We start from the raw sequence: 144,179 nt of genomic DNA, 5'->3' as shown, positions 1-144,179 counted from the left end.
TTAAACAGGGGGTGAATGTGATGAATGGTTACTGTACCCTTAACACCATGTAGGTGATGCCCCTTTAAGACCGGGTTTGGAACCTTGGGGGACTCCGCCTCCAGCTCCGCCCACCAGGAAGCCGTATGTAAGGTGACGCCCTGTAGGCGGCACTCAGTGAGCACTCATCTCTGTCGCTGGCTAGTTCTCTGCTTATTAAAACCTTCATTACCCATTCCACACTCTCGTGTCGTTATTGAGGGTACTGCACTGCTTTTACTCATCGCTATATTTTGAGTGGAAAGTGATGCCTCAGGTAACATAGCTGTTGGTCAAAAGATGCGCAGATGAGATGCATACAGTATACCCCACTGTGGGGACTTCCAGTGGCAGCCATGGTGTAAGTGGTCGCACATTTGGTGGCTCCCGATCGTGATGGAATTTTCAGGCCTTTACCCTGGCTAACAGGTGGGTTTATTGATTTAAAAAGGTGCAGGAGGGGTGGTAGGAGAGAGTGTCCCACCGGTGGATGGATTTGTGGACCAGGTGGTCTAAAAAGAACGGAACAGTGGGAGATGGCTGGAGTTGTGCCTGCGACGCAGGTGAAGATGGCGGAGGGTCAGGGATCGGCCCTGTCCTCTCGATGGTCGACAGACCAGCTGGTGGGTTTCCTTAATGAGAAGTTCACCCAGCAAAGGAAGAAGAATTTGGAGGACCTGGCTAGGGTGGTGGACCCAATAAAAGTGGGGATCGATCACCTGGAGACGAGGCTAGAGGCCCAAAGGCAGGCGATCCAGAAGGTGGAGGAGACAATGGGGGAGCACGAGGAGCAGTGGAGATGGGGGTGATGCAGGATCATCAGAGGCAGCTGCAGGAGAAGGTGGAGGACGTGGAGAATCGGTCTCGCAGGCAAAAATTGAGGTTCGTGGGACTGACAGCCGCATAAGTGGCTCGGATTCTTGAGAAACTGCTGGGGGAGGGGTCATCTGAACGACCCTTGGACGTGGATCGGACGCATAGGGCGCTGATGAGGGAGACACAGGGGAACGAGCCACCGAGGGCGATGGTTGTGAGCCTGCACTGGTCCCTGGACAAGGAGCAGATCCTGAGGTGGGCCAGGTAGATGAGACTCTGAACTTTGGAGCAGATGTTCCCTTTTTGTTCCTTTGGGTTTGTAATTTTTGTAGTGCGTTTGTTCTTGGTGGGGAGTGGTGGGTTGCTCTTTTCGTTGTGTTGGGTGGGTGTTGTAAGGTTTGCACCAGGATAATGTTTGAGCATGGGGGGAGGGGAATCAGTGGTGAGTGGGATGCTAAGCGCCATGGGCGAGGGCCAGGCTAGCTGGGCGGGCTAGTTGACGGAAGCGCAGTGGGGGGTGAGCAGGTGATTAGTGTGTTGATGGGGGTTGGGGTTGTTATTTTGGGATTATTATTTTGGTGTGGGGGAGGGGGAACTGCTGACAGGGGAGGGGTTTCTAGAACGTGGTATGGGGAGGGTCGGTGACGGTGGGCACCTGAGGGCGGGTCTGAGGAGGTGCGGGACACGGGCTGAAGGCTGGCCCAAGAGGGGCTGTGGTTGAACAGCAGAGGGGGGTGGGGTGCCCCCTCCCGACCAGGCTGATCACATGGAACGTGTGACAGTTGAATGAGCAGGTCAAGAGGGCCCGGGTGTTCAGACATTTAAAGAGTCGAAAGGCGGACATAGCTCTGTTACAGGAGACACATCTGAAGGTGGTGGATCAGACTCGGCTGAGGAAAGGGTGGGTAGGGCAGGTATTCCATTCGGGATTAGATTCTAAAACGAGGGGGATGGCAATTTTGATTGACAAACAGGTGGCGTTCAAAGTGGGGAGTATAGTGGCTGACTCTGGGAGGAGATATGTGATAGTGGGTGGGAAATTGGAGGGGATGCCGGTGGTGCTGGTGAATATTTATGCTCCGAACTGGGATGATGTGGAGTTTATGAGGCGGGTGCTGGGAAGATCCCAGATCTGGCCTCGCATTGGTTGATAATGGGGGGAGATTGTAATACTGTTTTAGACCCAAAGTTGGATCGGTCGAGCTCAAGGTCAAGGAGGGTGTTGGCGGTAGCGAAGGAGCTGAGGGGGTGTATGGAGCACATGGCGGGGGGGGGGTGGATCTGTGGAGGTTTGGGAGGCCGAAGGCGAAGGAGTTTTCGTTCTTCTCGCATGTCATAAGGTGTATTCTCGAATTGACTTTTTTGTCCTAGATAGGACGCAATTGGCGGGGGTGGTCGACGTGGACTATTCAGCGATAGCGGTGTCGGATCATTCTCCGCATTGGATGGACTTGCAGGTGAAAAAGGGAGGGGGCCAGCGCCCGCAATGAAGGCTAGATGTGGGGCTTTTGTCGGATGAGGAGGTTTGTGAGAGCGGGTGAGGTAGGCCATTCAGGGGTATGTGGAGCTAAATAACACAGGAGAGGTTTCGGCGGCCATGTTGTGAGAAGCATTGAAGGCAGTGGTGAGAGGGGAGTTTATCTCAACACGGGCACACAGGGAGATGGCGGAGCGGGTGGAGATGGATAGGCTAGTGGAGAAGATCCTGCAGGTAGACAGGAGGTACTCAGAGGCCCTGGAGGCGGGGCTGTTGAGCGACAGAAGCTGCAGATGGAGTTCAGATTGTTATCCACGGGAAAGCAGTTGGGCAGCTGAGGAGGGTGATTAATGAATATGGTGAGCAGGATGCTGGTGCACCAATTGAGGAAGCAGGAGGCAGGGAGGGAGATAGGGAAAGTGAAGAACAGGGGGGGTACGTGCTTTTGATCCCGGAGGGGAGGTTGCTGGCTCTCCCGAACTTTATAAATGGCTACTGGGCGGCGAATATAGCGATGGTCAGGAAATGGGTATTTGGGGAGGGGTCGGTATGGGAGCAGATGGAGGCAGCCTCATGTAAGGACAGGGGTTTAGGGGCCCTGTTAACGGCGCCTCTGCCATTGTCGCCGGCCAGGTATTCCACAAACCCGGTTGTGGTGACGGCGCTGAGGGTGTGTGGGCAGTGGTGGCAGCATATGGGGCTGGAGGGGGCATCGGTGTGGGCACCGATATGTTGCAACCACCGGTTTGCTGTGGGGGGGCCGGATGGGGGATTTGGGTGGGGCAGCGGGCGGTGATCGAGCAGTTTCGGGATTTGTTTATAGATGGTGGCTTTCGTGCTTGGAAGAGTTGGAGTTGCCTGGTGGGAATAGGTTCCGGTATTTGCAGGTGAGGGACTTTGTGCGAGGCAGGCACGATCTTCCTGCACCCAGGGTAAGGATAAGGTAGTGTCAAAAATGGGAGTAGGGGAGGGGAAGATATCGGAAATATATAAATAACTTATGGACTGGGAGGGAGCCTGATAGGGGAGGTTAAGCAGAAGTGGAAGGAAGAGCTGGATTGGGAGTTGGAGGCTGAGTTATGGGAGGACGCCCTGAGGCACGCCAGGCTTAGCCTTATTCAGTTTAAGGTGGTCCACAGGCCACATATGACTGTGGCCCAGATGAGCAGGTTGTTTGAAGGGGTGGAGGGCAGGTGTGGGAAGTGCGTTGGTGGGCCTGCAAATCATGTCCATATGTTTTGGACATGTCCGAGGCTTAGAGGATTCTGGCAGGGGTTTGCTGACGTCATATCGGAGGTACTGAGGGTAAGGGTGGTTCTGAGTCCAGAGGTGGCGATTCTTGGTGTGCCGGAAGACCTGGGAGTCCAGGGGGCGAGAGAGGCCGATGTCTTGGCCTTTGCCTCCCTGGTAGCCCGGAGACGTATCTTGTTAGCATGGAGGGACTCGGAACACCCAAATTTGGGGGTGTGGGTCAGTGACATGTTTGGGTTCCTCAGGCTTGAGAAGATCAAGTTCGCCCTGAGGGGCTCGATGCTCGGGTTTGCCCAGAAGTGGCAGCCGTTTATCGACTTCTTAGGAAAGGACTAAGCTGTCAGTGGGTGTGGTGGGGGTGGTTAAAAAGGGGAGGCAGAGGGATATGGGAAAAGTGGGTGGAGAATTGTTGTTGGGGTGTTGTTTATGTAAGCCATGTTGGCTGGGTTTTGTTTTTCTTGGTGTGTGGTTGCTTATTTTGTTAAAATTTATAATATAAATGCCTCAATAAAATATATATTTTTTAAAAAGTATACCCCAGTGTGATCACTTATGTTGGCCATCAGAGCACTGGAGTTCGGAAAAACAGGTTGGAGTGAGGTTTGGATCATTTTCTGATCAGGGCAGACAGGATTGAAGTATGGCAAGGCGCCAGACAAAATACAGACACCTTATTCCCCGAGTGATACCAACCCATGCACACCGTCAAATTTGAGTTTGTTATGGGCCAGGGTTCAGTGAACCCCAAAGTGGATCATGGAGTTCACCTGACCCACAACTTTTAATAGATTGTGGTATGGGGAACACACGGCCCACTCTACAGGTGTGGTACAGCAGAAATGGACCAGTATTTTTTAAAAGCAAAATAATGTTTATTCTATGAACTCAAGTTAACCTTTTTAAAACATACAATGAACATCTTAGCAACCATTAATTCAAATACAACCCCCAAAGAATACAACACTATGTAATCCTTTAAGCTTTCCTTTTAACATCCATACGACTTAAAAACAATACCTTTATCAGAAGTACATCAAGTTAAAGTCACTACTGAAATCATTTATAATTCTGAATTCACCAAATGATCAAGAGATAGTCTTTTGATGGCAGAGAGAACAGCAGTACACCTGCTTGGTCTGGCTTCAGCTCCAACACTGAAAACAAATCTAAAACACACCCCGCAGCCTGCTCAAAAATGAAAGTAAAAAGCTGACAGCTCAGCCCAGCCCCACCCACTCTCTGACATCACTGCAGTAGTAAACACCCATTTCTTAAAGGTACTCTCATTACAGATATTTATATACACACCCATTTATAAAAACCCATTTCTGAAAGGTACTCTCACATGACACCTCCCCCCAAGAAAAAAGAAATAAACCATCAACTTCAAGATGGTTTCATTTTTCACCTTTTCACTATCCTTTAAGAAATGCACACAGTAAATATACTTTTTTGCTTAAAACAAAACACACGCAAACAGGTATAACAATATAGTCCATTTTCTTTCCACCTTCTTCTTCCTCCAACTGAAATCCTTCTCAATTGACAGTTTCTTTGAACAAGAAGGTCTCTGCACGATCCGTCCAAGACTCGGCATTTCTCTTTAAAGTCAGATACTTTAGTTCAATCTGATCACAGAGTATCTTGTAATTCTCCAACACAGGAGCATTGGTTATCACAGCTTTCAGGCCGTCAAATGCCTGTTGAAAGTCCGCTGTCCACTGAAATTTTCGACGTTTCTTCAGCAAGTCCATCAGTGGAGCAAGTACGCTACAAAGCCTTTGCACAAATGTTCGATCAAATCCACTCATGCCAAGAAATCGCATTATTTCCCTTCGTCTTGAGGGTATTGGAAACTCCTCAAGGAAAGTGACTTGGGCTTTTCCAAATTCACTTTTGGCGAGGTTTATCACCAAACCCGCCTCCTGAAGTTGATCGAATAACTCCATCAGATGTTTCAAATGTTCTGTCCATGTCTGGGTGAAAATTACCAGATTGTCGATATATACCGCACAATTGGGTAGTCCTGAAACAACTTTGTTAGTTAACAGTTGAAATTTGGCTGGGGCGTTTTTCATGCCAAATGGCATAACTTTGAATTGGTATCTACCATCTGGAGTCACAAAAGCTGAAATCTCCTTCGCCCTTTCGGATAAAGGTACCGAGTAACATTTACGTAAATCCAGTTTAGAAATAAAAACTGATTGTCCCACTTTCTCAATGCAATCCTCCAAACGTGGGATAGGATAAGAGACCATTCTTGTAACTGCTTTAACCTTTCTATACTCCACACACAACCGTTGGTACCGTCTGGTTCCATCACTATGGGTGAGCTCCATTGGCTGCAATCCACTTCAATTATGCCTTTTTGAAGCCTACTCTCAGTCTCTTTGTTAACCTGTGCCAATTTTAAAGGGTTAAGTCTGTATGGATGTTGTTTGATTGGAACAGCATTTCCCATATCTACATCATGTATAGCCATTTTAGTACTTCCCAATTTATCTCCACAAATATGAGCATGTGATATCAATAACTCTTTCAGGTCAGCCCATTTTTCCTCTGGAAGGTAACTCAACAATTTATCCCAACTTTTAAGAACATCCTTGTTTTCCAATTTAATTTGAGGTATGTCAAATTCACAGGCATCTGGATTAGGTTTGTCACTTTGAGTTAGAATCATTAAAACCTCCTCCTTTTTCTCTCCTTCCCTTTCAAAGTACCTTTTAAGCATATTCACATGACACACTCGGTGAGTTTTCCTTCTATCTGGTGTTTTTACCACATAATTCACCTCACTTAATTTCCTTTCAATCTGATAAGATCCACAAAACCTTGCTTTTAAAGGTTCACCTGCCACTGGTAAAACACTAAAACTTTATCTGCACTGGCAAAACTACGAACTTTGGATTTCTTGTCCGCTACCCGTTTCATCACAGGTTGTGCAACTTTTAAATGTTGTCCAGCCAATTCACCTGCTCTATTTAATTGTTCCCTAAAAAACTGTGAGCATTACTTGCTCTATTTCATCCAGGCCGTACATGGTCGCTTGTTTAACTTTCGCAAAATAATTGTGTGGGTCCGATGTGGGTTGGAACGGTTTGATTTTGTCACACGCATCCCTTAATTGGGTGATGGTTAATGGTGGTGTACAGAAAATCGGGATCTCCGTCTGTTGTGGCCCTGCGCTGTGTGGTGACAGGGTTCATGGGATTCTGCACTACCTGTGCAGTCGGGGGTGGGGGTGCTTTCCTTTTCTGGGTTTTATCTGGAGTACATTTTCCATGTACATAGCGATGGGCAGTTTCATTTAACTCTTGCCAATCGGGGCCATTTTCCTGATCTAGCTGGGGTCCGAATGTATCTTGGAAACCATTTTGTACTGAGAGCAGGGATTGCAGGTCTGCAATTTGCTTTCGGCAATTGGCATGGTCCACCGAACTCTGCCTCTGTTCCGTGGTGGAACTGTGGAGTGCTCGTAGGGCTGCTTTTAAATCCTGACATTGATTCTTTAATTGTTCGACTTGAAGTTCTGTCTCTTCTCTTACCAACACCGCGCGTTGCGTGTCTTGGTAAGCCTCATCGTACTGGGACTGAAAGCTGCTCAGGTGAGCGAGACAAGATTGGTGCGCCTGTTTAATCCGCCATCTCCTTGTCCTTCGCTGATAACTGCTCTATGAGTTGCTTATTAACTTTCTCGCACTCGCTAATGTCTCCCTCACTATTCTTCTCTCGGTCTCGAATCTCTCTGCGGAGCGTTTTCACGACCTCCTCTGTGCCTCGCAATTGTGCCAAGCAGGACACGATTGCCATCGGCTTGCAAACTTTTCCTAAACTCTTCTTATGAATCTCGGTCAGGTTATCCCACCAAGTCTGTCCTATACTTCTGGGACCTGTTTCCTTATTTGCGCAAAATTCGCTCCAAAGGGCCGATCCTTTCCCTTTTTGATACTTCCGAATTTCCTCTTCCCATATGGGACACTGCTCTGCTCGATTGGCTGCTGCGAACTCGAATTCCTGGGAGTTCAAAAGGCGTTCCATTGCCTTCATTGCCATTTCTACTGTAATCTCTGGGTTTCTACCGTAAATTTGGAACAGGGGGGAATAAAGCGGTGATGCAAACAAGGGTACGGCTCAAGCTAATTTCCGGTCTACAAAACTTCCGACAGTTTTACGCAACAAAATATATCGAGGTTACCTTATATCCCTTGTTAGTACACATGCAAATTCCACACTTCTGAATCTTGGAGGTTTAATCATAGAATTTTTTTAGAATCATAGAATTTACAATGCAGAAGAAGGCCATTCGGCCCATCGAGTCTGCATCAGCCCTTGGAAAGAGCACCCTACCCAAGCCCACACCTCCACCCTATCCCCATAACCTAGTAACCCCACCCAACACTAAGGGCAATTTTGGACACTAAGGGCAATTTAGCATGGCCAATCCACCTAACCTGCACATCTTTGGACTGTGGGAGGAAACCGGAGCACCCGGAGGAAACCCACGCACACACGGGGAGAACGTGCAGACTCCGCACAGACAGTGACCCAAGCCGGGAATCGAACCTGGGACCTTGGAGCTGTGAAGCAATGGTGCTAACCACCATGCTACCGTGCTGCCCTCGATACTGGTCTTACGCTTGTGGATTTTACTTTTTCCAATTGGTTTCCACTTCTAGGTTGAGTCCCGGCTGAGTCGCCAGTAATGTTGCTCGCTTTTAGTGGCTATAAATATGGCAATTAATAAGGTCACCTTTCTTAATCTTAATTATGAATATGCTTTCAGAGTCGCCAGGTATCTCTTGATACCGCCACAAGGTTCAACCGAATACCGATCAAAGAGCCAATACACCAGTTAGTTAGTTCAAAGTCAATGATACTTTATTTACACACAGTATGATTTACTCATGCACAGTAACACTACAGGCTAAACTATGTCTATCACTAACACCTATACTTAACTTCGGATGCCCACTTAGGTCAGAGGAACAGTGGCCGTTGTTCAGATCTGAGGCTGTTGGGTTCGAAGAAATAGCAGGAGTGTAGCTATGGTCATCCGTCTGGTAGCGAGCGTTGAACTTGAACTTACTTGCTTCTGGTGGTGCAAGTGGAAGGGTCTCTCCAGTTTAGAGTCAAATCCAAGAGAGGGAACACATGGCGGGATTCTTTCTTATACTCGGGTGGCTTCGTGCGCTTTTATGCGGGCCTTAAACTTGGTCCCAGTTAATTGGGCAGCTCCTTGATCACTGCCATCGATCTGAGCCAATAAAGGCATGTCCTAAGTGGCCGTTTGTTTCTTCTTGCTGAGGTATGATGTGTTGGGTACTCTGGATCTGTGGAGACTGCGTTTACCTTAACAGTAACATAGACAGCCTACCAACACTTGTAATAGTACAACTCTATTTTATTTAACTAAGAGCTGTTAAACATACTTGTACTGTGGGTCGACACTATATTAGATTGACTGAAGACCTATGCCTAACCTGACCAGCCTATACTGCTAGCACATGGTGGATGTTTGTGCTACTGACTACGGGCTCTGTCTGTCTCAGAGGCTGCTACAGCAGGAGGCCCTCAAGTAGGATGATGGCTCTTAGCTATGATGTTCCCACGTTCAGACAACCAGTTAACACTGACCACCTGGAATTGCACAAAAGAACCCCAATTAGACAAAGTACCAGGTGTCCATTGACTTCATCCAGTAATATTAAATCACTTCAGAAAGGAACAAAGTATGAGGTGAAAATGATTACCTGGACTGTGAGCTCCCCCCAGTGGCTGGAGTGAGTAGCAACCCTTTATGCTGCCGTTGCTAACACAAATAACCATCACCGCTTTTATATTTTCACCCTGGCCGTGGAATATTGCCTGAATTGGGATTCAGCACTTTTCCCTCCCCCTTACCTGCTGCCCCATCCAGGTGAATGGCGATTATTCCATCATTTATCCATGTTGAGAGACTTTGAGGAGTCAAGAGCTGAGTACCAGCCTCTATGATGTTTCTGAAGCTCGGGTTGATGCGTCTGGTGCAGTCCAGATTCTGGTCAATGCCAATGATGGTATTTGAAGAATTAGGGGGTTATTGGTTTGCCCCTTTTTGGGAGATGGTCAGCTGGTTCTTAACACCTGGGGTAGGGGACAAGATAATAAAAATGAAGAGTGTGAAATAGTGTGTACTTACCCTGAAAATCAAATCACCAAAATAAACCCTATTCATACAGTTCAAAAAGTCCCAAAATTAATTCTTTGTCTGAGTTGAGGTAGCTAACCTCACAGTGTATTTGGTTACAACTGATCTCAGTGAGTCTGGATCAAGAAGAGAACAAAGGTCAGGGCTCTTGGACACTATTGTAACTCCATTTGCGTATGTGGTAGTCGGTATTATGGGTATTACGGTACCCAGGTTGATACTGTAAGACCATTGGTGTGGGAGGTACCTGAGACAGGAAGATCATTGGTGAAGCCTGCCTGCTGGTTCCGCCCAGTACGGCGGAGTATAAGAGCCTGTGTCTCCCTAGCAGCTGCATTTTGTACCTGCGCTGCTGGGGGAAACATCTAATCCAATAAAGCCTTCACTTGTCATCCAATCTGGCTTCTGGAGTTACTGATTGAGCATCAATTTATTGGACTAGATTTTAAAGAATGGAGCTCCGAATCAAGCCGGAGTGTCTGCAACTCAGCCCCCACGCGGCAAACTCAGTGGCAACCTTCAAACGCTGGCTGGCGTGCTTCAAAGGGTACCTCAGGAGGGCCATGACTGCACCTACGGAGGACCAGAAACTGCAAGTTCTCCACTCAAGGGTGAGCCCAGAGATCTACACCGTCATCGAGGATGCGGACGATTTCGAGGCCGCAATGACCCTGCTGAAAGGACACTATATTCGCCCAGTAAACCAGATCTACGCCCGACATCTGCTAGTGACGAGGCGACAAATCTCCGAGGAATCGCTGGAGGAATTCTACCATGCGCTCCTGGTATTAGGTAGGAACTGTGACTGCCCGCAAGTTTCAGCCAGCGACCACACAGAACTTTCGATCCGGGACACATTCGTTGCAGGTATGCTGTCCTCCCAAATCCGCCAGCGGCTGCTAGAAAATGAGACACTAGGCTTCAAGGAGGCGCGGGCCCTTGCTTGCTCCCTGGATGTGGCCTCCCGAAACGCCCGCGCTTACGTACCCGACCGCGCGGCGGCCCCTTGGACAGCGTGGAACCCCCCCACGGCTGATTCCGATGCATCCCCATCCCCCCACAAGCTTGTGCTGCGCGACTACCAGGCAACCCTGGGGGGCCCCACTGCTATTTTTGCGGGCAAGCCAAGCACCCGAGGCAGCGCTGCCCGGCCCGCTCCTCCACCTGCAAAGGGTGCGGCAAAAATGGCCATTTCATGGCGGTATGCCAGGCCAGGGCAGTCACCACGGTCTCCGGGGGCGAACAGGGACCGCCACCCTAACTCTCTCCACGAGCCACGTGCGGCGAGTGGGCACCGCCATCTTCCTCTTCCAGAGCCACGTGCGGGCTCCGGGCGCCGCCATCTTGTTCCCCAGGGACCACGTGCGACGGATGGGCGCCGCCATCTTGCACCCACCCAGCCATGTGCAACTAGTGTGCGCCGCCATCTTGGCTGGAATCTCAGGTCCCCGATTCGGATGACCACACACGGCCTGAGGAAAACCTCCAACTTTTGCCACAACTTGCCTCGGTCACCCTGGACCAGTCTCGGCCCAAACGCTCTCGACCGCGATGATGACCGTGCTCATCAATGGGCACAAAACATCCTGCCTGATCGACTCCGGGAGCACAGAGAGCTTCATACACGCCAACACGGTAAGGCGCTGTTCTCTTCCCATCCACCCAGTTAATCAAAAAATCTCCATGGCCTCCGGGTCTCACTCTGTAGAGATCAAAGGGTTCTGCGTAGCGAACCTCACAGTCCAGGGAAGGGAATTAAAACATTTCCGCCTCTACGTTCTCCCTCACCTCTGTGCTGCCACGCTCCTAGGGTTAGATTTCCAATGTAACCTCCAGAGTTTAACTTTAAAATTCGGCGGCCCTATACTCCCACCCCCCCTCATTGTCTGCAGCCTTGTGACCCTCAAGGTTCCCTTTTTGCGAACTTCACCCCGGATTGCAAACCCGTCGCTACCAGGAGCAGACGGTACAGTGCCCAGGACCGGACCTTCATTAGGTCACATGTCCAGCGGTTACTGAAGGAAGGTATTATTGAGGCCAGCAACAGTCCCTGGAGAGCTCAAGTAGTGGTTGTAAAGACCGGGGAGAAGCATAGGATGGTCATCGATTATAGTCAGCCCATCAACAGGTATACGCAGCTCGACACGTACCCTCTCCCCCGCATATCTGATCTGGTCAATCAGATTGCACAATACAAGGTCTTTACCACGGTGGATCTAAAATCCGCCTACCACCAGCTCCCCATCCGCCCCAGCGACCGCAAGTACACTGCATTCAAAGCAGATGGGCGGCTCTACCACTTCCTAAAGGTTTCCTTCGGTGTCACAAATGGAGTCTCGGTCTTCCAACGGGAGATGGACCGAATGGTTGACCGGTACGGTTTGCGGGCCACGTTTCCATACCTCAATAACGTCACCACCTGTGGCCACAACCAGCAGGACCACGACACCAACCTCCGAAAATTCCTCCATACCGCAAAAAATCCTTAATCTAACCTACAACAAGGACAAATGCGTGTTCAGCACCGACCGTCTCGCCATCCTCGGCTACGTAGTGCATGATGGAGTTATAGGCCCAGATCCCAAACGCATACACCCCCTCATGGAGTTTCCCCTCCCCCACTGCTCCAAGGCCCTGAAACGCTGCCTAGGATTTTTTTCATATTACGCCCAGTGGGTCCCCAACTATGCGGACAAGGCCCGCCCACTAATTCAATCCACGTTTTTTCCCCTGTCGGCAGAGGCCCGTCAGGCCTTCAGCCGCATCAAAACGGACATTGCAAAGGCCACGATGCACGCAATCGATTAATCCCTTCCCTTCCAAGTCGAGAGCGACGCGTCCGACATAGCTCTGGCGGCCACCCTCAACCAAGCGGGCAGACCCGTGGCCTTCTTCTCACGCACCCTCCACGCTTCAGAAATCCGCCATTCCTCAGTTGAAAAGGAGGCCCAGGCCATAGTAGAAGCTGTGCAGCACTGGAGACATTACCTGGCCGGCAGGAGATTCAGTCTCCTCACTGACCAACGGTCGATTGCTTTCATGTTCGATAATGCACAGCGGGGCAAGATAAAGAATGATAAGATCTTACTGTGGAGGATCGAGCTCTCCATCTACAACTATGAGATCTTGTATCGTCCCGGGAAGCTAAATGAGCCTCCTGATGCCCTATCCCGCGGAACATGTGGCAATGCACAATCGGACCAACTCCGGGCCCTCCACGAGGACGTCTGCCACCCGGAGGTCACTCGATTCTTCCATTTCATTAAGACCCGCAACCTGCCCTACTCCATCGAGGAGGTCAGGACCGCCACCAGGAACTGCCAAATCTGCGTGGAGTGCAAGCCGCACTTCTACAGGCCAGAGAAAGTGCACCTGATAAAGGCTTCCCGCCCCTTTGAATGCCTCAGTATGGACTTCAAAGGGCCCCTCCCCTCCACCGACCGCAACACATACTTCCTGAATGTGATTGACGAGTACTCCCGGTTCCCATTCGTCATCCCCTGCTCCGACATGATCGCAGCCACCGTCATAAAGGCCCTCCACAGTGTCTTTACATTGTTCGGTTTCCCTGCCTACATACACAGCGCTAGGGGGACCTCCTTTATGAGCGACAAACTGTGTCAATTCCTGCTCAGCAAGGGCATTGCCTCGAGCAGGACGACCAGTTACAAGCCCCGGGGAAACGGACAGGTAGAGAAGGAGAACGGAACGGTCTGGAAGACCGTCCAACTGGCCCTATGGTCCAGGAACCTCCCAGTCTCCCGCTGGCACCCTTCCGGATGCTCTCCACTCCATCCGATCACTGCTGTGCACCACGACCAACCAGACACCTCACGAATGTCTCCTTGTCTTCCCTAGGAAGTCCTCCTCCGGGACCTCGCTCCCAACCTGGCTGGCAGCTCCTGGACCCATCCTGCTCCGCAAACACATGCAGGCGCACAAGTCGGACCCATTGGTCGAGAGGGTCCACCTCCTTCACGCTAACCCTCAATACGCCTACGTGGCGTGCCCCGATGGCCGACAGGATACGGTCTCCCTAGGGGACCTGGCGCCCGCTGGGTCCACACCCACACCCCCATCACCAACCCCACCCTCCCTCCCACCAGCTCACCCCACAGCCGCCCCCTTCCCAGGTGGATCGGTTCTCCCACTGGTTCCATCTCGGGGTGATGGGAAGAAGAAGCCGAAGCCACGCTTCCGGAGCCATGGATGCCCCAGCCGGCACCTGCATCATCGCCGAAACTGCGACGATCGCAGAGGACAACCAGGGCCCCCGACTGACTAATTGCTTCATTTTGAATGTGAATGAATACTGTAAATAGTTGCGACATGTAACAAGGCAAAACACTGTACTAATGTATACCAGGTACCACCATAACCTCAACCTTTACCACTGTATAACCCAAGACCACCACCCCCGCCGGACTCTTTTTTTAACAGGGGGTGAATGTGGTAGTCGGTATTAGGGGTATTACGGTACCCAGGTTGATGCTGTTAAACCATTGGTGTGGGAGGTACCTGAGACAGCAATATCATTGGTGAAGCCTGCGTGCTGGTTCCGCCCAGTAAGGCGGAGTATAAGAGCCTGTGTCTCCCTTGCAGCTGCATTCTGTACCTGCGCTGCTGGGGGAAACATTTAGTCCAATAAAGCCTTCAATTGTCATCCAATCTCGCTTCTGGAGTTATTGATCAAGCATCAGTGTATTTTTGTCAATCTCAGACAGGGGCAGGATTGGGCTGTCCTGTGATACCATTCACGATTGAATCGTCTACTGTTATTCGATCCAGGTGCCTCGATCTAATTCCAAATTATGTTGGTGTAAATCGCTAAGATAGTGATGACTCTGCACATCCTCAATTCACCTTAAAATAACCCATGCAAATAAACTGATTATTTTAACGTGTCGGGCGTGGCAGATAATGTACAAACAAGAGCGTCACACACATACACACAATCAATCGCGTCACACACAAACACACAATTGCATTACATACACACACATATGCAATCACATCTCACACACACAATCGCATCACACACACAATCGCATTTCACACACACAATAGTGTGATTATACGCACACAATCACGTCACAGACACATACACAATTGTGTCTCACACACAATCATGACTCACACACACAATCGTGTAACCTGCACACACAATTGTGTCACACACACATACACAATTGTGCCACACACAATCATGTCTCACACAATCATGTCTCTCACACACAATCGCATCTCTCACACGATCGCACCTCACACACGCAATCGTGTGACATACGCACACAATCACATCACACACGACTTCCGGGTGCGGCTATGCAGAGCTAGGTCGCATATTCGGTAGCTCCCGCTTGGAACGGACTTTTGGGCTCTTTTACAGGGCCCCCACGGCATTTGTTTGACATTTCCCGGTGTGGGAAGAAGACTGCAGCATTCCCCTGACAGTGTCCCCCAGGAATGTTATGTCTTTTGGCTACCAGACCCGGCAGAAACAGTAAAAGATTGGACTTGAGCTGCAGGAATAGACAAAAGCCTCTTCCAGCATGCAGGCGGGGGAAGGGCAAGCTTAAAGCTGCAATCCGACTTGACTCTATCAAAGGTGAATTCTAGCAGCAGAGGGAACAACTGTGAAAAGATCTACCAAGGCCATTGAAGAAGCAGGGACGAGGCTTCCGGTGGCGGCCATGGAGGAGTAGGTTGCGCATTCGGCCGCTCCCATCTGGAACGGTCTCTCAGACCTTTTTCAGGAGTTTCCATAGACTTTTTGGGGCACACTAGTGAAGCGAACACTGCCAAAAGGATGCCCTCTCGACTTCCGGTTACGGCTATGCGGAGCTAAGCCGCACGATTCGGCAGCTCCCACTGCCACGGACTTTTGGGCTCGTGAGAGGAGCCCCAACGGAACTTTTTTTTTGACGCAGCCCGTGGGGAATGGAAGAGAGAGGTCCCCCTCCAACTTTTATGAAACGGACCAGAAGTGTAACGGCCAAAGGAGCGGCACTGGAGCAACGGGAGAAGCGAGGGAAAGAAAACAAAATGGCGGCAGCCAGGGACAAAGGGGAGCTGCAGGAGTTCATCAAGCGCTGCTTCGAGGAGCAGCGCGAGGAGATGCGCAAGGAGATGTTGGCGCCTATGCTTTCAGCAATTGAAGGACTCGGGATCACCCAGAAGGCCCACGAAGCTAAGATCCAGGAGGTACAGAAAAGAGTCAGTCAGAACGAGGACGAGCTCGTGGGCCTGGCGGTGAGAGTGGAGCAGAACGAGGCACTACACAAGAGGTGGGTGGGAAGACTCGAAGACCTGGAGAACAGGTCGAGGAGAAAGAATCTGCGAATCCTGGGTCTCCCTGAGGGAGTGGAGGGGGCTGATGCCGGGACATACGCGAGCACGATGCTCAAGGCGATGATGTGCACGAAGGCCCCTTCGAGGCCGCTGGAGTTGGACGGGGCACATCGGGTGCTGGTGAAGAAGCCCCAGGCAAATCAGCCACCAAGGACGATGGTGGTGAGGTTCCACCGGTTCACGGACAGAGAGTGGGTCCTGAGATGGGCCAAGAAGGAGCGGAGCAGTAAGTGGGACAATGCAGAGATCCGAATATACCCGGACTGGAGCACGGAGGTTGCAAAGCGGAGAGCGGGTTTCAACCGGGCCAAAGCGGCGTTGTACTGGAAAGAAGTGAAATTCGGAATGCTGCAGCCAGCGCGACTGTGGGTCACACACAAGGGCCAACACTATTACTTCGAAACGCCTGAAGAGGCGTGGACCTTTGTACAAGCCGAAAAGTTGGACTCTAACTGAGGGATTGTGAGGGTGGGGGGGATGTTTTGGGGTTTGATGTGTGATGGTTGTTGTATATAGGGGGTCAATCACATGCAGGAAATGTTACATGGGCTGGGGGAGAGATCAAGGCCGCGACAGGAGCTGCGCCAGAGGGGGCGGAGCGGGCTTTGGAAAGGCAGGAAGGGGAACGAAGAAATGCATATGGATTGGGAGACTCCCACCCGGGGAGGTCAATGGGACGGCGGGGGAAGCCGGGATCAGCAGGCGTCAGCTGACTTACGGGAGTGACATTGGGGGAGCAAAAAAGCTAGACAGGCGTCTAGCGGGGGGGAGGGGAGGGGGGGGGGGGGGGGGGAAGGGTTGCTGCTGCACTGACCGTAAGGGAATGGGACACAAAAGAGGTGGTCGGGACGGGGGTCCCCCCTCTGGGGGACTGGAGGGTGAGGGAGGCGTGGACACGGGACTGGCCCAGAAAAGGAGATGGCTAGTCGGTGGGGCGTAGGGGGGGGGGGTGAGAGCCCCTCCAATCCGGCTGATAACGTGGAATGTGAGGGGCCTGAATGGGCCGGTGAAGAGGGCTCGAGTGTTCGCGCACTGAAAGGGACTGAAGGCGGATGTGGCCATGCTCCAAGAGACACATCTGAAGGTGGCAGACCATGTCAGGCTAAGAAAGGGATGGGTAGGACAGTTATTCCACTCGGGACTGGACGCGCAGAATAGAGGGGTGGCAATATTGGTGAGAAAGCGGGTGTCATTTGAGGCCAAGACTATTGTAGCGGACAATGGAGGGCGATATGTAATGGTGAGCGGTAGGCTGCAAGGGACGTGGGTGGTGTTGGTAAACGTATACGCCCCGAACTGGGATGATGCAGGATTCATGAAGCGCATGTTGGGGCACATTCCGGACCTGGAGAAAGGAGGCCTGATAATGGGAGGGGACTTCAATACAGTGTTGGATCCAGCACTGGACCGCTCCAAATCAAGGACTGGAAAGAGGCCGGCGGCGGCCAAGGTACTTAGGGGGTTTATGGATCAGATGGGGGGAGTGGACCCATGGCGGGTTTCCAAGGGAATTTTCTTTCTTCTCCCATGTACACGAAGCCTACTCCCGGATAGATTTCTTTGTTCTGGGTAGGGCGCTCATCCCGAGGGTGGAGGGGACGGAGTATTCGGCTATAGCCGTTTCGGACCATGTCCCGCACTGGGTGGAACTGGAGCTGGGAGAGGAGAGGGACCAACGCCCGTTGTGGCGGCTGGATGTGGGACTGCTGGCGGACGAGGTGGTGTGTGGGAAGGTGAGGGGGTGTATCGAAAGGTACTTGGAGGCCAACGACAACGGGGAGGTGCGGGTGGGGGTGGTATGGGAGGCGTTGAAGGCGGTGATCAGGGAAGAGCTAATTTCCATTAGGGCTCATAGGGAGAAGACAGAGGGTATGGAAAGGGAGAGGTTGGTGGGGGAGATTTTGAGAGTGGACAGGAGATACGCAGAGGCCCCAGAGGAAAGATTACTTGGGGAAAGACGACGGCTCCAGACGGAGTTTGACCTGTTGACCACAGGGAAGGCAGAGGCACAGTGGAGGAAAGCGCAGGGGGCGACCTACAAGTATGGGGCAAAGGCTAGTCGGATGCTGGCACACCAGCTCCGTAAGAGAATGGCAGCGAGGGAAATAGGGGGAGTCAAAGATGGAAGGGGAGCCACGGTTCGGAGTGCGACGAAAATAAACGAGGTATTCAAGGCCTTTTATGAAGAGCTGTACAGATCCCAGCCCCCAGCGGGGGAAGAGGGGATGAGACGATTCCTAGATCAGCTGAGATTCCCGAGGGTGGAGGAGCAGGAGGTGGCTGGTTTGGGGGCACCAATTGGGTTGGAGGAGCTGAGCAAGGGTTTGGGGAGCATGCAGGCGGGGAAGGCCCCGGGACCGGACGGATTCCCGGTGGCGTTCTACAGGAAGTACGCAGACCTGCTGGCCCCGCTACTGGTGAGGACCTTTAATGAGGCAAGAGAGGAGGGGACCCTGACCCCGACAATGTCGGAAGCGACAATTTCTTTGATCCTAAGCGGGATAAGGACCCACTGCAATGTGGATCGTACAGGCCGATCTCGCTCCTCAATGTGGATGCAAAGTTGCTGGCAAAAGTGCTTGCCACGAGGATCGAGGACTGTATCCCGGGGGTAATCCACGAGGACCAGACGGGATTTGTAAAGGGCAGGCAACTAAACACCAATGTGCGGCGGCTCTTAAACGTGATAATGATGCCATCGGAGGAGGGAGAGGCGGAGATAGTGGCAGCTATGGACGCGGAAAAGGCCTTTGACCGAGTAGAGTGGGACTACCTCTGGGAGGTGCTGCGTAGGTTTGGGTTTGGGGTAGGGTTTATCAATTGGGTTAAGTTCCTTTACAGAACCCCAATGGCGAGTGTAGTGACGAACCGGCGGAGGTCGGAGTACTTTCGACTGTACCGAGGGACGAGGCAGGGGTGCCCTCTGTCCCCCCTGTTGTTCGCATTGGCGATCGAACCATTGGCCATGTCATTGAGGGAGTCTAATAAATGGAGGGGGGTGGTCCGAGGGGGAGAAGAGCATCGTGTGTCGCTATATGCGGATGACCTGTTGCTGTACGTGGCGGATCCAATGGAGGGAATGGTGGAGGTCATGCAGACTCTAAGGGAGTTTGGGGAGTTTTCGGGCTATAAGCTCAATGTAGGGAAGAGTGAGCTCTTTGTATTACAGGAGGGGGACCAAGAAAGAGGGATAGGGGACCTACCGCTGAGGAGGGCGGAGGGGAGCTTTCGATATCTGGGGATCCAGATAGCCAGGAGTTGGGGGACCCTACATAAACTGAATCTGACGAGGTTGGTGGAGCAAATGGAGGAGGATTTCAAAAGATGGGACATGTTACCGCTCTCGCTGGTGGGTAGAGTGCAGTCGGTCAAAATGGTGGTCCATCCGAGGTTTCTGTTTGTGTTTCAGTGCCTTCCCATCGTGATCACGAAGGCCGTTTTTAAGAGAGTAGGCAGGAGTATTATGGGGTTTGTGTGGGCGAATAAGACCCCGAGAGTAAGGAGAGGGTTCCTGGAACGCAGTAGGGACCGAGGAGGGTTGGCGCTGCCAAACCTGGGGAGCTACTACTGGGCAGCAAATGTGGCGATGATCCGCAAGTGGGTTATGGAGGGAGAGGGGGCAGCATGGAAGAGGATGGAGATGGCGTCCTGTAAAGGAACGAGCCTGGGGGCGTTGGTGACGGCACCGCTGCCGCTATCGCCGACAAAGTATACCACGAGCCCGGTGGTGGCGGCAACGCTAAGGATCTGGGGCCAGTGGAGATGGCACCGAGGTGCAATGGGAGCATCGGTGTGGTCCCCGATCAGGGGTAACCACCGGTTTGTCCCGGGGAAGATGGACGGGGGGGTACCAGAGCTGGCATCGGGCGGGGATTGGAAGAATGGGGGACCTGTTCATCGACGGGATGTTTGCGAGCCTAGGGGCACTGGAGGAGAAGTTTGAGTTACCCCCGGGAAATGCCTTTAGATATATGCGGGTGAGGGCTTTTGTGAGGCGACAGGTGAGGGAATTCCCGTTGCTCCCGGCACAAGAAGTTCAAGATAGGGTGATCTCGGTGTATGGGTCGGGGAGGGCAAGGTGTCGGAAATACACCAGGAGTTGAAAGAAGAGGGGGAAGCGCTGGTGGAAGAGTTGAAGGGTAAATGGGAGGAGGAGCTGGGGGAGGAGATCGAGGAAGGTCTGTGGGCTGATGCCCTAGGTAGGGTTAATTCCTGCTCCTCGTGTGCCAGGCTCAGCCTGATACAATTTAAGGTGGTCCACAGAGCGCACGTGACGGGGGCGAGGTTGAGTAGGTTCTTTGGGGTAGAGGACAGATGTGGAAGGTGCTCAGGGAGCCCGGCGAACCATGTCCATATGATTTGGTCATGCCCGGCACTGGAGGGGTTCTGGAGAGGAGTGGCGGGAGCAATATCTCAGGTGGTGAAAGTCCGGGTCAAGCCAAGCTGGGGGCTAGCAATATTTGGAGTAGTGGACGAACCGGGTGTGCAGGAGTCAAAAGAGGCCGGTATTCTGCGTCCCTAGTAGCCTGGCGAAGGGTCTTGCTAATGTGGAAGGAGGCGAAGCCCCCCAGCCTGGAGGTCTGGATAAATGATATGGCTGGGTTCATAAAGTTGGAGAGGATTAAGTTCGCCTTGAGAGGGTCTGCGCAGGGCTTCTACAGGCGGTGGCAACCGTTCCTAGACTATCTCGCGGAGCGTTAGAGGAAGGTCGGTCAGCAGCAGCAGCAACCTTGGTGGGGGGGGGGGGGGGGAAGGTGGGACTGCCTGGGAGGGTGGATGAGCAAGAGATAACATGAAGGGTTGGGGAAACTGGCACATACGGGTGAGGGCCAGTGTACAAAGCTGTGTAAATATATCATTTTGCCATGTATATATCTTGCTCTGCGCGATTTCTCGGTTTTTTTTTTGTTACGAGGGGGGGGGTTATTGTTTGTAAGGGAGAAAGATTGTGTTAAAAAGCTTTAATAAATATATATATATTTTTAAAAATCACATCACACACATACACAATCGCATCTCTTACATAAAATCATGCCTCTCACACACTATCACATCTCTCACACACACAATTCTGTCTCTCTCTCACAGTCGTGTCCACTCAACCGTGTCTCTCACAATCGGGGGTCTCACACACAATCGCATCTCTCACACACAATCGCGTCTCTCACACACACAATCACGTCTCTCACACACAATCGCGTCTCACACACACAACCGCGTCTCACTCACAATCGCGTCTCTTACACACAATTGAATCACACACACACAAAATTGCGTCTCTCACACACAAAATTGTGTCTCACACACAAAATCGTGTCTCTCACACCCACAATCGTGTCTCTCAAACACACAATCGTGTCTCTCATACATACAATCGCGTCTCTCATTCACACAATCATATCTCTCACAGATAATAGCGTCTCTCACACACTCAATCACGTTTCACACACACAATCACGTTTCACACACACAATTACGTATCTCACACACAAACACAGTCCCGTCACACACAATTGCTTCACGCACACAATCACGTCACACACAATTGTGTCACGCACACAATCACGTCACGCACACAATCACGTCACGCACACAATCACGTCACACACACAATCACGCCACACACACAATCAAGTCACACACATACAATCGTGTCTCACACACAATCGCGTCTCATACACACAATCGTTTCTCACACAATCGCCTCTCACACACAATTATGTCTCACGTCACACACAAACACAGTCATGTCACACACAATTATGACACACACACAATTATGTCTCACACACACACAATCATGTCTCACACACACACAATCATGTTTCTCACACATAAAATCATGTCTCTCACACACAATCGTGTCTCTCACACAATCGCCTTTCACACACACAATTATGTCTCTCACACATAAACACAGCCACATCACACACACAATCGTGTCTCTCACAGACAATCGTGTCTCTCAAACACAGTCGCGTCACACACACAATCGCATCTCACAAACAAAATCTTGTCTCACGCACAAAATTTTGTCTCACGCACAAAATCTGTCTCACGCACAAAATCTTGTCTCACACACACAATCTTTGCTCACATTGTGTCCCACATGCACACAATTGCGCCTCTCACACACAATCGCACCTCCCTCACACACACAATCGTGGCTCATACACACAATCACACCTCACATACATAATTGCACCTCTCACACTCAATCGCACCTTTCACATCCTCAATCGCCTCTCTCACACACACAATCGTGGCTCATACACACAATCGCACCTCACATGCATAATTGCACCTCTCACACTCAATCGCGCCTTTCTCACCCTCAATCACGCCTCTCACACACAATCGCACCTCTCACATGCATAATTATACCTCACACTCAATCACACCTGCACACACAATTGTGTCTCTCACACACTATCACACTTTTCTCACACACAATCGCATCTCTCTCACACACACAAGCATGTCTCTGATACACACACACAATTACGTCCCTCACACATAATCGTATCTCCCACGCGCACACACACACAAAATTGCATCTCTCCACATACACAATTGCATCTTTTACACACATACACACAATCATGTCCCTCATTCATGCACAATTGCATCTTTTACACACATACACACATCATGTCCCTCATTCATGCACAATTGCATCCAACACACACAATCGTGTCTTTCTCATACACATGCATACAATCACGTTTCTCTCACACACAATCACATCTCTCACACACACACAATCACGTCTCTCACACACACAATCACATCTCACACGCACACATAATCACATATCTCTCACACACGCAATCACAGCCTCATTCATGCACAATTGTGTCTCACACACACTACTACAATTCCAGACCAGATCCAACAGTGGCTAGGAAACTGGAACAAAACCCCAATATTTTAGTTTATTTTAAGACTGTGTGGAAAGAATGATTCGCTCCAGGAGTAATTTGGTAATTTCTAAAAAAAAAAGTAATTATGAATACAATATTAAACTTTTAATTTCACACCTAAAAAGAACAGCTTACAATTGCCAATTAATAGTACTATACAATTTCCCATTAACCAACAAGAAAAGAAACATACAGCTCATAATCCAGTTCAAGATTAGCAGGGCATAGAGTTATACTTGCTTTATACAACAGATTTGGAGCCCCTTCAGAATCTGGCTGAACATTTTCAAATAGCTGCTTCAACTATGTTGTTTCAGCCTTTTCCTTGTCTTCAGACATCACTGCTCTGCTTTAAAATATTATTACTCTTTTTTTAACTATCCTACTTGGAAAGAATTGTGGATTCAGAGACAGGTAGATCAGAACTCAGCTCCTCTCTCTCACAAAGCTTCTCCAAAAAAACTCACTGCGTCTCTGACTTCCTGACCTCTACCCAGCAATGGCCTCATCTCTCCAAGCTGAAAAACACATTCAGCAGGATGCTAATTCCTGAGACTAAGTGTTAACGCAAGCGCAGGATTCATGGAGTTCTACAACAGCAAAACTGGTGCCGCACCTGGATCAATTCAGCGACCAGCGCCACGTGGGACACAAATGATTCCAATGAGAAACGATGTCGGATTTGCGATTGACCCTCAGGAGGCTGACAAGCTGCAGCCACAAATGCACGCTTCACCCCACATACACACCATCCCAGCCAACAAGATGGCAGCAAGGAGAGCAGCCCCAAGATTCACCGACGCTGAGCTGGAAACCCTTATGGACGCGGTGGAGGAGAGGCAAGCCACCCTGTACCCCGGCCCGGGAAGGAGCTGCCAGCCGCCGCCATTTGCCATGCCTGGGTGCAGGTGGCAGAGGCAGTCAGCCATGAGCAACACTATTCGGACAGGCCTGCAGTGGCAGACGAAACTGCACAATCACCTCAGGGCAGCCAGGGTGAGTAGGCAGCACTGTGCACCCTTCCACCAACCCCATCCTACATACCTGTAACCCTACCCCCCCCCCATCCCACTCCCGTTCCCACCCAGAGAGAGGCGAACCCCCACCCTGCACCACATGTCGGCACCCATACCAGTCGCCATGGCCAGTTGCACTGGCCACTGTAGCCACCAACTCCCCACCCCCTGGGTTGCGTGCGTCAGACTGTATAACACTGTGCATTCTCTGTTTCCCACCCTCTTCCAGGAAAAGGCTGCCTATTTGCCTCAGGGAGCGGGAGAAGACTGGACGGGGACCGCTGGACCTGAGGGTCCTCACCACGGCAGAGCAGTAGGCTCTGGACGTGGTCAGTCGGCCCGAGGAAAGGGCAGTTGTTGGACTGAAGATCGGCCTTGGGCGAGGAAGTGGGACCCTGCTGAGCTGCGGTTCCCCGTGACACGTGTGTAAACCCCCCCCCCCCGCCCAACACCGCCCTCACCCCCACATTGCTCAACCCACACCATCCTCATCCCTCACCACCCTCAGACCACCCCCACACACTTCATCCCCTCACCACCGCTCCACCAACCCCCACCATCCCCACTCCCTCCCAGGTCCGTGGTCATGCATCTTTCTTGTGCCTTGCAGGACCTGCTGTTGCTGGGCGGCCCCTTCTGGTGTCTCCCATCCCCAGTCGCAGCCAACGCCAGAGCCCCGGGTTCCGAGCAGCGATGACGATACCGACACGGAGGACACCCATGTACCAGAGAACCAGGAAATCCCGGAGCTCGAATTAGAGGATGACATGAATTTGCCATCTCCAACACCCTCCATTATCCCAGAGACACTCACCTTAGTTGGGCATTTTAGTGAAGAGGCTCCTGGGACACAATCTTGTGCTCACCACACAACTGTTCCGCTACAGCAGGTGGAAGTAGGAACCCCTGAGGGGGCGGACGGTTTGATGGCGGGCCAACCCGAGGAACTAGCTGCTGTCTGTCATAATATACATCTATGTATACAATGGAGAGGAGACAGGCAGTGATTAACACACAGGATGACCAGTAAGCACACAGAACAGAGCAGCCAATCACCAGACAGGACACGACCACTATAAAGCCAGAGGGCACCAGTTTTCCCGCTCTCTGGGGACCCAGCCTCTGAGACAGTCAGATCTCATGAGCTAGCCAGTGCCTACACCATGTGGTAGCTAAGTTAGTCTGGTCAGGCTAGTGTCAGGTCTCCAGTCAAGTCAGCATAGTGTCGACCCACAGTTGAACATGTATAATAGTTTGGATGTTGAATAAAATTGTGTTGCATTTTATCAAATGTTGGAGGTCTGTCTCTCGCTGCACTGCATCAAGTGCAGTTCACCTCGACCCAGCCTACCCAACACATCACTGTCCAGATGGGTTTCGGGCTTCTGGAACAGATAGTCACATTGATCATGAAGACGCAGTTGCAGAGTTAGGGACTACATGAGGGGTTGTCGGCAAGCATCCAGTATCTGCAGGTGCAGGTGGAGGAGTCCAACTGTGTGCAGGAGCAGGAGGTGGTGCTGACCATGCATGACACCCAGGCCAACACCGTGGATGCCACCCGTACGGTGTTGGTGGTGAGGTTTTCGGCCATGGGTCAGCATGTCCAAGGCCTGGGGCATTCTGTGCAGGTGCTGGCCGAGGCCCAGTTCAGGGCTGCCCTCTCACTGGCAGCCATGAACCAGAGCCACATGGACATCGCAGTGGTGCTCCTGAGTGTGACGCAGCCACAGCAGGCCATGGCTGGGAACGTCGGCTGCATTGCCCAGGCGCTGGCCGACGTGGCACAGATGAAGAGGGAGGTGGTCCAATCCCAGAGAGAGATGGCACAGCCATTGGCTGATGTGGCACAGACCCAGAAGGTGGTGGCACAGTCACAGCACAGTCACAGCATGATGTGGAGCAGTCCCAGACGGAGATGGTCCACTCCTTGTGCTCCATGGTCTGAGAATACAGACCCTGGTCGAGATGGCAGCAGGACTCAAGAACATAGCAGCGCCAGGTGGCAGGGGAGCCTCAGGAGATTGCTCCGCTCACACCCCCGTACCATGGAGTAGCCTGAGGGCCACCAGAGATCCCAAGGGAGGAGGAAGTGATGGGGCCCATGCGGTGACTCCAGCAGGGGAGGTCCCGGAACACCGCAGCACCTTGGACTTCCTCCCTCCTGTCCCTGGCGCATCTGGGTGGGCAGCGGGCAGAGCGGGAAAGCAACACGCCACCTGGGACACCCGAACAGCAGTCGGGCATGAATCTGCATAGGTGTTTTCCATTAAACATCTATGCACAATGTGACAACTTGCCTCGGTGTTCTGTCAGAAGGGTGTGAGGGGTGGGCTAGTCTGGGCTGGCCGCAGAGAGGGTGCGGGGGGCGGGAATAGGCATACGGTGAGGGTCGGCTTGGCTCAGGAACTGCAGTTCAGCCAGTGATTATCACTCCGGTTCCGGTGTGTACCCCCCCCCATCCATCATCCACTCCCATCTCTCTCCACCCCCTCCTCACCTCCGCCACCCCAGGGAATCAATCGATGGGACCGTAAGATGGAATGGCCAGCTTGCGTGTAGGGATCACGCAGGCAGATGGTGGAAGGTGCTACTGTGGGCAGGAGTCAGACATTGTCGAATGATGCGGAGCGCCAGAGCTCATCGCAGCATGGGTTGTCATTATCCTCCATCCCATGGACCAGACCCACACTGTAGTATGGCAGGTATATATCATGGGGGGCTGCTGGCGGAGGGGGCTGGGGGATGTGGGGGGGGGGGGGGAAACGGTGTCCATGCCCCTTGCCAGTCCCCCCAGTCGGTGAACCTGGAGACGATGAGAGAGTCCCCGGCGCAAATGTTGTGCCCTGGCGCAGATGTTGTAAGATCTCCAGTGCCTGCCTGAGCCCCATTCCTGCCCATCCTTGCCCTCCACCTCATCGGAGGAGGTTTGGCGTTCATCCTCCTCCAGCATGTCACCCCTCTGCTGCGCCATATTGTGGAGGATGCAGCAGGGCACCACGATGTGGGTGACGCTCCCAGCGTTATACTGGAGGACCCTCCAGAGTGGTCCAGGCACCTGAACCGTATCTTTAGGACGCTGAAGCAATGCTCAATCACACCCCTGGTTGCTGTGGGGCGTTGTTGTAGCGGTTCTTCGCGTCGGTCTGTGTCATTCAGGTTGGCGCCATCAGCCACGGCTGCAATGGATAACCCCTGTTACCCAGGAGCCAACCTCCCAGCCGGGGGTGCGCCTCGAAGAGGCCAGAAATTGTTGTGTGCGCTAGGGTGAAGGCATTGTGCCCAGTGCCCGGGTATCGGGCTCAGACGTGCATAACGCGCATCTGATGGTCACACACACATTCATCGAGTGGAACCCCTTTCAGTTTGTGTAGAGTGGCCTGTCATCTGCAGGTGCCCATACGGCGACATTCATCTCGTCGATCACCGCTGGACCTGGGGCATCTCGGCAATGGTGGTGAACCCCGCTGCTTGGACATCCTGGTGGGCTTGGTCCACATTGAAATGGATATATTGTGCTGACGGGCATATAGGGCCTCCGTGATGGCATAGATGCAACTGTGCACCGAGCTGTGAGAGATCCCAGACAGGTCCCCACCCGGTGCCTGGAAGGGGACCGTGGCGTAGAGGTTCAGGACGGCCACCGGGAGCAGTGTCCTCCCCCATATCCCCGCAGTGCCAGGTGTGCCAACATCTAGTAGATATGTCGCACTGTCCCCTACTAAGCCAGAGTCTTCGATGACATGCCCGGTCAGGCAAGCCCTCGAATGACCGGCCCTGCCGGTACATGAGGCCTCATGAGGCGCCTCCTTCTCCTCCTCGGCCTGTTGGGCGGCCGGCTCTTCATCCTCAGCAGCTGCCTCCTGTTCCTCTGAGGCACTCTCCGGTGCTGCAGCCTCCTCCTCCTCGAGCAATTTCAATTTGTATAACCTCATGGCATTCCCCAGGGCTGCAGCGACTAGGAGGAAGGCCACCATTGCTGGTTGTATTCCAATATCCATTGTCTTCAGGGGATGAAAGGTCAATTTGTCAGCATGGTGCATACCGCCGTGTCCAACCAGGTCCAATAGGCTACAAGGTGGCCCCTGTTGGCACTGTGCACTCTGCCCCACATGCCTCACCCTCCCCCATCCTCGCACCCATGGTCCTGTTGGTGCCCGGCACCAGAGATGCCTCTGGCCCTGCCACCTGTTCCTGCTGCCATGAGTACTGTCGACTGGGGCTGCCCTTCCAGCGGTATGTTCCGTGCCCTCCATCCCATGCCCACTTGTAGGGACTACTGTGGGCATTGCCCTTGGGCGGGTCACGTGATGCACTGCCAGCGGGTGGAGGCCCGTTGGGGGGGTACAGCGGAGGATGGGGTTGTGGGGATGATGGGATGAGTGAGTGGGGGCTGGGGTGCGGGCCGTGGTGGGGCGGGAGAGTGGGGGCTGAGGTGCGGGGGTGGGGGCACCCATACAGTCGGTGTCACTCTGCAGAACCAGAGGCCAAGGTGGGTGGTCAGTGGGGTACGCAGCAGGATGGCTGCCATGCAGGCCATGGCAATGGCGGTCCGTTGCTGGACACTACCCCAAACCCATGGGGGATCATCTTGGCCCCTCGTCCGTCTTCTGGTCCCCCCAACACCCCAGGCCCCAGCAGGTCCCGGTCCCCCCCACCCTCTCCCGCCCCCCGCCCCCCCCGGAACCAGCCTGGCAAGTGTCAGGATCGGCAGCCTATGGTCGCGTCTCTGCGTGTCCTACATCCTCTCTCTCCCTCATCAGCCACGCGTACGTTTCTCGATTTTCAAAAGCACAAAGTGAACCCCGCTGTCGGGAACTCAGCTCATCAGAGGCGGAGAATCACGGAGGCCTCGGAGAATACCAGGTCAGGTCCGCGAATGATATGCAAACGGTCTTTACTGTACGTGCAGAGTGGAGTGCATTGACGCCGCTGCCGAGGCGATGGAGAACTGCGATTTGACGTGAAACCGGTGCCGACCACGGTTTGAGGCGTCAAGACTGATTCTCCGCCCAATCGCATTTCCCGATTCTGGTGTCAGCTAATGGAGAATCCTGCCCACTATCTCTGGAGGCTGCAAAAGCTCATTAACTCCCCAGGGACCTCCCCAGTCAAGCCACATTCCCCTGATCAATTTCACCTGCTATTTACTACAAGCAAAACAAAATTATTTTTAAAAACATGACCATTTCATCTGAACACACTATACCCCCAGGCTTTTAACTCGTAACGTGTCACAATATTTAGAAGCCAATGTTGCTAAAATCCTCCAATCGTCTCACACACACAATCGTGTCTCTCCCACACACACACACAGACACAATCGTGTCTCTCTCTCCCATACACACACAATTGCTTCTCTCTCTCACACACACAATCACATCTCTCAAACACGCACTCACCTCTCTCGCACAAACCGTGGGAGCCATTCACTCGGTTGGATTTGGCGGCCAAGCTGCAGTTGGTTTACCTGCAGAGTGAGAAAGGTAGAGATAATTACAGTGATAGCTCAGCATTATATTGAGAAACAATGCCAGAATCATTAGAATTAGCTCACATTCAATTAGAAATTAAACAGTTGCAATAGATAAAGAAATGAGACAGCTTGAATTGGAATCAAAAGAAAAGGAAAGAGAGAGCGCGGCAATGACAGAAGCAAAGGAAAGAGAGAGAGAAAGGCAATTGCAGAAGCAAAGGAAAAAGAGAAAGAATTTGAATTTCGGAAACTGGAACTGCAAAGAGAATATCAACTTAAAATAGTGGTGGTAAAAGCAGAAGTTGAGCAAAGTCTAGAGGTAGGATTAACCCTACCTAGTCAAAAAGTTAGCGGGAATATGTTTAAATACATTCAAGCACTGCCAAGGTTTGAGGAGAAAGATGTGGAAGCCTTTTTCATCTAATTTGAGAAAGTAGCTAAACAATTGAAGTGGCCATTAAACCAGGTGGGTATTGTTGGTTCAAACAATGTTAGTAGGTACAACTACAAAAGAACAAAGAACAAAAAAATGTACAGCACAGAAACAGGCCCTTCGGCCCTCCAAGCCCGTGCCGACCATGCTGCCCGACTAAACTACAATCTTCTACACTTCCTGGGTCCGTATCCCTCTATTCCCATCCTATTCATGTATTTGTCAAGATGCCCCTTAAATGTCACTATCGTCCCTGCTTCCACCACCTCCTCCGGTAGCGAGTTCCAGGCACCCACTACCCTCTGTGTAAAAAACTTGCCTCAAACTAGTGAAGTGTTTGCATCACTATCAGAGAAGGTCTCGAGGGATTATGCTGTGGTAAGAAAAGTCTTCTTATGTACATTTGAACCAGTGCCAGAAGCCTATAGACATAAGTTTAGAAATTTAAGGAAAGAACCAGGTCAGACATATATAGAATTTGATAGAATCAAACAAAATAATTTTGATAGGTGGATAAGAGCATTAAAAATAAACAAAACATATGGAACTCATTGGAGGAATTTTAAGATTCACTTCCTGCTGTAGTAGGAACTCATGTGGAAGAGCAATGGGTTAAAACTGCTAGACTGGCAGTAGAGATGGCAGATGATTTAGAATTAGTCCATAAATCAAGGATTGGTTTTCAGCATCAATTTCAATCCATGAAGGATAGAAACTAGGGAAATGAGAAATCCACAGGTGGGCAAGGAGGACTAGCTGGAGATGTTACGGCGAGTTTGCCTCAGGTCAAAAATGACACTAGTGGTAGTGGAAGAGAGATAAGAAAACTTAAATGTTTTCATTGAAATAAAGTTGGACACACAAAGTCACAGTGTTGGTAGCGGAAGAAAAGTACTGGGAAGACAGACTCATTAAAACAAGATAAGCCAGTGGGGTTTATTAAAGTGGCAAAATAAACCCAGGTTGCAACTGAAGTGGTGAAAAATGGTGTAGAGCCAGTTCAGAAGTTGGTGGATAAGAAGGTATCAGATCTTTTAAAGGTTTTATTTGTGAGGGTAAGGATTACTCATGCGTACAAGGTGGAGTAGCTAAGGAGGTTAAAATCTTAAGGCATATAGATGTAAATCAATCTTTAAAGGTGAGAGATAAAGATATATGTAGTTCAGAAGGAGTATTACCAGAAAAGATGATAATATGTGGAATTAGTGAGAAAGGAATAGTGTACCACTATGTAGGTAAGGCTAGAGAGTCTGGTAAAACGTGGTGATAGGAGTATTAGAGAAATTACCTTTCAAAAATATATATTTTTATTCCAAACATGGTAAAACACAATACATCTCATGAGCATCAATAAAACGGGTACATGTAGTGCAAACAGTTTATCGTTTTTTAGTTTGATAGCGTCAACAAACCCCCCACCCCACCCCCGCCCATATATGTCTGAGCTTTTTCTTTTTTCCAACTCATCCTGCGATATCAATCTGTCTAGCAAGGCCTGCTGAGGCAGATGAGGGTACGAGGGGGCCTCCCTGTGAAGCAGGTCCTGTATCTGGAGGTATCTGAGCTTGCTCCCTTTCAGGAGTTGAAACTTTTCCGTTAGTTCCTTCAGGTTTGCCAATCTGCCGACCACCTTCATGCTCCGAACTTTAACCCCGCCCATTCCTCCCTCTTCCAGGTTTTGTAGGTTACATCCATTCCAGTTCGTATGAATCTGTGGTTGTTACAGACTGCTGTCAAAACAGACATGTCCTGCACCTTGAAGTGGTGTCTGAATTGGTTCCAGGCCTTTAATGATGCTACCCACCACTGGGCTCATCAAAAACCTGGCTGGGGGGAATGGGTGTGGGGTAATCACCAGTCCCACAGGGAGGTCCCTACACATGATACTTCCTCCATCTGCACCCACTCTGCCCCATCCCCCTCCCTCGGGTGCCCAAGTCAACCCCGCACCCTTTCCACATTTGCTGCCCACTAGTAGAACAGGAGGCTTGGTAATACCAGACCTCCCAAGTGTCACCCCCCCGTACAGGATGGTTCTGTGTATCCTGGGACACATCCCCGCCCGTACGAAAACCGAGATCAGATTGGCTACCTTGGCAAAGAATGATTTGGTGAGGATCAGGAGTGACCGAAGCATGAACAGGAAACTCGGTAGGATGCTCACTTTTAACTTCTGCTACCCCCCCGCCTCCTTCCACCAAACTAGTTAGGTTCCAATTGTAGAGCCAGGTCCAGTTGTGGGCGATCTGAATCGTCATGTACTTAAACTTAATTTGGGCCAACTTGAACGGCAGCACTCCCAGCTCTCCCTCGCCTCCCTGGGGGTTAACCAGGAGGATTTCACTCTCATTCAGGTTTAGTTTATATCCTGAGAAGGTTCCAAACTCCCTCAGGAGCCCCATTATCTTTTCATGCTGGCTAAGGGATCCGAGACTTTATGCTCCCTGTCTCCTCTCTCATTGCCTTTGCACCCACCCAATGACCTGAGCGTGATAGCCAGTGGTTCAATTGGCAGAGCGAACAGCAGTGGTACAGTGAGCATCCCGGTTTCGTGCCTCTGTGCATCCAAAAGTATTCTGAGCTTGTGGCATTCGTCCGGATACTCGCCATGGGAGTGCTGTACAGCGGTTTCACCCACGAGGTGAACATTGGCCCAAACCCAAACAATTCTAGTACCTCAAAGATGTACTTCCATTCTATCTGGTGAAATGCCTTCTCTGCATCCAAGGAGATGATCACCTCTTGTGTCTCCTCTCTGGATGGGGACATAACCACGTTCAACATCTTGCCAGAACCTTCGTTAGAACCTTTGCGTCAGTGTTCAGGAATGAGGTAGGCCTGTATGACCCGCACTGCACTGGGTCTTTGTCTTTCTTTGGTATCAATGAAATCGAAGCGTGTGTCAATGTGGACAGCCCTTGACAGCGAGTCATTAAACATCCCCAGCAGGTATGGAGCCAGCACCGCCTCACAGCCTTTGTAGCAGTACACCGGGAACCCATCTGTTCCCGGCGCCTTCCCGGATTGCCTGGAGTTGATGCACTCCATGACCTCCTCCAGACCCAATGGTGCTTCCACTACCTGCCCCTTTCCTCCTCTACCACCGGGAAGTCTAGCCCATCCAGAAATTGCTTCATCCTCGAGTTCCCCTCCAGAGCTCAGATGTGTACAGCCCTCAATATAATGTTTCAAAGGCATCATTGATCTACTCTGGAGCCATGACCAACTGTCCCCCCTTGTCCCTGATCTGTGCTATCTCTCGTGCGGCTGCCTGCTTCTTCAGGTGGTGGGTCAGCAGGCGGCTTGCCTTGCTCCATATTCATAAAAAGTCCCCCTCGCCCAGTGGAACTGGCTCACTGCTTTCTCGGTTCAGATCAGCTCGAATTCCATTTGTTGTCTTTTCCTCTCTGCTAGCAGCTCCAAAGTCGGGGCTGTGGGGTATTGCTGATCCACCTCCAGTATGGAGTCGATCAGCCCCTGTCTCGTTGCCCTCCCCCCTATCCCTATGCATCCTGAATGCTATTATTTCCCCTGACCTTAGCCTTCAGTGCCTTTCAGATTGTGGATGGTGATACCTCCCCTTTTGGTTGCAATTCACGCAACTGTCGATAGCCAGTGCCATCTTTCACAAAACGCCTTGTTGGCCAGGAGGGCCGAGTCCAACCTCCATGGGGCATGCTGGACCCGGTCTGTCTCCAACCTCACACCCACATAATGTCGTGCTTGATCATTGTTGCTGAGTATTCCATCCCTTCTATTCCTGGAAGCATCGATTTTCCCATGTGCGAGAAGGAGAACTCCTTCTCCCTCAGGTGGCTGTATCTCCAGGGGTTTACTCCCCCTATCTGCTCCATGAAGACAGTCAGTTCCTTCACCATTCCCGACCTTTCACCTGACTTGGGATTTGACCTATCCACCCTCGGGTCCAGAACACAGTTAAAGTCACTCCCATGATCAGTTGGTGGGAGTTGAGGTCGGTGATCGTCGCCAGTGTTTTCTTAATGAACTCTGCAACGTCCCAGTTCCGGGCGTACACGTTCGTCAGGGGGCAAACTCTCTGCTGTTTGGAATCGTACCTAATACAAAGGAAGGTGGCTGTGGTGGTGGGAGGTCAATCATTTCAGCTCCAGGACATCACTGCAGGAGCTCCTCAGGGTAGTGTCCTAGGCCCAACCGTCTTCAGCTACTTCATCAACAGCCTTCCACCATATGGTCAGGATTGGGGATGTTCACAGATGACCACACAATGTTCAGCACTATTCGTGACTCCTCAGATAATGAAGCAGTCTATGTCCGTGTGGGGGGGGGGGGGGGGGTGTCTCTGTACTCCCTCCCCCTTTTAAGGTTGACCATGATCGCCATGATTGTGGGCACGGCTCTGCATTCCTGGGCTTGCCTTAGTCCTCAGTCTGTCTATGATGGCCACTGCCACTGCCCTCTTTCAGACCATTCAACCCTGAAATCTGTGTGCCCAGCATTCTACCTTCCCCCCCCCCCCCAAAGCTACCCAGCCCCCACTCCCACCACGCTCCCCTTGTTCCCCTTCGATCGGACAGTCTGCCTCCCCACTGCAGCCTCCCTTGCCACCCAATCCCCCTCATTCCCTCATTCGCCAAGGCACCAGCCGCTGACATCCCCCCCCCCCCAAACTTCCCTCTCAGGAGACTCATTGTGGCTTCCCTGTTTACCGGCATGCTTATAGAAATGACCTTATTCAGGGGCACAGTTTATCCTGAGAAATGATATAGCTGGATCACAGGTGGGAGTGATGCCTTCTGTGGTTGAAAAGCCAGTGTAAAGTCAAACAACTGAGGTGTTGCAAGATGCATATCCTGGGTTGTTTTGTTCGCCTGGATTGCAAGGGGATGTGGTTGAATTTTTCTGTGCATGTCACGCATGTCAGAAAGTGGGAAACCTCAAACAGTAATCAAATCAGCACCATTATTACTTGTTCGGGCATTTGAGGAACTTTAACTCGGGTCCTAATTGATTGCATGGGACCCATTTCTAAAACAAAAAGTGGGAACCAATATTTGTTGACCTAGATTTCTGGAGGCCATTCCATTACAAAATATTACAGCTAAGAGGGTTGTAGAGGAGTTAACTAAATTTTTTACCAAGTACAGATTACCAAAGGAAACCAATCAGATCAAGGATCTAATTTTATGTCAAAGTTATTCAGGGAAGTTATGAATAACTTCGGAGTAAAGCAAATTAAATCAACTGCGTATCATCCAGAATCTCAGGGAGTGTTAGAAAGGTGGTATCAAACTTTAAAGACTATATTGAGGGCCTATTGTCAGGATTATCCAGAGGTTTGGGATAAAATAATTCCATTTGTGCTATTTGCAATTAGGGATGCACCAAATGAATCAATTAAATTTAGCCTATTTGAATTGATTTTTGGACATGAGGTAAGAGGACCACTTAAATTGATCAAGGAGAAATTAGTGAGTCAGTGGCTGGAGACCAAGTTGTTGGACTCTGTCAAACTTTAGGGAGAGATTAACTAGGGCTAGTGACTTGGCGAGAAAGTATTTTAAATTGTCATGGCATATGATACAAAAAGAGGCAGGGAGTGCAGGAGTCCCCTATGGCCAACCCTTTTCTACAGATATACCATTTTGGGTACAGTTGTGGGAGATGACTGTGTAGGGGAAAGCAGTGGCAGCCAACTTCATCGCACCATTGGGTGGGTCTGCTGCACAAGAGGGGAAGAGGAAGACTGGCAGAGCTATAGTGGGAGGGAAATTAATTGTAAGGGAAACAGACAGGCATTTCTATTTTTAATATTTTTATTTGACAAATTTTCATTATTTTTACCGTACAAACGAAAAAAAAAGAGCCACCCCAACAATATAAAAAATAATCCCACCCAAACCCAAGAACCCCCACAAGCCCCGCCCCCGATCCCCGCCCCGTCAACAGCCAACGGTAACCAACTCCCGAAAGGGCATGATGAACAAACCCCACAATTGTAGAATCCCTCCTTCGCCCCCCCCACCCCCACCCCCCCCCCCCCCCCCCCCCACCCCCCCTCAGCTCAAAGTTCACCTTCTCCAGGGTCAAAAGCTCCAGCAGGTCCCCTCGCCACGCCGTGGCACAGGGTGGGGAAGCTGACCTCCATCGCAAGAAGACCCGCCTGCGAGCGATCAGCGAGGTGAAGGCTAAAACATCTGCCTCCTCTCCAGCCTGCAGCTCAGGCCGGTCTGCCACCCCAAATATGACTTCTAGGGGACCGGGCTCCACAGCCACATGCAAAACCCCCGAGATAAATACTGTCCTCCAGAACCTTTCCAGCTTTGGGCCCGACCAAAACATATGAACATGGTTTGCGGGCACCTTCCCACATTGCTCACAGACATCGTCCACCCCCTCGAACAGCCGGATCATTCTTGATTTTGAGGTACACTACCTTCAGCTCTATCAGCCCCATCCTCGAGGCATTCACCCTCCGCAGCACCTCACACCACAGTCTCTCTTTCAGCGTTAACCCCCCTCCCCAAGCTCCTCCTCCAACTTCACCTTAATCCCCTTCACGGACACCCTTTCCTCCTCCAAGATTCTCCCATATATCGCTGAAACTACCCCCCCTCCAACTCACCGCTGACAGCACCGCCTCCTGCAACGAGGAGGCCGGTGCTACCGGGAAGGTCGGGGAAACCTTTCTTGCAAAGTACCAAACCTGCATGTACCTAAACCCTTCCCCCTGCACCAACCCATACTGCTCCCCCAACTCTCTAAGGCTCGCAAACCCCCACCCCCACCCCCCTCCCCCTGCAAAGAACAAATCCTTCATTTCCTTAATCCCCCTCCCGTCCCATCTCCGAAACCTCACTACGATTCTCCCCGGCTCGAATCGATGATTCCCCCGATTAGCATTTTCCCTGACCTGGCCCCAGCATAAAATGCTGCCTAAACTGCCTCCAATTCTTCAATGTGGCCACCACCACCGGACTCACCAAATACTTTCCTGGAGCCATCGGGAGCGGCACCATTGCCAGCGCCCGCAAGCCCAACCCCCTAAAAGAGCCTGCCTGCATCTTTACCCACAGAGTCTCCCCCTCCTTGCTCCAGCCCCGCACCTTCTCTGCATTCGCCGCCCAATAATAATATCTCTCTGTAAAACCATCCTCCTGTTCCTGGCCATTCCCCCTCCCCCCCCCCCCCCACCCCCCAAAATGAATCAGTTTGTCCATCCAGTTAAGGACTTTGATAAGAAGACCGACAAACACTAAAATAAATACAAGAATCGCGGCAAACATTCATTTTAATTGCCCGGCCCGCCAACAACAAAGGGAGATTGTCCCACCTTGACAAATAGGCCTTCGCCCTACCCATCAATCTAGTGAAACTGCACTTCTGAAGCACTCCCCAATCTTGGGATACCTGCACCCCCAAGTACCTAAAGTGGCCTGGTGCCAAACAGAATGGCAAACCCCACCCCCACTGCCACTCCCGAGGAGGGAGACCATAAAATACTCGCTCTTGCCGAAATTCAATTTATACCCCGAGACCGTCCCGAATCTCTGGAGCAGCTCCATTATACTCCCCACCAACGTGCTCGGTTCCGAGATATACAACAGCATACCATCGGCGTATAAGGACACCCTATGTCCAGCACCACCTCACTATCCCCTTCCACAGCCCCAAGCTCCTTGGCGCAATGACCAGGGGCTCTATAGCCAATGCAAACAACAGGGGGTACATAGGGCACCTCAGTCACGTACCCCGGTGCAGAGCAAAGAACCCCGAGTTCATACTATTAGTGTAAACACTCGCCATCGGCTCCTTCTACAGCCATGCCCACGCAACAAACCTTGGCCCAATTCTAAATCTCTGCAATGCAGCAATCAAATAACCCCACTCTTCCCGATCAAACGCTTTCTCTGTGTCTAGTGCGACCACCACCTCCGTCTCCCTTCCCTCCGTCGGAGACAGGACCACATTCAACAACCTCCACACGCTCAAGAACAGCTGCCTTCCCTTCACAAATCCCATCTGATCCTCCCCAATCATCTTCGGGAGACATTCCTCCAACCTTGACGCCAACGCCTTTGCCAATATCTTTGCATCTACATTCAGTAGAGATATGGGCCTGTACGACCCAAACTCCACTGGGTCCTTGTCATTTTTTAGCAGCAACAAAATAGAAGCTTGCCCCATCGTTTGCACCGTGGCCACCTCTACCTATCACATCCTCGAACATTCCCACCATAAACGACACCAACTTGTGCTTAAATTTCTTATAAAATCAACTGGGAACCCATCAGGACCCGCCACCACCTTCCCTGCCTGCATCCTCCCAAACACCTCCTTCACCTCCACTGCCTCCTCCAACCCTGCTCTATCCTCCTCACCCACCCTCGGATACTCCAACCAGTGCAGGAGCTCCCTCATCTCCCGCTCCTCTCCCAGTGGCTCCGACCTACATAGATCCCTATAAAACTTCTCGAATAGTTTATTAATCTGCTCCAGGGTCACCACCAGCTTCCTTATTTTATCCCGGACCCGAACTATCTCACCGCCGCCTCCCTCCAGAGCTGGCCGGCCAACATATGCCCCCATCACCCTTCTCAACTGGCGCACTGCTTTCCCTGTGGACAACTGGCCAAATCTCACCTGCATCTCCTTCCTCTTGGCCAAGAGACCCGAGTCCTGATCCCCCACGTTCCTCCCATCCATTTCCAGAATCTCCTCTATCAGTTTTTGCTGCTCCTCTCTTTCCTCCTTGCGCACCTTAGCTTTGAACTAAATTATCTCCCCCATCACTACTGCCTTCAGAGCCTTCCAAACCACCAACTGCAAAACTTCCCCTTGCAATTAAACCCCACATATTCCTCGATCACCTTCCCAATCTTATCGCAAAAGCTCCAGTCCCTTAACAACCCCACCCATTCTCCACCCGGCCTCGGGGCCATCCCTTTCTCTAAAACCACATCCACCCAATGCAGAGCATGATCTGAAATCACTATCGCTGAATACTCTCATTTCGTGACCCCAGCCCATAGCGCCTTCCCACCATGAAAGTCTGTCCTCGAGTACACCTTGTGTATCAGGGAGAAAAACGAATACTCCCATTCCCTTGGGTGCACTCCTCCCATCTCTCTCATGAGCCCAGCAAGCGCCTTTGCCCCCACTGACTGGGTCAGCGAGCGCGACTGAGATCTATCCACCTTCGGCTTCTGCACCATATTCCAATCCCCCCCCCTCCACTATTAACTCATGGATATCCAAATATGGAATGGCACCCAGCACCCTCTTCACAAACCCCGCATCATCCCAGTTGGGGCCATATACACTCGCCATTGACACCAACCTCCCCATCACTATCACGTACCTGCCCCCGGTCCGCCACCACCTTCTCCATCTGAAACCTCACTCTCTTGCCCACCAATAGGGCTAAACCCTATCGAACCCGAGTGGGAAACCTAACTCACTCAACCCTTCCTAAGCGTCACCTGATTCCTTGCCCTTAGATGGGTCTCCTGCAGCATCAACACATCGGCTTCTAAACTCTTCAAATGTGTAAAAACCCACAACCTCCTCATTGGCCTCCCTAACCCCCTCATGTTCCACATTACTATTCTGACCAGGGGTCTCTCACCCCAACCCCCAACCTCTCCTATCCGCCATCATCATGACCCGGGCCCAGCCCTTCAGGCCTGACCCACCCCATCCCTTTGTTATCGCTGAACATACCCTCTCCCCAAAATCCCCATGTTTACTTTCTCTTGCAAGCACCTCTCCCAGTATCGATCCCATCCTCCCACTTCCCTCACCTCCCAGGCCCATCGAAACCTGTTCAGCCAGGTTCCAACAACCGCGGCCCCTCTTCCACCACACTGCTGTTCACTAGCCAACCTTCACTTGCTGGTGTGAAGGCCCCTGCCCAGGCCCTCCTCCTCCCCACCCCCTCCCCATTATCCAATCCCTGAATACAAACAAGCAAAACCAGTGAAATACCGCACCCCAGAAAACTGCCATAACCCCATAGCCCAATACGATTATAACCAACTACAAACAAAGGTAAACGACCCTCCCCGTTCAACCAACCTAAAAACCCCGGCTGTTCCAGCCATCAAATACAGAATGTCATGTAAGAGTACCCTTTAAGAAATGAGTGTTTAAGAAATGTACCTTTAAGAAATGGAGCTGCTCATGTTACTGGAATGATGTCAGAGTGTGGGTGGAGCTGAGCTCCACTTCTGCTTTTTGAGTTTCAGTTTGAGAAAAGCTTGGATGTGTCTGTGAGCTGCACTGCTGTTGATCTCTGCCATGAAGGACTATCTCTTAATCATTTGGTGAATTCAGAAGAATTATAAATGTTTTCAGTCTTGAATGTAAACCCTGATGTGCTCCTGTTTGGAGGTTTGTTAAGTCTTTTGGATGTTAAAAGAACAGCATCCAGATAACTTAGTGTTGTATTCTTTGGGGGTGTATTTGATTTACTGGTTGCTAAGATGTTCACTGTTTGATTTAGAATGGTTAACTTGAGTTCATAGAATAAACATTGTTTTGTTTTAAAAACCACTGGTCCATTTTCTGCTATTCCACACCTGTAGAGTAAGCCATGTGCTCCCCATACCACAATCTATTAAAAGTTGTGGGTCAGGTGAACTCCATGATACACTTTGGGGTTCTCTAAACCCTGGCAAGAAACAAATATAAAGAGAGATAAAGGCTAAGCATAGTCCCCATCCCCTCAGTCCAAGTCCCAATCTCAGTCCCATCTCTCATTTCAGTCCCTCGACCTTCACGAACACCTCCGCCACCTTGAAGTAGAATTCCCTCGAATTGTAGATCACCCTCAACTTTGCCGGGTTGACCATGTCTTACGCCATTGCTATAGAGTGCTGCCTTCACCCGTCCAAAGGTCGCCCACCTTCTCGCTAGCTCCACCATCAAGTCCTGGTATATTCGAATACCAAAGCCTTCCAACTTCATCTCACGCCTTTGCTTCGCCCAACTCAGGACCTTCTCCTTAACTTTAAACTTCTGAAAGCAAATTATAACTGCCTTGGTGGCTCACTTGCTTTCGGCTTGGGCCTGAGCGACCGATGGGCTCTGTCCAGCTCGCACTGAAAGGGTTCTTCCCCCCTCCCCAACAGCTCTGCCAACATCTTCGCGAAGTACTCGGTCGGGCCTCGGACCCTCCACTCCTTCAGGCAGGCCCACAATTTGTAGGTTCAGCTGCTTCAACCTGTTCTCCAGGTCTTCCACCTTAGCTCTGAGCCCTTTGTTGGCCTCCGCCACCCGCTGCAGCTCCTCACCCATCGAGATGAACCGGTCACTATGCGCCGACAGAGTCTCCTCCACCCCGTTCAACTTCTCTCCTTGCTCCAACACCTCGGCCGATGTCTTTGATACTGCCACCTTCATCTGAGCAATCGCCTTCTTCACCCACTCCTTCATTGCTGCCATCATCTCCCTCCACAACACCTCCATATGGATCCAGCTGAGGGCAGTAGAGCGGAGCTGCTGATTGGTGTTGCAAGGGAAATTGGCATACCTCCGTCGTGGTCACCCTAAATTGAAGGTGTACCTGAGCTAGAGACCCTAGCTGTTCAAGTGAAGACAAGCATCCAGTAGAGCGGAGCTGCTGATTGGTGTTACAAGGGAAATTTGCATACCTCCGTCGTGGTCACCCTAATTTGAAGGTAATTTGTGGAGGAGCTGTTGTCAAGTGACACTTAAACCCAAAACACTTCTTCAGTGTTTCCCTCCCTACCCCCTCCTCTAACCTAAAAAAACAACCGCTGTGAAGATCAAGAGGAAGGCTCGAGGTCAGTGATTGGTAAGTAGTGTTTCTGTTTTCTTTTTCTTTTCATTGGTATATTGATATATTTTTTTCTTAGTTGTTTATTTATTTATTTAATTTTTTTTGGTAAATTGTAATTGTTGAAGTTAACCGAAGGTTTAAGACATGGCAGGAGATCTCAGACCCGTGTCTTGTTCCTCGTCTGCGATGTGGGAGCTCAGCGACACGTCCACTGTCCCTGGTTCCTTCACGTGCAAGAAGTGTGTCCAGTTGCAGCTCCTGTTAGACCGCTTGACGGCTCTGGAGCTGCGGATGGACTCACTTTGGAGCATCCGCGATGCTGAGGACGTCGTGGATAGCACGTTTAGCGAGTTGGTCACACCGCAGGGGGAAAGGTACTGAGGGAGATAGAAAATGGGTGACCAAAAGACAGAGCAAGAGTAGGAAGGCAGTGCAGGTGTCCTCTGCGGTCATCTCCCTGCAAAACAGATATACCGCTTTGGATACTGTTGAGGGAGATGGCTCACCAGGGGAAGGCAGCAGCAGCCAGGTTCATGCACCATGGCTGGCTCTGCTGCGCAGCTGGGCAGGAAGAAGAATGGCAGGGCTATAGTGATAGGGGACTCAATTGTAAGGGGAATAGACAGGCAGTTCTGCGGATGCAATCAAGACTCCAGGATGGTATGTTGCCTCCCTGGTGCAAGGGTCTAGGATGTCTCGGAGCGGTTGCAGGACATTCTGGGGGGGGAGGGTGAACAGCCAGCTGTCGTGGTGCACATAGGCACCAACGATATAGGTAAAAAACGAGACGAGGTCCTACAAGCTGAATTTAGGGAGTTAGGAGTTAAACTAAAAAGTAGGACCTCAAATGTAGTAATCTCAGGATTGCTACCAGTGCCACGAGCTAGTCAGAGTAGGAATGTCAGGGTAGATAGGATGAATGCGTGGTTCGAGAGATGGTGCAAGCGGGAGGGATTCAAATTCCTGGGACATTGGGACCGGTTCTGGGGGAGGTGGGACCAGTACAAACCAGACGGTCTGCACCTGGGCAGGACTGATTACTTGTCACAAAAGGTTACTGCATAAGATAAAGATGCATGGCATTAAGGGAAAGTAGTAGCATGGATAGAGGATTGGTTAATTAATAGAAAGCAAAGAGTGGGGATTAATGGGTGTTTCTCTGGTTGGCAATCAGTAGCTAGTGGTGTCCCTCAGGGATCAGTTTTGGGCCCACAACTGTTCACAATTTACATAGATGATTTGGAGTTGGGGATCAAGGGCAATGTGTCCAAGTTTGCAGACAACACTAAGATAAGTGGTAAAGCAAAAAGTGCAGAGGATACTGGAAGTCTGCAGAGGGATTTGGATAGGCTAAGTGAATGGGCTAGGGTCTGGCAGATGGAATACAATGTTGACAAATGTGAGATTATCCATTTTGGTAGGAATAACAGCAAAAGAGATTATTATTTAAATGATAAAATATTAAAACATGCTGCTGTGCAGAGAGACCTGGGTGTGCTAGTGCATGAGTCGCAAAAAGTTGGTTTACAGGTGCAACAGGTGATTAAGAAGGCAAATGGAATGTTGTCCTTCATTGCTAGAGGGATGGAGTTTAAGACTAGGGAGGTTATGCTGCAATTGTATAAGGTGTTAGTGAGGCCACACCTGGAGTATTGTGTTCAGTTTTGGTCTCCTTACTTGCGAAAGGACGTACTGGCACTGGAGGGTGTGCAGAGGAGATTCACTAGGTTAATCCCAGAGCTGAAGGGGTTGGATTACGAGGAGAGGTTGAGTAGACTGGGACTGTACTCGTTGGAATTTAGAAGGATGAGGGGGGATCTTATAGAAACATATAAGATTATGAAGGGAATAGATAGGATAGATGCGGGCAGGTTGTTTCCACTGGCGGCTGAAAGCAGAACTAGGGGGCATAGCCTCAAAATAAGGGGAAGTAGATTTAGGACTGAGTTTAGGAGGAACTCTTCACCCAAAGGGTTGTGAATCTATGGAATTCCTTGCCCAGTGAAGCAGTAGAGGCTCCTTCATTAAATAGTTTTAAGATAAAGATAGATAGTTTTTTGAAGAATAAAGGGATTAAGGGTTATGGTGTTCGGGCCGGAAAGTGGAGCTGAGTCCACAAAAGATTAGCCATGATCTCATTGAATGGTGGAGCAGGCTCGAGGGGCCAGATGGCCTACTCCTGCTCCTAGTTCTTATGTTCTTATGTTCTTATATGCTCAGTGAGCTGCCTCTCGAATTCTCCAGCCATCACCTCGGTCAGGGTTTCCACTGTGAAGGGAGCAGCCCCACCGAGCGATCCAGCCTCCGCCATCTCTCCTCCTGCCGGGCTCACCCGTACACACGATGGCGAGCTTTCGCTCATCCCCTTCTTTCCGGTGGCTTTCTTCTGGGTCTTTGACATCCCCCACCTTCTTTAAACATTCTTGCTCCAGCTTGTCACCACCGCCCTTCAAACTGGGCACTAAAATCCAAAAACCAGAGCCTCGAGAAGGAGCAACCCAATGTGCGACCTCCACCTATATGCTGTCCTTGAAGTCCCCACAGACAGGCATTTCTGTAGCTGCTAAAGAGACTCTCTGGTGCCAGGGTCAGGGATGTCACTGGAAAGCTGCAGGACACTCTGAAGGGAGAGGGCAAACTGACATATCGTGGTACATATTGGTACCAAAGATATAGGCAGAAAAAGGGATGAGGTCCTCCAAGCAGAATTTAGGGAACTAGGAAGTAGATTAAAAAACAGAACCCAGAAGGTAGTAATCTCTGGATTCCGACCATTGCCACATGCTAGTGAGTATAGAAATAGGAGATTAGTCCAAATTAATGCGTGACTGGAGAGATGGTGCAGGTGGGAGGGCTTTACATTTCTGGGATATTGGGACCGTTTTGGGGGACGGTGGGACCTGTACAAGGCGGACAGGTTGTACCTGAACCAAAATGGAATCAGCCTCCTTGTAGTGAGGCTTGACAGTGCTGTTGGGGAGGGTTTGAACTAACTTGGCAGGGGGCTGGGAACCTGAGAGAAGGTTTAGCGGGGGAGATGCACAGCCACAAAAGAGACACCACATGAATCAGGAAGGCATAGGAGTTGTAGGCCAGTTTAGTTACAAGGGAGTTTGACAATATTGGATGATATTTATATTAATGCAAGGAGCCTGACAAACAAGGCAGATGAATTGAAACATGGAGAGCGGCATGTGGCACAGTGGTTAGCACTGCGGCCTACGGCGCCGAGGACCCAGGTTCGAATCCCGGCCCTGGTTCACTGTCTCCCCGTGTCTGCGTGGTTTTCACCCCCGAAACCCAAAGATGTGCAGGGTAGGTGGATTAGCCTCGCTAAATTGCCCCTTCATAGAAAAAATAATAATTGGATACTCCAAAATTTATATTACACAAAATTGAAACATGGGGGTATTATGTCATTGCTGTCACTGAGACATGGTTGAGAGAGGGGCAGGATTAACAGCTCAAAATTCCAGGATATAGGAGCTTCAGGCAAGACAGGGAGGAAGATAAAAGAGGAGGGTGTGTCTCAATTTTGCTCAGGGAATCAATTACAGCAGGATGGAGGGCTGACATCCTACAAGGCTCTTCAAATGAAGTCACGTGGTAGAACGTAAAAACCAAAAAGGGGCAATCACATTACTGGGAGTGTTCTATAGGGCCCCTAACAGTCCAAGAGAAATAGACGAGCAGATACATAAACAAATTTCAAAGAAGTGTAAAAGTAATAGGGTAGTGATCGTGGGAAATGTCAACATTCCCAACATTAACTGGGTAGTCATAATGTGAAAGGTTTATAGGGACGGAATTCTTAAAATGCACCCAGGAGAAAGTTTTAAGCCAGAAAGTACTAGAAAGGCTCCTCTACCCGACGCGCCTTTGGGTCACACATGAGGACCAGCACTACTATTTTGAGTCGCCCGAAGTGGCGATGGATTTTGCCAAGAAGGGTCTGGCACAAAACTGAGAACTTTTCGGACTTAAGTGGCAGTATCTTTCTCTTTTCTTGAACGATGTACATATGGCTTGATTGTTGCCTATTTCCTGTTTTTGAAGTTTGGGTGAAGAGTAAAAGTTATTCGGTTTTTGTTGGGTTTTTCGGTGTTTTGATGGGGGTGGTTGGTGGCGGCTTTTTATTTTGTATTACTTTAATTTGCACGTTTGAGGGGGTTCTTTGTGGGGGTCTCTGTCTGTTTTGGGCTGTCTCCTATGGTAATTAGGAGATTGTTTGGTTTTGGTTTGATGAGGGAAGTGTTTTCGATGGGCGGGGGGGGGGAGGGGAGTAGGGAACAATAGGTGGGAGACTTTTTGGTGCCGGAGGCGAGGGTCACCAGGCTACAGGCTAGCTGGGTGAGCTAGTCTACGGAAGCACAGTGGGGGGGGGGGGGGTGTATTGGTTCAATACAGGGCAGGGGTTGGGTTATAGGGTGATGTTGCTGAGGGGGGGGTGAGTTACTCTGCTGACGAGGGAGCGATCTAGGTTTGGGGACAGAGAGGAGGTTGGGGGCTACCTGGAGGCGTGAAGATGGAGGCATGGCACATGGGCGGGGGGTGGGGGCAGGAAGAGGGATGGCTGATCGGTGGGGGAGGGGGGGCGGCCCCCCCAACCATCTGATCACCTGGAATGTTAGAGGGTTGAATGGGCCTATCAAGCGGGCCCGTGTGTTCGCGCACCTGAGGGCTCTAAGGCGACGTGGTGATGTTGCAAGAGACACACCTGAAAGTAGCGGATCAAGTTAGGCTGAGGAAAGGTTGGGTCAGTCAGGTGTTCCGTTCGGGGCTGGATACCAAGACGAGAGGGGTGGCGATTTTAATTAATAAGCGGGTGCAATTCCAGGCGGGTAGTATAGTCTCGGACGGGGGGGGTTATGTCATGGTGAGCGGTAAGCTGGAGGGGAGGAAGGTGGTACTGGTTAACGTGTATGCGCCGAATTGGGACGATGTTGAATTCATTAAGAGGGTACTGGGGAAGATACCGGATCTGGAATCGCACAAGTTGGTGATGGGAGGGGATTTTAATACGATTATCGACCCCGGCATGGACCGGTCATGCTCGAAGACGGGGAGGGTGCCAGCAATGGCAAAGGGGCTCATTGGGTTCATGGAGCAGATGGGAGGGGTCAACCCATGGAGGTTTAGGCAGCCAACGGTTAGGGAGTTCTCTTTCTACTCGCATGTACATAAAGTGTTTTCCCGGAATGACGTTTTTATTTTGAGTAGGGATCTGCTGGCGGGGGTGGTGGACACGGGGTGCTCGGCCATCACTATTTCAGATCATGCCCCACACTGGGTGAGTTAGTGAGGAGAACTTCCAGCACCTCAGTGGCGATTGGACGTGGGCTTGTTGGCGGACGAGGCGGTGTGCGAGAGGCTGAGGAAGTGCATGCTGGACTACCTGCAGGTCAACGACACGGGGGAAGTCTTAGCAGCGGTGGTCTGGGAGGCACTGAAGGCAGTGGTGAGAGGGGAGCTGATCTCAATCCGAGCTCATAGGGACAGGACGGATAGGGCAGAGACGGACCGACTGATCAAGGAGATCTTACAGATAGATAGGAGGTATGCGGTGACCCCAGGGGTGGAGCCGTTAAGGGAATGCCGGAGGCTGCAGGCTGAGTTTGGGGTGCTGTCCACGGGCAAGGCAGTGGAGCAGCTTAGAAAGGCGAGGGAGACATTGTATGAACATGGGGAGAAGGCCAGCAGAATGCTGGCACAGCAGTTGAGGAAGAGGGAGGTGGCCAGGGGAATTGATAAGGTGGTCAACGGAGATGGGAACCTGGTAGGGATTCGGCTGGGCTAAACAGGGCATTCAGGGACTTTTACAGCGGACTCTATCGCTCGGAACCCCCCCACGGGGCCTGAGGAGATGAGGCGCTTTCTGGACGGGCTGACTTTACCAAGGGTGGGCAGGGAGCTGGTGGATGGGTTGGAGGCTCCGATTAGGGCCGAAGAAATATCTGAGGGCTTGAAGGCAATGCAGCCGGGTAAAGCCCCGGGGCTGGACGGGTTCCCGGTGGAATTTTACAAGACATTTTCAGGGATATTAGGGCCGTTGCTGGTCAAGGTTCTCAACGAGGCGAGGGATAGAGGGGTGCTGCCCCCGACGATGTCACAGGCCACCATTTCGTTAAGATTGAAGCGGGACAAGAACCCAGAGCTGTGTGGGTCCTATAGGCCGATCTCGTTGCTTAATGTGGACGCTAAGCTGCTGGCCAAAGTGTTGGCCTCCAGGATTGAAGATTGTGTGCCGGAGGTGATTATGGAGGACCAAACCGGATTTGTCAAGGGCAGGCAGTTGGTGGCCAATATAAGAAGGCTGCTTAATGTGATAATGATGCCCCCGGAGAGAAGTGAAGTTGAGGTAGTTGTGGCCGTGGATGCAGAGAAGGCGTTCGACCGGGTAGAGTGGGACTATCTATGGGAGGTGCTGGGACGGTTTGGGTTTGGTAGGGGCTTTACCGACTGGGTCAGGTTGTTGTACCAGGCCCCGGAGGCTAGTGTAACGACGAACAGGACGACCTCGGACTATTTTAGGCTGCACCGGGGGACAAGACAGAGATGTCCCCTTTCCCCACTGCTGTTTGTGTTAGCCATAGAGCCGCTGGCAATTGCCCCGAGAGCTTCAAGGGGTTGGAAAGGGTTGGTTTGGGGGGGGGGGGAAGCATAGGGTATTGCTGTACGCGGATGACCTACTCCTATATGTAGCAGAACCAGGGGCAGAGATAAGGGAGATTATGGCAATTCTGGGGGAATTCGGCCGGTTTTCGGGATACAAATTGAATATGACGAAGAGTGAGATGTTTGTAGTCCAGGCAAGAGGTCAGGAGGGTCGGCTGGGGGAGTTACCGTTCAGGGTGGTGGGGGACAATTTTAGATATCTGGGGATACAAGTGACGCGCGACTGGGGCCGGTTACACAAGTTGAACTTGTCCCGGTTGTTTGAGCAGATGAGGGGCAAGTTTCGGAGATGGGATGCGCTTCCGCTGTCACTGGCGGGGTGGGTGCAGACGGTTAAGGTGACGGTATTGCCGAGATTTTTATTTGTGTTCCAATGCCTCCAGATTTTCATGCCGCGGTCCTTTTTTAAGAGGATCAACAAAACCATTTTGGGCTTTGTTTGGGCAGGTAAGTCCCCATGGGTGAAAAAGGTGATGCTCAAGAGGAATCGGGGGGAGAGGGGGGGCTTGCCCTGCCAAATTTTAGTAATTATTACTGGGCGGCCAATATTGCGATGATAAGGAAATGGGTGGTGGGGACGGTTTGGGAGCGGATGGAGGCAGCTTCATGCAGGGGCACCAGCTTGGGGTCGCTGATAACGGCACATTTGCCGTTCCCGCCGGCGAGATATTCCACCAGACCCGTGGTGGTGGCGGCCCTGAGGATCTGGGGTCAGTGGAAGAGGTACGTTGGTGCAGTGGGTGCATCGGTTTGGTCCCCAATATGTGACAACCATCGGTTTACTCCGGGGATCTTAAATGGGGGGTTTCGGGTATGGCAAAGGGTGGGAACTGAGAAGATGGGGTACCTGTTTCTGGAAGGGAGCTTCCCCAGCTTGAGGGCGCTGGAGGAGAAGTTCGGGCTGGCAGCAGGGAATGACTTCAGATATCTACAGGTGCGGACTTTCTGCGCAGGCAGGTATCATCCTTCACAAACCTGCCACTAAGGGGGATCCAGGATAGGGTAGTGTCTAGGGGCTGGGTGGGGGAGGGGAGCGTCTCAGACATCTACAAAGAATTAATGGGGGCGGAGGAGACGCATATAGAGGAGCAGAAGCAGAAGTGGGAGGAGTAACTGGGGGGTAAGATGGGGGACGGCCTATGGGCAGAGGTGTTGAGTAGGGTCAACGCGACCGCTACATGTGCAAGGCTTAGCTTGATCCAATTTTCGGTGGTGCACCGGGCGCACATGACAGCGACCTGGATGAGCAGACTTTTTGGGATGGAAGACAAGTGTGTCAGGTGTGCGGGAGGACCAACGAACCATGTCCACATGTTCTGTGCATGCCCAAAAATTAGGGGATATTGGCAGGGGTTCGCGGATGTCATGTGCAGAGTATTGAAGACAAGGGTGGAAATGAGTTCAGGGGTAGCGATTTTTGGGGTGTTGGAAGACCCGAGTGTCCAGGAGGAGAAAGAGGCAGATATTCTGGCCTTTGCCTCCTTGGTAGCCTGGCGACGGATATTACTGGCTTGGAGGGATTCTAGGCCTCCGAAGCCAGTGGTCTGGTTAACCGACACGGCGAGCTTTCTCGGCCTGGAAAAGATCAAATTCGCCTTGAGAGGGTCGGTGTCAGGGTTCGCCCGGAGGTGGCAACCATTCATTGACTTCTTTGCGGAGAATTAATCGTCAGCGGAGGGGGGTGTAGGGTAGCATAGAGTAGAGGGTTAAATAGGCGGGCCTTGGAGGGATGGATGTTGACGGCTGCACTATGACTATTGTTCTTTGTACTCTATTTTTTATACTGTGGTTGTTTGTAATGCCAAAAATACCTCACTAAAATTGTTTGTTAAAAAAAAAAGTACTAGAAAGGCCTACAAGAGAGGGGGTGGTCCTGGATTTAATTTTAGGTTTAAAAAAAAGCCAGGCAAGTGGTTGAAGTATCAGTGGGGGAGCATTTTTGCAGACAGTGATCGTAAATCCATTAAATTCAAGATTGTTATGGAAAAGGGCAAGGATGGGCCTGAAAACAAAGTTCTAAACTGCGAGAAGACCAATTTTTTAAAAAATCAGGTATCATTTGGCCAGAGTGGACTGGGAGCGGACACTTTTAGGTAAATCTGTGACACATTCAAAAAGGAATTAGGGAGAGTACAAGGCCAACATATTCTAATCAAGAAAAAGGGTGGAACCAACAAATCCAGTGAACCCCGGATATTAAGGGATATACAGCAGATATCGAGATTTCCAAACAACACAAGCCCTAGAGGTGTATAGAATGTGCAAGGAGGAACTTAAAAAGGAAATTAGGAGAGCAAAAAGGGGATATGAATGGATACTGGCAGGTAAAATAAAGGAAAATCCTAAATTCATAAATTCATAAGATATAGGAGCAGAATTAGGCCATTCGGCCCAACGAGTCCGCTCCGCCATTCTATCATGGCTGATATGTTCCTCCTACCTACAATGTTACAGACCAGGAATTGGATTATGAAATCAGCCAGAGCAACTCCTCCCTAGAATACCTAACCTAAGAGCGAAAGTAGGCAATTTAGCCTCCCGAGCCTAACACCCTCAATGAGATCATGGCTGATCCCATCCTGGCAGGAACACCACCGTCCTGCCCGTTCTCCACAACCCTTCAACCCATTATCAATTAAAAATCTGCCTAACTCCTCCTTAAATTTACTCACTGTCCCAGCATCCACCGCACTTGGGGTAGCAAATTCCACAGATTCACAATCCTTTGGGTAAAGGGTAAAAGGATAACTAGGGAAAGAGTAGGGCCCATTAAGAACCACGGTGATAATTTGTGTCTGGAGAGGATTCAAGGTTCTTTTTATTTTTAAGTGTTTTTATTGATTTTTTGTGGTTTACAAAACAAGGATAAATATGTACAAGGATAAATTTGTACTAACAGTAGGAGACAGAGGAAAAAGAAAAGTATTTACACATCCGGCGGGCGATTAAGGAGGCAAAGGCGTCGGCCCTCCTCGCCATGAAGAGATCTGGCTGTTCTGATACCCCGAAGACTGCCACTCTCGGGCATGGCTCTATCCTCACCCCCACCACTTTGGACATTGCCTCGAAGAAGGCTGTCCTTAACCCAGCAAGACAAGAACATGTGAGCATGGTTGGCCGGGCCTCCTTGGCACCGTTCGCATCTGTCCTCCCTCTCCGGGAAGAACCTGTTCATTCGGGTTCGGGTTAAGTGGGCTCTATGTACCACGGCAGCACGGTAGCCTTGTGGATAGCACAATTGCTTCACAGCTCCAGGGTCCCAGGTTCGATGCCGGTTTGGGTCACTGTCTGTGTGGAGTCTGCACGTCCTCCCCGTGTGTGCGTGGGTTTCCTCCGGGTGCTCCGGTTTCCTCCCACAGTCCAAAGATGTGCAGGTTAGGTGGATTGGCCATGATAAATTGCCCTTAGTGTCCAAAATTACCCTTAGTGTTGGGTGGGGTTACTGGGTTATGGGGATAGGGTGGAGGTGTTGACCTTGGGTAGGGGCTCTTTCCAAGAGCTGGTGCAGACTCGATGGGCCGAATGGCCTCCTTCTGCACTGTAAATTCTATGATAATCTATGATTAGCTGTATTAGGGTTAGCCTTGCGCATGTGGAGGTGGAGTTGACCCTGTGAAGTGCCTGCAGAGTCCCCACCCAATATTAAACCCCAAATCCTCCTCCCACTTCTCCCTCATCTCATCCAGTTGGATATTGGCCCCTCTTAGCAGTCGTCCATACATGTCACCACAGTTCCCTTTCCCCAATATGTCTGCGTCCAACAGGTCCGCTAGCAGTGATTGTCGTGATGGTCATGGGTACTCCTTGTTTCTCTTCGTAGGAAGTTTTTGGTTTGTTGGTACCCAAGTTCGATTCCCCCCGTCACTTGGAATCTTTCTGTCAGTTCTTCGAGCGTTGTCAGTCTGTTGTTGGTCAGCGTCCCCCACCTTTTGAAAGTGGCGTCCACAGTCGCTGGCGTGAACCCGTGGTTGTTGCAGATGGGGGCCTTGTCGGACATTTCCGTTAGCCCGAAATGCTGTCGAAGTTGGTTCCACAACTGGAGTGTTGCTACCACCACCGGATTCATTGAATATTTATTAGGTGGGGATGGGAGTGCCGCCGTGGCTAGTGCCTGGAGAGAGGTCCCTCTGCAAGACCCCTCCTCCATGAGCACCCACTCAGTTTCTGGCTCCTTTATCCACCCCTTTACTCTCTCCGCCTTCACTGCCCAGTGGTAATATTGCAGGTTTGGCAGGGCTGGCCACCCATGGATCTCGTTCTCTGCAGTACTCTCTTTGGGATCCTTGCGTTCTTTCCACCCTACACAAACACCATAATCAGTTTATCCAGTGAATTGAAAAAGGCCTTGGGAGTGTAGATCGGGATGGATCTAAACAAGAGGAACCTGGGCAGAACATTCATCTTGATCGTCTGCACCCTCCCCGCCATGGAGAGTGGGAGCGTGTTCCATCTCTGCAGGTCCTTTTTTACTTCCCCCATCAGGCTGATCAGGTTCCACTTGTGGATCCCTGTCCAGTCATGAGCGATTTGGAACCACAGGTAGCGGAACTTGTGTCGGGCCAATTCAAAAGGCAACCTCTCCAGCTCTGCCCCTCCTCCTTGCTGGTTAACGGGGAGATCTAGCTTTTGCTCAGGTTAAGTTTGTAGCCCGGGAAGGTTCCAAACAATTTCAAGAGCGGCATGATTCCTTCCACGCTGCTTCGCAGGTCCGAGATGTAGAGGAGCAGGTCATCCGCATAGAGCGAGAGTCTGTGCTCTCGGTCTCCTCTCCAGATCCCTTTCCAGTTCTTTGCCATACTAAGCGCAATCGCTAGTGGTTTGATCGCTAGAGCGAACAGCAGTGGGGATAACGGGCATCCCTGCCTTGTGCCTCTGGCAGCTGGACGTTCTTAGAGCTGGTGATATTTGCCCATACGCTCGCCGTGGGAGCGTTGTACAGGAGTTTCACCCAGGCGGTGAACCCTGTTCCAAGCCCAAACCGCTCCTGTACCTCTTTGAGGTACTTCCATTCGACCCTGTCGAAGGCCTTTTCTGTGTCCAGGGAGACGATCACCTCACGTGTTCTCTCCCTGGATGGGGTCATTATCACGTTCAGTAGGCGCCTGATTTTCGATGTTACCTGTCTACACTTGACAAAGCCCGTGTGGTCTTCTGCTACCATCTCTGGAATGCAGTTCTCCAGCCTTATGGCTAGGATCTTGGCCAGCATTTTCACGTCTGTGTTTAGCAGTGAGATGGGTCTGTAGGAACCACATTCTGTTGGGTCTTTGTATTTCATAGAATTCACAGTGCAGAAGGAGGTCATTCAGCCCATCGAGTCTGCACCGGCCCTTGGAAAGAGCACCCTACTTAAGCCCAAACTTCCACCCTATCCCCGTAACCCCCACCAAACCTTTTCTGGATACTAAAGGCAATTTATCATTGTCAATCCACCTAACCTGCACATCTTTGGACTGTGGGAGGAAACAGGAGCACCCGGAGGAAACCCACGCACACACGGGGAGAACGTGCAGACTCCGCAGACAGTGACCCAAGCCGGGAATAGAACCTGGGACCCTGGAGCTGTGAAGCAACTGTGCTAAACACTGTGCTACCGTGCTGCCCCCTCTTTCTTTAGGTATCAGTGAGATTGAGGTTTATGTTAGTGTAGGTGGCAGGGTGCGCCGCACCAGTGAATTTATGAACATCTCCCGCAAGTGCGGGGCCAGAGCTGTCATGAATCATTTGTAGAAGTCCTCCGGGAAACCATCCAGTCCTGGCACTTTCCCCACCTGCATGGAGCTAATACTCTCTATGACCTCTCCCAGTTCTAGCAGTGCTTCCAGGGCCCGTTTCCTATCCTTCCCCACAACTGGCATGTCCAATCCATTGAAGAACTGCTTCATCCACAAGTTCCCTGCTGGGGGCTCGGAGGTGTACAGCCCCCAGTAGAAGATCTCAAATGCCTTGTTGACCTTTTACGGCTCCGCTAATTTGGCTTTGCTGTCCCTAATCTGGACTATTTCCCTCGTGGCTGCCTGCTTTCTTAGCTGGTGCGCCAGCAGGCGGCTGGTCACATCTCCTTGCTCGTACAGGATCCCTATGCCTGGCGGAGTTGGTGCACTGCTTTCCTCGTGGAGAGCAGGTCAAAGTCCATCTGTAGCTTTCTCCTCTCCACCAGGAGCTCTATGGTTGGGTCTTCGGAGTATCGCCGGTCTACTTCCAGTATGGAGTTGACGAGCTGTTGCCTAGCCACCCTCTCTTCCACATCTCTCCATACTTTGTAAGCTATAATTTCACCCCTGATCTCAGCCTTCAGAGCCTTCCAGAACATGGAGGGTGAGACCTCCCCAGTCTGGTTATTGTAATATACGCGTCTGTGGCCTGCGTTTATTTTCTCACAGAAAGCCTCATCGGCCAGGAGGGCCATGTCCAACCTCCATGGGGACATTGGGCAGGGCCCGTCTCCAATCTCACATCCATATAATGTGGAGCGTGGTCAGAGATTACTATTGCCCTTACCAGCCCTGGAAGCACCGATTTCCCCACTACAAATAAGTTGATCGATGAATAGACATTATGTACTAGGGAGAAGAAGGAAAAACGCTTCTCCCCTGGGTGGGTGAATTGCCATCAGTCCACTGCCACCACCTGTTCCATGAATAGGCTGAGTTCCATTGCCATATTGGAGGTCTTTCCTGTTTTGGGATTCAGCCCGTCCACCCGTGGGTCCTGTACACTGTTAAAGTCACCCCCCCCCCCCACCCACGATCAGTTGATGTGTGTCTATGTCGGGGATTTCTGCCATGGTCTTCTTTATAAACTTCATGTCGTCCCAGTTGGGCGCGTACACGTTCACCAAAACTACCGGCCCCGTCAAGGACACCGCTGACCATGACGTACTGTCCCAATCACCGTAAACACTGTCCTCTTATTTAACAGTATGGCTAACCCCCACACCGGCTCTCGTCCCGTAGCAGGAATGGTAGGTCTGTCCCACCCAGCCCTCCCTTACCTGCAATCGGTCCTTCTCTCTCAGGTTCGTCTCTTGGAGGAAGACTACATCAGCTTTCATACTTTTCAGGTGGGCGAAGACTCTGAATCTTTTCACCGGGCTGTTAAGTCCCCTGACGTTCTAGGTGCCTATCCTGATGGGGGTTATTTGGCCCCCTGCTCTTGCGGGATCAACCCTACTTACCTGATGGACACGCCCCTGCACTCTGGGGTATATCTTTGTTAGGGGGCTGTCCAATATGGCCACAGTCACTGTTCTGCCCATGAGGTCGGGCCCCTGCCCTCCAGGATTTCCCATTGTCCAGGGGGCACCCAACATGGCTGCCAATTGTGAGTTGCCATGTGGGTGAACCTTGGCTGGGTACAGCACCCCAAACCTTGTGCAGTTTGTGTACAGTGCAGCCTTCACCTTGTTAAATTCTGCCTGGTGCTTGGCCAGGTTGGCTCCAAGGTCCTGATATATCTGAATCCTGTGGCCTTCCTAGTTACAGTTTTTGGATTGTCTGGCACAGCGCAGGATTCGTCCCCAGTCCGGCTACCAGTGCATCTTGGCGATTATCGCCCTCAGCTGTTCCCCGGTTTTGGGTGAAGTGATTGGTACGCTCTGTCGATTTCTGGTGGGTTAGGGAAGCTATCCTTTTCAGGCTTGTGGGAGAAGAGCCACCTGATGTACGACTTCTTAGCACATTCCCATCACCGGAGGTCCGGATGTAGGTAGGGCTCTAAATGAATACTGTGTGTCGGTATTCACTAATGAGAAGAACAACTTGGGTATAGGAATCAGGAAGTACTGTGATAAAAATTAAAGAAGTTAACTTAGACAGAGAGGAGGTTCTGAATGGTCCGGCAAGTTTAAAAGTGGATAAATCTTCAGGATCAGATGAAATGTATCCCAGGCTGTTGAGTGAGGCAAGGGAGGAAATAGCAGGGGCGCTGGCAATTTTCAACTCCTCTCTGGCACAGGAGGGGTGTCAGAGGACTGGAGGATAGCCAATGTGGTACCGTTATTCCAGAAGGGAGAAAGGGATAAACCAGGAAACTACAGGCCAGAGTCTAACCTCAGTGGTGGGGAAATTATTGGGAGTAATTCTGAGATACAGAGTTAATCTGCATTTGGAGAGGCAGGGATTAATCTTTTTTTTAAAAAAAAGATATTTATTAAAGTTTTTTAACACAATTTTTCTCCCTTACAAACAAAAAAACGAGAAATCGCGCAGAGCAAGATATATACGTGGCAAAATGATATATTTACACAGCTTTGTACACTGGCCCTCGCCCGTACGTGCCAGTTTCCCCAACCCTTCATGTTATCTCTTGCTCATCCACCCTCCCAGGCAGTCCCACCTTCCCCCCCCCCCCCCCACCAAGGTTGCTGCTGCTGCTGACCGACCTTCCTCTAACGCTCCGCGAGATAGTCTAGGAACGGTTGCCACCGCCTGTAGAACCCCTGCGCAGACCCTCTCAAGGCAAACATAATCCTCTCCAACTTTATGAACCCAGCCATATCATTTATCCAGGCCTCCAGGCTGGGGGGCTTCGCCTCCTTCCACATTAGCAAGATCCTTCGCCGGGCTACTAGGGACGCAAAGGCCAGAATGCCGGCCTCCTGCACTCCCGGTTCGTCCACTACTCCAAATATTGTTAGCCCCCAGCTTGGCTTGACCCGGAATTTCACCACCTGAAATATTGCTCCTGCCACTCCTCTCCAGAACCCCTCCAGTGCCGGGCATGACCAAAACATATGGACATGGTTCGCCGGGCTCCCTGAGCACCTCCCACATCTGTCCTCTACCCCAAAGAACCTACTCAACCTCGCCACCGTCAAGTGCGTTCTGTGGACCACCTTAAATTGTATCAGGCTGAGCCTGGCACATGAGGAGGAGGAATTAACCCTACCTAGGGCATCAGCCCACAGACCTTCCTCGATCTCCTCCCCCAGCTCCTCCTCCCATTTACCCTTCAACTCTTCTACCAGCGCTTCCCCCTCTTCTTTCAACTCCTGGTGTATTTCCGACACCTTGCCCTCCCCGACCCACACACCCGAGATCACCCTATCTTGAACTTCTTGTGCCGGGAGCAACGGGAATTCCCTCACCTGTCGCCTCACAAAAGCCCTCACCTGCATATATCTAAAGGCATTCCCGGGGGTAATACGAACTTCTCCTCCAGTGCCCCTAGGCTCGCAAACGTCCCGTCGATGAACAGGTCCCCCATTCTTCCAATCCCCGCCCGATGCCAGCTCTGGAACCCCCCGTCCATCTTCCCCGATACAAACCGGTGGTTACCCCTGATCGGGGACCACACCGATGCTCCCATTGCACCCCGGTGCCGTCTCCACTGGCCCCAGATCCTTAGCGTTGCCGCAACCACCGGGCTCGTGGTATACTTTGTCGGCAAGGGCGGCAGCGGTGCAGTCACCAACGCCCCCAGGCTCGTTCCTTTACAGGCCACCCCCTCTCCCTCCATAACCCATTTGCTGATCATCGCCACATTTGCTGCCCAGTAGTAGCTCCCCAGGTTTGGCAGCGCCAACCCTCCTCAGTCCCTACTGCGTTCCAGGAACCCTCTCCTTATTCTCAGGGTCTTATTTGCCCACACAAACCCCATAATACTCCTGCCTACTCTCTTAAAAAAGGCCTTAGTGATCACGATGGGAAGGCACTGAAACACAAACAGAAACCTCGGAAGGACCACCATTTTGACCGACTGCACTCTACCCGCCAGTGAGAGCGGTAACATGTCCCATCTTTTGAAATCCTCCTCCATTTGCTCCACCAACCTCGTCAGATTCAGTTTATGTAGGGTCCCCCAGATACCCCAGATACCGAAAGCTCCCCTCCGCCCTCCTCAGCGGTAGGTCCCCTATCCCTCTTTCTTGGTCCCCCGCCTGTAATACAAAGAGCTCACTCTTCCCTACATTGAGCTTATAGCCCGAAAGCTCCCCAAACTCCCTTAGAGTCTGCATGACCTCCACCATCCCCTCCATTGGATCCACCACGTACAGCAACAGGTCATCCGCATATAGTGACACCAGATGCTCTTCTCCCCCTCGGACCACCCCCCTCCATTTATTAGACTCCCTCAATGACATGGCCAATGGTTCGATCGCCAATGCGAACAACAGGGGGGACAGAGGGCACCCCGCCTCGTCCCTCGGTAAAGTCAAAAGTACTCCGACCTCCGCCGGTTCGTCACTACTCGCCATCGGGGCTCTGTAAAGGAGCTTAACCCAACTGATAAACCCTCCCCCGAACCCAAACCTACGCAGCACCTCCCAGAGGTACTCCCACTCTACTCGGTCAAAGGCCTTCTACGCGTCCATAGCTGCCACTATCTCCGCCTCTCCCTCCTCCGATGGCATCATCATCACGTTTAAGAGCCGCCACACGTTAAGTGTTTAATTGCCTGCCCTTTACGAATCCCGTCTGGTCTTCATGGATCACCCCCGGGACACAGTCCTCGATCCTCGTAGCCAGCACTTTTGCCAGCAACTTTGCATCCACATTGAGGAGAGAGATCGGCCTGTACGATCCACATTGCAGTGGGTCCTTGTCCCGCTTTAGGATCAAAGAAATTGTCGCTTCCGACATTGTCGAAGGCAGGGTCCCCTCCTCTCTTGCCTCATTAAAGGTCCTCACCAGTAGCGGGGCCAACAGGTCTACGTACTTCCTGTAGAACTCTACCGGGAATCCGTCCGGTCCCGGGGCCTTCCCCGCCTGCATGCTCCCCAAACCCTTGCTCAGCTCCTCCAACCCAATTGGTGCCCCCAAACCAGCCACCTCTTGCTCCTCCACCCTCGTGAATCCCAGTTGAATCTCGGAATCGTCTCATCCCCTCTTCCCCCGCTGGGGGCTGGGATCTGTACAGCTCTTCATAAAAGGCTTTAAATACCTCGTTTATTTTCGTCGCACTCCGAACCGTGGCTACCCTTCCATCTTTGACTCCCCCTATTTCCCTCGCTGCCATCCTCTTACGGAGCTGGTGTGCCAGCATCCGACCAGCCTTTTCCCCCATACTCGTAGGTCACCCCCTGCGCTTTCCTCCACTGTGCCTCCGCCTTCCCTGTGGTCAACAGGTCAAACTCCGTCTGGAGCCGTCGTCTTTCCCCAAGTAATTTTTTCTCCGGGGCCTCTGCGTATCTCCTGTCCACTCTCAAAATCTCCCCCCCCCCAACCTCTCCCTTTCCATACACTCTGTCTTCTCCCTATGAGCCCTAATGGAGATTAGCTCTCCCCGATCACCGCCTTCAACGCCTCCCATACCACCCCCACCCGCACCTCCCCGTTGTCGTTGGCCTCCAAGTAACTTTCGATACACCCCCTCACCTTCCCACACACCACCTCGTCCGCCAGCAATCCCACATCCAGCCGCCACAACGGGCGTTGGTCCCTCTCCTCTCCCAGCTCCAGTTCCACCCAGTGCGGGGCATGGTCTGAAACGGTTATGGCCGAATACTCCGTCCCCTCCACCCTCGGGATGAGCGCCCTACCCAGAACAAAGAAATCTATCCGGGGGTAGGCTTTGTGTACATGGGAGAAGAAAGAAAATTCCCTGGCCTGCGGCCTTGCAAACCGCCATGGGTCCACTCCCCCCATCTGATCCATAAACCCCCCAAGTACCTTGGCCGCCGCCAGCCTCTTTCCAGTCCTTGATTTGGAGCGGTCCAGTGCTGGATACAACACTGTATTGAAGTCCCCTCCCATTATCAGGCCTCCTATCTCCAGGTCCGGAATGCGCCCCAACATGCGCTTCATGAATCCTGCATCACCCAGTTCGGGGCGTATACGTTTACCAACACCACCCACGTCCCTTGCAGCCTACCGCTCACCATTACATATCGCCCTCCCTTGTCCACTGCAATAGTCTTGGCCTCAAATGACACCCGCTTTCCCACCAATATTGCCACCCCTCTATTCTTCGCGTCCAGTCCCGAGTGGAATACCTGTCCTACCCATCCCTTTCTTAACCGGACCTGGTCCGCCACCTTCAGGTGTGTCTCTTGGAGCATGACCACGTCCGCCTTCAGTACCTTTAAGTGCGCAAACACTCGAGCCCTCTTCACCGGCCCATTCAGGCCCCTCACATTCCACGTTATCAGCCGGATTGGAGGGGCTCTCTCAGCCCCCCCCCCCCCAGGCGACTAGCCATCTCCTTTTCTGGGCCAGTCCAGTGTCCAAGCCTCCCTCACCCTCCAGTCCCCCAGACGGGTGACCCCGTCCCGACCACCTCGTGTGTCCCATTCCCTTTCGGCCAGTGCAGCAGCAACCCTTTCCCCCCCCCCCGCTAGACCCCTGTCTAGCTTTTTTGCTCCCCCCCCCCCCCCCCATGTCACTCCCGTAAGTCAGCTGACGCCTGCGGACCCCGGCTTCCCCCGCCTTCCCATTGACTTCCCCGTGTGGGAGTCTCCCAATCAATATGCATTCCTTCGTTCCCCTTCCTGCCTTTCTTCCCGCGCGCGGGAAAAAAACCCGCGCTTTCCAAAGCCCGCTCCGCCCCCTCTGGCGCAGTTCCTGTCGCGGCCTTGTGTCTCTCCCCCAGGCCATGTAACATTTCCGGCGCATGATTGACCCCCTATATACAACAACCATCACACATCCGGAGGAAACCCACGCACACATGGGGAGGGTGTGCAGACGCCGCACAGACAGTGAGCCAAGCCGGAATCGAACCTGGGACCCTGGAGCTGTGAAGCAATTGTGCTATCCACAATGCTACCGTGCTGCCCTTAAGGTCACAGGAGGATTATAGACAGGCTATCAGTGGCAAATGCTAGCAGTTCAATCTGGATAAATGGGAGGTGATACACTTGGGAAGGACAAACAAGACAACTGAATACATGATGAATGGCAAGACCCTGGAAAGCACCAAGGATCAGAGGGATCTTGGTGTACATGTAAATTGGTGCCTGAAGGCAGTGTTTTTCAAAGTGAGGTTGGGGACCCTCAAGCAGGTAGTGGAACGTTGAAAAATGGGTCGCCAAAAATGATCCCCAGCGTGTGACACTGTTTAGAGCCATCCCCACAGACATAGCTGAATATCTACGGCTTCAATGCATGTTTCGCCACTCCCTGGGTCCGAACTGATAAAATACTGCACAAACCAAATCTTTCCTGAGCACTGTCGCCACTGGCAGAACTTCGATTGAATGCAAAGCCACATGCTGCCTAACACACTCTACTTTTCTCATACTCTGGTTGTGAAAACAAAAAGCAGCTCATTGATGAAGGGCAATGGGCTCAGAGTATCTCTGTAGTCCTTTCACTGGTCATCTCACCTGCAGCCGATTTAAAACATGAGGTAGCTAAATCTGTGGAATTTAAACTCGCCCAAGATGACTCTGCATTTGGTTGACTATTCCGCGCTCTTCAAAATTGTGGGTAGACAAACAAGATGGAAACAGGTTTCACTGATTTGTAAACAAACGCAGGCTAGCTTGTTTCTCCCCTCGGTCTCCTCCATGTTGTTTAGGGATCCGCCTGGTTTGGAGCCATTCGATTTCAATGCAACTGCTCCCAGGGCCATGTGGGAGACAGGAGACTGGCCTCAGTAACAACTCAAGTGTGATTGAAGACCACCAACCCAGAACGTGAACAAAGTGCTCTGGTCCATTTTAAACCCCATTCGCACAAGATGGTAAGTGGGCCCTTGCAGTCTAACCCACTTTCAACTGCCCCGCAGACTGAACAAGAAAGGATTCATTCTGACCCAAGAACTATTTCAAGAAAAGAGGAGTTGCGCATACTGCAAGCATGTTCCACTCACGAGAATTTCCAATGTCCTTAACCAGCCTGCATTCACCCCCATTGCTAATTAAAACATAACACTGCGGTACAACATTCTAATTGAACATGCACAACAATTCCCATACATTTGTGAAGGCAGAGCATATTCCATATCTTCACGTTAGTGCTTGCTGTACCAGGAACAGTATTTAGATGACAAACATTTTTTCAAAAAATTGTGTTATATAATTGCGGGTTGCGAGGTTCGGCCATTTCATAGAATTGGGTGGCCAGAAAAAAAGTTTGAAAAACATTGCCTTATGATAGTAGTGTGGGTCGATAAAGTGGTTAAGGCAGCATATGATATAATTGCCTTTATTAGCCAAGGCATAGAGTTTGTGAGCAGGGAGGTTATGCTGGAATTGTAGAATACTTTGTTTAGGCCACAGCTAGAGTATTGTGTGCATTTCTGGAACCAACATTATAGGAGGGATGTGATATCACTGGAAAGGGTGCAGAGGAGATTTACCAGGATATTGCCTGGGCTGGAGTTTTAGTTATAAAGAGAGATTGGATAGACTGGAGTTGTTTTCCTTGGAGCAGAGGAGACTGAGTGGGGACATGATTGGCATGTATGAGATTATGAGGGACATAGATAGAAGAGAACAATTTTTTCTTCTTGGTGGAGGGATCAATGACCAGGGAGCACAGATTTAGGAGGTCTGCAGGGGATGTGGGGAAAAAATCTTTTCCCCCAGAGGGTATTGGGAGTTTGGAACTTGCTGCCTGAAAGGATGGTGGAGGCAGAGACACTCATAAAATAAAAGTAGTATTTAGATGTGCACTTGCTATCCCCACAGTACAAAGGCTATGGACCAAGCTCTGGAAAATGGGGTTAGAATAGTTAGGTGGTTGTTTTTGACCAGCATAGATGTGATGGTCTGAAGGGCCTTTTCTGTGCTCTAGACCTCTATGACTCTACCATGACTGAAGCCCCCACGATCAACATCCTGGGGGTTAGCATTGATCAGAAACGCAACTGGGCTAGCCATATGAATACTGTTGCTCAAGAGCAGGTCAGAGGCTAGAGATCCTGTGGCAAGTAGCTCACCTCCTGACTCTCCAAAGCCTGTCCAGATTGCACCAGGAACAAGTCAGGAGGGTGATGGAATGCTTTCCACTTGCCTGGATGTGTGCAGCTCCAACAACACTCAAGAAGCTTGATACCATCCAAGGTAAAGCAGCCCGCTTGATTGGCATCCCTTCCACAAACATTCACTCCCTCCACCACCAACATACAAAAGCAGCAGTGTACCATCTACAAGATGCACTGTAGGAACTCACCAAGGCTCCTTAGACAGTACTTTCCAAACCCACGACAGCCACCATCTTTCAGGACAGGAGCAGCAGATACATGGGAACACCACTACCTGGAAGTACCCCTCCAAGCCACTCTCTGCCCTGACTTGGAAATATATCTCTCACGGTCAGTGAGTCAAAATCTTGGAACTGTCTCCCTAAAAGCACTGTGGGCATACATATATCACATGCACTGTAGTGGTTCAAGAAGGCAGCTCACCACCACCTTCTCAAGGGCAATTAGGGATGGGCAACGAATGCTGGCCCAGCCAGAAAAGCCTATGGCCTTCAAATGCGTTAAAAAACAATTAGGACCGGGATGAGAAGAAACATCCTCACTCAGAGGGTCATGAACCTGTGGAAATCTCTACCACACAAGCGCCAAGTCACAATGTATTTAGGAAAGAAATAGATTTTGAAATACTAAAGGCATCAAGGGGTATGGGCAAGAGCCAGAGGAGTGGGGCAAGAGCCAGAGGAGTGGGGCAAGAGCCAGAGGAGTGAGGCAAGAGCCAGAGGAGTGGGGCAAGAGCCAGAGGAGTGGGGCAAGAGCCAGAGGAGTGGGGCAAGAGCCAGAGGAGTGGGGCAAGAGCCAGAGGAGTGGGGCAAGAGCCAGAGGAGTGGGGCAAGAGCCAGAGGAGTGGGGCAAGAGCCAGAGGAGTGGGGCAAGAGCCAGAGGAGTGGGGCAAGAGCCAGAGGAGTGGGGCAAGAGCCAGAGGAGTGGGGCAAGAGCCAGAGGAGTGGGGCAAGAGCCAGAGGAGTGGGGCAAGAGCCAGAGGAGTGGGGCAAGAGCCAGAGGAGTAGGGCAAGAGCCAGAGGAGTAGGGCAAGAGCCAGAGGAGTAGGGCAAGAGCCAGAGGAGTAGGGCAAGAGCCAGAGGAGTAGGGCAAGAGCCAGAGGAGTAGGGCAAGAGCCAGAGGAGTAGGGCAAGAGCCAGAGGAGTAGGGCAAGAGCCAGAGGAGTAGGGCAAGAGCCAGAGGAGTAGGGCAAGAGCCAGAGGAGTAGGGCAAGAGCTAGAGGTACAGTCATGATCACATTGAATAGATCAGGCTTGATGGCCCGAATGGTCTATTCACTCTTCTATATTCGCTGTTTCTATTATTGATCTTATTTTGTTTAAAATAATGCTTGCAATGGAAACAATGGTATTGTTACAGTTCATACCAATGTTCCACATCATGTTTGCAGTGATAGTTCGGACACTGCCATTAAAATACTTCATGTCAACACATTGTCTCTAATTTGCCAACATCAAGATGCAATTGGAAAAATCCACCTGTCACTCAATTCAGAAAAACGTACTAGAAATGAAATTCCAGTGAACAATACCAAGTTAGTTTGGGGCTGGCGATCATTAATATCTCAATTCACTTACCCGGTAAATAACAGATAACCCCAATAACACTATCTATTTACACCAATTTTAATATGTACAAAAGGAGCTCTCATGTCAACTGCCATATTCAGCTCCACGTAATTAATATAAACACTAAAAGAAGAGATATGACAAGATAATATGATAAACTATGTAATAAAAGTTTATTGTACAGAATATCAATTATATTTTATGCACTGTACTTGCATCCTCAAAAACTTACAAAATTTATTTCATTATACCAGCATTTTTTTTTAAACTGTGATCTTTAACCTTTCCATTAGCACATCTGGGTGTAAGTTTGAACAAATTGCACCTCACACATCAGCGACCTATTTGGTTTAAAAAAAATATTGTGCTCAAAGTGATGGAAAAATGCTTTTCCATTTAGGCACCCATTGTCAGCATCAAGAATATCTAGAGGACGAATGGCACAGTTGAGTGCAGAGCAAAGCTCTCTATACTGCTGCATCAATGTGCCTTCCTCCAGTCTCAATCACAGTAGAGCACCCTAATGCACAAAGCAGGGGTCAGAGGACATAAAGTTAAAATGGCGGAAATCAAATTTAAAACAGTTAGGAACAATTTCCTTGCCCAAAAATGCAAAGGTTTGGGATTATCTAGGATATGACAGAAGAGAGACAAAAACAACTCATGTTCAAAGTCCATTTTGTTGTAATTGAGAGAATCTGAGTGAGCTTCAATGAGCTGAACAGTCCTGTGATCTTTGACATTTTTTTAATTTTCCCAGTTCAAGCATGTTGGGGTTTCACTGAGTGTAAACAAATTGGGAACAGTCTTGCAATCAAGGCTCAAGGACTTAACTCATTTCACGAATAGCTAGCGGGCAGAGGAGACGTTTGTCCCAGGTGTCTGGGTTGAATATGAACTCAGATGCCAATGATAAAGAGGCAATATCTAACACACTGCATCACCCATCCCCTCAGCAAAAATGAAAATTGGAAAAAAAAACTAATTTTATATCAACCAGAGGAGGTCAGTAGAAAGTTGAATGATAATTGGTGCATTTTGAAGACACAAATAGGCTTTCCCCTTAAACTTGAAATGTGAAAACCACTAACATTATACACTTCAATACTTTAAAGTAATCAAGGTCCATGGCTCCATAATTAAAATTTATGGAATACATAAAATGAAAGAACAAATTCACTGTTATGTCACCTCATCCAATACATCAGATCCAGGGACTGAAAAAAAAAAATTGGCAAAGTACCATACAATTATGTAAAATTACTCCTGTTATCAGTACAGCTTATTTGAATGCTAACTGATATCTTCCATTGAATTGGTCAATAAGCCGACTGAGTTCCATAATTAACAAAGTAAATTCTTTACTTTAGTGCACATTACTTTTTGTAAATAACCAGATTTTGTATATAAATAGAATAAATAAATTTTGATTTAGTCAATGAATTAAAGCTGTTGTTTCTTAGCTTTCAGCTTCTTCCTTTTCAGTTCTTCTTCCTCTTTTCTCAATTCTTCTGCATCTTCCATTATACCCAAATGCAAGCTGCAGGGGATAAAAAAGGTCAAGTTTTATAAAATGATACAAAATTTAAATTTTTCATCAAAGTTCTTCCACCTCCAGTTACTATCTACCAGGTAGTTCAGCATGCCCACTGTTAAGGGCAAATATAATGATCTTCATGTCATCAGTTTGCAACTCTTAAATCTCAAATGCTACATTAAAAAAGCTGCCAGCATTGAGAAAGTAGTTTCTTTAGCCTATCCTCATAAGCTTCTCAGAACATGTTCAGGTTACGCACATCACCCTCACCAGCTTTTCTACAGTAATCTACTCTCATTATAGGACTTTACAAAGAGCAATTTTCATTTTAATATCAAGTCTGACTCAAATATGTGAAATTTAAATGCTCGTTCCATCACTGAAGTCAGTTACGAATTAGAAGATGATGAGTTCAAGCTTCATTCCAGGATCTGAGCACATGAATTGGTGAGCTCTGAAATGCTCTGCCTGAAAAGATGGCACCATCAATAACTTTAAATAGGGAACTGGATAAATAATTGAAAAGAAAAAGTTTGCCAGGCTATGGGGAAACCAACAGAGCAGGGCTAATTGAATAACTCAGAGCAACATTAAGCATGATGGACCAAATGGTCTCTTTCTGTGCTGCAAGATCCTGCAAATCTATGACAATATGAAGCACTGAGGAAGCGCTGCACTTCAGATGGGCCATGTTTTGGATGAGGTGCTAGTCCAAGATCGCATGATGTTATTTGAAGAGCAGGACAATTCCCCTCATGTTTGGCCAATACTTATTCCGCAAACAAAACCAGTAAAACAAATCAACTGTTCATTTATGCCATGGATGTTTCGGAGACCTTGCTGTGTGCATATTGGCTGCGTGTCAACATAACTGTACTTATACAAAAAAATGATTCACCAGCTATGAAGCATTTCGGGATGTCCCAAGGACAGAGGGGCACTGAGTAAATGCCAGTGTGTTTATTCCTAAAAGTTAAATCAGTTTTTAAAAAGGCACCATATATATTTGTTTCAGTATCCTAAAAATAACAATTCTTGACCATGATGCTGAGTTGACATCCCACATTACTGGTTGCCCACTCAACCACATAGTAAACAGGAAAGTAGTATGAAAATAAAGGTTGTGTTGCAATTAAAGAAGTGTTTACGAAACCCAGATAAGGATGAAGAACATGCATTAAATTTGAGCCCAATATCCTTGTAACAAATTCCTTATACATGAAGTAAAAATAGATACTTCAGGCACTCCAAAAGTCTAATTAAGCAATGTAAGAGCTGATGTCGTACTAAGACCAACCTCCCTATTTCTGTGTTGAATTAGCTCAGATGACAGTGGGGTGTTATAGTGAACTTTGGGATTAGAAAGGCACAGATTAGCAATTTCTCTAACTGCTTAGTCAGTTATCTGCTGAAAGTGTGGGGTCATGGTCCTTCCTCCTGGTAATCAAATAATCTTAAAATGGCCACTTGAGAAAGCTAATAAAAGGGTAACATGTACCCAATAGTGATCTGTACTAAGTCATTATCAATGGCTCAAGGGGAAAGGAGAAAACGCCAAGATAAAAGCTTGTTGCATTTCAGTTGCAAAATATCCTGCGTTAAGAATTGGGGAAAATTAAGATTAAAAAATGAAAAAAATTAAACAGGGAGATATTGAGATGTGAATTAGCATATCAGTGGGGAAAGCAAGTGTTTACCTAGGTAAATATAGGAAAACAATGGGGTATTGTTATGGGCCAGGGTTTAGAGAACCCCAAAGTGTATCATGGAGTTCACCTGACCCACAACCTTTCATAGATTGTGGTATGGGGAGCACACGGCCCACTCTACATGTGTGGTACAGCAGAAATGGAAAAGTATTTTTTTTAAAGCAAACAATGTTTATTCTATGAACTCAAGTTAACCTTTTTAAAACATAGTGAACATCTTAGCAACCATTAATTCAAATACAACCCCCAGAGAATACAACACAAAGCAATCTGTAAGCTGTCCTTTTAACACCCAGAAGACTTAACAAACCTTTAAACAGAAACACATCAGGTTAAAGTCATTACTGTTATTAGTTTTAAATCACCAGGATAGGTTTAGTCTTTAGATTACAGAGAGAAACTCATATACCTTCTGGCTGTGACTGCAGCTATCCAGCTCTGAAAATGAAACTAAAACACACCCTGCAGCCTGCTCAAAAATGAAAGTAAAAAGCTGATCGGACAGCCCAGCTCCACCCACACCCTGACATCATTGCAGTAATATGGGTAGCCAAACATTTTTTAAAGCGACATTCTCATGTCACCTTCCCCCAAGGAACAAAAATAAACCATCAACTTCAAGGTGGTTTCATTGTTCACCTTTTCACTATCCTTTAAGAAATGCTCACAATAAATATACTTTGTTCAAAAAACACACTCAAACATGTATAATAATATAGTCCATTTTTTCCCCCCCGTTGTTCTTCCTCCAACTGAAATTGCTTCCGTTCATCACATTCGTGACAAAGCATCGGCTATCACGTTTTCTCGTCCTGCCACATGTACTATTTTTAAATGAAATGGCTGTAACAGTAAACTCCAGCGGTACAGCCTTGCATTGTTATTCCGGAATTGCTCCAAAAACGTCAACGGATTATGATCAGTATATATAATGGTGTCAGACGGATTGCTGGTCACATAAATGTGAAAATGTTGCAAAGCCAGCACCAAACCCAAAGTCTCCTCAATCGTCGAATACTTTTTCTGGTGAGAATTCAATTTCTTTGAAAAATAACCAATAGGCCGCTCTAGCCCTTCGTCGTCGTCTTGTAGAAGCACCGCACCTACACCCACATCACTCGCATCAACCTCCACTTTGAATGGTTTGGTATAATTTGGGATGGCTAACACAGGAGCAGTGGTGAACACCGCCTTCAGGCCGTCAAATGCCTGTTGACACAACACTGTCCACTGGAATTTGTTACGCTTCTTGAGCAAGTGCGTCAGTGGAGCGATCACACTGCTAAAATTGGGTACAAACTTCCGGTAAAATCCACTCATACCAAGAAATCGCATTATTTCCCGTCGTGTCGAGGGTATCGGAAACTCCCCAATGACTTTTGTTTTCACATTCCAAGGGACCATTCGACCTTGTCCGATTGCATGGCCAAGGAAAGTGACTTGGGCCTTTCCAAATTCACTTTTGGCCAGGTTCATCACCAAACCCGCCTCCTGAAGTCGATTGAATAGCTCCCTCAGATGTTTCAAATGTTCTGTCCATGTCTGGCTGAAAATTACCAGATCATCGATGTATACCGCACAATTGGGTAATCCTGAAACGACTTTGTTAGTTAACCGTTGAAATGTGGCTGGGGCATTTTTCACATACAACCGTTGGGTACCGTCTGGTTTTGGTATTATCACTATGGGTGAGCTCCATTGGCTGCAACCCACTTCAATTATGCCATTTTTAAGTATACTTTCAATCTCTTTGTTAACCTGTGCCAATTTTAAAGGGTTAAGTCTGTATGGATGTTGTTTGATTGGAATAGCATTTCCCACCTCTACATCATGTATAGCCATTTTAGTACTTCCCAATTTATCTCCACAAACTTGCCCATGTGATATCAATAACTCTTTCAGGTCAGTTTGTTTTTCCTCTGGACGGTAACTCAACAATTTATCCCAATTTTAAAGAACATCCTCATTTTCCAATTTAATTTGAGGTATGTCAAATTCACAGTCATCTGGATTTGGTTAGTCACTTTGAGTTAGAATCATTAAAACCTCCTTTTTCTCTCCTTCCCTTTCAAAGTACCTTTTAAGCAAATTCACATGACACACTCGGTGAGTCTTCCTTCTATCTGGTATTTTTACCACATAATTCACCTCACTTAATTTCCTTTCAATCTGATACGGTCCACAAAACCTAGCTTTTAAAGGTTCACCTACCACTGGTAACAATAGTGGTAAACCTCCACTGGCAAAACTACAAACTTTGGATTTCTTGTCCGCTACCCGTTTCATCACATGTTGTGCAACTTTTAAATGTTGTCTAGCCAATTCACCTGCTTTATTTAATCGTTCCCTAAAGTTTTGACATGTAATCCAATAATGTAATTTCTGATTTCTCACTCACCAATTTTTCCTTAATCAATTTAAGTGGTCCTCTTACCTCATGACCAAAAATTAGTTCAAAAGGACTAAATTTGGTTGATTCATTAGGTTCATCTCTAATTGCAAACAGTACGAATAGAATTCCTTTATCCCAATCCTCTGGATAATAGTGACAATAAGCCCTCAACATTGTCTTTAATGTCTGATGCCACCTTTCTAACGCTCCCTGCGATTCTGGATGGTAAGCAGTTGATTTATATTGTTTTATTCCTAAGCTATCCATTACTTCTTTGAATAACCTCGAGGTAATATTTGATCCTTGATCTGATTGTATTTCTGTGGGTAGTCTATATCTCTTAAAGAATTTAAGTAATTCCTCCACAATCTTTTCAGCTGTAATATTATGTACTAAAATGGCCTCTGGAAACCTAGTAGACATCCATTATGGTCAAAAGATATTGATTCCCACTTTTTGTTTAGGAAGCGTTCCTACGCAATCCTAGGACCCTTGTAAAAGGTTCCTCAAATGCTGGAATGGGTATTAAGGGTGCTGGTTTTATCACTGCTTGAGGTTTCCCCATCACTTGACATGTGTGACATGATTGACAAAATTCGACTCCATCTTTACGTAGTCCAGGCTAATATAAATGTTTTTGGATTTTAGCTCAGGTTTTCCTTATTCCCAAATGTCCTCCCACTGGTACCTCATGTGCAACTCGCAACACCTCCTTTCTATACCCTACCGGCAATACTACTTGACTTTCTGCCCACTTTTCATCCGCCTGCATATGTAAAGGTGTCCATTTTCTTATCAAGACATTATTTTTACGGTAATAACAGTCTGGTATACACTCAGATTCCTCTTCCGTGTATGCTTTCTGATACATCCGTTTTATTTCTATATCTTGTTTGTTGTAACTCCGCCAATTTTCCTGAACTAAAAATTACTGCCTCATCCGCCATCTGTTCTTGTTTTTTTCAACCATCTGATCAAAAATCGTTTCTGATAATTGCACTTCAACTTCATCTTCACTCTTTGATTTCTCCTCTTGTCTTAACCTGTGACTTTGCGACCTTGTTACTACACAATCTGGAAAAATCCCAGGATATTCGTCCTTCAACACTTTAGTTGTCTGATTTTCCACTGGCTTATCAACCACAGTAGGCATCACTCCCATCTGCGATCCAGCTATATCATTACCCAAGATAAACTGTATCCCTGGACAAGATAGTTTCTCTATTATTCCTACTACCACTTCACCACTCTTCACTGGACTTTCCAATCTTACCTTGTATAATGGAACACTACTCCTCTCACCCTGAATTCCAAATATTACCACCTTTTCTAGCAACATTCTTCCCAAACTACATAACTCCTCATCTCTTACCATTAAAGATTGACTAGCTCCCGTATCTCTTAAAATTGTGACTTCTTTACCTGCTCCTCCTGATACACGAGTAAACTTTACCCATACAAGTAAATTCTTTAAAGAGATCTGGCACCTTCTTATCAATCACCTCTTAATCAGGCTGTACAATCTTTTGCACTTCCTTTGCTTCACTTGGGCTTTCCTTTACCACTTTAACAAACCCCACTGTCTTGTCCTGTTTTACTACATCAGCCTTCTCATTGCCTTTCTTCAACCACCAACACTGTGACTTTACATGGCCTAGTTTATTACACTGAAAACATTTAAAACTTTTCATTTCTTTTCCACCCTCCTGGATTTCTTTTTTTAATCTGAAGTACACTCTCCTTATTATCTCCCATCAGATCACCTTTACTTTTACCACTTGAGCATTTCTCATGTCCACAGTTTCTATCCCTCACAGGCTGAAACGGATGTCAGAAACCAAGCTTTGATTTATTAACTAATTCATAATCATCTGCCATTTCTGCTGCTAATCTCGCAGTTTTAACCCTCTGTTCTTCCACGAGTTCTCTCTACATCAGGAATTGAATTTTTAAACTCCTCCAAAAGTATAATTTCTCAGAGAGCTTCATATGTTTGGTCTATTTTCAAAGCCCTTATCCACCTACCAAAATTACTCTGTCTTGAGCCTTTCAAACTCCATGTACGTTTGACCAAATTCTTTCCTTAAATTTCTAAACCTTTGTCTGTAGGCTTCAGGCACTAGTTCATATGCACTCAAGATGGATTTTTTCACCTCCTCAAACGTCCCGGATACCTCCTCTGGTAGTGATGCAAACACTTCACTAGCCCTACCTACCAGCTTTGTTTGAATCAGTAATACCCACATGTCCTGTAGCCATTTCATTTGTTTAGCTACCTTCTCAAATGAAATGAAAAAGGCTTCCACTTCCTTCTCGTCAAACCTTGGCAATGCTTGGACATATTTAAATAAATCCCCACCAAGCCTTCGACTATGACGCTCTTTCTCACTATCCTCATCACTATCATCCAACTGTACGCTTCCCTTTATGTCTACCAATTTTAACTGACTGTTATGTTGGGAAGACTGGGACTGTACTCATTGGAGTTTAGAAGGATGCGGGGGGATTTTATTGAAACATATAAAATTATGAAGGGATTAGATAGGATAGGTGCGGGCAGGTTGTTTCCACTGGTCGGGGAAAGCAGAACTAGGGGGCATAGCCTCAAAATAAGGGGAAGTAGATTTAGGACCGAGTTTAGGAGGAACTTCTTCACCCAAAGGGTTGTGAATCTCTGGAATTCCTTGCCCAGTGAAGCAGTTGAGGCTCCTTCTTTAAACGTTTTTAAGAAAAAGATACCTTTCTAAAGAATAAAGGGATTCGGGGATATGGTGTACGGGCCGGAGAGTGGAGCTGAGTCCACAAAGATCAGCCATGATCTCATTGAATGGCGGAGCAGGCTCGAGGAGCCAGATGGCCTACTCCTGTTCCTAGTTCTTATGTTCTTATGTCTCACAGCCATTTTCTGAAGTTCAAACTCTCTCAAACTCTCTCTCATTTTCCCTTTCCTCTGTATCTCTTTATTTTTGTTCTGCTCGGGCTATTCTCTTTGTTTCTTTCTTCTCTCTCCTTTTCTTTTTCCCCGATCTGTATCTCCCTTTCTCTTTCTTTTTCTCTCATTGCATACTCAAGCTGCTTCAATTCTTTTTCATGGTCAAGTTGTTTAATCTGCAACTGGATCTTTGCCATTTCTAATGAGTCAGATTGTATGACTCGTAGGAGGCTTAGGGGTGATCTTATAGAGGTCTATAAAATAATGAGGGGCATAGATAAGGTAGATAGTCAACATCTTTTCCCAAAGGTAGGGGAGTCTAAAACTAGAGGGCATAGGTTTAAGGTGAGAGGGGAGAGATTCAGAAGGGCCCAGAGGGGCAATTTCTTCACTCAGAGGGTAGTGAGTGTCTGGAATGTGCTGCCAGAGGTAGTAGCAGAGGCGGGTACAATTGTGTCTTTTAAAAAGCATTTAGATAGTTACATGGGTAAGATGGGTATAGAGGGTTATGGGCCAAGTGCGGGCAACTGGGACTAGCTTAAAATGGTAAAAACTGGGCGGCATGGACTGGTTGGGCCGAAGGGCCTGTTTCCATGCTGTAAACTTCTATGATTCTATGATCTCAGGCAACTTTAAATGCTTAGCCACCGCCATAATTACCTCATCTTTTCGCATTTTGTCAGGCAATGTTAACTGCAATGTTTTTGCCAAATCTAACAGTCTGCTTTTAGTCTCTGTCTGTAAGGTACTGCGTGTGACCATCTCCACCTCCAGAAGCTTCAGAGCCTCTGAAAGAGCCATTGCCCACAACGCACTCCCTACTTAAACTGGAATACCACACCTGAAAAGCACCCACAATATGCTCACCCCTCACTGTCTTTAAGTTCACTAAGCCAATCCAATTGATAAGACTTATATCCCCCTCGAGCCCCCAATTTGTTATGGGCCAGGGTTTAGAGAACCCCAAAGTGTATCGTGGAGTTCACCTGACCCACAACTTTTCATAGATTGTGATATGGGGAGCACACGGCCCACTCTACAGGTGTGGTACAGCAGAAATGGAAAAGTATTTTGTAAAGCAAACAATGTTTATTCTATGAACTCAAGTTAACCTTTTTAAAACATAGTGAACATCTTAGCAACCATTAATTCAAATACAGCCCCCAAAGGATACAACACTAAGTAATCTGTCCTTTTAACACCCAGAAGACTTAACAAATCTTTAAACAGAAACACATCAGGTTAAAGTCATTACTGTTATTAGTTTTAAATCACCAAGATTGATTTACAGTCTTTACATTGCAGAGAGAAATTCCTACACCTTCTGGCTGTGACTGCAGCTATCCAGCTCTGAAAACAAAACTAAAACACACCCAGCAGCCTGCTCAAAAACGAAAGTAAAAAGCGGATAGGACAGCCCAGCTCCACCCACACTCTGACATCACTGCAGTAATATGAGCAGCTAAACATTTCTTAAAGTGACATTCTCGTAACAGTATAGAAAAGGTAACTTCAAACTGGAGAGATGAGGGAATTGACACGTATATGCTCAAAGCTGACTTCATAGGGTAAATATCAAAGGAAAAGAATGGTACGATGACTGGGGAAAAAGGGAGACAAACACACACAGCTACCATCAGCCACACCCAGCTCCAGAAAAGGTCTTCCAAAAACATGTTATTGGCAGCTGGTTAAGATCAATACCAAGCAGATTTTGCCATCATTGAAATTGAAGACTGTTTTCCCAAATGTGGCCAAAGAACTTATGTTTGCTGGATTTAGTTCATGGAGTTATGTAATATTGAATGCTGTTTGGGAACAAAGGGGCATCTCAAGAGTTCCAAGAATAGTAGTTGGGGACCAAGATATAATTTCATGTAATACAGTGTGTGTATAGTCATCAGTGTACTTAAATGTTGTAGTGGAGTCCTTTTTGTCATGTGTTTATTTCTTTATTAAGTTAATAAATATTCTTTATTAATTGTTCACACAATGACTGGACTATTCCTCCCTGGTTCACATTTTTCTCAGTATGCCAAACTGAAAATATGCAACACTAAGAACCGGTGTTCTAAGTTACCTTTCTGGGTTTTAGGATACTCTCGTATTTAAATCAGCAGGAGTCTTAATAATTGTGAAATGACACGTGTACATTTGCACCCAAATTTATAAAAAGTTTATACCATTGGTGATAACTCACTTGTGTAAATGATACACCACTTGAAAGACTTACAAACATGTGAACTACAAACTACACACTATTAAGCATGCAAAATCACCATCGGCACAGGCTCCAGATAAGATCTGGAGGTCCCAACACTGAACGTTACCTTTTGGCTTCTTCCTTCTGCTGATCTTTCCAGCTACTCTCCATGTATCGCAGAGCGTAGTCACTTTCATCCTTGTACCTGTAACACAAAACAATGCTCAACAATCTCACAGGGACCCACTTCATCAGAAATAAATCCCTGAGCGATAGGACATGGCTTTTCATAGAATCCCTACTGTGCAGGAGGCCAGTTGACCCATCAAGTCTGCACTGACCCTCAGAGCACTCTACCCAAGCCCACTCCCCCACCCTATCCCAATAACCCCTTAACCTATCCTGCATATCTTTGAACTGTGGGAGGAACCAGTGCACCCGGATGAAAACCAAGCAGACATGGGGAGAATGTGCAAACTCCACACAGATAGTCACCCAAGGCTGGAATTGAACCAGAGTCCTTGGTGCTGTGAAACAGCAGTGCTAACCACTGTGCCACTTTTATGGGTGTATACGTTATCATTGAAATTTAGCCTTTGTTTTATTGCCACTTGTGTTGCAGTATGAAATTATTTCCCTTAATTTCCCAAATGGAATATTTCAATTTCAAACTGTCAGCTTCAAATGTGGGCAAAAGCACCCTGTTACCTTCCGTGACAATGTACCAGATCCCTCTGGACAGTGAGCCACGCTAACCATCCTGGGGCTTCTACGAGATGGAATGCCAATTTTAGGGGTTCTTATGCTGTGTCAACATTCACTGGGAGCCGAGTTTGATATAGTTCAAGCAATTTCCCATAAAGGTCATTTATATGCAATGAGCAAATTTTCATTCTATGGATTTGAAGCTGGGTTCTACAGATGAAAGATTGCTCTGACACTTTTTTGGCTCATACAAAAGCATAAATGAATGAACATAATTAGCAAGATATCTGAAATTGATTATTAAATTAGCGGAATAAAAATTGAATGTCTGTTCTTGTACCTCCCTCCCTTCCTACTAAGCATCTAAATGGATTATCATCCCCTGACCACCAGTAAATCTGGAGCAGGACTGGTTGTGTAATCCTACTTGGGGTATTGGTTTTCATCTTTACCACTCATTGGGTTCATTAAGAGCAAGGTAAGGTAACGTCGCCATAGTCCCAGATGACCATAGGCCGCTTTCCCCTTTGAGGGAGAGAGCTGACTGGTGGTGATTTAGTCTGAGGATCACCACACCTCAGGCAAGGGGCAAGTCTGAGAAAGCAGGACGTTCATGAATAACCTAGGCCAGTATAGGAATTGAACCTGCGCTGCTGGCCTTGCTCAGAGTATCAGGCTTGACAGTTAATGTCATAACCATGCGCAGTCAGTTTCATACTGAAGGACAATGAGCTTACCTGTACTGTTCAGCCAGAATGAAACACTTTTAAGGCACAATGTTACAAACCATTCCCATTCAATTGCCTAATAAGAGTAAGCACAGTGACCATTAGATTAAAATTGATACCTTACCTGTCGAGGTAGTGGAAGTAAGTGGCAAAGCAAAACAAAAATGAAAAATAAAAAATAAATGAGGACATGTTATTGCCAAGCCTGATAGTGATTTCCATGATGCAGCAAATTAAATCTTTTGGGGTTGAGGTAGCTTCATATGCAGCACTTTGGCTAATGGCTGAAGTGACTAGTCCTGTCATGAGTGTCATATATGAAGTGGTTATCAAGTGTCATTGTGCGTTGTTGTTTTCGGTGTGGGCATTTCTGCAACAACTAATTGTCATGATGAGGATATAATTTCCCTCGGTTTCAAACTGGTGGCTTCCAGGTGCAAGAATCAATGTTTTGGGCCTTCATGCCATACTTGCAAGCATCAATGCAGTGGAACTTTGAGCATCCCACTGGATGTCTGGAGCCAGCTACCTCGTCATACAGAAAGTTCCTTGGTCAGTCTTCCACTCTGTGAACATGTCTAAGCCTGCAAATTTGCCTCTGCTTGATTAGTGCTAACAGACGTGGGAGATGTGTCTTTGAAAGGACTGCTACATTAATGATTTTGTCCTTCCATGAGATGCCCAGAATGCAGGTGAACAAGATGAAAATTGTTCAGCTTCCTTTCTTGATAGCTGTAAGTCATCCATGTTTCATACAATAAGGTGCAAAAACACAATCCTCTTAAAACATTTAGACTTGCATTACACTTCATAAATATTTTAACGACTACCCTGATTCAGTAAACGTTGCCCAGCTCTGTAGTGTGCCCCAGAATTTTGCAGGCTCTTATCCTGACTGACCTTTTTCAGGTAGGTCACATCTCTTGACTATTACTGAGGGGGAGCTTTCGGATTTTCAGCTCTGCTTGAGACTTGTTAATTTTGCACTCATACAGTTTATAATAAGCAGTTAATTTGTAGATAGCCTATAGTCAGCCAGTCAAGGTCCCAGATAATGCATTATTCAGTAGGATGAAACAAAAAAATCTTGTAAATAATATTTATTGGAATAATGCTCCTCTAGCACATCTTGCAGCATATTAAAAGTTATCTTTCGGTTAGCAGTTAACTGTGCAGCCTCTCAAAAAGATCATAAACCTGTGCCAAATGTGACTACTTTGCAGCAATAGGTCTGGACTGAAACTGCTTCACAGTCATTTTCAGCATGATCCTTAAAACATCAAAAAGAAAACTTTAATTCCTTAATCTGCATGGCTTGAAAAGGATCAATGTGCTAAATAGATGCATAATTTAATATCAACAGATTTTGCAAATAAGGGATCTCCCATTTAAGACAGAGATGAGAAAAAAAATTCCTCTTAGAAGGTCGTGAATCTTTAGAGCTTTTTTGTCCAGAGCGGTGGAGGAAGGCTCAATGAATGTTTAAGACAGAAGTAGATGTATTCTTGACCAACAAGGGAGTCAAAGGTTAGTGGGTATAGGTGGAACGTCGAGTTGAGGCCACAATCAGATCTTCCATGATCTTATGGAGTAGCAGAGCAGGCTTGCTCTGCTCCTTATTTGAAAGCTTGTACGTAAATTAATAAAAACAATTATTGTCACAAGTAGGCTTACATTAACACTGCAATGAAGTTACTGTGAAAAGCGCCTGGTCGCCACATTCCGGCACCTGTTCAGTTACACAGAGGGAGAATTCAGAATGTCCAATTCTCCAACAAGTATTTATTTCAGGACATGTGGAAAGAAACCGGAGCAACCGGAGGAAACCCACGCAGACACAGGGAGAACGTGCAGGGACATGAACCTGTGACCCTGGAGCTCTGAAGCAACAGTGCTAACCACTGTGCTACCCTGCCGCCCACTGTAAACCAAATGCATTCAGGAAAACAAAAGCCTTATGTTTCCACAAAGTATTAGTAATTTGTTGCACCACAAGCATTAGGGAAATGGTCAATTCTCAATTCTGCTTATGTTAGCAGCAAAACCAGAGAATGAAATAGGGAACTATGACTTTCCCTCTTTCAAAAACCAGAATAATTCTGCTGCTTTAGGAAAAGGATTATGGACCAGCTGCTTCATCAGCATGTGGTTTTCAAAACACGTCAAATCCGATTATATTAGTCAATTTAGTTCTTTATTTTCATTTTCTTCCCTCGCATGCTGAATGCGGTGTTTTAGAGCAGTTTCATAGCATTGAAATGTAGCCATCTGGGATGGCCACTTACAACAAGAAACATGGACGTTCGCAAAGCCTAAACGGAAATATGGACAATGTAAGATTCAGACAGGCACAGAGCCTGCATGTATATTCGGGAGCAGAGAATCCAGACAGCATCAAAACCCCCAACCGATTAGCATTTTAATGGCCCATCTCCATAAGACAAAGGACTGATACTCAGGTAACCGATACAAGTCCAGACACATCGGCGCCACTCCCTTCACTCAGGAAGCATAAACAGCAAGGTCAATGACCACTTAGGACACGCCCAGCCATCAAGGCACCCGCCCCTTTATTGGCTCAGATCAAAGGCAGTGATCGAGAACTGCCCAATTTATTGGGTCCAAACCGAAGGACCGCCCAAAAGAGCGCAAAACCCCCAAGGATAAAGAGAGACACTGCCATGTGTTCGATCTCTTTTGGACCTGCCGCTCCGGCAACGTCCATCTCCAACTGCAGCACCATGACCAGAAGCAAGTCCAAGTTCAATGCTTGTTACCGGACGGATGAGCCCAGCTGAACAGCAGTTACTTCTCCAGACCCAGTAGATCCAGATTCGAACAAAGGCCACTGTTCCTCTGACCTAAGCCGGGTGCCTGAAGTAAAGTACAGGTTGTCATAGTTGTTAGGTGTAGTTTAGCTCGTAGTGTTTATGTTGCATGTATAAGTTAATCGTGTGTAAATAAAGTATTATTGAACTTGAATTAACTAACTGGTTGTTGGGTCTCTGATCAATATCCGGTTGAACCTTGTGGTGGTATCATTTGATACCTGGCGACTCTGAAAGCAATATAATATCGATATCTAGATAAAAGAAGGGCAACCTTATTGACTGCCATATTTATAGTGAGTAAATATAGCAACAGGAAACTGGACAGTTTCGCACACATTATTCATACATTAGTCTGAGTATTGGCAGGATAATCAATTGTGGAGGTCAGCAGCATTGGCAGGATAATCAATTATGGAGGTCAGCAGCATTAACACAAATTCTATCAGCTGCCACCCATTTACACTTCCCAGCAGGATTCACACAACAGTAATATTCGGAAGAGGAGTCCATGGTAAATGTTTTACTTCTCACTAGTCCAGGAATGGAAAGGTTAACTGTAGTATTCTAACTGTTGCAATGCAGCGATCAAAGATTCAGCACAGGAGTCAAAACATGTAACCTTCTTGTCTGGATGGGTTACTGTTGTTGCTTTTATGTGCCAAACTACAGAATATGGGAACAGTAGTAGCCTGTTTTACCATTCAATTAGATCATAATTCATATGAACAGAAAATTATGGACAATCGAAGCAGGTCTGACAGCATCTGTGGAGAGAAGGGAGCTAATGTTGAGTCTGGATAACTCTTTGTCAAAGCATTCACATATTTTTTATGTGTTACTATCAGCACCCTTGTTGGCCTTAATCATAGGTTCATAAGATATAGGAGCAGAATTAGGCCATTTGGCCCATCGAGTCTACTCCACCATTCTATCATGGCTGTTATGTTCCTCATCTGCTACTTAAAATGTTGCAGAGAAAGAGCTGGATGGAAAAATAAGCCAGAGCATTTCTTCCCTCGAACACATAACCTAAAAGTAGGAGTCGGCAATTTAGCCTCCCGAGCCTAAACACCCTCAATGTGATCATGGCTGATCCCATTATGGCCTCAACTCCACTGTCCTGTCCGTTCTCCATAACCCTTCAACCCATTACCAGTTAAAAATCTGCCTAACTCCTCCTTAAATTTACTCACTGTCCCTGCATCCACTACACTCGGGAGTAGCGAATTTCATAACCCTTTGGGAGTTTTTCCTCAATCTGTTTTAAATTTGCTACCTCTTATTCAAAGATTATGACCTCTCATTTTAGAATGCCCCACAAGAGGAAGCATCAGCTCCATGTCTACTTTATCCATACCTTTTAGCATCTTGTATACCTCAATTAGACCTCGCCTCAATCTTCGAAACTGTTCAATCTGTCCTCATATGACAAACCCCTCACCTCTGAAATCAATCTAGTGAACCTCCTCTGAACTGCCTCCACTGCCACTATATTTTTTCTCAAATAAGGGGACCAAAGCTGTGCACAATACTCCAGCTGCGGTCTTATCAATGCCTTGTATAGTTGCAACAACGCTTCCTTACCTTTATACTCAATTCCTTTTGCTATAAATGCCAACATTTCATTTGCTTTCCTTATTATCTGCTGTACCTGCACGCTCGTTTTCGGTGACACATGCACAAGGACACCCAGATCCCTCTGCATCGGACCACCCCAAAGTCTCTCCCCATTTAGATAATAAGTTGCCTTTTCATTTTTTCAACCAAAATGCATGACCTCACACTTATCCACGTTAAACTCTATCTGCAACATTTTGGCCCACTCTCCTAGCCTATCTGTATCCATTTGTAAGGCTCTTATTGCAACTTACTGTTCTACCTGTTTTTATGTCATCTGCAAATTTGGCTATAGAACCTTCTATCCCTGTATCCAAGTCGTTAATATAGACTGTAAATAGCTGGGGCCCAAGGACCAAACCCTGTAGCACCCCAGTAGTTACATCTTGCCATCCAGAAAAAGACCCATTTGTCCCGACTCTCTGTCTCCTGTCCATCAGCCAGTCTTCTTTCCAAGCTAATAAATTACCCCTAATCCCATGTGATCTCCCCTTGTGAATGAACCTTCGGTGCGGTACCTTATCAAACGCCTTCCGGAAGTCCAGATGTACTAGAGGATCCCCATTATCCACTTTGCTTGTTATATCTTTGAAGAACTCAAGCAAATTAGTCAAACATGATTTGCCCTTCATAAAACCATGCTGACTCTGATGGATAGTGCTTTGGCTTTACAAATGTCCTGATATTACGTCCTTGATAATTGATTCTAACAATTTTCCAACAACAGATGTTGAACTAACTGGTCTGTAATTTCCCACATTCTGCCTCCCTCCCTTTTTGAATAAGGGCATTACTTATAGCATTTTTCCAATCCACTGGAACCTTTCCAGTGTTCACGGAATTTTGGAATATCATAACCAATGGATCCACTATCTCTGCTGCCACTTCCTTTAACATCCTAGGACATAGTCAAGGCTCTGGAGACTTGTCTGCCCTCAATCCCAAGGGTTTATTGAGTACCGTTTCCCTATTGATGCTGATTTTTCCAAGTTGCACTATTATCTCTGAATTTCCCGTTCCTATAGGCATGGTACTAGTGTCCTCCACCGTGAAAACGGAGGCAAAATATTGATTTAGTGTCTCTGCCATGTGTTCCCCACTATTAACTCACCAGTTTCATTTTCCAAGGAGCCAACATTCATCTAAGCAACTCGCTTCCCTTTTATGTACCTGTAGAAGCATTTGCTATCCTTTTTGATATTTTGTGCTTGTTCTTTTTCGTAATTTACCTTCGCTTTTTTAAATTACGTTTTTAGCATCCCTTTAGTTATGTTTGAAAGTTTCACAATCATTCAGCCTGCCACTGGCCTTTGCAATATGATATAACTTAATTTTTGATTTATAATGTCCTTGACCCCCTTGTTTAGCTATGGATGTTTTTTTTAACCCCTCTTCCCATCTTTCTTCATTGACTGGGATATATTTTAGTGGCAAGGAATTGAGTATCTCCTGAAACATCTGCCACTGCTCATCAGCTGTCCTATCTTTTAGCCCATACGTGCCAAATCTATCCTCAAGCCTATGTAATTTCCTTTGTTTAATTCCAGAACACTAGTGTGGGACTCCACATTCTCACCCCCAAACTGAACTTGAATTTGTCCTATGGTCACTACTCCCTAGTGGATCCTTAACTAGGAGGTCATTAATTAATCCATCCTCATTACAGAATACCAAATCAACAGTAGCCTCCTCCCTGGTTGGTTCCCCAACATACTGTTCCAGGAAACAATCTCTAATGCATTCAATAAACTCTGCCTCCAGGCTTCCCTTGAAAATTTGTTTCCTCCAGTCTATGTCAACATTAAAATCACCCATTATTATTGCCGTACCTTTCTTGCGAGCCCCCAGTATTTCCTGGTTTATACTGTGCCCCACTGTAGAGCTACTGTTTAGGAACCTATAGATTACTCATACCAAGGACTTCATCCCTTTGTTATTTCTGCCCAGACTGATTTGACAATTTGATCTCCAGTGCTTATGTCATTTCTCATTAACAGCACTGATCCCTTTCCTCACCAGCAGGGCTACGCCACCCCCTTTTCCTTTCACCCTATCTTTCTGAAATACTGCGTACCCTTCGATATTCAATTCCCAGACCTGGTCGCCCTGTAACCACGTTTCAGTAATCCCCACCAAGTCATAACCTTTTGATTCTATTTGCGCTATTAGCTCATTACATTTGTTACAAATGCTTCTTTGTATTTAGATACAAAGCTTTTAAACTTGTTTTATGTTAGATTTCCCTACTCTTCTATAATTCCTTGTTGCATAAAGACATGCACCTGTTCTGTCCCTCACTTTTATTTTCTGGTAACCATCCAGCACATTGCTAACCTGCACTTTTACCTCCTCCTTTAAATTGGGTTTTCTAGTTTCCCCTACAACTGAACACCCTCCCCCATTTAGTTTAAAGCCCTATCTATAGCCCTAGTTACGCGATTAGTTACTCTGGTCCCAGCATGATTCAGATGAAGACCGTCCCTTCGGAACAGGTCCCCTCTTCCCCACTACTGGTGCCAATGTACCATGAATTCAAACCCATTTCTCCCACAACAATCTTTGAGCCACGCATTTACCTCCTTAACCTTAATTGATCCTGTGCCAATTAGCAAGTGGCTCCGTTGGCAATCCAGAGACTATTACCCTTTTCGTTCTGCTTAATTTAGCTCCTCGTTGTTCATACCCGCTGAGCAGAACCTCTGTCCTTGTTCTACCTATGTCGTTGATACTAATGTGGACCACGACAACTGAATCTTTATCCTCCCACTCAAAGTTCCTCTGCAGCCCAGAGCAGATATCCTGAACCCGAGCGCCAGGTCAGCAACACAACCTTCCAGATTCTTGATCCTGGCAGAGAACAGTGTCGATGCCCCGAACTATACTATTATGACTACATTTCTTTTCTCTCTTACCCCCCCCCGCCCCCAACTTGAACGGCTTCCTATACCTTGGTGCTGTGGTCAGTTTACTCATCCTTCTCTGCAGTGTCCATTTCCGTCCACACAGGGAACAAAAATCTCAAACCTGTTAGACAGGGATAAAGGCAGAGGCTCCTGCAACCCTATATCATGGATCCCTCCACCTGCCTCACTCACTGCTACGCCCTCCTGTCCCTGACCACTGACCGAATTTAAGTTAGTTATTCTAAGGGGTATGACTGCCTCCTGGAACGCATAGTCCAGGTACCTCTCCCCCTCCCAGATGTGTCACAGTGTCCGAAGCTCAGACTCCAGCTCATCAACTCTGAGCTGGAGTTCTTCCAAGCAACCAACATTTACTACAGACGTGTTCACTGGGCACCACAATGGAGTCCACCAGCTTCCACATCATGCAGGAATAACACATCACCAGACTCCCCACCTCTAGATTATTAAATTAGTTTTTAATTTTTTTTTTTAAAACCCTAATTATTTATTTTATAAACAGTGCTTTAAAAAACTCTCCCTATTACCTCTGTCTGAAAGCAATATCTAAACTGGGAACTAAAGGGGGTTCTCAAATTTAACACAATGTCCCTACCACAGCCTTCCTGTGATGTCCTTGGTTCTCTTCGCCACCCCCCCCCCCCCCCCTCCCACCCCCAGTTGGAACTCTTGTCAGTTTCAGTAAGAGAGACAGTACTTCCTTACCTTCCCCATCTATTCAATTACCGGTCAGCTGTTCCCCTCTCCATTGCTGTGTCTGGAACTCCTCTCTCAGACTCCACTCGCTGAAGACTAACCAGTCACTTCTCTCCCTTGTAGCTTCAGCTGCCAGTTTCACCATCTCTCAGTTCCATGTGAACTCCCAGTTTTCACCCAACTCAAAAATACACTGTCACTCAGCCAAAGCAGCACGGGAACTTGTTTATATAGGTTTCAAATCACAATGCCCTGGAACTGGTTTGAACCAGTTGAACAATTAACCAACCAAAAGTTACAGTGGAAGCTGACTCCTGTTTCAGGAATGCTACTAACTGGAGTGCAGCTTTCAATTATGCAGCTAAATAACCCAATTATAGATTTAATATAGCTACCCTGAAAGCAAGTTTAATTACTACTTACCCCTTTATAACTCACCACTCAAACTCCCAGTTTTCCCCAACTCCAAAATACACACTCACTCAGCTAAAGCAGCACTCCCAGTGCAGACCCCCATTTGCATTCCTTTTGTCTCCTGTCTTCACATCTTTGTCTATCTCCACCCATCCAGCCCCATTGCTCCACGCCTCCCCACTACAGTATAAATCTGACCCCATTTCCAGTTCTCTCTACCTTTGACAAAGAGTCATCCAGACTCGAAACATTAGCTCCCTTTTCTCTCCACAGATGCTGTCAGACCTGCTGAGATTGTCCAGTATTGTTTTTGTTTCAGATTCCAGCATCCGCAGTAATTTGCTTTTATAATTGATATGAATCTTAACTCCATTCATCTGCCTTAGTTCCAATATCTTAATATCCTTACCTGAAAATTAAATCATTCAGTTTTGAAATTTTCAATTGAGCTGACCTCTGGAAAGACAGTTCCAGTTTAACTATCTTTTATATGGAGGAACTGCTGCTTCCAGACATTATTCCTGAACAGCCCATTTCTAATTTTAAGGTTGTCTCCTTTTTCTGGATACCCCCATATAAGGTGCTACAAAATTGTTTCTCTCCTATAAACATACTCCACCATACAGACAAAGCAACTCATCACATTAGATTTGCCTTACTTTTTGCGGTCATATCCGAAAATATCCTTGATATGTTTTGAGATTTCATCCTGCGATTCTCCAGAATCGTCAATGAAATCATCCATTTCTGAATCATAATCGTCTTCATCATAGTCATCCTCTAGCCTCCGTTTGTAGGATATGGGTGGCATAGGTGGTCTTGCAGGAGGTACTGGGGCAAGAGACAAAATTGTAACATTTCAATGACCCCGGAGCAGCAGGTCTCACAAATCCTCGAGAGGCTCAGACAGAGAAAGAAAAATTCCAAGGGGACGACTCACCACCCGTGGTTAACTAAAAATAAAGATATTTTCAAATTTAAAGAAAAAAAACAACAATTTCACAAAGGGGGGGTGATGGTTCACAAGGTTGGACATTATATAAATATCAGCAAGAGTGTCGAAAAGATTAATAAGGCGGTCAAAATTAAAGTAGGCGAGAATTCTAGGACAGATAGCGTTTTTATAAATATTTTTAAAACGTTAACAAAGTGAGCGTTGGTCCAATAAAAAGTGCGTCTGGGGAGTTAATAATGAAAATAAGGAGATGGCAGATGAAATGAGCAGGTATATTTCCCTGGTCTTCATTATATAGGAAAAGTAACATCCCAGAAATAGCTGCAAATTCGGATATAAAAGGAAGGGAGGATTTCAAGAAAACTACAAAAACCAAGGAACCGGTAGTGAGAAAACTGTTGGAGCAGTGGGCTGACAAGTCCCCGGGTCATGATGGACTTCATCCTAGGGTCTTAAAAGTGGTGGCTGGTGAAATAGTTGGTGTGTTGGTTTTAATTTTCCAAAATTCCTGAGATTCAGGAAAGTTTCCATTAAATTGGAAAGTAGAATGTAACTCCTTTATTTAAAAAGGGAGATGACAGAAAGCAGGAAGCTACAGGCCAATTGGCTTAACATGTCATAGGGAAAATGTTAGAAGCCATTGTTAATAATAATCTTTATTAGTGTCACAAGTAGGCTTACATTAACACTGCGGCACGGTAGCACAGTAGTTGGCATTATTGCTTCACAGCGCCAGGGTCTCAGGTTCGATTCCTGCTTGGGTTATTGCCTGAGTGGAGTCTGCACGTTCTCCCTGTGTCTGCATGGGTTTCCTTCGGGTGCTCCGGTTTCCTCCCACAAGTCCCGAAAGACGTGCTTGTTAGGTGAATGGATATTCTGAATTCTCCCTCGGTGTACCCGAACAGGTGTCGGAGTGTGGCGACTAGGGGATATTCACAATGACTTCATTGCAGTGTTAGTGTGAGCCTACTATTATTATTACAATGAAATTACTGTGAAAATACACATAGTGACCCAAGCCGGGAATCGAACCCAGGTCTGTGGCACTGTGAAGCAACAGTATTAACCAGCAGGGCACTTGGAAAAGTTCAGGGCAATCAGGCAGAGTCAACATGGCTTTGTGAAAGGAAAATCACGTGTGAGGAAGTAACATGTGCGGTGGATAAAGGGGAACCGGTGGATGTATTTCCAGAAGGCATTTGGCGAAGTGCCACATCAAAGGTTCCGGTGAAAAATAAAAAAAATCAGTGTAGGGGGTAACAAATGGGCATGGCTAGAAGATTGGCTAGGTAACAAGAAATGGAGGGTACGCATAAATAGGTCATTTTCTGGTTGGTAAAATGTAATGAGTGGTATGCCACAGGAATCAGTGCTGGGGCCTCAACTTTTTACTTGGATGAAGGGTTGTCAAATTTGCTGATGACACAAAGATAGGCAGGATAGCAAGATGTGAATAGGGCACTATGAGGTGATAATGTTTCTTCCTGTGGGAAAATCTAAAAGTTTAAAATTAACTGTTTAAAATTAAGGGGTCGCCCATTTAGGACAGAGATGAGAAGAATGTTTTTCTTTCAGGTGATCAAGTGTGTGTTTGGAAGAACTCCCTCAAAGGCAGTGGAAGCAGAGTCTTTGAATAATTTTAAGGCAGAGGTAGATAGATTCTGGATTAGCAAGGGGTGAAAGGTTGAGGGTAGGCTGGAATATGGAGTTGAAGTTACTATCAGATTAGCAGTGATCCTACTGAATGGCAGAGCAGACTCAAAGGGCTGAAAGGCCTACTTCTGCTCCTAATTCATATGTTTGTATGATCCTTAAATATAACTTCCCAGTAAATTCCATATGAAACCGTACCAATTTAGAGTTACGATATAACAATAACCTTTGATTAGTAAGTTTGCAGACGACACAAAGGTTGGTGGAATTGCGGATAGCGATGAGGACTGTCAGAGGATACAGCAGGATTTAGATTGTCTGGAGACTTGGGCGGAGAGATGGCAGATGGAGTTTAATCCGGACAAATGTGAGGTAATGCATTTTGGAAGGGCTAATGCAGGTAGGGAATATACAGTGAATGGTAGAACCCTCAAGAGTATTGAAAGTCAAAGAGATCTAGGAGTACAGGTCCACAGGTCATTGAAAGGGGCAACACAGGTGGAGAAGGTAGTCAAGAAGGCATACGGCATGCTTGCCTTCATTGGCCGGGGCATTGAGTATAAGAATTGGCAAGTCATGTTGCAGCTGTATAGAACCTTAGTTAGGCCACACTTGGAGTATAGTGTTCAATTCTGGTCGCCACACTACCAGAAGGATGTGGAGGCTTTAGAGAGGGTGCAGAAGAGATTTACCAGAATGTTGCCTGGTATGGAGGGCATAAGCTATGAGGAGCGATTGAATAAACTCGGTTTGTTCTCACTGGAACGAAGGAGGTTGAGGGGCGACCTGATAGAGGTATACAAAATTATGAGGGGCATAGACAGAGTGGATAGTCAGAGGCTTTTCCCCAGGGTAGAGGGGTCAATTACTAGGGGGCATAGGTTTAAGGTGAGAGGGGCAAGGTTTAGAGTAGATGTACGAGGCAAGTTTTTTACGCAGAGGGTAGTGGGTGCCTGGAACTCACTACCGGAGGAGGTAGTGGAAGCAGGGACGATAGGGACATTTAAGGGGCATCTTGACAAATATATGAATAGGATGGGAATAGAAGGATACGGACCCAGGAAGTGTAGAAGATTGTAGTTTAGTCGGGCAGTATGGTCGGCACGGGCTTGGAGGGCCGAAGGGCCTGTTCCTGTGCTGTACATTTCTTTGTTCTTTGTTCTTGTTTTCAATTAACATTTCTTTTAACTGGTGCCACAAATCAGTTCAGAACACACAATAGAGTAAGCAAAAGAGCTGGCATTTGGCCTTTGGGTTCAGGTGCTTTCTGTAAAGCTCTTGGCAGTATCACCAGGCTTCCCCAGCAGTCCATAATTCCTCTCCTTGTATAAGAGCCCTTGCTGACTATTTGACTGTAGAAGGCATCGATATTGGAGACTAAATCTTCTCATCCAACACTAACTAGCATGACCCAGCTGCTCTAACTCGTTCAGCAACCAGAATGGGAATCCTAGCTGACTTTTCCACTGTTTAGCCGAAGGACATAGAAGCCAAACTGCAGTGCCTAACTATTAATTTGGCTGAGGTTAGCTAACAAAGAAAATAAGCTGAATCTGGGATCATCTGGCCTGTACAACCCAGAATATAAAGACAATTTGATCTCTAATTCATTGCAGGCACTTTAATGGTCCATAATTCTAGAAATTGCCTTGCAGCCATTGTATCATGTTATTGGCCTATAAGAGGCATCGCCCAATTAAATCTCGAAAGCAATATTTATTTCACTGCTGCAAGTTTCTAGTATTGTGCTATCTTTCAACAGAATGTCTCAATTTTCCTTAGCAGCAAAATCTAATTTACTAAATATGTAAGAGTCTAAACAGATGAATGGGGACACATGGCGAATTGGTTCAATCACACTGTGGAGATGTGTGACAATTCTTAATTGGAATATTTATATTAACTTACCTGGCCATGGGTGCTACACGGTTATGTAGCTAACAGGCAACGCTCAAATGTAACGTGGGAGCGAGGAAACATGGTTTACCAGGGATCCGCTTTCTTTTCCTCACCATGCTCTATGCATTAGACACTACATAAAACACAAATTTGTTCTTTTTTTTTTTACAATACCTGACATTATCTTTACCTGATGGTCGTGCCATTGGTCTGTACCCTGGCGGTGCTGATCTCATATTGCTCATCTGTCCATTGCTGGGCCGTGATGGGAAGTTCTTTGAAGATATTGTTTCTGCTACTACAGTGCATTTTGGCTTTGGCACTCCACTTCCAGGTCGTCCAGGAGCAGGTGCAGATGAATTTCCTGGCCGTGCCAACCCCGAACCGGCCAGCCGTACCGACCCAGAGGCACTCATGCTTTTTGATTGCACAGACCCAGAGCTACTTGTGTTCCTGTGCCTTGGAGGGCCTGAACTGCTTGTACCTTTTGGTTGTGTGGAACATACAACTCCTGTACTGCTTGGACGAGAAGACCCAGAACTTATCAGTCCTTTAGATCGGTGTTGGCCCAGGTTGCTCGATCGTGGTTGGTCTGAGCGGCTTGAACTGCTTTTTTGTGCTTGGCTCAAGCCGCTGGAACTTTTGGATCGTTCAGGAGCTGAGCTGCTCACATTTTGAGAGTGTGATGGATTTGAACCACCTGTCCTTTCATGTCTTGTAAAGGAACTATCATTTTTCTTGGATGAAGTAGATGGATCTGTTCTTTTCTGGCTGTTTTTTGAAGACAATGCAGAACTGGTGCCATTTGATCCAGGTTTCAGTCCTTTGCTTGGTGTCTGGGATCCATTTCCAGGTTTTGTTGAACTGTTTAGCATACTTTTCCCACCATTGTTACTGGAGTTTTTGGAGACAGAATGTCCAACTCCTACTGAGGATCTGGACTTTTCCTGTGAAGGTGCTTTGTAAGACACTGAAGATGGAGGTTTTTCACTGGATAAACTTTTTGGCTTCTTGTTAATTCCATGAACAGATGTTGAGCTACCCTCTCTGGATGAAACTCGCACTGATTTTGTGCTTTTACTGTCTTTAGCTGAAGATTCTTTCTTGGATGAGATAGTTGGGGAGGAAAATGCCTCTCTCTCAGATTTCCTTTTGTCATTCTGTTTTTGTCGTTTGCGCTCTAAAAATTCAATTTCTTTCAGTTCCTCTGCTGTATATAGCTTCTCCTCCGTTTTTTTTACTGGCTTCAGCTCCACAGGCTCAAACTGCTTCTTTTCAGCCAGTTTCAGGAGATCTGTGAAGTTCATGGGTGCTGACGGTGGTTTCTTTGGAACTTTAGTTTTCTTAATCTCCCGACACAATTCTTCAGGTTCTCTAGTTGGTATCTCATGTTCTTTGTGCAGTCTCTTAGGCTCCTTAGTTGGTATCTCAGGTTCTCTGTGTTGACGTTTAAGCCGTTTAACTGGTGCCTCAGGCTCAGTGTGTTGCTGTTTAACTGGTCTCTCACCCCAATGCTCTCCGAACTCATCAGAATCTTCCACTTCAGATATTTCATCCTCAGCCTGTGCCTCAGCATAGTAATAATCTTCATCATTACTGTCACCCATTATTTGATCCTTTTCCTCATCGTCAGAAGTTTTCTTTTTGATTTTCTGTTCCACTGGAATACCATCATAACCTCTGAAATTGTCCTTTGTCCGGGTAGCCATCGCTCTCGCTTTACGATCATGTTTTAATGCAACTCGTTTTGCAATCAGCTCTGATTTCTTCCGCCTTGCTTCTAAATCTACATTTAAAAAATGATTGAAGATTTAAAGTTGCCCGTTAAACATTATGAAGCACTAAGCAGCAAGAGATACTGTTTTGTCTACATACTTTTACATGAAAAACATCTCGGATGCTAATCAACGAACAGTAAGTAAATTTTCAGGTATCCTCGACATCACCATCAAAACAGATGATCTGGCGACGCAAGTTCATTAAAACCAACAGTCAAATTCTGATCCTCATACCAAAGAAATGAGTTATGAAAACCAGCATCATGGCCATTTGAAATTACGACTGTAAAACCTCATGCATTGGTCTCAAATGGCTAGGGATGGCTCTCCCTTGTTTAAAAAAAAATTACATACAAGAACTTACGGTTTTCAAATAGTTTTCTTACCACTAAAACTTTCCAAGTTGACTCTCATTCCCTGCCAGGGTGCTGATGTTAGATTGAGGAATTTTGCTGCACAATAACTCTATTTTAAATGGGAGTCCATGACTTCAGGAGGTCTAAATTCCACCTGACCCCAGGAAACCATGATATAGTTTGGGAAAGCAGTTTGGCTTTCCAAAGCTCTGCTGTTCCAAAGAAGCACAGACTGAGCATAGAAAGACGAGGGCAGCAGATGCATAGAAACATTGCCAACTGCAAGTTCCCCTCCAAGCCATACAGCATCCAGACTTGGAACTATATTGTCATTCCTTCACGGTCACTGGGTCAATGCCCTGGAACTCCCTCCCTAACACCACATGGACTGCAGTGGCTCAAGAGGGCGGCTCTTCTCAAGGGCAATTAGGGATGGTCAGTAAATGCTGATCTAGCCAGTGATGCCCACAACACTTGAACAATTAAAAGAGAATGTCATTTTTAAAAAAAAAAAACACAAACCATTTTTTGTGTTAATTATTATTTTGTATAGAAAATTAAAATGAATTTATATAGAAAAATAAAATGAATTTATATAGAAAATTAAATGTGTGTGCAAAACTCTAGAAAACAGATTTTAATACAGGCAAGTGTGAGCACATCCACTTTTGACCTAAAAAGATAAATCAGTTCACTTTCAAACACTTTAAAAGCTTGAAGCTGTGGAGATCCAGAGACTTGGATAGAGGTCTCGGCACAAAGATAGGTATCATGGGAAAATATAGAAAGAGTCATAACAGCACAGTAGCACAGTGGTTAGCACAATTGTTTCACAGTTCCAGGGCCCCAGGTTCGAGTCCCGGTTTGGGTCACTGTCTGTGCGGAGTCTGCGCATTCTCCCAGTGTCTGCGTGGGTTTCCTCCGGGTGCTCCGGTTTCCTCCCACAGTCCAAAGATGTGCCGGTTAGGTGCATTGGCCATGCTAAATTGTCCTTGGTGTCCAAAAAGGTTAGATGGGGTTACTGGATTAGGTTGGAAGTGCCGACTTAAATGGGGTGCTCTTTCCAAGGGCCGGTGCAGACTCGATGGGCCGAATGGCCTCCTTCTGCACTGTAAATTCTATGATCTATGATGATGAACTAATGCAATGCTGGCCTGAAATGCTGTAGGGATAGGAGACAAAAGTGGATATATGGAGTCAGGTCGTAAGTCAGGACCTCATTGAACAGTAGAACAGATTTGAGATGCTAAGTGGCTTACTCCTGTTCCAATGCTCCTAGATACAACAATAGGAAAGCAATTCATATTTGTGTTAACATTTTAGACTATTTGGAGAACATTCAGATTCTTCTGCAACTCTAATGTAACTTAATTCTATTAACATTTCAGAAAGCAAAAACTACTTCAGTGCTTGCATTTACATAGTGCTAGTACAGTGAAAGGTGTCAAAGATCTTGAAGGAACAAATTACTTTTCAACACAGTAATGTCTGCAAACAGACCATTTCAACAATGCATGAATTGTACACTAAATGTGTTGCTCACACAGCTCTGGGCTGATCAACTTGGATTCATGTAAAATCCTAATCCACATGAAGAGGGTTGAAGAGATTTCTTAAATAGATTCCATCCTCTCAATTAAGTACTGAATTCTCCAAGTCTGCAATTGTTTGGTTGAACTAAGTAATAAAGTATCCTTGAATTTAAAGAAACAGGCACTTCTTGCCTCACAATGAAAAGAATATTGTGAATAAGGAACCATGATCATTACGAAATTGGTTCTCAATCCTTTTACTTCCACCTTTTTAAGAGAAGGAAAGAGAATTTTGTGATTCCACACCTACCATGATCAAATTTCAGACATTTGTCTTTCCAGTTAGATTGCATGCATTAGACAGAGCCTGGCTTTTTGTTATTTTCACAGTACAGCCTTGATTATCTGCCTTCTCAATTATTTTGTGTGTGTCAGTTTATAAAAAACCAGCTAGAATGGAATTGCATCTGGAAATTTCTTGCAGACACACAAGGTCTCGGCCTGACATCATATTCTAGATGTCCAATGCCTTGTAAGATTTACTATCAATGAAAGACTCTGAAAGTTAGCAGAGTCGGGGCTTTGGATTCTGGGAATTAGTAGTTGAACTGTTGGCATTTTCTTTCCTAAGAATATCTCATTTCTAAGATTGGAAAGTATTGAAATTGGAGTATGCCATTCAGCCCCTAGAACCAGAGAGAAGATACAGTACAGAAGAGGATCAATCAGCCCATATTGTCCATGCTGAACCAAAGACACCCAGGTGCCTTGAGCCGCTCCACCAATCAATTAAATCGTGCTCAATTTGTATCTTTCTAACTCCATTGATGAACCTCAGTTCCATCTCCTTTAATACTCCTGCCAACAAAACAAAACTGTTTTAAGATTCATAGATCATAGAATTTACAGTGCAGAAGGAGTCCAATTTGGCCCATCAGGTCTGCACTGGCCCTTGGAAAAAGCACCCTACTTTACCCCACACCTCTACCCTATCCCCATAACCCACTAACACCTACCTTTTTTGGACATGAAGGGCAATTTAGCATGGCCAATCCACCCAACCTGCACATTTTTGGACTGTGGGAGGAATCCAGAGCACCTGGAGAAATCCCACGCACACACAGGGAGAACGTGCAGACTCCGCACAGACAGTGGTCCAAGCCGGAATCGAACCTGGACCCTGGAGATGTGAAGCAACCGTGCTAACAACTGTGCAACTGGAGAGCTACAGATTTTCGTTCATTGATTAGAAGGGGTGCTTTATGACATCATCCTGAATTACCCAGGTCTGATTTAAATGGTTATGATCGCCTGCTCCAGAATCCACCCAGAAACCTTTTTTTTCTATTTACCCTGTCAAATCCTTTAATCATATTAAACATCTCAATTAGATCATCCCTTTATCTCTTTTATTCCACAGCATACACAATTTAATACATACCCTCTGATTAGTTCATATTTGTCTAAATTAGTCACTTGGCCCCTAACAGATTTTAGTAACTTCCCACAGCATGCTGAAACAAATAGGTCTATAATTTCTTGGTGTAGTCCGCCAAACATCTTTACATAATGGAGTGGGCCTTACCTGTTCATGCTGAATCTGGTTTTGGTGAACTAAATAGATCAAGCACCTCTGTGTTAGAGAGAGGGGGTTCTCAATTATCACCATAAAATGCTATAGCACAGAAATAGGCTATTTCACATAAATACTTCAGTATTTTTCTGACCTGAATGCTCCAACCTAATTGCACTCTGCTACTCCCTCCCCATATCCTTTAATATTCCTCTTTTCAATAAACTACCTAATTTTTGAAAAGAATTTCTGGACTCTTGTTTGTGCTTACGTCAGAGAATTTCCCATTTTAACTACCGACACAATTTTGTTTGAAAGGTTTTTTGTTCAGGTAGCTAATTGAGGATTCACTGCAGGCGGCTCTGTATATTTTTCATCTCTTTTCAAGATCTTCCGTATAGTACACATTTGCATACAAAGTATCTGCACTTAGTCTACAACAAACAGCAACTAAGCAACTTAGCATGATGGTTGCAGTTTAATCTTTAATTGGCCCTCAAAATTAAAAATACATTTTTTTTGAAGGAATGATATTGGCACCAAGTATACCCATGTTAGGTACAGCAATCAATTCCAGAACGAAACTCCCTCGACTTCAATAGCTCCACAAATTACAGCCATTCTTTTCCCATACTAGCCATCTTATAAAACTTCTCTGTCCAAAATGGCCAATTTATGCTGAGTTTGAGAGAGTTTTAGTTCTACATCCACCAGGAAATTAATTGAGACTACCCACACTGACTTCATATCAGACTTTTATGGCCAGCAAATAAGATCTTCATCCCAGACAGAGTTGCATTTGAACGAAGAACCCAAAAATGAAACAGTAGTGTACTTATTACTCAATATTTCTCAAGGTCGAATACCAATGTAATGGTGCTCCAGATGAATTTTCACAGCACTCCAGCTTGCACAAGCCTGGAGGATTATGATTTTTAATCATTTACATAGATTTGATAACATTCATTTAATTTAAACAGGAGAGAAAAACAAATGTCTTCAAGTCAACACATTTAACAACCACCCAGCCCAGTTTCAACCAGGTATACTCATAATAGTCCTTGACCCAAACGAGTGCCGAAAGGAAAAAACACTGCAGGCACAATCATGCTAAAGATTGCCCAGCTGTGCTGCTGAGCTCTCTGATCTCAATTAAAGTGGGCAGGAACTCAATTACAACTAATCATTCTGCGACTCTGGTTGGGTTTATATGTTAAGTGAGAACCAATATTCATCCGTTTGGTTCAATTTTGAAGAATGGCATGTCATGAATATGAACTGCCAGTAAAGCTGGCATGAATCAGTACCTTTAGTAGAGGCGGGGAGGAAAATTACACCCTGCGTAGATAGCGTCCTTAGTAGCTTAATTTATTTACAGACGCTGGTCAGATACTGGTCAGTGGCCAAGATACTGGACCAGAACCGCAACGTTTAAAATGTTTTTAAGACCGTGCCGAAAGATCAATTCACTCAGGAATGATTGCATAAGAAATAGGGCTTGGTTATTTTTTTTTTTTTTTAAAACAAACAAAAATTTTTTATTAAAGCAAAAGAAAAAAAAACAATATTTAAACTTTTAAACTTCAAACCTAACAAGAACAGCTTATATGCATCTTTTAACCTTGACACATATGATTTCCCATTAAACAGCATGTAACATGACATACAGCTCTATCCTTCACTGACACAAGCAGGCAAACTTGATACTTGCATTCCCAGCACATATTCCTGCTAGTAGCGAAGCTCCTTCAAACCCCTTTCCGAAAGCTTCTCTTGGTGGCAACTTTTCATGACCTCTCTCGGTCGCTTTCAGAAGCCTTCTTCCCCCACCTGGTCGTACAGGACTATTTTCTCTATTTCTGAGCTCTGCCCAGTCCCTGGTTCTGCCCTGGAGTGTCCAGACTTGAACTGATCCTTGCTATCTGGGCTTTTGATTGCCCACTCCGTTTGCACAAAAAATACAGGGCCATACTATGAATATTCAATTAACCTCCAATTTACAGACAAACAAGGCCATCAGACTCTGTAACAGGCTAATGGCTGGCAGATCAGATGTCCCGGAGGATCTTGAGCAAATCACCCCAGCTGAACAGGGGCATCTGTTTATTCCCATTAAGTCTGAATGGGACAATGTAACTCAGGCACCTCTGACTCAGTGCTAGCAATTTTACCCTCAGTATGTTAACCCCTAAATTGCCCACTACATTTTCAATCCCATTTCCAGACCCAATTTCTTCATATCTCCCTATCGTAACAACTAAAACAAAATTGAAGAAGTATTTTGCTGCTTTGAATGACACCTCTAATATATTTCATCACCTCTCAAATTTGCTTGTGATTTCGATCCTAGAGTATCAGCTGGTTGAGGGCTGGTAAATGCAGTGCAAAGACATATACAAAACGTAGCAGCAAATTTTTTACAGGATTGAGTCAAATACTTCTCGAAGTACCTTTATTTTTTACCTCCTCTTCTTTGCGCTTGAGGAATGCTTGCACTGCAGTAGACTGAACCCCTTTTACTTGTGGACATTTCTTCGGAGGTTTCACTGACAAGCTGTAACGCTTCTATTAAGAGCAAAAAGAAATGGCAATATGACACCAAGTAAAATTCATCACACTAAACCTTTGGAGAAACAATGGCTGTTAGTATTCTACCATGGAGCAAATACCTCTGCATGTAATCGTGTAAAAGTCAATCTTGTGTAAAAGGCGACCCCATGACTTTTGGCCTAAAAAATGTTTTTTTTTTAAAAATAAGACCTTGTGCAAAGTTCACCCCAGTTTCTCAGGGTTCAAAGCTCAAACATTTCAGAACCAAGAAGTATAATGCTGGAGATTTGATTTAATTGCAAATGTATAAATACTAATGAAACTACCAGTAAATAAATGCTTAAAACATTAGTACCATTAAGTTTTTTTACATATTGAAATTATTAATCAGATTATGAATGATAAACCATGTTGTGATTAATTACTTAATGCTGTTGGTTTTTACTTCATTGTGACTTTTTTTGCGGATTTGACATGGGGCCAAATCAAGCTTGCATGTCAACCCTTGAAAACATCAGTGTAAAAGTTGATCCCATTACTACTGGCTTAAAATAATTGGTCTCATGAATTCGACTCTTACACGAGGGTGTACGGTATATACACAAAACCACACCAGCTTTACCAATTGCCTGTGGTTAAAGGCAATACTCAGTGATATGACAGACCAGAGTTTAATTCCCAGTCTGCACTGAGTTAGCAGATCTCAAATCAGGGAAATAGGAATAATACTAGGATTAATTCCCTTACATTATTCAAAGGGAATCAGGGAATTTCTTCCAGTGCCCGTGGCCAACTTCTCTCTCAAACACTGCCAAAAACAGACAAACTGGTTATTCATTTAATTTGCTCTTTGTGAGACCTTGCTATGCACAAGTTGATTGCTGGGTTTTTCTGTGCAATGCAACAATAAAAACACTTGAAAAGGAATTTGTTGTTCACCTTATGCTTTGGGGCATCTTGAGGACACAATTACGGGTTCTTTTTATGCAAAGTCTTCTTTTCCTACAGTTGGCGCCAATGGACCAGAACAGAGAAATGTAAAAAAATAGCAGCAAGTCATACTGCCCCTCAAGCCTTTTTAGCCATTTCACACTATGGAGGATCTTTTGCATTAGCTTCACTTTTCTGCCCTAATCCCATTTTCCTACTTTTCTGCCCTAACCCCATTTTCCTACATTCCCTCAGTTTTGAATATACCGAGGAACTGGGGTAGAGAATTCCAAAGGTCCACAATCCTGAGTAAAGACATTTTTCATCTCAGTCTTCAATGGCCGATCCCTTACCCCGAGATTTTGGCCCCTCATTCTAGACTCTCCCCTCTGGGGAAGTAGGTTCTCAGCATCTATCCTGTTAAGCCTCTGTTTTCTATGTTTCATTGAAATCGCCTCATTCTTCGAAATGCCAGAGAATATAGGCATAATCTACTCAAAATCTCCTCATAGGACAACCCTCTCATTACAGGAATTAGTTTAATGAACCACTTCAAGACACTCATCCTTTTTATCCTTTATTATAGTATATTAAAAATATTCCATACGCAAGTTAACCGAAGCCTTATATAATTGTATTAAGACTTTTGCACTCTTATTCTGAATTCTGCTTGCAATAAAGGGGAACATATCATTTGCCTTCTAATTGCTTGCTGTAGGTACATGTTAACTTTGCGATTCATTCAAGAGAATCCCGGACACCCTGCATAACATTTACAAGTCTCTCATCTATAAAACAAGTGCTGCTTTTCCATTCTTCCTACTCCAAATGAGTAACATCACACTTTCCTACATTATACTCAATCTTCCACCTTCTTGCCTCATCAGTCCCTGCATCCTCCTCTCAGCTTACTTTCCCTAATTTTTCAAAATTAATTTACGGTATGTGGGCGTCGCTGGCTAGGCCAGCATTTATTGACCATCCCCAATTGCCCTCGAGAAGGTGGTGGTGAGCTGCCTTCTTGAATCGCTGCAGTCACTTAAGGTGTAGGTACACCCACAGTGAGGGAGTTCCTGGATCCTGACCCACCGACAGTGAAGGAACGATGATATATTTCCATGTCAGGATGGCGAGGGACTTCGAAGTGAACATCCAGGTGGTGTTCCCAGATATTTGCTGCCCTAGTCCTTCAAGATTGTCATGATTGTGGGTTTGGAAGATGCTAAGGAGCCTTGGTGAGCTGCTGCAATGCATCTCAGAGAGGTACACACTGCTGAGAAAGTGCAACGAGAGCTGGGTGTCCTCAGACACACGTTGCTGAAGGTACGTATGCAGGTGCAGCAGGTGGTGAAGAAGGCAAATGGTATGTTGGTCTCCATAGTAAGAGGATTAGACTACAGGAGCAGAGGTGTCTTGCTGCAATTATACAGGGCCTTTGTGAGACTACACCTGGAATAGTGTGTGCAGTTTTGGTCTCCTTATCGGAGGAAGGATGTTCTTGCTAGAGGGAGTGCAGCAAAGGTTTACAGACGGATTCCTCGGATGGCAGAGCTGATATACAAGGAGAGATTGAGTCGGTTAGGATTATATTCTCTGGAGTTTAGAAGTATTGAAACCTATAAAATTCTCCAGGGTAGATTCAGGAAGAACGTTCCCGATTGCAGAGTGGAGGGGGGGAGGGGGTCCAGAACCAAGAGTTACAGGTTAAGAATACAGGGTAGACCATTTAGAACCGAGATGAGAAATATCTTCACCCAGAGAGTGGTGAGCCTATGGAATTCACTACCACAGGAAGTAGTTGAGGCCCAGACATTGTATGTTTTCAAGGAGTTAGATTTAGCTCTTGGGTCGAAAGGGATCAAATGATATTGGGGAGGTAAAGAGAGGGACACGTTGGGTGATCAGCCATGATCGCAGTGAATGACGGAACAGGCTCGAACGGCTGAATGGTCTATTCCAGCTCCTATTTTCTATGCTTCTAAAGCCTTCCAACAGAGTTTAACAATTTCAGATTATAACTTCTCCCTTTTGTTGGACGTTGCTAATGATGATTTAGTTTTTCTCATTTACATCTCCGCCAAAGCCATTTTTTTGTTTCTTGTCCCATTACAATCCCCTTTAACCTTGCAGCATCATCCCTTTTGTCATTTTAGCTCTCCTGCCCTCCACTCCATCACAGACTCTCTCCCTCTTTGGTTCTCTCCCCTACCTCTGCACTCATTTAAAACCCATTACATGTGTAATTCTTTCCACCTCTACAGAAAGCACATCGACCCGATATATTAATCCTTTCTCTTTCCACAGATGCTGCCAGACCTGTTGAGTATTTCCAGCATTTTATGTTTTTACTCTGGATTTCCAGAATCTGCAGAATTTTGCCCTTGAACTTGTTAGTCAGCCATGCAGCTAAAATTTCTTTCATTCTATTATGACTGAATTTGTTTTTAAAGGAGCCTCCTTACATGTATCGTAAACATCCTCTGAAAATCCATGCGGACATCTACATTAGCAAAGAGCCACTTCGCAAAAAAAAAAATTTGGCAAACAATACTTGCCTTGAATAAGCCCATGTTGGTTGTTCTTTCAAGAAGCAGTTAGATTTAGCACTTGGGACAAAGGGGATCAAAGCATATGGGGGGGGGGGGGGGGAAGAGAAATGCAGGATAGGCTATTGAGCTGGATGATCAGCCATGATCGTAATGAATGGCGGAGCAGGCTGGTAGGGCTGAATGACCTCCTCCTGCTCCTATTTTCCTCCTCCTGCTCCTTTTTTCTAGGTTTCTATCAACTCATGCCTTTCTAAATTCTCAATTATAATTTAAATTTTGGATTCTAAAAGCTTGCCTACAATTACACAAAATTAGCATTCAAGTACAGCAATTGGGAAGGCAAATTACATATTTATCTTTATTGGAAGGCGACTAGAATACAAGATCAAGGAAGTCTTGTTACAATTGTATAAACTTTTGGTGAGATGACACCTGGGCCACTCTGTGCAGTTTTGGTCTCCATGTTAAAGGAAGAATTGGAGGCAGTACAGAAAAGGTTCACTAGGTTGGTTCCTCAGAAAAGAGTGTTGCCCTTTGATGACAGGCTGCGTAAATTGGGCCTTTGTTTTCCGGAGTTTATAAGAATGAGGGGGATCTGATTGAACATCAGGGAGTTGAAAGGGTAGACACCAAGAGGTTGTTTTCCCCTTCCTGAGGATTCTGGAACATGGGGAACAATGTCAGGATAAGTGGTTGATTGTCTAGAATGGAGATGAGGAGAAATGTCTTCACTCAGAGGGTTGGGTATCTTTGGAATTCGCTACTTTCATGGTTTGTGAATATTGCATTGTTGACTATATTCATGATGGGATAGATAGATCCTGGTGGTCAGGAAACCAAGGGACATGGAGAGTAGGCAGGAAAGCAGAGTGGAGGAGGCAGATCACTCACGATTGTAATGAATGGTGCAGCAGGCTTGAGGGACCTGATTTTGTTTTTTAAAGTATATCCAAAATGGGTCTATTAGTGAATTGGCATATTAGGGGTGTGTCTTACCCCGTGGAATAAAGAGACAACAATAAATTCTGGTGGAGAGGAAACCCGAGACACTACACGTGTAGTGTCTCCCACCCGCCCTCCTCCTCTAACCTAATAATAAAACCCATTGGTCTGAGGTAAGTACCATACTTTATTATATTATTATTTTTTATAAAAAATTTAATTTAGTTGTTAGCCAGATCTTGGTAGAAAGTTAGAGGAATGGCAGGGAAGGGAGTGCAATGTTCCTCCTGCAGGATGTTTGAGGTGAGGGATGCAGTTAGTGTCCCTGCTGATTTTACCTGCAGGAAGTGCTGCCATCTCCAGCTCCTCCAAGACCGAGTTAGGGAACTGGAGCTGGAGTTGGAAGAACTTCGGATCATTCGGGAGGCAGAAGGGGTCATAGATAGCAGCTTCAGGGAATTAGTTACACCAAAGATTGGAGATAGGTGGGTAACTGTAAGAGGGACTGGGAAAAAGCAGTCAGTGCAGGGATCCCCTGCGGTCGTTCCCGAGAAACAAGTATACCGCTTTGGATACTTGTTGGGGGGGGGCCTTACCAGGGGTAAGCCATGGGGTACGGGCCTCTGGCACGGAGTCTGTCCCTGTTGCTCAGAAGGGAAGGGGGGAGAGGAGCAGAGCATTAGTAATTGGGGACTCTATAGTCAGGGGCACAGATAGGAGATTTTGTGGGAGCGTGAGAGACTCACGTTTGGTATGTTGCCTCCCAGGTGCAAGGGTACGTGATGTCTCGGATCGTGTTTTCCGGGTCCTTAGGGGGGAGGGGGAGCAGCCCCAAGTCGTGGTCCACATTGGCACTAACGACATAGGTAGGAAAGGGGACAAGGATGTCAGGCAGGCTTTCAGGGAGCTAGGATGGAAGCTCAGAACTAGAACAAACAGAGTTGTTATCTCTGGGTTGTTGCCCGTGCCACGTGATAGTGAGATGAGGAATAGGGAGAGAGAGCATTTAAACACGTGGCTACAGGGATGGTGCAGGCGGGAGGGATTCAGATTTCTGGATAACTGGGGCTCTTTCTGGGGAAGGTGGGACCTCTACAGACAGGATGGTCTACATCTGAACCTGAGGGGCACAAATATCCTGGGGGGGAGATTTGTTAGTGCTCTTTGGGGGGGTTTAAACTAATGCAGCAGGGGCATGGGAACCTGGATTGTAGTTTTAGGGTAAGGGAGAATGAGAGTATAGAGGTCAGGAGCACACAGATTTGACGTCGCAGGAGAGGGCCAGTGTTCAGGTAGGTGGTTTGAAGTGTGTCTACTTCAATGCCAGGAGTATACGAAACAAGGTAGGGGAACTGGCAGCATGGATTGGTACCTGGGACTTCGATGTTGTGGCCATTTCGGAGACATGGATAGAGCAGGGACAGGAATGGATGTTGCAGGTTCCGGAGTTTAGGTGTTTTAGTAAGCTCAGAGAAGGAGGCAAAAGAGGGGGAGGTGTGGCGCTGCTAGTCAAGAGCAGTATTACGGTGGCGGAGAGGATGCTAGATGGGGACTCTTCTTCCGAGGTAGTATGGGCTGAAGTTAGAAACAGGAAAGGAGAGGTCACCCTGTTGAGAGTTTTTTTATAAGCCTCCTAATAGTTCTAGGGATGTAGAGGAAAGGACGGCGAAGATGATTCTGGATAAGAGCGAAAGTAACAGGGTAGTTATTATGGGAGACTTTAACTTTCCAAATATTGACTGGAAAAGATATAGTTCGAGTACAATAGATGGGTCGTTTTTTGTACAGTGTGTGCAGGAGGGTTTCCTGAAACAATATGTTGACAGGCCAACAAGAGGCGAAGCCACGTTGGATTTGGTTTTGGGTAATGAACCAGGCCAGGTGTTGGATTTGGAGGTAGGAGAGCACTTTGGGGACAGTGACCACAATTCGGTGGTGTTTACGTTAATGATGGAAAGGGATAAGTATACACCGCAGGGCAAGAGTTATAGCTGAGGGAAGGGCAATTATGATGCCATTAGACGTGACTTGGGGGGGGATAAGGTGGAGAAGTAGGCTGCAAGTGTTGGGCACACTGGATAAGTGGGGCTTGTTCAAGGATCAGCTACTGCGTGTTCTTGATAAGTATGTACCGGTCAGGCAGGGAGGAAGGCGTCGAGCGAGAGAACCGTGGTTTACCAAGGAAGTGGAATCTCTTGTTAAGAGGAAGAAGGAGGCCTATGTGAAGATGAGGTGTGAAGTTTCAGTTGGGGCGATGGATAGTTACAAGGTAGCGAGGAAGGATCTATAGAGAGAGCTAAGACGAGCAAGGAGGGGACGGGACATGAGAAGTATTTGGCAGGAAGGATCAAGGAAAACCCAAAAGCTTTCTATAGGTATGTCAGGAATAAGCAAATGACTAGGGAAAGAGTAGGACCAGTCAAGGACAGGGATGGGAAATTGTGTGTGGAGTCTGAAGAGATAGGCGAGATACTAAATGAATATTTTTCGTCAATATTCACTCAGGAAAAAGATAATGTTGTGGAGGAGAATGCTGAGCCCCAGGCTAATAGAATAGATGGCATTGAGGTACGTAGGGAAGAGGTGTTGGCAATTCTGGACAGGCTGAAAATAGATAAGTCCCCGGGACCTGATGGGATTTATCCTAGGATTCTCTGGGAGGCCAGGGAAGAGATTGCTGGACCTTTGGCTTTGATTTTTATGTCATCATTGGCTACAGGAATAGTGCCAGAGGACTGGAGGACAGCAAATGTGGTCCCTTTGTTCAAAAAGAGGAGCAGAGACAACCCCGGCAACTATAGACCGGTGAGCCTCACGTCTGTAATGGGTAAAGTCTTGGAGGGGATTATAAGAGACAAGATTTATAATCATCTAGATAGGAATAATATGATCAGGGATAGTCAGCATGGCTTTGTGAAGGGTAGGTCATGCCTCACAAACCTTATTGAGTTCTTTGAGAAGGTGACTGAACAGGTAGATGAGGGTAGAGCAGTTGATGTGGTGTATATGGATTTCAGCAAAGCGTTTGATAAGGTTCCCCACGGTAGGCTATTGCAGAAAATACGGAGGCTGGGGATTGAGGGTGATTTAGAGATGTGGATCAGAAATTGGCTAGCTGAAAGAAGACAGAGGGTGGTGGTTGATGGGAAATGTTCAGAATGGAGTACAGTCACAAGTGGAGTACCACAAGGATCTGTTCTGGGGCCGTTGCTGTTTGTCATTTTTATCAATGACCTAGAGGAAGGCGCAGAAGGGTGGGTGAGTAAATTTGCAGACGATACTAAAGTCGGTGGTGTTGTCGATAGTGTGGAAGGATGTAGCAGGTTACAGAGGGATATAGATAAGCTGCAGAGCTGGGCTGAGAGGTGGCAAATGGAGTTTAATGTAGAGAAGTGTGAGGTGATTCACTTTGGAAGGAATAACAGGAATGCGGAATATTTGGCTAATGGTAAAGTTCTTGAAAGTGTGGATGAGCAGAGGGATCTAGGTGTCCATGTACATAGATCCCTGAAAGTTGCCACCCAGGTTGATAGGGTTGTGAAGGAGGCCTATGGAGTGTTGGCCTTTATTGGTAGAGGGATTGAGTTCCGGAGTCGGGAGGTCATGTTGCAGCAGTACAAAACTCTGGTACGGCCGCATTTGGAGTATTGCGTACAGTTCTGGTCACCGCATCATAGGAAGGACGTGGAGGCTTTGGAGCGGGTGCAGAGGAGATTTACCAGGATGTTGCCTGGTATGGAGGGAAAATCTTATGAGGAAAGGCTGATGGACTTGAGGCTGTTTTCGTTGGAGAGAAGAAGGTTAAGAGGAGACTTAATAGAAGCATACAAAATGATCAGGGGGTTGGATAGGGTGGACAGTGAGAGCCTTCTCCCGTGGATGGAACTGGCTGGCACGAGGGGACATAGCTTTAAACTGAGGGGTAATAGATATAGGACAGAGGTCAGAGGTAGGTTCTTTACGCAAAGAGTAGTGAGGCCGTGGAATGCCCTACCTGCTACAGTCGTGAACTCGCCAACATTGCGGGCATTTAAAAGTTTATTGGATAAACATATGGATGATAATGGCATAGTGTAGGTTAGATGGCTTTTGTTTCGGTGCAACATCGTGGGCCGAAGGGCCTGTACTGCGCTGTATTGTTCTATGTTCTATGTTCTATAACTGCTCATTGTAACAAGCAAGGTTGTGTTTTGTTGCCAGATTGCAGGCACAAAGCAATGAAAACTTCTTCAACGCATTCAAAGATGCTGCATAATAAATTATTGTCACAAGTAGGCTTACATTAACACTGCAATGAAGTTACTGCGAAAAGCCCCTAGTCACCACATTCCAGCACCTGTTCGGTAAACACAGAGGGAGAATTCAGAATATCCAATTCATCTAACAGCATAATAAATGAGTGAAGATATTACAAAGTAACTGCTGAGAACAAGAACTTGGTTATTCCCAGTAAGAAGTCTTACAACACCAGGTTAAAGTACAACAGGTTTGTTTTGATGTCACTAGCTTTTAGACAGATTCAAAGATGCCAAACAATGCTTGGAATGCGACCATTAGCAGGTGATTAATCATTAGCAGGTGATTAAATCTTTACAGATCCAGAGATGGGGTGACCCCAGGTTAAAGAGGTATGAATTGTATCAAGCCAGGACAGTTGGTAGGATTTCGCAGGCCAGATGGTGGGGGATGAATGTAATGCGACATGAATCCCAGGTCCCGTTTGAGGCCGCACTCATGTGTGCGGAACTTGGCTATAAGTTTCTGCTCGGCGATTCTGCGTTGTCGCGCGTCCTGAAGGCCGCCTTGGAGAACGCTTACCCGGAGATCAGAGGCTGAATGCCCTTGACTGCTGAAGTGTTCCCCGACTGGAAGGGAACATTCCTGCCTGGTGATTGTTGCGCGATGTCAGTTCATTCGTTGTCGCAGCGTCTGCATGGTCTCGCCAATGTACCACGCTTCGGGACATCCTTTCCTGCAGCGTACGAGGGAGACAACGTTGGCCGAGTCGCACGAGTATGTACCGCGTACCTGGTGGGTGGTGTTCTCACGTGTAATAGTGGTATCCATGTCGATGATCTGGCACTTCTTGCAGAGATTGCCATGGCAGGGTTGTGTGGTGTCGTGGTCACTGTTCTGAAGACTGGGTAGTTTGCTGCAAACAATGGTTCGTTTGAGGTTGCGCGGTTGTTTGAAGGCAAGTAGTGGGGGTGTGGGGATGACCTTGGCAAGATGTTCATCATCATCAATGACGTGTTGAAGGCTGTGAAGAAGATGACGTAGTTTCTCCGCTCCGGGGAAGTACTGGACGACGAACGGTATTCTGTCGGTTGTGTCCCATGTTTGTCTTCTGAGGAGGTCGGTGCGGTTTTTCGCTGTGGCGCGTTGGAACTGTCGATCGATGAGTCGAGTGCCATATCCCGTTCGTACGAGGGCATCTTTCAACGTCTGTAGATGGCTGTTACACTCCTCCTCGTCTGAACAGATCCTGTGTATACGGAGCGCTTGTCCATAGGGGATGGCTTCTTTAATGTGTTTAGGGTGGATGCTGGAGAAGTGGAGCATCATGAGGTTATCCGTGGGTTTGCGGTAAAGCGAAGTGCTGAGGTGACCGTCCTTGATGGAGACGAGTGTGTCCAAGAATGCAACTGATTTTGGAGAGTAGTCCATCGTGAGTCTGGCATCTTTGAAGCTGTCTCTATATATGTTTCTGGAACATACTTCTTCATTCACCTGAGGAAGGAGCAGCACTCCGAAAGCTAGTGACATCGAAACAAACCTGTTGGACTTTAACCTGGTGTTGGAAGACTTCTTACTGTGCTCACCCCAGTCCAACGCCGGCATCTCCACATCTTGGTTATTCCCAGATTTGGCTATACTATTGAGGTTCAAGAAGAAAAACGGGAAAGCACAAAACAAACAGAATCCCTGGAAAGTTAACTGCAGAAAGCCTATTATCTAAAGCCAATCCAGTTAGCATTCGTGGCCAGGAGCCCCCCCCAAAGTAATTTAAACTGTTCTGTGTGAATGAGGAGGTCAAAGCAATGACTAATAAACAAGGCGAAAAAGCCAAACACAGCCAGTGCCAGAGACCAAAGCCTCAGGTTCAATTAATGGTATACTTTGCACGAGCCGATCTCGGCCAGGGTGCAGGAAATTGCAACATGCCTCACTTAAGTGGACGGGCAGCAAGGGAAAATGGGAGTTCATCAAGTGACTACTGCTAGAAGTTGAATGTGTAGATAGTGTCTGGTGGTCGTAATGCCTTCTAAGAGAAAAGAGTTTGCTAATAACTCAATGATTGAGTTCACAGAAAGAATGGCAGCTTTTTAAGACAAAAAATTATGGGACGTGGGCATCGCTGGCCGGACCAGCATTTGTTACCCAACCCAAATGGTCCTTGAAAAGGTAGTGGTGAGCTAACGTCTTGAACGTCTGCAGTAACTGTGCTGTAGGTTCACTCAGCGCTGTTAGGGAGGTAGTTCCTGGATTTTGACCCAGTGACATTGAGGGAGCGATAATATATTTCCAAGTAAGGACAGCGAGTGAATTAGAGGGAAACTGCCAGGTGGTGGTGTTCCCATTCATCAGCTGCCTTTATCCTTCTAGACGATAGCGGTCATGGGTTTGGAAGATGCTGTCCAAAGAGCCTTGGTAAATTCCTGCAGTGCATCTTCTAGATGGCACACTGCTGCTACTCTGTGTCGGTGAAGGCGGGAGTAAGATGGAAGGGGTGTCAATCAAGCAGGCTGCTTTGACCTGGTTGGTGTCTTACAACACCAGGTGAAAGTCCAACAGGTTTGTTTCAAATCACTAGCTTTCGGAGCACTATCCTTCCTCAGGTGAATGGAGAGATAGGTTCCAGAAACATTTATATAGACAAGTCAAAGATGCAAGACAATACTTGGAATGCGAGCATTTGCAGGTAATTAAGTCTTTACAGAGCCAGAGAGAGGGGTAACCCCAGATTAAAGTGGTGTGAATTGACTCAAGCCAGGACAGTTGGTAGGATTTCGCAGGCCAGATGGTGGGGGATGAATGTAATGCGACATGAATCCCAGGTCCCGTTTGAGGCCGCACTCATGTGTGCGGAACTTGGCTATAAGTTTCTGCTCGGCGATTCTGCGTTGTCGCGCGTCCTGAAGGCCGCCTTGGAGAACGCTTACCCGGAGATCAGAGGCTGAATGCCCTTGACTGCTGAAGTGTTCCCCGACTGGAAGGGAACATTCCTGCCTGGTGATTGTTGCGCGATGTCAGTTCATTCGTTGTCGCAGCGTCTGCATGGTCTCGCCAATGTACCACGCTTCGGGACATCCTTTCCTGCAGCGTACGAGGGAGACAACGTTGGCCGAGTCGCACGAGTATGTACCGCGTACCTGGTGGGTGGTGTTCTCACGTGTAATAGTGGTATCCATGTCGATGATCTGGCACTTCTTGCAGAGATTGCCATGGCAGGGTTGTGTGGTGTCGTGGTCACTGTTCTGAAGACTGGGTAGTTTGCTGCAAACAATGGTTCGTTTGAGGTTGCGCGGTTGTTTGAAGGCAAGTAGTGGGGGTGTGGGGATGACCTTGGCAAGATGTTCATCATCATCAATGACGTGTTGAAGGCTGTGAAGAAGATGACGTAGTTTCTCCGCTCCGGGGAAGTACTGGACGACGAACGGTATTCTGTCGGTTGTGTCCCATGTTTGTCTTCTGAGGAGGTCGGTGCGGTTTTTCGCTGTGGCGCGTTGGAACTGTCGATCGATGAGTCGAGTGCCATATCCCGTTCGTACGAGGGCATCTTTCAACGTCTGTAGATGGCTGTTACACTCCTCCTCGTCTGAACAGATCCTGTGTATACGGAGCGCTTGTCCATAGGGGATGGCTTCTTTAATGTGTTTAGGGTGGATGCTGGAGAAGTGGAGCATCATGAGGTTATCCGTGGGTTTGCGGTAAAGCGAAGTGCTGAGGTGACCGTCCTTGATGGAGACGAGTGTGTCCAAGAATGCAACTGATTTTGGAGAGTAGTCCATCGTGAGTCTGGCATCTTTGAAGCTGTCTCTATATATGTTTCTGGAACATACTTCTTCATTCACCTGAGGAAGGAGCAGCACTCCGAAAGCTAGTGACATCGAAACAAACCTGTTGGACTTTAACCTGGTGTTGGAAGACTTCTTACTGTGCTCACCCCAGTCCAACGCCGGCATCTCCACATCTTGGTTATTCCCAGATTTGGCTATACTATTGAGGTTCAAGAAGAAAAACGGGAAAGCACAAAACAAACAGAATCCCTGGAAAGTTAACTGCAGAAAGCCTATTATCTAAAGCCAATCCAGTTAGCATTCGTGGCCAGGAGCCCCCCCCAAAGTAATTTAAACTGTTCTGTGTGAATGAGGAGGTCAAAGCAATGACTAATAAACAAGGCGAAAAAGCCAAACACAGCCAGTGCCAGAGACCAAAGCCTCAGGTTCAATTAATGGTATACTTTGCACGAGCCGATCTCGGCCAGGGTGCAGGAAATTGCAACATGCCTCACTTAAGTGGACGGGCAGCAAGGGAAAATGGGAGTTCATCAAGTGACTACTGCTAGAAGTTGAATGTGTAGATAGTGTCTGGTGGTCGTAATGCCTTCTAAGAGAAAAGAGTTTGCTAATAACTCAATGATTGAGTTCACAGAAAGAATGGCAGCTTTTTAAGACAAAAAATTATGGGACGTGGGCATCGCTGGCCGGACCAGCATTTGTTACCCAACCCAAATGGTCCTTGAAAAGGTAGTGGTGAGCTAACGTCTTGAACGTCTGCAGTAACTGTGCTGTAGGTTCACTCAGCGCTGTTAGGGAGGTAGTTCCTGGATTTTGACCCAGTGACATTGAGGGAGCGATAATATATTTCCAAGTAAGGACAGCGAGTGAATTAGAGGGAAACTGCCAGGTGGTGGTGTTCCCATTCATCAGCTGCCTTTATCCTTCTAGACGATAGCGGTCATGGGTTTGGAAGATGCTGTCCAAAGAGCCTTGGTAAATTCCTGCAGTGCATCTTCTAGATGGCACACTGCTGCTACTCTGTGTCGGTGAAGGCGGGAGTAAGATGGAAGGGGTGTCAATCAAGCAGGCTGCTTTGACCTGGTTGGTGTCTTACAACACCAGGTGAAAGTCCAACAGGTTTGTTTCAAATCACTAGCTTTCGGAGCACTATCCTTCCTCAGGTGAATGGAGAGATAGGTTCCAGAAACATTTATATAGACAAGTCAAAGATGCAAGACAATACTTGGAATGCGAGCATTTGCAGGTAATTAAGTCTTTACAGAGCCAGAGAGAGGGGTAACCCCAGATTAAAGTGGTGTGAATTGACTCAAGCCAGGACAGTTGGTAGGATTTTGCAAGCCCAGGCCAGATGGTGGTGGTGGGGGGGGGGGGGGGGGGGGTGAATGTAATGCGACATGAATCCAACGTCCCGGTTGAGGCCGTACTCATGTGTGCGGAACTTGGCTATAAGTTTCTGCTCGACTATTCTGCGTTGTCGCTCGTCCTGAAGGCCGCTTTGGAGAACGCTTACCCGAAGATCATGGGCTGAATGCCCTTGACTGCTGAAGTGTTCCCCGACTGGAAGGGAACATTCCTGCCTGGCGATTGTCACGCGATGACTGTTCATCTGTTGTCGCAGCCTGCATGGTCTTGCCAATGTACCACGCTTCGGGACATCCTTTCCTGCAGCGTCCAACGCCAGCATCTCCACGTCCTGGTTGGTGTTGACCTCAAGTGTTTTGGGAGCTGCAAATTTCCTGGCAAATGGAGTGTATTCTAGCACACTGACTTGTGCCTTGTAGATGGTGGGCAGCTTTGGAGAGTCAGGAGGTGGTTACTCCCCACAGTATTTTTAGCCAGAGTTGTGCTTATAGCCACAACATGTATATGCATAGTCCAGTTCAGTTTCTTGTCAATGCTAACTCCCAGGATGTTAATAGTGGGAGATTCAGCAATGGTAATGCCATTGAATGTCAAGGGACGATGGCTAGATTCTCTCTTGTTGGAGATGGTTAATGTCTGGAACTTGCATGGATATAGTCCAGATCTTGTTGGACATGGACTGCTTAAGTATCTAAGGAGTCACAAATGGTGAACATCATGCATCATTAGTGAATGTTCCCACTTCTGACCTTATGATAGATGGAAGGTCATATGAAGCATCTTAAGATAGTTGGGTCTAGGACGCTACACGGAGTAAAACCTGCAATGATGTCCTGGAATTGAGATGATTTGACCGCCAGCCAGCACAACCAGCTTCCTGTGCCAGCTGTGACCCCAAGCAGCGAAGGGTTTGCCCGATTCCCATTTTCACTAGGGATCCTTCATGGCACATTCGGCCAAGCGCTATCAAGGCAGTCACTCTCGCCACATCACTGGATTTCAGATCCTTTGCCATTTCGAATGTTGTAATGAGGTCAGAAACTGAGTGACCCTGTCGTAACCAAAACTGAGCTAAGCAAGTGCCGCTTGATAACACAGCTGATGACCCCTTCCGTCATTTTACGGATGAAGAGTTGACTGTTGGCATGGCACTTAGCCGGATTTGATTTGTTCTGCTTTGTGTGAACAGGACATAGCTGTGCAATTTTTCACATTTCTGGGTAGATGCCAGTACTATTGCCAGAATGCTGTCAAGATCCATTGCCTTTGTAGTTTCCAGTTCCTTCCACTGTTTATTGATATCATGTGGGGTGAATTGGATTTGCTGAAAGCTGGCATCTGTAATGCTGGGGACCTCCGGTGGAGGACGAGATGCATCATACACCCGTCACTTCTGGCTGAAGATTGCCGCACATGCTTCAACGTTATCTTTTGCACTTATGTGGTGGGCTCCTTCAGCATCGAGGATAGGGACATCTGCAGAGCCTTCTCCTCCAACGAGTTGTTTAATTGTCCACCATCATTTATGACTGGATCTGGTAGAACTGCAGATCTTAGATCTGATCCGTTGGTTGTACAATGGTTTAGCTCTATCTGTTACATGCTGCTTATGCTATTTGGCACACAGTTAGTCCTGTGTTATAGCTTCAATAGGTTGGCACCTCATTTTTAGGTATGCCTGAGGGGCACCACGGTGGTGCAGTGGGTTAGCCAAGGTCCCAGATTCGATCCCGGCTCAGGGTCACTGTCCGTGTGGAGTTTGCACATTCTCCCCATGTTTGCGTGGTTTTCGCCCCCACTACACAAAGATGTGCAGGCTAGGTGGATTGGCCCCTTAATTGGAAAAAATTAATTGGGTACTCTAAATTAAAAAAAAAAATTTTTTTTTTTTTTTTTTAGGTATGCCTGGTTTTGCTCCTGACATGCCCTCCTGCACTATTCATTGAACTATGGTTCATCCCATAGTTTGGTGGTAATGTTAGAGTGGGGGATATGCCACTTAACCATGAGGTTGTGGTTGAGTACAATTTTGCAGCTGATGGTTCACAGTGCTTCATATTTGTCCAATTTTGAGTTGCTAGATCAGTTTGAAGTCTATCCCATTTAGCACAGTGGGAGTGCCACATAACATGATTGAGGGTATCATAACTAAAGGTCACAGGCCACGGCAATCAACATTTCAAAGAGCAGAAGCAGAGATTAGATAAATTAAGTATTGGTTAAATGACACGAAGCTCAAGTTTTAACTTAAAATTAGATTGCAACCAAGGTGATAAGCCAATATGTTATTACAAGCCCATAAACCAATCTGTTATTATAATCCTATACTAAAAGTAAAATAGTACAGATGCTGGAAATTTGAAATAAAAACAGAAAATGCTGAAAGCAAATACTGAGTAGGTTAGGTAGCGTCTGTGGAGCAATAGAGTTAACATTTCAGGTAAATGACCTGTCATCAGTTTGTCGTGATCTGTTGGCGGAGCTGGTAAATCCGCCGTGCAGACACTCGCCATGCCTGGGCTCTCTTGCTGGGCATTGAGAGCCGCTGGGAAGGTTGGGTCCAGTTTGGCGGCGATGGATGCAGAGAAGGCTTTCGATCGGGTGGAGTGGGCGCATTGGATAAGCGGTTAGGAAAGTTGCCATTCAGGGTGGTGGGACGGGCTTTAAATACCTTGGCGCGGTGCTGGGCCCTGCTGCATAAGTTAAACTTGGCCCGGCCCGATTGGTGGAGGGGATGAAGACGGATTTTAAGAGGTCGGATATTTTGCCATTGTTGCTGGCAGGGAGGGTACAGACAGAAAAATAACAGAGTTGGCTAGGTTTCTGTTTCGGCGAACCAGGCACACACAAAAACTTATTCCAGTTCTGATGGAAGGTCATTTACCTGAAATGTTAACTCTATTGCTCCACAAACGCTACCTAACTGACTCAGTATTTACATTCAGCATTTTCTGTTCTTATTTCAAATTTCCAGCATCTGTGCTATTTTATTTTTAGTGTAGGATTATAATAACAGATTGGTTTATAGGATTATAATAATTTGCCTACTATCTTGGTTGCAATTTAATTTTAAGTTAAAACTTGAGCTTAGTGTCATTTAACCAATACTTAATTTATCTAATCTCTGCTTCTGCTCGTTGAGATGTTGATTGCCGTGGTCTGTGACCTTTAGTTCACTGTCCTCAAATCATTTTTCAGAAAAGTCAATGGGTTGATCTTGGGGTTTGTGTGGGCGGCGAAGAATGGGTAGCGCAGGCGTTTCTGAAGGGGGGGGCTAGCATTGACGAATTTGATAAATTATGGGGCTGCAAACATTGCTATGGTGAGGAAATGGGCTATAGAGGAGAGGTCAGTTTGGGGACGGGTGGAGGTGACATCATGTAGATGGGTGGGCTTCAGGGCTATGTTGTTGGTGCTTCTGCCGTTTTCGCCAGCCAGTTATTCCATCAGCTTGGAGGGGACAGTGTAGGCAGCACTTGGGGTTATAGGGCATGTTGTTGTGGGCACCTTAAGCCATAGATTTGTGCTGGCAAGATTGGATGTGAGGTTCCAGGGGTGGCAGCAGGTGGGGATTGAGTACTTCAGGGACTTGTTCATAGAGGGCAAATTTGTAGGGTTCGAGGAATTTTACGAGTTGCCCAAAGGGAATGGTTTTAGGTACCTGCAGGTTTGGATTTTGTGAGGAGGGAGGTGCCGGCCTTCCCAGGGTTACTGCCTCCGATGCTGCAAGATAGATCTCCGTCGGAGGACAAGGGGAAGGTCTTGGATATTTACAAGGAAGTAATGGAGAGTGATAGCGCATTGGTGGAGGATATTAAGTGCATATGGGTGAAAGAGTTGGGAGAGGAAGAGGGGGCTGGGACATGGGCTGAGGCCTTGCGGAGAGTGAATGTGTCTTTGTTGTGCGTGAGGTTAAGCCTCATCCAGTTTCAAGTGATGCATGGGCCCACATGACGGTGGCAAGGATGAGTAGGTTTTATGAGGGGGTGGAGGATAGGTGTGGGGGTGCATGGGGGGTCCCTGCGAATCACGTCCATATATCTGGGCCAAGATTGAAGGGAATCTGACAGAGGTTCTCGGATGTGAGGTCCGAGGTTCTAGGTGTGGCGGTGGCCTCGAGTCTGGAGGTGGCGATATTTGGTGTGCTGGAAGACCGGGAGTTCAGGGGGTGGGGAGAGAGGCTGTTCGTGTTGGCCTGTGCCCCCCTGACAGCCCGGAGACGGATTTTGTTATGATGACGGGACTCAGAGCCGGCAAAGGCAGAGGTCGGGGTAAGCGACCTGGCAGAATTGTTGCGGTTGGAGAAGCTCAAGTTCGCTCTGCAGGTTTGTAGAAGGGTTCACTTGGCGGTTGAAGGAGGGGTTGGTGTCAGGGGGGGGGGTGCTGGAGAGTTGGGGTTGTTTGTTGGGGTGATGTGATATTCTTCTGATACTCGTTGCGTGTTCTTTTGATATTTTGTATATTTATATTTTTGTTGAAAAGCTTTGAATAAAAATATATATTTTTTAAACTTTTACGATAGTGCAACCATTTTGAAGTTTTAAACCGTTAACTTCAAATTTGAATAGCTGGAATCCTTGTTACACTCCCAGGGATTCCACCTGGAACCAAATATACTATTTTTAAGAAATTTGTAGATTTTTATAGCAATACAAACAGATGGTACTTTCAGGCACTGGCCCTGCAACAAACCTATTTGCATATTTTAAGTGGTTTAAATCAAATACCAGCAACAGCCCCCCCCCCCACCCCCCAATGAGCCCCAGCATCTTCTGCGGATGTGAATAACTGTTTCAACGTTACAAAGCTTACGATTAAACTTATCTGCTGTCATTAATAGTGGATGATACTGCTAGGACAGACAAAGTACTGCTATTGCTCAATACCCAATACTAATATAGTGCTTTATATTATGACTGCCGAGTGCTGAGTCACACAGCTGATACCAACACCAGAAGGCTGGCTGCTGAGAGGATCTTTCTTCTTCGAAAACCTCCTGATTCCAGCAAGTTATATCTGGGAATATGGCTACCTGCACAACATCTGTGCATTATCCCCAGTCCCTCACCAAGGACAATATAAATAAGAGCCAAGATGTGAACTCTGCAGTTCTCAAGTTCTGCTCGGAGCTCATTCCCCTTGCATTGCAAAATATCTAGAGAAAATAAAATTGACATTTCAGATCCCTCAAGCAACTATTTTGTAGCTTTTTAGATATCAGCTCTGATTTAACAGCATTTAAATAAAAACAATTCTGGTTTCATCTTCACCAAATATTTGTTGCAGAAAACTGAACAGTTGAGGGGAAGTGTGCACTTGCTCTACTGTGAGTACAGGGTGGAGAAGTTACGCATTCTGAATAGAAAAAATATTGGCATTCAAATAAACTCAATAACAAGGCCAGAGACAACAGAACACGATGGGGTGAAGTACTTTATCTTCCTCTAATGGTTGCAGTGGACCTATAAAATGAATTTGGATAGTTTCAACAGTCCCAGTGGATAGGAGTCCAAAGTATAAAATCATTTAAAATTTGGGACTAATAACCTTACTAAAAACTAACAAGCTTTCTTGCTGCGAGAAATTCTAATGTCAGGAGATAGTAGGAGCTTGTAATAATAATAGCTTACTGTCGCAAGTAGGCTTCAATTTACACTTGCATTTTGCAATGTACAACTTACATTTACACTGCAGCTTTCACACCTTCAGGATGCACAAAAGCACATCATACCTCAGAAGCTCAGTAACTGCATTGAAGGAGGTCCTGGAGAACAGGGCTAGTGTCACAGCCTCTGAGACAGAAGTCCCAGGTTCAAGGCCCACTCCTCTTAATTGATGGTCAAGGAAGGTGCATGCACGATGCGGTCAACAGCAGACATCGCTTCTCAGCCTTTTGGCTAAGATGAGCGCGAGGACAGGTGAAATGCCTGGAACTGGTATGTCTCTCTTGTGGGGACCATGAATTGGATTCAATTCAAATTGGTTTCTGGAGCAAGCAAGGAGCTGGATTAGGGGTTTGCCCCTGTCCATGCATCGAGCTCTGGCTTTGTAACTCTGATAAAATCATTTTTAAAAAGCAGCAGACGTTATGAGTAGGAGAGATCCCGATTGGCCATGAATAGACTTCATAATAAGTGAATTTTGCTTTACTGAAATATGTAACCCATATTTCAGTTGGATGAAAACTTTTTTTTTAATAAAACATTTTATTGAGGCATTTTTGGTATAGTACCAACAAAATAAACAATATATATGAAATCATAAATATAGTGCCAAAGCCATTTACCTCTCGTACAGGTCCCACCCTTATTGACCCCCTACTATAATCTAAACGACTCCCCCACCCTGCTGATGATTAATTTCCCGCAAAGAAGTCGACGAACGGTTGTCACCTCCGGGTAAACCCTAACAGTGACCCTCTCAAGGCGAACTTGATTTTCTCCAAACAGAGAAAGCTAGCCATGTCCGATAGCCAGGGGTTAGATGAAAACTTGACTACTATCCTGGTGGAAAAAGTGTTTCAAATTAACCTATCAACAATCTTGTACAAAGATAATAATCCTTCATTGCAGATAGCTGCCCCAATAGAACAGGCATCACTAATAATATGAAAGGCATAGTAACAGAAAAACATCATACTGCAATTACAAAGTTACTGGGTTCCTCCTGGCCACACTTATCAAGAGACAAAATAAATTCTCTCCAGAGCCAACCCCAGCCCAGCAACAAAAACTTATTTGAATGTTTTGGGCTGCCACAAATTTCCAGGTTTTGAAAGCTGTTTGCTATTGCACTATTTCTGAATAAAAATGTGCTGTGTATGCAGCTTTTTTATCTCTCCATTCAAAAACACCGAGATACACATTAACAAGCTCAATGCAAGCAGCTGCAACTCTTTCCTACCCAGTCACTCATTGTTATCATTAGTTGTGGTAGAAGAGGACTTTGCAAACAGAAAATTGTTTGAAGCTGCACTGTAAAAGAGCAACAAGAATAAAATAAGAGATACTCAGAACCAATTCTCAAAACATCACTTAGCATCTCGCCCTGTTAACTAAAACTAGCATCTGGGATAACTTAGCGAACTGTGAATAGGGAACAGTAAGAATTCTTACAACACCAGGTTAAAGTCCAACAGTTTTGTTTCGAATCATCAACATGGGTACCATCATTACACATGAGAACACCACCCACCAGGTACGTGGTACATACTTGTGCGACTCGGCCAACATTATCTACCTCATACGATGCAGGAAAGGACGTCCCGAAGCGTAGTACATTGGCGAGACCATGCAGACGCTGCGACAACGGATGAACAGACATCGCGCGACAATCGGCAGGCAGGAATGTTCCCTTCCAGTCGGGGAATACTTCAACAGTCAAGGACATTCAGCCTCTGATCTTCGGGTAAGCGTTCTTCACGACGCGCGACAACGCAGAATCGCCGAACAAAAACTTATAGCCAAGTTCCGCACACACGAGTACGGCCTCAACCGCGACCTTGGATTCACATCGCATTACATTCACCTCCCACCATCTGGCCTGGGCTTGCAAAATCCTACCAATGTCCTGGCTTGAGACAATTCACACCTCTTTAACCGATGATTATCCCTCTCTGCAGTTGCTCCGTTTAGACCTGTAAAAGCTTAATTACCTGCAAAGACTCACATTAAAAGTATCGTATTGCATCTTTGATTTTGTCTATATGTATGTTTCTGGAACCTACCTCTTCATTCACCTGAGGAAGGAGCAGTGCTCCGAAAGCTAGTGATTCGAAACAAACCTGGTGGACTTTAACCTGGTGTTGTAAGACTTCTTACTGTGCTCACCTCAGTCCAATGCCGGCATCTCCACATCATGAATAGAGAAAGGTAGATTGAGGGAGCTGTCACATTGAGAACCTCCCTTATCCCAGCTCTTACTCGGCAGATAGGTACTTCCTTCCATATGCTGTCATTCAGCTTTAAAGTTTTGTTTGCCGTGCAGCAACCTTCAGATCAGACTTACCAAACATGATAGTATGATTTTACCCCAAAGCTAGTTGTTTTGAATAACAAGCTTAAGAGCACACAAAAAGATATTCTTGAACCCCAATTCTAGCTTTATGAGGTGTGCATGTCTAAATGCCTTTGCTAATTTTTTGCAGGGCAATGCCGAATTACCTCTTGCATACTCGATGGGACAATTCTATTTCATTCAATGTTCTAAAGACAGTGTTTCTTTATGTATATTAAATCGGACAGCTATCTCCTACTTCTGATAACTTCATCCATCAATCACCCTTACTTGACTCATTCTTCATCATTACTATCTGTGATCTCAAATAGATTTTAGGTTAAAGTTGCCGCCAGAGTTCTTGGCTTCATTTTCTTCCTGTCAATCAGACCTTTTCTTAACAATTCAGGTCAAATTTTATCCAATACTTTTATCACTGACAGCAGCCTTCTCACTCCTGGACAGGAAACAAGAAAAGGTTTGTCTGCTACGTTACTTGCATTCTTACCTCTCATCTCCCTCAATAACAATTATCTCCCCATCTTCATATACATCCTGAAAGGCTAGGTGAATTGGACATTCTGAATTCTCCCTCAGTGTACCCGAACAGGTGCCGGAGTGTGGCAACTCGGTGATTTTCACAGTAACTTCATTGCAGTGTTAATGTAAGCCTACTTGTGACACTAATAAAGATTACATTCCTCTGAACTTGTTGCTCATTCATTATTCTACATGTTTAACTTCCATCGGCCTCCTTATCATACTGATATTACATCACACCGTCTTAAATTCCTCGAAGTTTCAAGCTGTGGCCCTCCCATCTGTTTTTTTCTTACAATTCAGATAGACATCATCTAATCAACAATTCCTGCTTTACATTATATTTACTTTGCCCAATATCAATGGCGATATCAACAGTTTAGTTTTCTTCAATTCATAATGCACACATTTACACATATTATAGAGAATGAATGGATAGCATTTTACGGGTTCGCAGACGTGTCACTCATCAGTATCACATGCCATTAGAACTGCATTTTGCTGATGGCGTCATAAGCAAGGCAACTTCAAGACAAAACCTTTTTTGCATTGCCTCCAGGGGGGAAATCTTAAGGGTATTGGGGAAGAGTTAAGTTTAGCGAAGTTCAATTAAAGTATTAAGCATATTAAACCGATGCAAAGGATTAAATTTAGGTTACTTGAAGGTATATCAGGTTAGAATTAAGGTATATCAGGTTAGAATCAAAGTCATAACCACAAAAGTGAAAAATCAATTTCAAATAGTAGAAATAATCATAAGTAATAATGAGCCAGACAACATAGAATTAACGGCATTAGACGAGCTCAAAATGCAGTTAGATATTTCAGTTTTTTGTCCAAATATCCTTTCCTACATCCTAAATGTTATTACAATTGATCAATTACTGAAAATATACACATTCAAGTATATTTAAATAGAATCAAATATTATTTAAATATTTTATATCTCCTAACTGACACGAGTGACTCTGGATTATACGGGTGCCATGTGCATCATGAATTTCAATGGCTTTTATTGGGAGCAAGCTTTAAAAGTTCAATTTGGTGCATCACCAGTTCAATGAGTAATTTATTACTCAGACATCCAGTAACAGTTGGATTTGCAGGGTTATTTACAGGTTATAATATGTTCCACAGTCTAACAAACTATTTGCCTTACTTGGACTCTAAAGGTTAAAACAAACTGTTGTAACTTGCAAAATGTGAATTAGTGAGTCCTTAATGACAATAATGAATTATCACACACTAGGAATCAATGAGGTTTTTGAAGGATATGAGAGTTTCATCTTGTGCTGGGGTAGTTAAGGGGAATAATAACTCTCTCCGGGCCTGACTCTGGGTAATGGATTATTTGAAGGATGTTATGATTAGTACTTTTGGGTTGTTAGCACTGCTGCCTCGCGGCGCTGAGGACCTGGGTTCGATCCCAGCCCAGGTCACTTGTCCATGTGGGGTTTGTACATTCTCCGTGTCTGCGTGGGTCTCACCCCCACAACCCAAAGATGTGCAGGGAAGGTGGATTGGCCACACTAAATTGCCCCTTAATTGGGAGAGAGAGAGAATTGGGCACTTTAAATTAAAAAAATAATAAATAGCACTTTGACAAAGAATATCCTAGGCATTTCACACAAACATTATAAAACAAAATATGACACCAAAACACAAGGATACACTAGGAAATCTGATCAAAATCTTGGTCAAAGAGTTAGGTTTTAACGAGTGCCTTACAGGAGGAATGTAAGGTAGAGAAGAGTAAGGAGGGAATTCGAGAGCTTAGGATCCAGGCAGTTGATGGCACAGCCACCAGTAGTGAAGTGATTAAAACCAAGGATGCTCAAGATGCAAGAATTGAAGAGGTGCAGATATCGCAAAGAGTTGAGGGGCTGAAGGAAATTACTGATAGGGAGGGACAGTGCTACTTGAAAACGAGGAGAACTTTAAAATGAACAAACTGCTTAATGGGGAGCGAATGTAGGCCTGCGACCGCAGGAGTGATGGTTGAATGGGGTTTAGCATGAGTTAAGACACAGGCAGCAGAGTTTTACAAGTTTACAAAGGATGGAATGCGAGACCAGCCAAGAGTGAATCTAGAGGCAAGACTGACTGATGGATTGTGCAGCACATGAGCAAAGTTGGATGATGTTAGGGAGGTGGACATAAGCGGTCTAACTGATAGTGTGAATATGTGGACAGAAGCTAATCTTGGGAGTCAAATATGGTATCAGGATTACAAATACACTGGTTTCCTCTCAAACTGTTGGCAGGGAGAGGGATGGAGCCGGTAGCTTGGAAATGAGAGTTTGGAGCAGGGATTAAAAACAATGGCTTCAGTCTTCCCAATGTTTAACTAGATGTCAGATATGCAGCTGGATAATGTAGCAAGAATGGAGATGTCAAGGGGGGTAATGGTGAGGTAGAGCTGGGTGCTGTCAGTGTACATACGAAAACTACTGTTGTGCTTTTTGATAGTGCTGCTGCATGTAAATGAGAACAGGAAAAGAAGAAGGATTGACCCTTGCGTTGACACCCAAAATGATTGTCCAGGAGTGAAGAGGAGACATTGCAAGTGATATTCTGGTTAGGTATAGATAAGAATGGAACTAATTGTGAGTTGTCAAATCCAGACAATGGAGAGGTGTTTGAGGAGAGTGATGTGATCAGTTGTGTCAAAGGCTCTAAACATGTCAAGAAGGCAAGTTTCCTTCTAACATGTTCACACATTGGTAATTTGTGACTTGAATTAGAGCTGTTTCAGTACTGTGGCAGGGTGCAACTAGATTGGAGGAGTACAAACATGGGCTTTCAAGAAAGACGAGTACCAAATTGGAAGGTAACAACACATTCATGAACTTCAATGAGGAAAGAAAGATTGGAAATGGGCAAATATATTGCAAGGTGGGGGGTCAAGAATGCATGCTTTGATGAGAATATAGATACGGAAATCTGACTCAAGGTGCTCAGTGCTCGGGTATTTAAAGGTTGCCTTGTAACTCTCCCCAGGCCTGACTCTGGGCACTGGGGTATTCAAAGGCTGCCTTGTAACTCTCCCCAGGACTGACTCTGGGCACTGGGGTATTCAAAGGCTGCCTTGTAACTCTCCCCAGGCCTGAATCTGGGTGCTGGGGTATTTAAAGACTGCCCTGTAACACTTCCCAGGCCTGACTCAGGGTGCTCGGGCATTTAAAGGCTGCCCTGTAATTCTCCCCAGGCCTGAATCTGGGTGTTGGGGATATAACGGCTGCCCTGTAACTCTCCCCAGGCCTGACTCTGGGCACTGCGGTATTCAAAGACTGTTTTGTAACACTTCCCAGGCCTGAATCTGGGTGTTGGGGATATAACGGCTGCCCTGTAACTCTCCCCAGGCCTGACTCTGGGCACTGGGGTATTCAAAGACTGCCCTGTAACACTTCCCAGGCCTGAATCTGGGTATCGGGGTATTTAAAGGCTACCCTGTAACTCTCTCCAGGCCTGACTCTGGGAGCTGAGATATTTAAAGGCTGCCCTGTAACTCTCCCCAGGCCTGACTCTGGGAGCTGAGATATTTAAAGGCTGCCCTGTAACTCTTCCCAGGCCTTACTCTGGGTGCTGGAGTATTTAAAGGCTGCCCTGTAACTCTCCCCAGGCCTGACTCTGGGTGCTGGGCTAGTTAAAGGATTCGCGGTTCTGACTCACGGTCGCCTGCGCATCCACCCGGTTCTCGGTTGCTTTGTTGAGAACGCTGCTGAAATCCATTGCTCGGTCCGGTCAACGAGCCTCTGCACCCAACTCAACGGCAGTTGGACAAACTCGTCACTTCCATATCATTGAACGCCACTTCCGGTCGCTGGGACGTGGCCAGAAGTGCGTCCCAATCCGTGACGTCACTTGAGGTGTGTTCCAAAGATAGTGGTCAAAATGTAGGGAATACCCTGATTCAGCAACTGTTGCACCCACAATACAGGCAGAGCCTTGGCATGGCAATCAATACACACATTACAGGCGAAGCCCTGGCACGGCAATCCATGCACACACATTACAGGCGAAGCCCTGGCAGGGCAAGCAATGCACACACATTACAGGCAGAGCCCTGAGTGGGCAAGCAATGCAGACATAATACAGGCAGAACCTTGACTTTGCAATCAATCCACACATTACAGGCGGAGCCCTGGCACGGCAAGCAATGCACATATTACAGGCGGAGCCCTGGCACAGCAATCAATGCACACACGTTACTGATGTGTTGGGTAAGCAGGGTCTGCGAGGACTGCATTTACTGTAGCAGAGAGAAAGACAGGCTTCCAACACTTAAAGCAAAGCAGCTCTATTTTATATTCAACTCTAAACTATTAAACATGCTTGAACTGTGGGTTGACACAATGCTGAGTTGACTGGAGACCTGAGGCTAAACTGACCAGACTATCTTACTACCACATGGGGGATGTTCTAGTTGTTGCTCACAGCTCTGACTGGCTCAGAGGCTGCATTCCAAGAGAGCTGGAAAACTAGTGCCCCCTGGTTATATAGTGGCCGTGTCCTGACTGGTGATTGGCTGCTGTGTTCTGTATGTTCATTGGTCATCCTTTGTGTCACTCACTGTCTGTCTGTGCACCATCATATACTTGTGTGTATATTATGACAATTACAGGCATAGCCCTGGCATGGCAAGCAATGCACACACATTACAGGCATAGCCCTGGCACAGCAAACAATGCAAACACATTACAGGTATAGCCCTGGCACGGCAAGCAATGCACACATACTACAGGCATCGCATTGGCACGGCAAGCAATGCACACACATAACAGGTGGTGCCCTGACTCAGCAAGCAATGCAGACATATTACAGGCGGCACCTTGACTTCGCAATCAATCCTCACATTACAGGCGGTGCTCTAGCACGGCAAGCAATGCACTCACATTACTAGCGAAACCTGGACTCGGCAAGAAATGCACACACATTACTAGCGGAACCTTGACCCGGCAAGCAATGCACACACATTACTAGTGAAACCTGGACTCGGCAAGCAATGCACACACATTACTAGCGGAACCTTGACTCAGCAAGCAATGCACACATATTACAAGCGGAACCTTGACATTGCAATCAATGCACACCTAACAGGCAGAAGCCTGGCACGGCAATCAATGCACACATTAAAGCCGGAGCACTGACTCGGCAAGCAATGCACACACATTACTAGCGGAACCTGGACTCGGCAGTCAATGCACGCATTGCAAGTGAAGCCCTGACTCGGCAAGCGGTGCACACACATGACAGGCAGAACCTTGACACGGCAATCAATGCACACACATGAGAGGCAGAGCCTTGGCATTGCAAGCAATTCACACACATTACAGGTGGAACCTTGACTCAGCAATCAATGCATACATTGCAGGTGGAGCAGTGACTCAGCAATCTATGTACATACATTACAGTTAGGGCCCTGACTCGGCACTCAATGCACACACATTACAGGCAGAACCTTGACTCGGCAATCTATGCACACATTACAGGTGGAGCCCTGACTCGGCAATCACTGAATGCACACACATTACAGGCGGAACCCTGGCTCGGCAAGCAATGCACTCACATTACAGGCAGAATCTTGACTTGCCAATCAATGCACACATTGCAGGTGGAGCAGTGACTCAGCAATCTATGTGTATACATTACATTACAGTCAGAACCCTGACTCGGCACACAATGCACAACACATTACAGGCGGAACCTTGATTCGGCAATCAATGCACACATTACTAGTGGAACCTTGACTCGGCAATCAATGTACACACATTACAGGCATAGCCCTGGCATGGCAATCAATGCACACACATTACAGGCATAGCCCTGGCACGGCAAGCAATGCACACACATTAAAGGCATCGCCCTGGCACGGCAAGCAATGCACACACATTACAGGCAAAGCCCTGACTCGGCAAGCCATACGCACACATTACTAGCGGAACATTGACACAGCAATCAACGCACACACTTACAGGCAGATCCCTGACTCGGCAAGCAATGCACAAATGTTACAGGTGGAACCTTGACTTCGCAATCAATGCACACATTAAGGCGGAGCGCTGACTCGGCAATCAATGCACACATATTACAGGTGGAACCTTTACTTGACAATCTATGCACACATTAAAGGTGGAGCCCTGACTCGGCAATCACTGAATGCACACACATTACAGGCGGAACCCTGGCTCGGCAAGCAATGCACTCACATTACAGGCGGAATCTTGACTTGCCAATCAATGCACACATTGCAGGTGGAGCAGTGACTCAGCAATCTATGTGTATACATTACATTACAGTCAGAACCCTGACTCGGCACACAATGCACAACACATTACAGGCGGAACCTTGATTCGGCAATCAATGCACACATTACTAGTGGAACCTTGACTCGGCAATCAATGTACACACATAACAGGCATAGCCCTGGCATGGCAATCAATGCACACACATTACAGGCATAGCCCTGGCACGGCAAGCAATGCACACACATTAAAGGCATCGCCCTGGCACGGCAAGCAATGCACACACATTACAGGCAAAGCCCTGACTCGGCAAGCCATACACACACATTACTAGCGGAACATTGACACAGCAATCAACTCACACACTTACAGGCAGATTCCTGACTCGGCAAGCAATGCACAAATGTTACAGGTGGAACCTTGACTTCGCAATCAATGCACACATTAAGGCGGAGCGCTGACTCGGCAATCAATGCACACATATTACAGGTGGAACCTTTACTTGACAATCAATGCACACATTAAAGGTGGAGCCCTGACTTGGTAATCAATGCACGCACATTACAGGCGGAGCCTTGGCTCAGCAAGCACCGCAGACACATTACAGGCGGAGCTCTAGCACGGCAATCAATGCACACCTAACAGACGGAAGCCTGGCACGGCAATCAATGCACACATTAAAGCCGGAGCACTGACTCGGCAAGCAATGCACACACATTACTAGTGGAACCTGGACTCGGCAGTCAATGCACGCATTGCAAGTGAAGCCCTGACTCGGCAAGCAATGCACACACATGACAGGCAGAACCTTGACACGGCAATCAATGCACACATTACAGGCAGAGCACTGGCACGGAAATCAATGCATGCATTACAGGCAGAGCCCTGACTCGGCAATCAATGCACACGCATTATAGGCGGGGCCTTGGCTCAGCAAGCACTGCACACACATTACAGTTGGAGCCCTGACTCGGCAGTCAAAGTACACATTACAGGCGGAGGCCTGACTCAGAAAGCAATGCACACACATTACGAGCGGAACCTTGACTCAGCAGTCAATGCATACATTACAGGCGGAGCCCTGACTCGGCAAGCGATGCACACGCATGACAGGCAGAACCTTGACTCGGCAATCAATGCACACATTACAGTCAGAGCAATGGCATGGCAATATATGCACACATTACAGGTGGAGCCATGACTCGGCAAGCAATGCACACACATTACTAGCGGAACATTGACACCGCAATCAATGCACACACTTACAGGCAGAGCCCTGACTCGGCAAGCAATGCACAAACGTTCCAGGCGGAGCCCTGACTCGGCAATCAATGCACACACATTACAGGTGGAGCCCTGGCATGGCAATCAATGCACACATTACAGACGGAGGCCTGGCACGGCAATCAATGCACACATTACAGGCGGAGCACTGGCACGGAGATCACTGCCAAGAGCAGTAATCATCTGCTTCCATAAGTACTGCATGAAGGAGAAGGTGTTAAGCTGGGCGAAGCAGAAGCGCGAGGTGCAGTGGGATGGTGCCGGAGTTCGGATCTACCAGGACTTGACGGTGGAGTTGGCAAAAAGACGAGTGGCGTTCAGGCGAGTGAAGTCGGCACTGTACAAGAAGGGGGTGCAATTTGGTATGGTATACCCGGCGAAGCTGAGGGTGACGTATGGTGCCAAAGACTTTTATTCCGAGACAGCGGAGGCGGCTGAGGCGTTCGTGAGGGCAGAAGGCTTGGGACAGACGTGAGGAGCGGAGCTGGAAGAGAGACTGTGGACTGTGATTGGGGAGCTGGAAAATGTATAAATGTTATAACTTTCTTTTTTACTGACGTGTATTGTAATTTACTTCTCTTCACATTGTTACAGAGTTCAAGTTATTGTTTGGGTTGATTGGCATTCTGTGTTGCAACGGTTATATCTTATTTTAGTGAATCGTATGGGCTGGATTGTTGTTGTTATTTTTTCTTTCTCTGGGACTGGGTGGGAGGGGACGGTATACCTTGGCGGGGGGAGCCACCCGCGCTCGCTAACTAAAGTCGGCTAGTGAACGGAGGTGAGGTGAGAAGAGGACTGCGGACATTGGAGCCTGGTTGGCAGGTTTCGATGGGCCCATGAGGTGGGGGGGGGGAAGGGATTGATGCTGGGAGATGTTTTTTCGAGAGGAAATGTAGGGGGAATTTATGGGAGGGGGGGGAAGGGGTTTGATGTTAATAATGGATAGGGGCGTTTCAGGCTTATGGGGCAGGGCCCGGTGGTATGATGATGGTGGATAAGAAGCGTGGGGGGGGAGATGAGAGACCCCCAGTTAGGATAGTCACGTGGAACGTGAGGGGGTTATGAGGTCCGGTCAAGAGGTCAAGGGTGCTTGCGCATCTTAAAAGTTTGAAAGCAGATGTAGCAATGCTGCAGGAGACTCATGTGGTAAACCACTGTTTGTGTATTATATGTATTGTGGTAAACTGTTACTGTACTACATGTATTGTGGTAAACCACTGCCTGATGGCTCAGCCTCCCCTCGGGCTCGGTATAAAGGTGGCTGACCTCCGGCCCTGCCCCAGTTCGGGATCAGTGCCCAGGAGGCTTTCTGTTTAGCTTTTTAAAGTCACAGTTTTGTTCACTACTCGTCTTGTGTTAATTGATGGCACATCAACTCACTTGAGGGTGAAGGACCAGGTGAGACTTAAAAAGGGCTGCGTTAGTCAGGTGTTTCACTCTGGACTTGATGGAAGGGCTCGAGTGGTAGCGGTAATGGTCAGCAAAAGAGTACGCTTCCAGGTGGAGAAGGTGGTGGCAGATCAGGGGGGTAGATATTTGATTGTGACAGGGGCGCTGGAGGGGAGGTTTGTGGCACTGTCAAGTGTATATGGCCCCAATTGGGACGATGTGGGATTCGCAAAGAAGGTGTTTAGGGCCTTCCCTGACTTGGACACACACAAACTGATAATTGGGGGCAACTGAAACTTGGTGCAGGAGCCAAGGTTGGACAGGCCACGGCCGCACTCGCTGGTCCCATCAGGGGGGGCGAAGGCGCTGGCTGGGGTAATGGTGGAAATGGGGGGGGGTTGGACCCTTGGAGGTTCCTGCACCCGAGGGAGCGGGAGTACTCGTTTTTCTCAGCGGTCCATAAGGTATACTCGTGGATCGACTTTTTCGTGGTGGGGAAGGCTTTGCTGGCTGGAGTCAAGGGGTCGGAATACTCTGCAATTGCAGTGTCAGATCACGTTCCACATTGGGTGGATATGGTGCTAGAGAAGGGGGCAGCGCAGAGACCGGGGTGGAAACTGGATGTGGGGCTTTTGGGGAACCAAGTGTTCTGTGACAAAATTGAAAAAGTAATTAAGGAATATGTGGGTTTCACCTGTACGGGTGAGCTGTCGAAGGCGGTCGTCTGGGAGGCTCTAAAGGCGGTGGTGAGGGGGGGAGGTGATCTCGTTTAAGGCCAGGGTGGACAAAGAGGAGAGGTTGGAGCGGCAGAGGGTAATAGATGAGATGTTGGAGGTAGATAGGAGTTATGCAGAGGATGGGGTCCCAGCAAAGCTGAAAAAGAGGAAGGAACTACAGTCGAGCTTTGACCGACTATCTACCAGGAAGGCGGTGCGCCAACTGAGACGAGCAAGGGGTGCAGTTTACGAACATGGAGATAAGGCGGGGCATCTGATAGCAGGGAAATTGTTCAGGTGAGGGATAGGGCAGGGAAGTTGGTGGTGGCTGCCTACACTTTGTAGGCAGAGCACTGACTTGGCAATCTATGCACACACATGAGAGGCTGAACCTTGGCACTGCAAGCAATTCACACACATTACAGGTGGAACCTTGACTCAGCAATCAAAGTACATACATTACAGTAAGAGCCCTGACTCGGCACTCAATGCACACACATTACAGGCGGAACCTTGACGCGGCAATCTATGCACACATTACAGGTGGAGCCCTGACTTGGCAATCAATGTACACATATTTCAGGCAGAGCCTTGACTCAGCAATGAATGCACACATTACAGGTGGAGCCCTGGCACGGCAAGCAATGCACACAGTGCAGGTGGAGCCCTGACTCGGCAAGCAATGCACACACATTAAAGGCGGAATCTTGACTTGCCAATCAATGCACACATTACAGGCGGATCACTGACTCGGCAAGCAATGCACACGCATTACAGGTGGAACCTTGACTCAGCAATCAAGGCACACATTGTAGGCAGAGCACTGACTTGGCAATCTAGGCACATACATTACAGTCAGAGCCCTGACTCGGTAATCAATGTGCACTCATTACAGGTGGAACTTCAACTCGGCAATCAATATACACAGATTACAGGCATAGCTTTGACTCAGCAATCAATGTACACACATTACAGGCGGAGCCCTGACTTGGCAAGTATTGCACACATTAAAGGCGGAGCCCTGACTCGGCAGTCAATACACATACAACAGGCGGAGTCCTGGCACAGCAATCAATGCGCACATTACTAGTGGAACCTTGATTCGGCAACAATACACACACTTACAGGCGGAACCCTAACTCGGCAAGCAATGCACACATATTACAGGTGGAACCTTGACTCAGCAATGAATGCACACATTTCAGGCAAAGCACTGACTCGGCAATCTATGCACATTGATTACCGAGTCAGGGTTCTGACTGTAATGTATGTGCACGCATTACAGGTGGAACCTCAAGTCGGCAATCAATTTACACACATTACAGGCAGATCCTTCAGTCAGCAATCAATGTACACACATTAAAGGTGGAGCCTTGACTCGGCAATCAATGCACACACATTAAAGGTGGAGCCTTGACTCGGCAATCAATGCACACACATTACAGGCGGAGCCCTGACTTGGCAAGTAATGCACACATTACAGGCGGAGCCCTGACTCCGCAGTCAATGCACACTCTACAGGTGGAGCCCTGGCATAGCAATCAATGCACACATTACTGGCGGAACCTTGATTCGGCAATCAATGAACAAATTACAGGCGGAGCCCTGACTTGGCAAGCAATGCACACACATGAGAGGCAGAACCTTAGCACTTCAAGCACTTCACACACATTACAGGCGTAGCCCTGACACAGCAAGCAATGCACACACATTACAGGCGAAGCCCTGACTCGGCAATCAATGCATACGCATGACAGACGGGTCCTTGACTTGGCAATCAATGCACACGCGTGACAGACGGATCTTTGACTCAGCAATCAATGCACACATTTCAGGCGGAGCCCAGGCACGGCAATCAATGCACACATTACAGGCTGAGCCCTGACTCGACAAGCAATACACACACATTACTAGCGGAACCTTGACTCGGAAATCAATGCACACATTACATGCGGAGTCCAAGCATGGCAATCAATGCACACCTTACAGGCGGAGGCCTGGCATGGCAATCAATGCACACAATACAGACGGACCCCTGACTCTTGCAAACAAAGCACACACATTACAGGCGGTGCCTTGACATGGCAAGCAACACAAACACATGACAGGCGGAACCTTGACTTGGCAATCAATGCACATATTACAGACAGAGCCCTGACACGGCAAGCAATGCACACACATTACAGGCGGAACCTTGACTCAGCAATCAAGGCACACATTGTAGGCAGAGCACTGACTTGGCAATCTATGCACATACATTACAATCAGAGCCCTGACTCGGTAATCAATGTGCATTCATTACAGGCGGAACCTCGACTCGGCAATCAAGATACACGCATTATAGGCAGAGCCTTGACTCAGTAATCAATGTACACACATTACAGGCGGAGCCCGGACTTGGCAAGTAATGCACACAGAATAGGCGGGGCCCTGACTCGGCAGTCAATGCACACATCAACAGGCGGAGCCCTGGCACATCAATCAATGCACCCATTACTAGTGGAACCTTCACTGGGCAATCAATGTACATACATTACAGGCAGAGCCTTGACTCAGCAATCAATGCACACATTACAGGTGGAGCTCTGGCACGGCAAGCATTGAACAAATTACAGGCGGAGCCCTGACTCGGCAAGCAATGCACACACATGAGAGGCAGTACTTCAAGCACTTCACACACATTACAGGGGTAGCCCTGACATGGTAAGCAATGCACACACATTACAGGCGAAGCCCTGACTTGGCAATCAATGCATACGCATGACAGACGAGTCCTTGACTTGGCAATCAATGCACACGCGTGACAGACGGATCCTTGACTCAGCAATCAATTCACACATTTCAGGCGGAGCCCAGGCACGGCAATCAATGCACACATTACAGGCTGAGCCCTGACTTGACAAGCAATACACACACATTACTAGTGGAACCTTGACTCGGAAATCAATGCACACATTTCCTGCGGAGTCCAAGCATGGCAATCAATGCACACCTTACAGGTGGAGGCCTGGCGTGGCAATCAATGCACACAATACAGATGGACCCCTGACTCTTGCAAACAAAGCACACACATTACAGGTGGTGCCTTGACACGGCAAGCAAGGCAAACACAAGAAAGGCGGAACCTTGACTTGGCAATCAATGCACGTATTACTGGCAGAGCCCTGACACGGCAAGCAATGCACACCCATTACAGGCGGAGCCTTGACTCGGCAATCAATGCAACATTACAGGCGGAGCCCTGACTCGGCAGTCAATACACACAATACAGGTGGAGCCCTGGTACAGTAACCAATGCATACATTACAGTTGGAGCCCTGACTCCCCAAGCAATGCACACATTACTAGCGAAACCTTGACTCGGCAATGAATGCACACATTACTAGCGGAGCCCTAACTCGGCAAGCAAAGCACACACATAACAGGCAGAGCCCTGGCAAGCAAGGCAAACACAAGAAAGGCGGAACCTTGACTTGGCAATCAATGCACGTATTACTGGCAGAGCCCTGACACGGCAAGCAATGCACACCCATTACAGGCGGAGCCTTGACTCGGCAATCAATGCAACATTACAGGCGGAGCCCTGACTCGGCAGTCAATACACACAATACAGGTGGAGCCCTGGCACAGTAACCAATGCATACATTACAGTTGGAGCCCTGACTCCCCAAGCAATGCACACATTACTAGCGAAACCTTGACTCGGCAATCACTGCACACATTACAGGTGGAGCCCTGACTCGACAAGCAATGCACAAACATTACTAGTGGAACCTTGACTTGGCAATCAATGCACACATTACAGGTGGAGCACTGGCACAGCAATCAATGCACACCTTACAGGCGGAGCCCTGACTCGGCAAGCAATGCACACACATTACTAGCGTAAACTTGACTCGGCAGTCAGTGTACGCATTACAGTGGAGCCCTGGCTCGACAAGCGATGCACACGAATGACAGGCAGAACCTTGACTCGGCAATCAATGAACACATTACAGGCAGAGTGCTGGCACGGCAATCAATGCACACATTACAGACGGAACATTGACTTCACAATCAATGCACACTTTACAGATGAGGCCTGGCACGGCAATCAATGCACACATTACTAGCGGAACCATGACTCGGCAATCAATGCACACACTTACAGGCGGTGCCCTGACTCGACAAGCAATGCACACACATTACAGGCAGGTCCTTGACTCAGCAATCAATGCTTACATTGCAGGTGGAGTAGTGACTCAGCAATCTACGTACATACATTACATTCAGAGCCCTGACTTGGCACTCAATGCACACACATTACAGTCGGAACCTTGACTCAGCAATCTATGCACACATTACAGGTGTAGCGCTGACTCGGCAATCAATGTACATACATTACAAGCAGAGCCTTGACTCAGCAATCAAAGCACACATTACAAGTGGAACCCTGGCACGGCAAGCAAAGCACAAATTACAGGCGGAATCTTGACTTGTCAATCAATGCACACATTACAGGCGGAGCCTTGACTCGGCAATCAAGTCACACACATGAGAGGCAGAGCCTTTGCACTGCAAGCAATTCACACACATCACAGGCGAAGCCTTGACTCGGCGATCAACGCACACGCATGACAGACGGATCCTTGTCTCAGCACTCAATGCACACATTTCAGGTGGAGGCCGGGCACGGCAATCAATGCACACATTACTAGTGGAACCTTGAGTCGACAATCAATGCACACACTTACAGGCGGGGCCCTAACTCGGCAAGCGATGCAGACACATTACAGGCGGAACCTTGACTCAGCAATCAAGGCACACATTGTAGGCAGAACACTGACTTGACAATCTATGCACATACATTACGGTCAGAGCCCTGACTCGGTAATCAATGTGCATTCATTACAGGCGGAACCTCGACTCGGCAATCAAGATACACGCATTACAGGCAGAGCCTTGACTCAACAATCAATGTACACACATTACAGGCGGAGCCCTGACTTGGCAGTCAATGCACACACAACAGGCGGAGCCCTGGCACAGCAATCAATGCACACATTACTAGTGGAACCTTGACTCGGCAATCAATGTACATACATTACAGGCAGAGCCTTGACTCAGCAATCAATGCACACATTACAAGTGGAACCCTGGCATGGCAGGCAAAGCACAAATTACAGGCTGAGCCCTGACTCGGCAAGCAATGCACACACATTACAGGCGGAATCTTGACTTGCCAATCAATGCACACATTACAGGCGGAGCCCTGGCTCGGCAAGCAGGTCACACACATGAGAGGCAGAGCCTTTGCACTGCAAGCAATTCACACACATTACATGCGAAGCCTTGACTCGGCAATCAACGAACACGCATGACAGACGGGTCCTTGACTCGGCAATCAATGCACACGAATGACTGCCGGATCCTTGACTCGGCAATCAATGCACACATTTCTGCCGGAGCCCGGGCATGGCAATCAATGCACACATTACTAGCGGAACCTTGACTCGGAAATCAATGCGCACACTTACAGGCGGAGTCCGAACTCGGCAAGCGATGCACACACTTTACAGGCGGAACCTTGACTCAGCAATCAAGGCACCCATTGTAGGCAGAGCACTGATTTGGCAATCTATGCACATACATTAAAGTCAGAGCCCTGACTCGGCAATCAATGTGCACTCATTACAGGTGGAACCTCGACTCGGCAATCAATATACACACATTACAGGCAGAGCCTTGACTCAGCAATCAATGTACACACATTACAGGTGGAGCCCTGACTTGTCAAGTAATGCACACATTATAGGCGGAGCCCTGACTTGGCAGTCAATGCACACACAACAGGCGGAGGCCTGGCACAGCAATCGATGCACAGATTACTAGTGGAACCTTGACTCGGCAATCAATGTACACACATTACAGGCAGAGCCTTGACTCAGCAATCAATGCACACATTACAAGTGGAGCCCTGGCACAGCAAGCAATGCACACATTACAGGCAGAGCACTGACTCGGCAAGCAATGCACACACATTACAGACGGAATTTTGACTTGCCAATCACTGCACACATTACAGGCGGAGCCGTGCACGGCAATCAATGCATCATTACAAGCAGGACCTTGACTCGGCAATCAATGCACACACTTATAGGCGGAGCCCTAATTCGGCAAGCAATGCACACACATTACAGGCGGAACCTTGACTCGGCAATCAATATACACACATTACAGGCAGAGCCCTGACTTGGCACGTAATGCATACATTATTGGCGGAGCCCTGCCTCAGCAGTCAATGCACACACAAGAGGCAGATGCCCTGGCACAGCAATCTATGCACACATTACAGGTGGAGCCCTGACCCGGCAATCAATGTACACACATTACAGGCAGAGCCTTGACTCAGCAATCAATGCACACATTACAGGTGGAGCCCTGGCATGGCAAGCAATGCACAAATTACAGGCGGAGCCCTGACTTGGCAAGCAATGCACACACATTACAGGCGGCATCTTGACTTGCCAATCAATGCACACATGACAGGTGGTGCCCTGACGTAGCAAGCAATTCACCCACATGTGAGGCAGAGCCTTGGCATTGCAAGCAACGCACACACATTACAGGCGAAGCCCTGACTCAGCAATCAATGCACCCGCAAGACAGACGGGTCCTTGACTTGGCAATCAATGCACATGCATGAGAGACGGATCTTTGACTCGGCAATCAATGCACACTTTTCAGGCGGAGCCCGGGCACGGCAATCAATGCACACATTACTAGCGGAACCATTATTCGGCAATCAATGCACATACTTACAGGCGGAACCTTGACTCAGCTATCAAGGCACACATTGCAGGCAGAGCACTGACTTGGCAATCTTTGCACATACATTACAGTCAGAGCCCTGACTCGGCAATCCATGTGCACTCATTACAGGTGGAACCTTGTCCCGGCAATCAAGATACACACATTACAGGCAGAGCCTTGACTCAGCAATCAATGTACACACATTACAGGTGGAGCCCTGACTTGGCAAGTAATGCACACATTATAGGCGGAGCCCTGACTCGGCAGTCAATGCACACACAACAGGTGGAGCCCTGGCACAGCAATCAATGCACACATTACTAGTGGAACCTTGACTCGGCAATCAATGTACACACATTACAGGCAGAGCCTTGACTCAGCAATCAATTCACACATTACAGGTGGAGCCCTGGCACGGCAAGCAATGCACAAATAACAGGCGGAGCACTGACTCAGCAAGCAATGCACACACATTACAGGCAGAATCTTGACTTGCCAATCACTGCACACATTACAGGCGGAGCCCTGACTTGGCAAGCAATGCACGCGCATGAGAGGCAGAGCCTTGGCACTTCAAGCAGTTCACACATATTACAGGTGGAATCCTGACACAGCAAGCAATGCACACGCATTACAGGCGAAGCCCTGCCTCGGCACTCAATGCACACACATGACAGACGGGTCCTTGACTCGGCAATCAATGCACATGCATGACTGATGGATCCTTGACTTGGCAATCAATGCACACATTTCTGCCGGAGCCCGGGCACGGCAATCAATGAACACATTACTAGCGGAACCTTGACTCAGCAATCAATGCACACACCTACTGGCGGAGCCCTAACTCGGCAAGCAATGCACACATTTTACAGGCGGAACCTTGACTCAGCAATCAAGGCACACATTGTAGGCAGAGCACTGACTTGGCAATCTATGCACACACATTACAAGCAGAGCCTTGACTCAGCAATCAATGCACACACATTATAGGCGGAGCCCTGACTTGGCAAGTAATGCACACATTACAGGCGGAGCCCTGACACGGCCAGCAATGCACACACATTACAGGTGAAGCCCTGACTCGGCAATCAATACACACGCATGACAGACGGGTCCTTGACTCGGCAATCAATGCACATGCATGACAGATGGATCGTTGACTCGGCAATCAATGCACACATTCCAGGCGGAGCCGTGCACGGCAATCAATGCATCATTACAAGCGGGACCTTGACTCGGCAATCAATGCACACACTTATAGGCGGAGCCCTAATTCGGCAAGCAATGCACACACATTACAGGCGGAACCTTGACTCAGCAATCAAGGCACACATTGTAGGCAGAGCACTGACTTGGCAATCTATGCACATACATTACAGTCAGAGACCTGTCTCGGGAATCAATGTGCACTCATTACAGGCGTAACCTCGACTTGGCAATCAATATACACACATTACAGGCAGAGCCCTGACTTGGCACGTAATGCATACATTATTGGCGGAGCCCTGCCTCAGCAGTCAATGCACACACAAGAGGCAGATGCCCTGGCACAGCAATCTATGCACACATTACAGGTGGAGCCCTGACCCGGCAATCTATGCACACATTACAGGCAGAGCCTTGACTCAGCAATCAATGCACACATTACAGGTGGAACCCTGGCATGGCAAGCAATGCACAAATTACAGGCGGAGCCCTGACTTGGCAAGCAATGCACACACATTACAGGCGGCATCTTGACTTGCCAATCAATGCACACGTGACAGGTGGTGCCCTGGCTCGGCAAGCAGGTCACATACATGAGAGGCAGAGCCTTTGCACTGCAAGCAATTCACACACATTACATGCGAAGCCTTGACTCGGCAATCAACGAACACGCATGACAGACGGGTCCTTGACTCGGCAATCAATGCACACGAATGACTGCCGGATCCTTGACTCGGCAATCAATGCACACATTTCTGCCGGAGTCGGGGCATGGCAATCAATGCACACATTACTAGCGGAACCTTGACTCGGAAATCAATGCACACACTTACAGGCGGAGTCCTAACTCGGCAAGCGATGCACACGCTTTACAGGCGGAACCTTGACTCAGCAATCAAGGCACCCATTGTAGGCAGAGCACTGACTTGGCAATCTATGCACATACATTACAGTCAGAGCCCTGACTCGGCAATCAATGTGCACTCATTACAGGTGGAACCTCGACTCGGCAATCAATATACACACATTACAGGCAGAGCCTTGACTCAGCAATCAATGTACACACATTACCGGTGGAGCCCTGACTTGTCAAGTAATGCACACATTATAGGCGGAGTCCTGACATGGCAGTCAATGCACACACAACAGGCGGAGCCCAGTCACAGCAATCAATGCACACATTACTAGTGGAACCTTGACTCGGCAATCAATGTACACACATTACAGGCAGAGCCTTGACTCAGCAATCAATGCACACATTACAGGTGGAGCCCTGGCACAGCAAGCAATACACACATTACAGGCAGAGCACTGACTCGGCAAGCAATGCACACACATTACAGGCGGAATCTTGACTTGCCAATCACTGCACACATTACAGGTGGAGCCCTGACTCGGCAAGCAATGCACACACATGAGAGGCAGAGCCTTAGCACTTCAAGTAATTCACACACATTACAGGCGGAGCCCTGACACGGCTAGCAGTGCACACACATTACAGGTGAAGCCCTGACTCGGCAATCAATACACATGCATGACAGACGGGTCCTTGACTCGGCAATCAATGTACATGCATGACAGATGGATCGTTGACTCGGCAATCAATGCACACATTTCAGGCGGAGCCGTGCACGGCAATCAATGCATCATTACAAGCGGGACCTTGACTCGGCAATCAATGCACACACTTATAGGCGGAGCCCTAATTCGGCAAGCAATGCACACACATTACAGGCGGAACCTTGACTCAGCAATCAAGGCACACATTGTAGGCAGAGCACTGACTTGGCAATCTATGCACATACATTACAGTCAGAGACCTGACTCGGGAATCAATGTGCACTCATTACAGGCGTAACCTCGACTCGGCAATCAATATACACACATTACAGGCAGAGCCCTGACTTGGCACGTAATGCATACATTATTGGCGGAGCCCTGCCTCAGCAGTCAATGCACACACAAGAGGCAGATGCCCTGGCACAGGAATCAATGCACACATTGCTAGTGGAACCTTGGCTCGGCAATCTATGCACACATTACAGGTGGAGCCCTGACCCGGCAATCAATGTACACACATTACAGGCAGAGCCTTGACTCAGCAATCAATGCACACATTACAGGTGGAGCCCTGGCATGGCAAGCAATGCACAAATTACAGGCGGAGCCCTGACTTGGCAAGCAATGCACACACATTACAGGTGGCATCTTGACTTGCCAATTAATGCACACATGACAGGTGGTGCCCTGACTTGGCAAGCAATTCACCCACATGTGAGGCAGAGCCTTGGCATTGCAAGCAACGCACACACATTACAGGCGAAGCCCTGACTCAGCAATCAATGCACCCGCAAGACAGACGGATCTTTGACTCGGCAATCAATGCACACATTTCAGGCAGAGCCCGGGCACGGCAATCAATGCACACATTACTAGCGGAGCCATTATTCGGCAATCAATGCACATACTTACAGGTGGAACCTTGACTCAGCTATCAAGGCACACATTGCAGGCAGAGCACTGACTTGGCAATCTTTGCACATACATTACAGTCAGAGCCCTGACTCGGCAATCCATGTGCACTCATTACAGGTGGAACCTTGTCCCGGCAATCAAGATACACACATTACAGGCAGAGCCTTGACTCAGCAATCAATGTACACACATTACAGGTGGAGCCCTGACTTGGCAAGTAATGCACACATTATAGGCAGAGCCCTGACTCGGCAGTCAATGCACACACAACAGGTGGAGCCCTGGCACAGCAATCAATGCACACATTACTAGTGGAACCTTGACTCGGCAATCAATGTACACACATTACAGGCAGAGCCTTGACTCAGCAATCAATTCACACATTACAGGTGGAGCCCTGGCACTGCAAGCAATGCATAAATAACAGGCGGAGCACTGACTCGGCAAGCAATGCACACACATTACAGGCAGAATCTTGACTTGCCAATCACTGCACACATTACAGGCGGAGCCCTGACTTGGCAAGCAATGCACGCGCATGAGAGGCAGAGCCTTGGCACTTCAAGCAGTTCACACACATTACAGGTGGAATCCTGACACAGCAAGCAATGCACACGCATTACAGGCGAAGCCCTGCCTCAGCACTCAATGCACACGCATGACAGACGGGTCCTTGACTCGGCAATCAATGCACATGCATGACTGACGGATCCTTGACTTGGCAATCAATGCACACATTTTTGCCGGAGCCCGGGCACGGCAATCAATGAACACATTACTAGCGGAACCTTGACTCAGCAATCAATGCACACACCTACTGGCGGAGCCCTAATTCGGCAAGCAATGCACACACTTTACAGGCCGAACCTTGACTCAGCAATCAAGGCACACATTGTAGGCAGAGCACTGACTTGGCAATCTATGCACACACATTACAGGCAGAGCCTTGACTCAGCAATCAATGCACACACATTACAGGCGGAGCCCTGACTTGGCAAGTAATGCACACATTACAGGCGGAGCCCTGACTCGGCAGTCAATGCACACCCTACAGGCGGAGCCTTGGCACAGCAAGCAATGCACACATTACTAGCGGATCTTGACTTGGCAATCAATACACACACTTATAGGCGAAGCCCCGACTCGGCAAGCAATGCAGGCTCATTACAAGCGGAACTTTGACTCAGCAATCAATACACACATTACAGGCAGAGCCTTGACTCAGCAATCAATGTACACACATTACAAATGGTGCCCTGACTCGGCAATGAATGCACACATTACAGGCGGAGCCCTGACTCGGCAAGCAATGCAGAGACATTACAGGCAAAGCCCTGATTCAGTAATCAATGCACACACATTTCAGGCGGAGCCCTGACCCAGCAATCAATGCGCACACATTACAGGCAAAGCACATTACAGGTGGCGGGGTGGCCTCACGGGATGGCCTCAGGGGATGGCTCCACTCGCACCCCAGTCCCGTGGAATAGCCTGGGGGCCATCGGGCACCGTGAGGGAGGAGGAGGTGATGGGGCCTGTGGCGGTGACTCCTGCAGGGGAGGTGTCAGACACCGCAGCACCTCGGACTCCCCCCCCCTCCTGTTCCTGGCGCACCTGGTGGGCAGTGGGCAGAATAGGGCAGCACCATGCCACCTTGGACACCCGAGCAGCGGCAGGGCCCATCCAGGCTGGGTCGCCCCAGGAGAGGTGCGCCAACGGGGATCCTTGTCGCAGGGCAGGAGTCACAGCAGGCTGCATCCACTCCTGCTGTACCGTCTGGGTCACCACCTGACGTAGTATTAGGGCCCTTAAGGCCAGAAATGTAGACACCAGTTGAGTTGGATGGTGCAAGACACAGCTTAGTTATAGAGGCTACTGCACAGACTGTATGTATTTGTTCACAATAAACACCTATTACCACCCTTACAATCTGCCTCGGTGCTCTGTCTGATGAGTGTGAGGGGTGGGCTGGTCTGAGGTGGCCGAGGGGGGGGGGGGTGGGGGGGGTGGAATGGTGCAGGCCCTGTGGGTGGGCCGTGCTTCCCCCCCCCCCCAAACGTCCCCATCACTCTCACCCCAGGGATTCGATGGGACCGTGCGATGGATTGGCCAGCTCGCATGCAGGGATCACATAGGGGGAAGGTGCTACCATGGGCATTAGTCAAACATTATCATACAATGCGGAGCACCAGAACTCATCGCAGAGCGGGCCATCATCACCCTCCATCCCATGGACCACACCCGCTGTTGCTGCCTACCCAGGGCACCCATCCCTTAGTGCTGTAGTTATGTATCATGGAGGGGGTGCAGGTGGGGGGGGGGGGGTGCCAGGGAGGGAAGTGAGGGTGTGTGGGTTGGGATGTGGTATCCATGCCCCTGACTAGCCCCCTCCCTCTACCCTCCCTCCTAGTCAGTGAACCTGAAGGCGATCAAAGCATCTCGTGTGCGTTGGCCCTGGTGCACACGCGTGTGTCCTTCCGTGCTTGCCTGGACCCTGTGTCCTGTCCATCCTTGCCCTCCCTTGCATCCTCCTTGGTGGACAAGGCATGGCCTTCAATGTCCTCCTACAGCACATCACCTCTCTGCGGCAACCAGCAGGATGGTGAAATCCATTGTCTGCAGGGGGTGAAAGGTCGACAAAAAACACGACACAAGTCAGACACCAGAAATGTTGGAGAATGAAGAGTTTAGTGAGAGGGAAGAACTGAGGGAGTTCAATATTAGTAGAGAAATGGTGCTGGGAAAATTAATGGGATTGAAGGTGGATAAATCCCTAGGGCCTGATAATCTGCATCACAGAGTGCTTAAGGAGATGGCTCTGGAAATAGTGGATGTATTGGTCATCTTCCAGGATTCTATAGACTCTGGAACAGTCCCTGCAGATTGGAGGTTAGCTAATGTCACTCCAATGTTCAAAAAGGGAGGTAGAGAGAATTATTGACCAGTAAGCCTAACATCGGTAGTGGGGAAAATTCTTGAAAGCATTATCAAGGACTTTATAGCGGAACATTTATAAAGCAGTGGCAGGATCAGTCAGAGTAGGCATGGATTTATGAAGGGAAAATCATGCTTGACAAATCTGTTGGAATTCTTTGAAGATGTAACTAGTACAGTTGACAAGGGGGAGCCAGTCGATGCGGTATATTTGGACTTTCAGAAGGCATTTGACAAAGTCCCACATAAGAGATTATTGTGTAAGATTGAAGCACATGGGATTGGGGGAAGTGTATTGAGGTGGATAGAAAACTGGTTAGCAGAGTGAATTAACTGGTCCTTTTCAAATCGGCAGGCAGTAACTAGTGGGGTGTCACAGGGATCAGTGCCGGGACCTCAGCTATTCACAATATATATTAATGATTTGGATGAGGGAACAAAATGTAACATCTCAAAGTTTGCAGATGATTCCAAGTTTGATGGGACGGTGAACTGTGACGAGGATGCAGCGATCCTGCACAGCATGATCTGGACAGGTTGGGAGAGTGGGCAAATCAATGCAGATGCAATATAATTTGGATAAGTATGAGGTTATTCACTTTGGAAGCAAAAATAGGAAGGCAGATTACTACCTGAATGGTTGTAAATTGGGAAAGGGGAGTGTGCAGCGGGACCTGGGTGTCCTTGTGCACCAGTCGCTGAAGGTAAGCATGCAGCTGCAGCAGTTGCAAGAGGTTTCGAGTACAGGAGCAGGGATGTGTTGTTGCAAATATGCAGGGCCTTGGTGAGGCCAAACCTTGAATATTGTGTGCAGTTTTGGTCTTCTTTTCTGAGGAAGGATGTTCTTGCTCTCGTGGGAGTGCAGCGAAGGTTTACCAGACTGATTCCAGGGATGGCGGGGCTGTCATATGAGGAGAGATTGACAAGGTTAGGATTGTTTTTGCTGGAGTTCAGAAGAATGAGGG

General features: G+C 47.6%; 1 protein-coding gene across 3 annotated transcripts; it reads right to left on the bottom strand.

Annotated features, from left to right (window-relative positions):
- Positions 1 to 64,993: 64,993 nt before the first annotated feature.
- spty2d1 (SPT2 chromatin protein domain containing 1) lies at positions 64,994 to 124,008 on the bottom strand. 3 transcript variants are annotated; one of them, XM_072466363.1, is made up of 7 exons: positions 123,843 to 123,979; positions 98,768 to 98,830; positions 97,742 to 97,843; positions 90,230 to 91,825; positions 86,192 to 86,363; positions 75,745 to 75,822; positions 64,994 to 66,384 (listed from the first exon to the last, which is right to left on the bottom strand). In XM_072466363.1, the coding sequence occupies exons 3-7, from the start codon at positions 97,806 to 97,808 to the stop codon at positions 66,288 to 66,290; spliced, it is 2,010 nt and encodes a 669-aa protein (XP_072322464.1). In that variant the 5' UTR covers positions 97,809 to 97,843; positions 98,768 to 98,830; positions 123,843 to 123,979; the 3' UTR covers positions 64,994 to 66,287. The 3 variants fall into 3 exon arrangements, with proteins under 3 accessions (XP_072322464.1, XP_072322462.1, XP_072322463.1); XM_072466361.1 differs by lacking the exon at positions 98,768 to 98,830 and having other exon boundaries at positions 97,729 to 97,843; positions 123,843 to 124,008; XM_072466362.1 differs by lacking the exon at positions 98,768 to 98,830 and having other exon boundaries at positions 123,843 to 124,008.
- Between the last annotated feature and the right edge of the window lie 20,171 nt (positions 124,009 to 144,179).

The sequence above is a fragment of the Scyliorhinus torazame genome, chromosome 10 (assembly GCF_047496885.1).
Source record: "Scyliorhinus torazame isolate Kashiwa2021f chromosome 10, sScyTor2.1, whole genome shotgun sequence".
NCBI classification, from domain to species: Eukaryota; Metazoa; Chordata; class Chondrichthyes; order Carcharhiniformes; family Scyliorhinidae; genus Scyliorhinus; species Scyliorhinus torazame.
The sequence above is the reverse complement of the archived record's forward strand: the minus strand, read 5'-3'. Positions and strand labels throughout refer to the sequence as shown.

Excerpts from the sequence above, each read along its gene's own strand:
- spty2d1 (XM_072466361.1), bottom strand. The coding sequence starts at position 123,902 with ATGGATTTCAGCAGCGTTCTCAACAAAGCAACCGAGAACCGGGTGGAT. Across the intron at positions 91,826-97,728 it reads AGAGGAGGTAAAAAATAAAG|ATTTAGAAGCAAGGCGGAAG; the intron begins GTACTTCGAGAA and ends TTTTAAATGTAG. Across the intron at positions 86,364-90,229 it reads ACCAATGGCACGACCATCAG|TACCTCCTGCAAGACCACCT; the intron begins GTAAAGATAATG and ends CTCTTGCCCCAG.